Below are 144,179 nucleotides of genomic sequence, written 5' to 3' on the forward strand. Positions count from 1 at the left end.
CCCCTAAGTATCAAAAAGAACCTCCTGCTCCCCAACTGCTCAAAGCTATTTAACATTCAACTACCTGATATTCCCTTTGACTTCATGTTGTTCCCTTTGCGTTTCTCTTCTTTTCAGTAATGACCTCCATTTTCCAATCTGAACTTCCACCATTAACCACTGACACCTCAGTTTATATCCACAGCAGCAATATGACACATGGATGCATCTGGTGAAGAAAGACCCATTCCACTGTCCATCCCACTAAGTACTCAAATGTACCATATTTCCAAACAAAATGATTTTGTTTCCTCCACAGCCAATTCCTCCTCTCAGCTCTGTTGTTTGGCCACACCCCTTGGTACTCAGGTCTAAATCGCAGTCATCATTTGTTCTTTTCACTGCCTCTACCGTGTCACCAGTTTTCAGCAAGCAGTTCTTTTTTTTTTTAATTTATTTATTTTTTTTACAGGGACAGAGAGAGAGTCAGATAGAGGGATAGATAGGGACAGACAGACAGGAACAGAGAGAGATGAGAAGCATCAATTATCAGTTTTTCGTTGTGACACTAGTTGTTCATTGATTGCTTCCTCATATGTGCCATGACCGCGGGCCTTCAGCAGACTGAGTAACCCCTGGCTCGAGCCAGTGACCTTGAGTCCATGCTAGTGAGCTTTTTTGCTCAAGCCAGATGAGCCCACGCTCAAGCTGGCTATCCTGGGGTCTCGAACCTGGGTCCTTCTGCATCCCAGTCTGACGCTCTATCCACTGCGCCACCGCCTGGTCAGGCAGCAAGCAGTTCTTTAGAAAGTTTTTCCCATGTCCTTTTTTTGCTTTTCCTGCTGTTCCCACTATAGCTAAGTTCCTCTTTCTCTCTCTTGGGTTGCTGGTTCAGTCTCCTCGTAAACCATACACCGTCCCCCTCTCCCATTCATTTCTTTCTTTATTCGAATTAAGTTTTACTGGTCCCAGAGGAGAGTGCATTCTGGTTGTTAGTCCTGCTGTGCTTTCTATGCACGACACTCACTAGTCAAAATAAAGTACTCGCCACGCAGTCCTTCCCTCTCTTATTATGTTTTTGCATATGTTATTCTTTACATATGAAATTTATTTTTTGGTATTTTTCTGAAGTTGGAAACAGGGAAGCAGTCAGACAGACTCCCGCATGCGCCCAACCAGGAACCACCCAGCGTGCCCACCAGGGGGTGATGCTCCGCCCATCTTGGGGTATCACTCTGTTGCAACCAGAGCCATTCTAGCGCCTCAGGCAGAGGCCATAGAGCCATCCTCAGTGCCCGGGCCAACTTTGCTCCAATGGAGCCTTGGCTGCGGGAGGGGAAGAGAGAGACAGAGAGGAAGGAGAGGGGGAGGGGTGGAGAAGCAGATGGGCGCCTCTCCTGTGTGCCCTGGCCGGGAATTGAACCCGGGACTCCTGCACACCAGGCCGATGCTCTACCACTGAGCCAACCTGCCAGGGCCTACATATGAAATATTTTTACTTGTCAAAATCTTACTCATCTTTCAAGCCAATCTTAAATTTCAAAGTTTCATAAATTTTGTTTTTTGTAGTTCCAATAGGATGTCAGCATTGCCTCCTTTGAACTCATTTCACTTGTATCCCGAATAACTCACCTCACCTGCTTTATATTATAATTATTTGCATCCTTTTCTTACTCTTCCAACTACTGTATACAGCTTGAGATTCACTTGGTGTCTTGCTCATTCCAGAATCCCGCAGACATTAATTAAGTTTCTATAAAAGATTGAATTGCTCCAACTTCTCTCCCGGTTCCAGCTTTAAAAATGCACTTTGTACATAAGACATTTTGGATATCTGAAATATAGTGTGATTTCAACAAATATATAATTAATACATAGACATTTTTTTTTTAAATGAAACGCCCCAGGATTATCCAACATCAATGTAACGTTTCCGAGTACAGAGGCATTCCCGCTACCAGCACGACCTGAGTGCGCATGTCTGTACACACACGTTGTCGGCCCGGCCAGCTCCTTCTCAGCTCCTCTGCAGAAAGGGCCGCAGAGACGGAGACCCATGTCAGGATGGGCAATCACTTGAGTTCAGAAAATAGATTTTAACTGAGTAATTTTTCAGATGGTTGAAACTGAATTAGTATAGCACCACAGAAAGAATGCCTGTTGGGGGCCTGAATTGTCTCTCCCCGTTTCGAGGGGGCCACAATGTAAGTATGCAATCCATGAAATTTGGGAATTATAAATGTTTGGCTTTTTAGGGTAGTCCAAAACAAAACCCCTCAAGTTGGGCCTTAAAAAGTTTCACTTAATTAACGTGGAATCAACTAAAATATTGGAACTAAAAGATTCATCATACCACAGTATTTGTGGAGTCTTTCCAGAGACAATTTCAAAAATAGCAAAGTTGAAGAAAGCTAGTCATTGTTCATGTTTTCGAAATATTCTCCTAAAGGCTTTGGGTTTGCATTTGGAGGGAGAAATATGAGACTGATGAGAAGAAAATCATACTATATCTCACTTTATTTAGTCACTGTACCCTCCCTTTTAACGCAGTTGGCCATAAAGTTCCTTGGGCCATGCATGAACAATTCAGGGACTGCTACTTCAGACAATGCTGTCAGCCAGCCCACTCAGCATCGCCACTCACGCTGCCCACTCCACATGGCCACTCAGCCTGCACACTCAGCTTGTCCATTCCACATGGCCACTCAGCCTGCCCACTCTACCTGGCCACTCAGCCTGCCCACTGCACATGGCCACTCAGCATGGCCACTCAGCCTGCCCAATCTGCCTGACCCCTCAGTCTGGTCACTCTACCTGGCCACTCAGCCTGCCTACTGCACATGGCCACTCAGCCTGCCCATTCAGCCTGTCCACTCAGTATGGCCATCAGCCTGCCCACTACATATGGACCTGCAGACTGCCCACTCTATATGGCCCCTCAGCCTGGCCCTCTGCATGGCCCCCTCAGCTTGGCCATTCAGCCTGGCCTCTTTGTCTGGACCCTCAGCCAGGCAACTCAGACTGCCCAGTCAGCTTGCCCACTCAGCATGGCCCTTCAGCTTGCCCACTAGCCTAGCCACTCAGGCTGGTGCCTCAGCCTGCCCACTCCACATGGCCATTCAGCCTGCCCACTCAGCCTGGGTATTCATCCTGGCCCCTCAGATTGGCCACTCAACATGGCCCCTCCGCCTGGTCCCCAGCATGGCCCTCCGCATGGCCCCTCAGCCTGGCCCTTCAGCATGGCCCCTCAGCATGGCCCCTCAACATGGCTCCTCAGCCTGGCCCCTCAGCATGGCCCCTCAGCATGGCCCCTCAGCCTGGTCCCCAGCATGGCCCCTCCACATGGCCCCTCAGCCTGACCTTTCAGCATGACTCCTCAGCCTGGCCCCTCAGCATGGCCCCTCAGATTGGCCACTCAACATGGTCCCTCAGCCTGGCCCCCAGTATGGCCCCTCAGCATGGCCCCTCAGATTGGCCACTCAACATGGTCCCTCAGCCTGGCCCCCAGTATGGCCCCTCAGCATGGCTCCTCAGCTTGGCCTTTCAGTCTGGACCCTCAGCCTGTTCACTCCATATGGCCATTCAGCCTGCCCACTCAGCCTGGGTATTCATCCTGGCCCCTCAGATTGGCCACTCAACATGGCCCCTCAGCCTGGCCCCCAGCATGGCCCCTCAGCCTGGCCCCTTAGCATGGCTCCTCAGCCTGGCCTTTCAGTCTGGACCCTCAGCCTGTCCACTCTACATGGCCACTCAGCCTGCTCACTCAGCCTTGCACAACAGCTTGCCCATTCCACATGGACCCTCTGTCTGGCCACTCCACATCGCCCCACAGCCTGGCCTCTCAGCCTGGCCACTGAGCCTGGCCACTCAGCTAGCTCACTTCACCTAGCCACTCAGACTGCCCACTCAGCCTGCCCATCTGGCTGGCCCCTCACCCTGTCCACTCAGCCTGGCCCAACAGACTGCCCACTCCATATGGACCCACAGACTGCCCACTGTGCATGGCCCCTCAAACTGGCCACTCACCTTTGCCCCTTTGTCTGGCCCTACAGCCCGCCCACTCAGCCTGCCCACTCCATCTGGCCACTCAGCTTGCCCACACAGCCTTCCCACTGCTTATGGCCCCTCAGCCGGCCCACTCAGGCTGGGGAAAACTACTTTTAAGTCATTTTAGACTGTTAGATAATTGAGTATTTTGTTTTTTTCAGTTGTTGTTGCTTTCTTACAATATTTTGGAGGTGGGAAATTCTACAATGTTACACGCTGTTTGTACTTTTAGGAGGATTAAAAAAATAACCTGTCACACACAAGTCCTTAACGCTTATTTTCTTTTGTTTTTATAAGGAGATAATTAGAGGCTATTAATATCATGTGCCTTATGTTCTTGAAAACCGTTAATTATAACATCTATCAACCTTACTGTCTTAACCTGTGATAAGGTGCCAAAGAACTGTAAAACTTAGTATTGGCAACGCCATTTTAAAGAGGAAAAGTCAGGCTTCTTGCCCTTTCTTTAGAGAATAGAGGGAGAAGAATGTGAGAGCTTCCTGGCTTACAAGGACAACTGGGTCATCTAGTCACAGTTTATAGTTCTCTGAAAGAACAAAGGTTATCTGAAGAACTTCCTTTCCCTTTCAATAAGAGACAATGTTTACATATCCTACACTGATTTTAACTCTTCCTCCCTTCCTGGAATCCTGAGAGTAACATATACCTCTAGACAAAGGAATGGGAGGTAGACACTAAAAGATTTATAAATGTCTTTGATATGTAAAATGACATTTACCGCTACTGTATTGATATGTAAAATGACACATCGCTATTGTGTTACCTTGTAAGTTTTAACATGTAGGAATGTTTTTTTCCTTTTAATAGAGCCTATAGACGAATGTTGTAAGCTTGTTAATGATCGACTCTGTGTCATGCTCCACCTCCTTTCCCCCACAACCTGTATGTGATCAAGTCTATATAACTAGCCTCAGAGCTATATTCGAGGCTGCACGATTTGGGTTAGCTATACCCCATGTAAGTCATATATAGCCGGTTTATTAATAAATCTCCTCCTAAAGTTTCTTCTGTATCCTGCCTTGGTGTCTCTATGCAAACCACGGAATTAAGATACGCTACTTTATAACTGGGGCAGAAATGCAGAAAGGTTAGCCCCACACCCATTTGTGGGGGATAAAAATCAGAAGAATATCTTGGCAGCAGAGGTCCCATGTGAGGAATAAAGGGTCCCAGCCCCACACCAGGCCTCCCAGCCCAGATTTTCAGTGCCAACAAGAGAAGTCCCCATAACTTCTGGCTGTAAAAACCAGCAGAGATTATGGCAGAGTGAGACAGAGGGCTGCTGGAGTCCCAGGCATTTCCTCATGCCTGAGCTTACTTGGACTCACATGCCCTGAGCTCCAGCACTGGGCAACAGCTTAAAAAGCACCAGGGACAAACTGAACTGTCTAGAATCAAGGCAAGAGCTGGAGGGGCAGCTTCCTCCCAGACAAAAGTGCTGGCAGAGGCCATTGTTCGTTTTCTGAGCCCTCCTGCACAGATCCTGCAGGCAGATGCCTTATCAGAGTTTCTATCAACCTGACCATCACTATTCACCCTGCCCGGATGATTCCTTGAGACTCCTCCAACTCAACTTGCAAGCCTACCCTTTCTAACGGGTTTTCTATACAAATGGCCTGCATTGCCTCATGCTTCAGACTTTCCTAAAATCTATCAAACAAGTGGCATCTGGACACACATGCCTTGTGGCTTGTACCTCCTGCCTCTCATTAAGTGGTGCCTGACCTGGCACTAGCAATGGCCAGCCTTGGTTCTCAGTTTGGCTTCTCCTGGGCACCTCCAAGCCCAGCACAAGTAGTAATCTGCAGATTTGTTTGTATTTCATGCAAGGTGCCCTTGGATAGAACAACAGGCAGCAGCAGATATTGGTCTACACCTCCCAGGAGAACCCAGAGCTAGTGCAGTCGGTGGACCACTTCAGACTACATCAAAGCATCACTACCCAACCACTTCTTTTTTTTTTTTTCATTTTTCCAAAGCTGGAAACGGGGAGGCAGTCAGACAGACTCCCGCATGCGCCCAACCGGGATCCACCCGGCATGCCCACCAGGGGGCGATGCTTTGCCCCTCTGGGGCGTCACTCTGTTGCGTCCAGAGCCATTCTAGCACCTGAGGCAGAGGCCACAGAGCCAACCCCAGCACCCGGGCCATCTTTGCTCCAATGGAGCCTCGCTGCGGGAGGGGAAAAGAGAGAGAGGAAGGAGAGGGGGAGGGGTGGAGAAGCAAATGGGCACCTCTCCTGTGTGCCCTGGCCGGGAATTGAACCCGGGACTCCTGCACGCCGGGCTGATGCTCTACTGCTGAGCCAACCAGCCAGGGCCCAACCACTTCTACAAGCGACATACTCAAGGGGCAGACTCAGTGGGCACCAGAGTCCCACTGAAGTAAGTCCTGCTCTGTGTGTGGGCCCCTGCACAGCTGATCCTCCACACAAATTGCAACCAGTCTTTGCAGCTGATCGACCTGAGGATAAATCCCTCCCATTGATGTCCCAACAGCAATCAAGGCTCAGCACAACAGGAGGGTGTACACAGTCCACACAGGGCAGGGTGGGCACACCTGGAGTGCCCAGCTCAAATGAACAGCAGGGCTGTGCCACTGAACCCAATAGGACACATATCACATTAGGCCACATTACCTGGGATATGTGGCAGCTCTACCTAATACATAGAAGTAAACACAGGGAGGCAGCCAAAATGAGGAGATAAAGAAACATGTCCCAAATGAAAGAAAAGGACAAAACTCCTGAAAAACCACTAAACAAAATGGAGATAAACAATTTATTAGATGCAGAGTTCAAAACACTGGTTATAAGGATATTCAATGAATTTATGGGAAGAGAAGATAAATTTAGAGAGAACTTTGACAGCATATAAAAGGACATGGAAACCATAAAAAAAAAAAAGACCCATCAGAAATGGAGAATACACTAACTGACATAAAGAATAATTTACAGGAGCCTGACCAGGCGGTGGCGCAGTGAATAGAGTGTCAGACTGGGATGTGGAGAACCCAGGTTCGAGACTCCGAGGTCGCCAGCTTGAGCACGGGCTCATCTGGTTTGAGCAAAAGCTCACCAGTTTGAGCCCAAGGTCGCTGGCTCGAGCAAGGGGTTACTCGGTCTGCTGAAGGCCTGCGGTCAAGGCACATATGAGAAAGCAATCAATGAACAACTAAGGTGTCAATGAGCAATGACAAACTAATGATTGATGCTTCTCATCTCTCCGTTCCTGTCTGTCTGTCCCTGTCTATCCCTCTCTCTGACTCTGTCTCTGTAAAAAAAAAAAAAAAAAAAAAAAAAAAAAGAAAGAATGATTTACAGGAAATCAACAGTAGAGTAGATGAAACCAAAAATCAAGAAGAAAAAAACACCTGCTTAGAACAGAAAAAAGAAAAACAAATTCAAAAAATGAGGTTAACGTAAGGAGGCTCTGGGACAACTTCAAGTGTGCCAACATTCATTGGCGTCACGGCAGTGCCACAAGGACAGAGCAAGAATGGAAAAACCTATTTGAAAAAATAATGACAGAAACTTTTCCAATCTGGTGAAGAAAACAGATATGCAAGTTCAGGAAGAACCAACTCCCAAACAAGGCTAACCCAAACAGGCCCATAGATACAGAGAACCAACACACATCATAATCAAAATGTAAAAGGTTAAAGACCAAGAGAGAATCAAAAGCAGTGAGAGAAAATTAGTTACCTACAAGGAAGCTCCCATAGACTGTCAGATGATTTCTCAATAGAAACTTGGCAGGCCTGGAGGGATTGTCAAGAAATACTCAAAGTGATGGAAAGTGAGGACCTACAATCAAAATTATTATACTCAGTAAAGTTATCATTTAGAAACAAAGAATAGATAAAGAACTTCCCAGACAAGAAAAAATTTATCACCACCAAACAAATGTTACATGAAATGTTAAAGGGTCTTCTTTAAGAAGAAAAAAAATATGAATAATAAAATGGCAATACATTCATATGTATAAACAATTGAATCTTTTTTTTTTTTTAGGTGAGAGGAGGGGAGATAGTGAGGCAGACTCCCACATGTGTCCCCACCAGGATCCATCCAGCAACCTTCATATGGGGCCAATGCTCTAGTACTGAGCTATTTTTAGCACCTGAGGCTGATGTGCTCCTACAGAGCTATCCTCAGTGCCTGGGGCTGATGCTCAAACCAATTAAGCCACTCGCTGTAGGAGTGGAAGAAGGAGAAAAGGGGGAGAGGGAGGTAGGGAGAAGCAGATGGTTGCTTCTACTGTGTGCCTTGACCGGGAATCGAACCCAGGATAACCATACGCTGGGTCAACACTCTATCCACTGAGCCACCTGCCGTGGTGAACAATTGAAACTAAAAAAGCAAAATAAACATACAAGCCGAACAGAAGCAGACTCATAGATTAAGAGAACATTTTGTCAGATGCCAGATGGGAGGAGCATTGGGGGGGATGGGTGAAAAAGGTGAAGGAATTAAGAAGTACAAATTACTAGTTATAAAATAGTCATGGGGATGTAAGACACAGCATAAGGAATATAGTCAATAACATTTTAATAACTAGGTATGGTGTCAGATAGGTATGAGATTTATCAGAATGATCACTTAGTAAGTTATATAATGTCTAGTCACTTGGGTGTTCACCTGAGATTAATACTCTATGTCAATTGTAAAAAAAATTTAAACAAAGTAAAATGAGGCATGCAGGCAGAATTGTTCAGTAAATAGTAGGAAATTATGGGGCTTGAGGTGAAAAGATGCTATCTTCAAAGAAATGGTACCTGAAGCAATGAGGTGTACTTTGGTTACCAATGGAGAGATTGCAGACAAAGAAGAGGTCAACTTCTTTTTTTTTATAGTAAAATTAACAGCACAGGCTTTATAATTTATATAATTGGAATATGCACATTCTTGTGATGGGGGAAACCAAGTCTATTCTTCACAGACCACCAGTAAGGCTCTTGAGCTGCCTTTTTTGGAGGACAAAGTTTACATGGGTAAAATCTCTTAGGGGCAATGCAACAGGATTATACTTATGGAGGTCAGGGCCTCCATTCATTAAAATTGTGAGAGACCATAAGTCTCTTGTAATGTGTCCAGGTTTATTACATTTAGGAGAGTCTGTCAAAATAGTCTTAAGTGTAGTAGAAAAACATGCAGAAATCTTAAGAGTATTATTATACATAAAACATATAAATGTATTATTTGTGTTTTCATGGAATGAGAAATTTATATTAGTTTTATGTAAAATAAATGAACTAAATGATTCTTTCAAAAATTTAGTATGATTATTAAATACAGATATATCATCTCCTCCTCAAGTAACAGGCTTAAAAATGGTGGATTTGAAATATAAACCCAATAAGATTTGTTTTGTCCGCCTGGCCTGTGGTGGCGCAGTGGATAAAGCGTCGACCTGGAAATGCTGAGGTCGCTGGTTTGAAACCCTGGGCTTGTCAGGGCACATATGGGAGTTGATGCTTCCAGCTCCTCCCCCCTGTCTCTCTCTCCTCTCTCTCTCTCTCTCTCTCTCTCCTCTCTAAAATGAATAAATAAAATAAAAATTAAAAAAAAAAGGATTTGTTTTGTCCAATAGCCCCAACAATTAGTATTTGAATTGAAATTACAACTAGCATAGCAACAAATATAGTAGTATGGTTACAATGCATATTTTGTTGATTACAAATTAATTCAGCCCTTTAAGATAGCGCCTTCAACTGGCTCCAAGTTTGGTGGGTTGACAGTTCGAGTAGAGTGAGCCAGCCATTGACCATGATAGGGAGGTTGTCTAGCTTCCTGTAGTGATAGTCATTGCATCACTTGAGTAACAGGATTATATGGAGAGTTTCTTTTTTTTTTTATGGAGAGATTCTTGATGGCCTTTGCTGGAGAGTCACCGATGATGAGGGTGGCACAGGAGTCTCCTCCAGGCTGGACAAATAAGGAGGAGAACTGAGATGAGGAGGAGGCAGCGGAGGCCTCTGGTGAGACATGGTGAATCAGCCAATCTGGAACACTGAGGTCGTCAGTTGAAAACAATGGGTTTGCCTGGTCAAGGTACATATGAGAATTGATGCTTCCTCTTCCCCTCTTCTTTCTCTCGCTCTCTCTCTCTTCTCTCTGGCTGAGTTTCAGTCACTTCCCAGTGTTGAGAATCTCAGGTTGGAATTTGCCACCACAATCCTTCCACTTTTTTCCCAAGCTCTTGTGGCACTCAAGCCATTTCACAGAAACCCTCCTTCTCACTTCTGCTGTCTCACTGCTGCCGTGTTGAAAGCAGAGAGGTCAAATTCTTAAGGATTCATATACTTGTTAAAGATCTAGAGTTGTGCTGTCCAATATGGTAGCCATTAGCCACATGAAGCTATTTAAATCAATTAAAATTAAAATGAAAAATTTAGTCATATTAGTTATCAATAGCTACATGTGAGTAGTGGTTATCATATTAGGCATCATAGGGAAAAAAACAAAACAAAACATTTCCAGCATCACAAAAAGTTCTTTGGGGCAATATTTATCTAAAGATTTGTCACAATAGAACCAGGAAAATTTAGTCTCCTGAAAGCCAGGGTAAAGAGCATTTTAAGGAGTAAATGACCAATGCTATCAAGTGCTTTAATAAAAGCATATGAAGGCAAGAAAAAAAACCCACAAAGAAACAAAAAAGCATATGAAGGCCCAAAATAAACAATAAATTTAGTAACTTTAAAGAAGTTTTGGTCTAGTAATAAAATTAGAAACTAGATTAAAGAGATTTTGGACGATTGGTAATAAATAGAGATAACAGGTATAGACAATTCTTTCCAGTAAATTTTCAGTGAAGAAAAAGAGAATAGACACGTAAGGAAGAGTTAAAAGAGAATAGAGTTGTGTATGTATGTACTTAATATAAGCACGTTTTGGAGTCACTGGAAGACTTAGACACCAATTAACCAACTATCCACCAACTTTACCAATCAGAAAGCCTCTCAATGACAGTTGAGAGAATAGAATCGTACAATTTTAAAGCTATGAGGATACTTAGACATCATCTAATCCAATGCTCACATTATATAGAAAGCAGAGGTGCCCATTATCATACAGCTCAGTAGTATTATAATCTATCAATAGAATAAGAACTCAGGTCTGCATGTGCCAGTTAAGACATTCTACCTCATTCAACTGCCTCTTATGATACAGACCAGAGAAGAGGAACTTTGTTGAGTTCCATTAATCTAGCAAAATGAAGGGAAATGTCTATGTTCACATATCTAAAACTTTGATTTTTTTTTAGAGACATAGTTTTCTTCTTTAAAATTTAGAAAAACAGAGCCCTGGCTGGTTGGCTCAGTGGTAGAGTGTCAGCCTGGCGTGCGGAAGTTCCGGGTTCGATTCCCGGCCAGGGCACACAGGAGAGGCACCCATCTGCTTCTCTACCCCTCCCCCTCTCCTTCCTCTCTGTCTCTCTCTTCCCCTCCCACAGCCAAGGCTCCATTGGAGCAAAAGATGGCCCGGGTGCTGAGGATGGCTCCATGGCCTCTGTCCCAGGTGCTAGAGTGGCTCTGGTCGCAGCAGAGAGACACCTCGGATGGGCAGAGCATCGCCCCCTGGTGGGCATGCCGGGCGGTTCCCGGTCAGGCGCATGCGGAAGTCTGTCTGAATGCCTCCCCGTTTCCAGCTTCAGAAAAATACCCCCCTCAAAATTTAGAAAAACAGAAAACTAAATATCAAGTACTTACTATTTTACAACAAATAACATTAAAAATACCTTGAGTATTACCTAACTAAATCTTTAACATAACCTGAGAGGTGTTTATTTTGTTGTTGTTTTTTTGTTGCTGTTTTACAGCCTAGAAATTAATGCATCAGGTCAGGAGGGTCACAAAGCTAGTGACATTCTCGTTCAGTTCTGCACTATACTCATTTTGGAAATGATGGAGAAAATGGGAGAAGAGATGAATAAGCTCGGAAATGGAAAAGAGATATTTAACAAAAGTATAACATCAAAAAAAATGAATTCATTTACTGATGCTGATCTTAAAAATACCCCCCCCCCAAAAAAAAACAGCCCTTTAGGGAAATCTAATTAAACAAATGTTTCAAGAATCTCTAACACTGATCGTCTTTAAAGGGGTGAACTGGGTGACAGGGGCTGCAGAGACTTCACAGTAAACCCTTTGTAACTTTTGCGTTGTAACCATGACAATCTATTCTCTGTTCTAATAAATAAAATTTTTTTTGAAAACTTGAAATGGTTTAGTTCCCACTAATATTTTGTAATTAATAACATTCTACAATCCCTTATAAAGCTGCAGAAAAATGGAAATTTCAGCAAAGAAAAATCATAATTCTGTTCTGCAAAGGCAAGGGAGAAATTATATAAACGGGGAGAAGACTCACTTTGTGGCAAGAGAAGCCCTTTGCCTGCAACAATTACTATTTGATCAATTCAATTCTATTGCTACCATCTTTAGCTCAGCTTTTCAGGCCGTCGCTGAGGAACCCTGTTACCTTAAGTAATTTACTAATTGGAACCTATATGAAGCAAGAGAAAAGCAATGATCCTGAAACTTTCAAATTAGGCCATTTAATCAATGATCTTTCGATCTTTATGTAGTGCTAATGTGATGTTGAATATACTCAGTTGTACCCGAAAGTACAAATTGATCATTTGTAAATTTCTAATATAAAGGTCTGCATACCAGTATACCTGAAATGGGGAGCTATAGTTCTGAATTCTGATTCTCTATTAATACTTTTCTTCTTAAAAAATACTACGAATTCCAAACAGTTCCTGGAAAAAAAATTTTTTGTATTTTAAGAGATCTGGTACAGAGCACGGTGAAAGGATTTGACAAAGCCATATATGTGAAAGGTCTGAACTGAAATTTCTACTTGGGAATGAGGTAAAAGGACTCGGACATCCAGTGCAACGCAAGGACACTGGGCGGATCAGAGCGCTGGGGAGGCGGGTATGCCAGAGGGCGGGGGTGGGCTGTGGTGCCAGAGGAAGTGCAGAACCAGATGCGACTCCGTCAAGAAAAGGTGGTGACTGTGCGTCTTCGCGTTTCTTTTCATTCAGCTCGAGAATCGGGTAATAAAACACAGACATCGCTTTCACAACTGATGAAGACGAGGAGCCGCAGAGACCCGCTTCAGGACCTTTCTACTGAGCCAACCTAGATTTGCCGGTTTCCACCCAGTCTGATTTCTGCCATCTGTTTGTTGCCCCAATAATCTCAAATTCGTCCAAACTAAAATCTGGCCATGGTACAGATAAACTCGGTAATACAGCAGGTTATCTTCAGCTTTCAGCTCTTTCCTCTCACACGTTTAAGTCTTTCCAATAACTTTGTTTCCAAGACACGCAGACAGACAACCGAGCAGAAAGCCACTGGACCCTCAAAAGCGCCAACGTGGCGGTAGCTAAAAACCCAGGGATCTAAACTCCACCAATAAACTGAGCAACTCGGCCTACGCCCCGCCCACCACCCCTGCCAGCCAATAACCTTCCCAACTCCTCCGCCACTCTCGCCCATTCTTAGGACCGCTGCAGAGCCTTCCTCTGCTCCCAGCGCCTGCGCACCATAACACTCTCGTACTGTATATACGGCGCTCCTCACTTCGCTAGCCCCGGATACCAGTGGAGGCCCGCGACCCAGAAGACAGTCTAAAAACAGCAGCCATGTGAAAGGAAAGAAAGAGAACCGCCTCGGACGCGCCTTGCACGCTTCCCCTTTACCCGGAAGTGATTCTTCCTCCTCCTCCCCCTTTACGGTTAAGAAGGGAGGAGAAGGGCTACCCGGCCTGGCCCGGCATGCCGTGGGCTTCCGGTGACTTTTGGCCCTTTTCCGCCGTGCGCTCGAGCTTCCCAGCGTGCTCGCCCGTTCTGTGCCTTCCTTCCTTCCCTGCGGTTCTCCTTCGCACGCTAACTGGTGACTGTGGCGCCCGCGACCTGCAGAGAGACGGTGGCGGAGGACACTCGTCATGGCCGCCTCTAAGCCCGTAGAGGCGGCGGTGGTCGCCGCGGCCGCGGCCGGCCCCGGGAGCGGGGTGGGCGGCGGCGCGACTGCGGGCCCGGGCCCGGGGAGCCTGCCGCGATGGCAGCTGGCGCTGGCGGTCGGGGCGCCCCTGCTGCTGGGCGCAGGTGCCATGTACCTGTGGAGCCGGCAGCGGCGGCGCCGAGAGGCCGGGGGGCGAGGCGACGCTGGCGGACTGAAGCGCAACAGTGAACGGAAGACCCCGGAGGGCAGGGCCAGCCCGGCCCCGGGCAGCGGACACGCCGAAGGCTCCGGTGCTCACCTGGAAATGGTGAGAAGCAGCCCTGGGCGGTGGAGGTGGAAGCCAGCGGGCGCAGTTTGCTGGGCGCCTGGTGCCGGTCAGGGGGCTGCCGTCCGAAGGCAGCACGTGGGCTTAGGGAGTCATTTCTGTCTGCCTTGGTAGGGAGCGGAGTAGCCCGAGGGCACAGGTCAGCCACACTCTTTGACACCTTTCTTTTGGTTTCAGAAAAATATTTTTCTCGGTGACACAGCATTTATCCCTAGCGTTGTGGGTACGGGGATCATGTATAGCGGTGATGACTGTATTACCTAGTGAAGGAAAGCAGATTCTATTAACGGTTAGTAGTTGTGATGAGAATTGTTTTGGCGATTTCCAAGGCCTAGAACTTAATCGCTAATAACCCTTTTAATAACGAGCAACTCACCCTCTTTTTTTAAAGTGGTTTAGGGTGGGGGATAGGTAAGTACCCTGTTGATTTACGGAGTGAGATGGTGTTCATTGGCTTTTTATCTGTGAGAGTCAGTTCTTAAAACATTTTGAATAGAAACGTCTTAAATTTGTTTATTTTACCGTGAAATGTGCGTGACCAAGCCTGATGTACCTGAAACAGATTCTCTACTAGTATTAGGTGAGGCGCTGGCATATCTGGTGAACTGCTTTGTATGGTTTTGTTGAACTGTTGAATCCTCTTGGTATGTAACAGCTGTGGGCGGGGTGAGGGGTGGCTTGCTAGGCTGCATTTAACAATACAAGGGTGGGGTGGGGTGGAGGGTTTTATATCTGAGTCTGGGATTGTACAATGATAGTTCCAGAGTAAATCAAAGGTCAGAGAAATCTTTGGCCAAATAACTCTTAGTTGTATACATTTGGAAGTCATTTCCAGGTTGTAGTATTCATGTTGAAGACGGTTTACTAAGTCAAATTAGCTTTAAAGGAAGTTAAGATGTGCGAATGAACTACCATAGTTTAGTGCTTACTCTATGTCAGTCATACTAGGCACAAGAGAGCCAGATAATATTTCCAATAGGAGAGTAGAACATTTATTTTTAAATATTTTATTTTTATTGATTTAAGAGAGGGAGAGAAATCAATTTGTTGTTCCACTTATATGTTCACTGGTTGATGTCTTTTATGTGCTCCTGACTGGGGATCCAGCCCTTAACTTTGGCATATCTGGACGATTCTTCAAAGAACTGAGCTACCTTGGCAGGGCTTTTTTTTTTTTTAAGACGCATCACAGTATGGTGGAAGAACACACGGACTGTGAGAACTAGATGTGTGCATTATATTGTTCTGCAACATAGTTGCCTTGAGAAAGTCATTTTATGTCTGTAGCCTTAGTGTCATCCTGTAGAATAAGTGGATTAAAAATTACATCTCAATTTCTGCCAGCCCTAACTAGAGATTCTGAGTGCTGCTAATGATAGGTAATCAGGGGATTCTTTGAATTAGTCATCATTTGTTATTTTCATTGTCTCAACTACTCTGGTCATTGCCTATTTCATTTTTTAAATTTTAATCACAGAAAAATAGTGGATGAATGAAAAATACATAAAAGTTCTCAGTTTTGTAATAATCACCAAGAATAATGATCGATTCTATATATGAACTAGGTTTTGACATTTTGTTACAATTTTATTTTGACTCAAAATAAAACTGGCACATACTGTTGTATACCTTGTGGAGTTTGTGGGCTTGTGCCAATAATCTTGCTTTGAATTACTAGATGATTCTTTAGTGAAGCAACAGTAAGAATATTTATTTAATTTTTAATAGAAATTTATATTTTAACTATTTGTGAGCAATAAATACTTAAAAGAGTTGTCTTTTTTTATGGTCTAGTCCTTAGAGTTATTATTAGACTATCTAAATATAACCGATCCTAATTGTAACTTGTTTATTGTCTGTGGCTGGAGAAATTGCTCTGTATTTGAATAGCACCTTTACATTGTATCCTCAGTGGGCTTTGTATTTAAGGAATCATTGTTTCAGCTAATGAAAATACTTGCAGAGTCCTGATGCCCGAACTGTTCTTTCTCCACTTGAACAATAGCAGTAATTTTTAAGGGAATGAAGAAATGGACAGATAGCAGTTCAGGGTCCAATATCAGTGAATAATATGGAAAACCAGTGTTTTCTGTCTTTGGACTTATGTTTGCCTTTATGTAAAATGAACTAATAAAATTACTGAGATTATTTTATTGGGTTTCAGATTTTCATGTGCAGTCTAGAGTAGATCCAATTATCTTCTTTTCTGGGATAGCAAGCACTTGTAATGAAAAAGAAGTATATAATATATTTTTTGTTTAATTAATGAAAAATTTAGAATTTCACTAAAGAAAGGCATCTAACCACACTAACAGCATTAAAGATTGAGATACAATAGTCTGCAAAGGATACATTCCAAGACCCCCATTGGATGCCTGAAATGCAGATAGAACTGAACCCTATGTTTACACATAGTCCTCGGCTTAGGGATGGTTTTCCATCTGATATACCTATCCTAAGTTGAAAATATTGTAAGTCAAAAGGCATTTACCAGTGTGCTGTAGAATACCACTTTATCCTCGTGATTGTGTGGCCGACTGGGAACTGTGGCTCACTGCTACTGCCCCGTATTACGAGAGTATCATACACATATCACAAGCCGAGGAAAGATCAAAATTTAAAGTTTGAGGTACAGTTTCTACTGGATGCGTGTTGTTTTCATACCTTCATAAAATTGAAAATACAAGTCGAACCATTGTTGAGTCAGGAACCATCTCTACTGTCTTTTATATTGTATATATACTAACGAAGTTTAATGTATAAATTAGGTACAATAAGAGATTAACAATAGTAACTAATAACAAAATAGAACAGTTATAACTATATATTGTAATAAAGTTTATGTGAATGTGGTGAGAATCTCTTTTTCTCAGTATCTTTACAGTATTCTACTCACCCTTATTATCATGTGAGATGATAAAGTGCCTGCTTGGTAAGGCAAAGTGAGGTGAATGACGTAGGCCTAAGGACCTAAGCTAAGGCCTAATCCTACATCCGAAGGAGCATTATCTGCTTTGGGTGATCCTGGCTCATTGAGCCATGACCATGTCAATGGTTGGATATCAGGAGCAGATGATGTCCTTGACTGAGAAAATTTTCCAAAGCTGGCAACTGAAACCTTGGAGAGGAAAACCACAGATAAGGCAGGACTGCTGTACTTAAAAGTACTAACTCATGTTCCAATTTGGACCATTATAAAACCTACCGTGAAATGCCACTGATTCAATAATTTAAAAAAAACTTGAAGAATTCTCAGAGTCACAAAGTTCTTGAAGATCATCTTATCCATAGGGCTCTTATTCTCTGGACCTGAGTGATCATCCCACTACACCCACATATACACTGGGCCTGGTATCCTGACGGCACAGATGTCTTAGTTCTTTTTCAAACTTGTGATTTTTTTTTTTTTTTTTTTTTTTTTTTTTTCAGAGACAGAGAGTGAGTCAGAGAGAGGAGAGGGATAGACAGGGACAGACAGACAGGAACAGAGAGAGATGAGAAGCATCAATCATTAGTTTTTCATTGCTTGTTGCAACACCTTAGTTGTTCATTGATTGCTCTCTCATATGTGCCTTGACCGTGGGCCTCCAGCAGACCAAGCAACCCCTTGCTGGAGCCAGTGACATTGGGTTCAAGCTGGTGGGCTCTTGCTCAAACCAGATGAGCCAACGCTCAAGCTGGCGACCTCGGGGTCTCAAACCTGGGTCCTCTGCATCCCAGTCCGACGCTCTATCCACTGCGCTACTGCCTGGTCAGGCCAAACTTGTGATTTAAAAAAAATGTGCATTAAAAGCATTGTTTTCTTCATAGTTGCTTTTTATCTGTTGTGTGTGTGTGTGACAGAGAGGGACAGATAGGGACAGACAGGGAGAGAGATGAGAAGAGTCAATTCTTTGTTGAGGCACCTTAGTTGTTCATTGGTTGCTTTCTCATATGTGCCTTGACTGGGGGCTACAGCAGACCGAGTGACCCCTTGCTCAAGCCAGTGACCATGGGCCAGTGAGCCTTGCTCAAACCAGATGAGCCCGCGCTCAAGCTGGCGACTTCAGGGTTTTGAACCTGGGTCCTCCTCATCCCAGTCTGACGCTCTATCCACTCCGCCACTGCCTGGTTAGGTGCTTTTTATTTGTTTTTTGATCCTATAAAAATTTATTCTTGGTAGACTGTTTCTGGAGCACGCCCGGTGCCTTTTCTTCCATGTGAACACTTCTAAACCCCTAGCGGTCCCCGCCGTACTTGCAGCCAGGAGAGTGGCAGGCAGCAGCAGCTTATCCCTGCTAAATCCCTGAACCTGTCTCCAAGGCCCCCTTTCTCTCCTGTTTCTGGAGGGCTAAAGAAAGCCCACCCAGGCTCTCCTTTTGCCTTTTCTGTCCGATGCTCTTCCCTGTTTACTGTCCGCAGCTTTGATAAACATACTCTCAAAAAAAATAGTTATTCTAGTATTCAACTTTTTTTAAAATTTTCCCATTGATTGGTTGTTTAATATTCAACGTTTTTTTATATATTACACGGGTGGGTTATCATCCATGAAATGGTTAGGAACCACTAACCTAGGTCAGCCCTCTAGAATGGGAAGGGAGAAATGTGTGTAAATATTTTAATGGGTCGAAGACTGAGTTATCTGCAATTAATTAAGTTGAGTGAACACCTTTCAGTCTTACGTGATTCTAGGCAATATTTCACATTGTCTTTTCTTTTTTTTCTTTTTTTTTCTTTTTTTAATCTTTTTGAAGCTGGAAACGGGGAGGCAGTCAGACAGACTCCCGCATGCACCCGACCGGGATCCACCTGGCACGCCCACCAGGGGGCGATGCTCTGTTGCAACCAGAGACATTCTAGCGCCTGAGGCAGAGGCCATGGAGCCATCCTCAGCGCCCGGCCATCTTTGCTCCAATGGAGCCCTGGCTGCAGGAGGGGAAGAGAGAGACAGAGAGGAAGGAGAGGGGGAGGGGTGGAGAAGCAGATGGGCACCTCTCCTGTGTGCCCTGGCCGGGAATCGAACCCGGGACTCCTGCACGCCAGGCCGATGCTCTACTACTGAGCCAACCGACCAGGGCTACATTGTCTTTTCTTGATTTCATAACTTTTACTGTAGCTTCTGAGACATTATATTCTTATTTCCTCCCTCCCTCCCTCCTTTCCTTCCTTCCTTCCTTCCTTCCTTCCTCCTCTTCCTCTCCTTCCTCCCTCTCTTTCCTCTCCTTCCTTTCTCTCTTTCCTCTCCTTCCTCCCTCTCTTTCCTCTCTTTCCTCTCCTTCCTTCCTCTCTTTCCTCTCCTTCCTTCCTCTCCTTCCTTCACCCCCCCCCCCCCTTTTTAACTTTCTGCTATCTCCTCTGTAGATTCTACTTAGTCTCCTCCTTTCCAGGTTCTTTTCTCTGCTTCTTCCTTTTGATGACTCGTGGTCTGTCCTAGGCGTTCTTATGCCCCGCCTTCACTGGATGCTTGCTTGCCCTCCATCATGTCTATTCTGATGGCTCCCTAATTTCTTGTCTATAGCCCAGAACTCTCAAGAGGCCCACATTTAGAGGGAGTCTTCACTTCATGATTTCACAGGTATTTTACACCCAGACTCCTGTTTTTCCTAAGGATACCCCTTATCAGTCATGTGCATCATCTGATTTCCCAAGCCAGAATCTTGGACATCATCTCTGACTTTTTACTCTTCGTGTTCTCTCCACATCCAGTCTAGTAAAGCTTCCAGAAAATTTTGGTTCTTAAAAATCTGACTGCAGCTCCGTTCCCACTGCCATTGTTTCTCAGCGGAATAAATGCTACTCTGTTGCCTTTCTCCAATCCATTTTGTCACTATCAGAGTAAATCCTGCAGCCCTGTGCTTAAAACAGTTAAGTGGTGGTCTCTGCGTTGCCCGCAAGATAACCTTAAAACTCACAATTGGGCCCTGGCCGGTTGGCTCAGCGGTAGAGCGTCGGCCTGGCGTGCGGGGAACCCGGGTTCGATTCCCGGCCAGGGCACATAGGAGAAGCGCCCATTTGCTTCTTCACCCCCCCCCCCCCTCCTTCCTCTCTGTCTCTCTCTTCCCCTCACGCAGCCAAGGCTCCATTGGAGCAAAGATGGCCCGGGCGCTGGGGATGGCTTCTTGGCCTCTGCCCCAGGCGCTAGAATGGCTCTGGTCGCGGCAGAGCGACCCCCCCCCCAGGGGCAGAGCATCGCCCCCTGGTGGGCAGAGCATCGCCCCTGGTGGGCGTGCCGGGTGGATCCCGGACGGGCGCATGCGGGAGTCTGTCTGACTGTCTCTCCCCGTTTCCAGCTTCAGAAAAATACAAAAAAAAAAAAAAAAAAACAACAACAAAAAAAAACTCACAATTGAAGACCCTCCATAATCTGGGTCCTGCTTTCCTCTTCACTTTCTCTCGCCACTTGTTTCTGGCCTTGGGCGTTCTGTGAGCTCCGCCTTCGAGTCACAGCAGGCAGGCCCTGCACTTTCTCTGAAGCCCTGTTCTACCGAAGCGCGCACCATGTGATCACACGCCGCCGAGCTCTTCCATAGCACTTCTCACGTGACACTAGGGCTGCTTGTTCGTATCTTTCCTGCTGTACTCTTGAGTCTGAACACTAGAATGGCTTTATCTTTCTCACCATTGTATTCTCAGCCTAATACAATGCCCAGCACATACAGGTATTGAGTCAGTGAACCAATGAACTTTCATTCTTTGACATTTATAAATATGTATACTTCCACAAGGTGAATATTTTTTCAAAATTTCCAGTTTTTATTTTTATTCTACCCATTGATACTGGAAATTGGTATAACAGTCTTAAATCTCATTTAGGCATTCTTTTTTCTTTTTTTTTTTTTTTAAGTTCATTTTAGAGAGAAGAGGGGAGGAGCCGAAGCATCCACTCCCGTATGTGCCTTGACCAGGCACGCCCAGGTTTCACACCAGCAGCCTCAGCATGCCATGTTGACACTCTGTCCACTGCGCCACCACAGGTCAGGCCTAGGCATTCTTTTCATGCCACTTGATTTTGTATGAACCGTAGTCATCATGCTGAAGAGCAGCATGTTTACAAGTAGGTTCCTAGGTGAAGAGTGCGCTGTATTATCATTTAGTATGTAGGGTTTGCTGTAGATTTTTTAAATTTCAGGATACAATATGGGAAATGACATTATCTTAGGTATTTTTTTTACTATCCTGGGTCTGATTCATATAAAAGTAACAACTAGTCAATAAAGTATTGAGAGATTGTTTCTTACGCAGCGTTTCAGAATTGAATACTATTGTAAAGCTGGGCTTTAAATTTAATAAATATACTTTTGGAATTTGGTAAAAATAAGATCATTTAAGAGAAGCATTATTGAACCACCTCATATTTTAACAGGCACTCATTTTTCTCATATATGGGTTAATTAATGCACCTAATTCTAGCTCATTTTCTTTAACACTGACTATATGTGATCATCAATATACTTTATAAGTACTTGCTAGGAGTTTATAGTGATTTCTTATTACCAAATATGTACCAATGAAAGCTTTCTGCAATGTCATATTACTGCAGGGCTTATTTTAAAGTCCCTTTCTGGTCTTCTGAATTTCTTCTCTGTGCTCAATAACCCTTTTAGAGTTGTTTTTCATCTTGAAAAATTTTCCTTTTTTTGGCTGTCTTTGTTAGTAATTTTTATTTTAGAGCAAATTATTATTATTATTATTATTATTATTATCATTATTTGAGAGAGAGAGGGAGGCAGAGGTGAGTGATTACAAGAGGAGAGAAAGAAGCATCAACTCACTCTCTCCAAATGAGGAGGGTGAGAGGCATCAACTCCTAGTGGCCTTCACTTTAGTTGTACATTGGGTTTCTCGCAGGTGCCTTGACTGGGATATGCCTGTACCCCCTTGCTCAGCCAGCAGCCTTGGGCTTTTTATGCCAGCGACCTTTGGACTCAAGCTGGTGAGCTTTAGGATTCTGTAGATTGATCCCGCCTGCTCAAGCCAGCGACCCCGCAGAGAGAGCTCGCACTCAGAGCCAGTGACCTCAGGGTTTTCGAACCAGCAGCCTCAGCATTCTGGGCCCTTTATCCACTTTGCCACTACTGGTTAGGCCCAGAACAGTTTCTTATAAGTAACTTTTCACTGTCAAATCATGATTGCTTTCTTCTGCATCCCAGTCCGACACTCTATCCACTGCGCCACCGCCTGGTTAGGCTCATGATTGCTTTCTTACTTTTAGATTCTACTAAATTTACCAGGATTATACCTTAGTATCTGTAGTTTTGATCTGTAAGTGTTACTTGTTTTACAGAGTCGATTTGCCTCTGGGAGAGCTGGGGACAGGCTCCTAGGTTTGCTTCTTGTTTGACCAATTTCAACACAATGCTCAAGAAACAGAAGACGTACATATTTATTTATACTATATTTCTCGTTAACTTTTAATTTATTAGCTGAGTTATTTGTTTGTTAAGCCTTGTGTTTTACCCAAGTAGTTTTGTGTGTGTTTGCAGTTGCTGCCTACTCTTTGGACTAACAATATTTTGGTTATTAGTTGTACAATTTACTCATCACCTAATGTACATTTTTTTAATGTGACCCGGGCTTTCGGTGTTTTGATTGGTAATAAAAAGTTCTTTTTGAGAGGCCGCCAGTGTCTACTTGTTTGTCCCCTGCACAATCTGGAGTCAGATTGCTGGAGTTTGAAAATCTCTCTGGGCTTCAGTTTCCTTTTATGTAAAATGGAGATAATGGTACTTAACCTTGCGTCGCCTGTGTGGTGCTTTTCTAAAGAATTTTTAAAAATAATTTTGACAATGATTTTTGCTTCATTCATTACTTTAGAATTCCCTGTAAGATTTGACTCCAGATGTTTGTTGAATTTATTAAGTGTGGTAGACTGCAAGTGGCAAAAAGCCTTTGTCAGTTCAAGGCTTAGCAAAAGGCTAAGTTCTCCCCCCACCACCTCCATATTGGCTATGAAGTTGAGTACAGTGGTACCTTGAGATATAACTGAAATAGAGTTCATCTGTTCCAGCCCTGTGAAACATCCCCAAACCATCCTAAATTATGAAAAAAGACATCTGAAATTAAACACACATGTATACTTTACCAATGCATGACAAAATATATGAAATAAAAGAAAAAAGTGTTATTTATATTTAGTACTGTATTCTTACCTTGGAGACAGACGAGTGCAGCTAACTGAGGTGAATGGCGGAGGAGGAGGGAGGGAGGAAGGGATGCAGGCACTGTAGACATGTAAACTAAAACTGCACTTTTTTACTTAAAATGAAACCACAAAAACTTAATTGTAAAAATATGCACTTTCTTAACTTTAAACTTAACCTAAGCTTAACATTACGTATTTTTCATTTAATCATCACCTGTTTTTGCCTTTTTGGCTGCACTTTCGGCACTTTCACTTGCAGGACTTTTGAATAAAAATCTATCCAAAGAGGTTCTTCTGCCTTTTAAAATGTTACGGAGTTCTGGGGTAAGCAGTGGTAGTGGGGAGCTATTGGAGGGTTTTGAGCAGGGAATGACAATTCAGCTTACTGTACTTGTTGAAAAGATCTTTCAGGTCAGATAGAAACGTGTTGTAAAAAATGGAATTCAAAGATACATTTTCACAGAAATTCGGTGTAAAATATTGTGGAATGTTTTAAAAAGAATATTCAAACCAAAAGTGGTTTCCTATGACAAACTGTTTTATAGTTTTTTTAATTAAAAAAAATTTTTTATTATGAAGTGAGAGGTGGGGAAGCAGAGAGACAGACTCCTGCATGTGGCCTGACTGGGATCTACCTGGTAAGCCCCCTACCACAAGATGCTCTGCCTGTCTGGGCTGCTGCTCCATTGCTTGGCAACTGAGCTATTTTTATTTTAGCACCTGAGGTGAGGCCATGGAGCCATCTTCAGCGCCCAGAGCCAACTTTTGCTCAAACCATTTGAGCCATGGCTGTGGCAGTAGAGAGAGAGAGAGAGAAATAAAGAGCGGGGAGGGTGATGGGTAGAGAAGCAGATGGTTACTTCTCCCCTGTGCCCTCATCCAGAGTCGAACCTGGGACTTCCACACAACAGGCCAACGCTCTAAATTTCTGCCTAGTATTGGTCTCAAAGCTTGTGAAAATCGGGTCTAGTTCCTGCCATAGCTGGTGTTGATCAATGATCTGGCATTGTGCTAACAAAGCTTTTTGTCCTAAATTCCATCTGTGGGCCAAAATAATGGACTGTTCTGTACTATCCCTGTTGTAATGTCATTCTTTGCCATTTTATTATGAAGGGAAGCAGCTGTGCATAAAGTAATGGGGGGAGGGTTACGGTGAGCAGAAGGTGATAGGGAATTTAAGCAAGGTCCAGAGCTATGCAGAAAGTGCCTCAGAGGCTTTCTGATGGGCAGTGGAGGGAGGAGCAAAGGAAGAAAATACGCAGTTTGGTGGTTTCCCTATGTAATCTGATCTTTTTACAGTCAAGGTCATTTAGAGCTTTGGTTTTTTCTACAGTACAATAAGGAAAGGAATTTAGCGGGTTCTGATTTTGGCCTTAAGAGTTAAAGAATTAGTAATCATTTTAGAAAGGAAGCTATTTATAAAACTTGACTGAATGGAGGGAAATAGCTAATTGAAAAGATTCAGTTGCTTGGTTTTAGGTTGATTTAGACTTTGCTCAATAAAAATAAGAAGTATCCGTATTTCTAAGCCAAGCCTTGTATGGCCTGCCATTCAGATTTCTCTCTATTCTTTTAATTTGTCAGCCTTTGTTATGACTGCCTCTCTTTGTGTTCAGTATGGAAAGAGTTCATGACTTGTTTGTGCTGATGAAACAGTGTCATTACTGCAGCTCAGGGAATGGTTTATTTAATCTGCAAACCTTTAGTAAAAATACTAAAATTTTTAGTATGTTTGTAGTTAAACATAGATCTGGCACGCATTTAGTATGCCACATTGTTTTCTATATAAGTAGACCCTACTGTTTTTAGGATGTGCATTAGCCATATTCTCCATGATTTAGAAACATTGTAAACTTTTGTTTGCAACAAATAGAAACAATGTTTTTCTTTTCTTCATATTTAATGTAAAAGGTAACTGAGTTTCATTATTTCGAAGTGGTATTAAGCACATTTGGTTTGTGATTGTGTTCCTGGCAATTTTATCAATAAAACTGCTCTTCTGTGCTCCCAGGCTTCTGAGTGATATTTTATTTGATACTGCCTTTTTTGTTACTAGTTGCCTTCTGCAACTACATTCTTTCTTGACTTGACATTTTGTTTTAGGTCGTGCCTCATATGCAGAATTTTATTTTTAATAGTTTGAATTTTTTTTCTTAATGGAGATTTAACCTATTTTCATTTATTGTTATTGACATAGTTAATATTCCTGCCATAAGTAACCTGCTTTTTGTTTCTTTCTTTACTGTTCCCTCCCTGCTTTTTGCTATATTGATCATCTACCCCACTTAGGGATTTGTTTTATGTGGTAAGGAAGTTGTAGACTTCTATTTCTGTTCTTGTATTCAACTATAAATGTTAGTTTGGCTAGATATATGATTTTAAGTTCAAGATAATCTTCAGAACTTGGAAGTTGTTACTTCATTGGTTTTTTAGTACCTGATGTTGGTGATAGTTTGACACCAGTTTGGTTCTAATGTTTCCTTAGCTACTCCTTTCTGTGCCTTTCCTTCTAAACTTTAGTTAAATGTTGGAACTTCTGGATTTATACTTATGTCATTTAACTTTTCCTCCAAACATCTTACCTCCTCTTTATTGCATTTGGGGAGGCTCTTTTGGCTTCTTAGTTATACCCATTCTGATACACACTTTGGTCCTCAGTTATGCCCATTCTAATATATAATTACTAGAAAGCCCGGTGGTCATACGAAATGACCGCTGTTCTAGATATTATAAATTGTAATTAAAATGATTTGTGCAAAGGTGTCTGCTAATTCAAACTGAATTACCCAGGGCAGGCAGCGAGGACGCCCCTTTGCTTACTGCCCCACGGGGTTTCCCCCTTATACTTGCTTAATTGCTTAAAGTAGAGTGCAATGAAGGAAACCACTGGCAGTACTGCTAGCTCAATAAATAAAGGTGATTTAAATAATAAAATGTTAATTCACATGTCAAAGATCTCTTTGTACACAACATTTCTTGTGTAGATCTTTCCATCATTTTTAAGCTCGCCTTGCAGAGGACCATCTGCTGACTGAAGCAAGCCTTGTCTTTCTCTGCTCAGTGGTTTCTTTTTGTCGAGAAAGCCGTTTTTGTGCAGCTTTAGCTCCTTTTCTCTCCTCTTCAGTGCTGTATTTTCTAGGAGGCATTCTTAAAAGAAATTACGTTAAGACGTAGTTTTTATGTAAAACAGATGATTGCCAATGCAAACAAATGTTCACCTTCCCCCTGACCCGCTCAATATGCATTCAGCTGTGGCAACTTCACCCCATTGGCTAGTACAGTTACGCAAGCAACCAATAAGCTATCGGCAACAAACAGACACTTAAGCCGCATATAATAAAGATTCCACTGAGTTAATTGTATTAATTCTTTTTAGCTTTCAAGATGTCTAATTGGTGCTCTTGAAAAGCAGTCCCTTTTAAAAAATGATGGCCTCATATTCCTCTGATGTTAAACTTTCTGTTTGCTTGGTTTATTTTTTCATAAATACTAGTTTTCTATTTGAGTTTGAGACCTCTCTTTTCTGGTATGAATTTTCCTTTATGTTAGCAGTTCTTGAAGTGTTGTCTCTTGAAAGACAAGCAAGGTATGCTTGTCATTTGCCTCTGGATAGAGGAGATCCTCACTCCTGACTGACACAGCCCTACTCCAATCTGACTTCTACTTTTCTCATGGACTGGAAGGACCGTTGAGGTTGCTTCAAACAGTTTTCCAGCCTCAGTCACCTTAATAGTTGGCCCCTGCTCCTCAGATTCCATAGCTACATTAGAGATTCCTCGTTGTCTTCTGTCGTGGGTGTTTTGTGCCGAGGAGTTTTACTGTCAAAGTTTATGGAATATGATTAAAGCTATTGATTTATCTATTAATTTATTTGTGCTTTATTTAGTTCCTTTATCCTCCACATCCTAGTTTTCAAATATGTGTGTTCCGCCCAGGTCGGGTAGCTCAATTGGTTACAGAGTTGTCCTGATTGCCAAAGGTGCAGGTTTGATACCTGGTCAGGACACATTCAGGAATCAACCAATGAATAATAACCGCATATTTGTTAAAGTTGGATAATGTTGACAAACAATAAAGCCACAGAGCTCTTGGACCCAGTAGCAGGACTCTGGACAACTACATTTGTCTTACAGAGATGTTTCCCATGTGTTTATTGACATGTTCACAACTGTCCTCAGTGGTCATTGACTACAAGCTTTTTCATATTATACACATGAAGTGTGTAAGTTGGGTCTTCCAGGAATCAGACTCTGAGACAAAGAGTGCAAAAAATTTATTAGTGAGCCAACAATAGATTTGGGGTAATTGTAATGAAGATGGCGGAGTGTTTCTAGTTGTCTGTTCTACACTGCTGGCAACAGTCTAAGAAGAATAGCAACATGCATGAGGAAGAAAACCCGTGGCCAATGAACATGAAAAATTTTCAAATTCATTAATAGGGAGGAAAATGCAAATTGAAATAATATTGGAATATTAGTTTATACCCAAGTTTTTCAGCTTTGGCACTGTTGACATTTTAAATCTGATAATTTTTCATTGTTGGGGCACTCCTGTGCATTGTGGACTCTTAGATGCCTCCCTGGTATCTACACACTAGATAACCAGTAGCTCCTTCCCCCACCCACATTGTGACTGACAGAATGTCTTCAGACATTGTCATTGTGCCCTAGAAGGTAAAATAACCCTTGATGAGAACCACTGTTTAATACCGATAAGACTAGAACAATAAAAGAGAGCAATCATACCTGTTGCTGGCAGAAATGACAGAAAAGTGGTACATTAAAGTACTATTCCCTTTTGGGGGGAAAGTGTTGAGTGTTTTGAAATTGAAAATGTATAAATTTTCTGATTTAGCAATCTTATTACAGAGTATCCCATGAAGATATTTGTATCAAGTGACTTAACTATAAAGAGTCATTATACCCTCCTGTTTTTCTTGTCAGTTTTTCATTTAATCACTGATCTGAATCTGTTCCTGAATATTGATAACTATTTAATAATTGTTTACTCTCATTTCAGAACTCTCTTGATAGAGCCCAGGCAGCCAAAAACAAAGGCAACAAATATTTTAAAGCGGGGAAATATGAACAAGCTATTCAGTGCTATACAGAGGCTATCAGTTTGTGCCCTACAGAGAAGAATGTTGACCTTTCCACGTTTTATCAAAACAGAGCTGCCGCCTTTGAACAGTTGGTAAGTACCCCAAGTTGTTTTATCTGGAGTTTGTTTGTTTGTTTCTCCTTATTTATATGTTTCCAATAATGCCACTCAGGTCTTGAAATAACAGGAATTTTGTGTTTTTATATTATTTAATTATATATATTTTCTAAGAAAAAATATTTGTTTTGCTTGTCATAGGTGTAATCCAAAGTTATGTACCTCAGATTTTATAAAATTAGATAATACAGAAAGCTAAAGTGTGGTAATCCTATTCTCCTCAACAGTTTGAGGCTATTTCTTAAACGAAAGTCTCCAAATGTGTAATTGTAGCGAGAGAGTAGGAGGGGAAAGACCACAGATGAATTCCTATTGCACATGATGTGTGCACCATATTTTCTCACCTGCCACTGTAACTGTACAGCGTTCATAGCACATGCAGATGTTTCATTCTGCTGAAAGGCTGTGTAGTAGTTGTTGATGGTTGTATAGTGGGAAACTTCTCCCTGTTGTTGAACATGTGGATCGCTTCCTCTTGCCCCTTTGCTTCAGTGTTACAGTAAATATTTTTGTAAGTATATTTTTTGCGTACTTTTGGGAGTATAAAATTCTAGAAATTGAAATATAAAAAGAGAACATCAATACCTATTTTAAACAATAACATCAGCAATGAGCATGCTTGATTTCCAGTATTCTTGCTGACTGTGATTATCAGTCTTAACAATATTTACTATTCTGGTAGGAGAAAAATACTGTCTGTTTTAATCTTCAGTTTTTAAGATGTTGCTGGAGTTGACCATCCTTTTCTGTATCTATTGGACATTTGCATTTTCTACATTTGTTCAAGCAAATTTTGTTGACTGTGTTATATATGGAAGTTGACTGCTGTAGAAGCTGAGTCTATAAAAACAAACAGTTATACATAGAACTTGATGATAGCTAAACAACTACTAAAGGACATTTCGATAGATGCTTTGTAAGACACGTGATTCTGTACTAGAGGAACTGCTGGAGGTGGGGTTGGTGTGTGCTCACCAGTGGGGAAGAGAGTGTTCCAGATAGAGGAAACTGTTGGATAGCTGTGAGGCAGGAAAGAGGTTTGTGTGATTGATGGAGTATAGAGACGAAACTGGGAGAAATAGCAGAGGCCAGATAAGCAAAACCTTGCCATGGTCAAGTGTTTGGCTTTGATTCTGAGTGTAATGGGGAATATTTAAGAGTTTTAATTAGGGCAGGGACATCCTCTATCGCTTTTGTTTTGTTAAGACTAGATTGGAGGGAGACCAGAGCAGAGGCAGGGAGGCTAAGTAGGATGTTGTGGTAGCCTAGGTGAGACATGGAGGAGAGCGGGAGACCAACAGCACTGACTGTAAGGGGAGGAGAGGCAGGAGTTTCAGTAACAGTGGGTGGGGAAGAAATGAGACAGCTAAGTAGTGGACTTGAGGAATGTCTCTATTTTAGGAGAGTGATGTGGGCTAAAGCGATACATTTGGGAATGATCTAATTTTAGATGTTATATATTGTACTGCCAGGACAGTAGATACGGTCGCCAAGGGAGAGAGGTGAGGCCTGGAGGGTCCCAGCCTATAGAGATCGAGAGAGGGAGGATTCAGTGAAGGAAATCGGCAGCCAGTGAGGGAGGCTGGAATCAAATGGAGTGGCACCTCTGGGGGTTTGGCGGTGAGGAGGAGCTGCGGGGATTTGTGGACTCAGTGGAGGGGTTTCAAAAGAAGTAGTTACTAGAGCCAGTGTTTTATGCTTGTGGGAATGATTCAGCAGAGAAGCCGATTGATGGAGGTAGAATGGCTAACAGTGAAGTCCCTGAGTGGGGAGAGTCAGGATCCATACGGGGAGGGTAGGCTTTGATGAAGGAGGGGTGCTCCTCTGTCTGACAGGAGGGAAGGAGGTGGTATGAGCACGGAGATGCAGGTAGGTTTGTACATTGGTTGCTAAAGAATGGCCTAATCATGGCCTTTGCCTGTTTTTAAAAATCGGTTGCTTATCTTTACTACAGATATTTATATGGTCAGTGTACTGTGGAGATTCTGTGTATGCATGTGGGACTCAACACTCGGCCTGTTAAATTTGGAAAACTAATTTCTGTGAAACAGTGTGCTTCCTTTAACGTGACTTTTTTTAATACTTTTAATTGCAGCAAAAATGGAAAGAGGTGGCGCAAGATTGTACAAAAGCCGTTGAACTTAATCCCAAATATGTGAAAGCTCTCTTTAGGCGTGCAAAAGCCCACGAGAAGCTAGACAATAAGAAGGAATGTTTAGAAGGTGAGGGTATTTTTGTGTTTCCATATGAAAATTACTAACGACTTTGTAGTCATTGGTCAATTTATATGAAACTGCTTGTGATTAGAGAAATCAGTTTCAAAAGTGCAGCTCTTCCCCAATTGAGACTTTGTTTTCTGGTTTAAATTGAGATTGCTGGTATTTGAGTATTTTCTCTGTTCCCAACTATGACATTAAATAAGTATTGTTTGGAGTTTATTCTCTGTTCCCAACTATGACATTAAATAAGTATTGTTTGGAGTTTATATTTGTACATTTTAAACTTGGCAACTAATAGGCATCAGTGTAATTTCATGAAGAAGAAATCAGAAAAGAGGTTTATTAAGTGATAGTGTTTCTAAGATTCTACATGAGTTCAGTTAATATCCTATATAAATATGAAAAGATTATGAGATAATTATCAAAGAAAACATTTGTGGTTTTCTTGCACTTGGTATTTTTCAAACATGATTTTATACCCAATTAGAAATTTTGTAATTGGTACAGAGCATGGAGTGAATTTGCCATTCTTAGTAAATACTGTGAATACTCTGCCACCAAAACTTCGGAGGGTAGACCTGGGTTTTTGAAAGTATATTCCTCTGGGTGACATGGAGCTAAACCAAAATGTAATTTCTACAATCTAATAAAAGTGCTTTCTACTACACATATACCTCTTGTGTAATTAAAACCTTAAATCAGAAGATTTGGCCATATTATTATTATTTTTTTTTTTTCATTTTTTTCTGAAGCTGGAAACAGGGAGAGACAGTCAGACAGACTCCCGCATGCGCCCGACCGGGATCCACCCGGCACGCCCACCAGGGGGCGACGCTCTGCCCACCAGGGGGCGATGCTCTGCCCATCCTGGGCATCGCCATATTGCGACCAGAGCCACTCTATCTAGCGCCTGAGGCAGAGGCCACAGAGCCATCCCCAGCGCCCGGGCCATCTTTGCTCCAATGGAGCCTTGGCTGCGGAAGGGGAAGAGAGAGACAGAGAGGAAAGTGCGGCGGAGGGGTGGAGAAGCAAATGGGCGCTTCTCCTGTGTGCCCTGGCCGGGAATCGAACCCGGGTCCTCCGCACGCTAGGCCGACGCTCTACCACTGAGCCAACCGGCCAGGGCCTTGGCCATATTATTTTTAATAACATTTAAAAGAAAAATTCTGTTTCTATAAAAGTCAGGATTACCAAGTGAGAGTGGTTAAGAGAACAGTTTAGAAAAAAACTTGAGGTTTGATGGTGTCACAAACTTTGGTGGTGAATGTAAGGAGTGTTGCTTTGGAAAAGAGAATTCTTGAGTTGTGAGTGGGATCTTGAAGTTATTAACAGATAATCTGTAGAGAGGAGGTTACGTGGACTATGACAGGAGAAATGGGATGGGAAAATGACATCGACACTGGCACTGGCCAGGCCAGCAGGAGAACATGACAGCTGGAAGACTTGCTTGGAGGAGCAAAGATTTGGAACCCGTTAAGAAATAGAGTTCAGAAAAAGTGAGCAGCCACTGTTTTTGTACTTTGAAAGGTTGAGAGATTAAGGAGCCACTGATCTTTTAAATTTCAAACCACCACTATATCTTGAATGGTAGCATGACCAGATGAGAATAATATTCTGAGGTAGATTTGGAGGCCTTGCCAGAAGGCTCTGGAAAGCAGGAATAATTCTGAGGCCTGTACAAAAGCCAGATGTGAGAGAGCCTCATTATGTTGATGTGGCCTGTATAGTTACTGCGCCAAAGAGATGGTTCCTGGATTCCTCGTTTCATTTGCTCTGTCAAGTGTCAGTGCCGGGGGAAGCATCCCAGATCGCGTCCCTTTCACTTCACAGGTGAGGAAAGTGGGTCCCATAGAAGTGGGGTGACTTTGAGCTTTGAGTTTGTTTGGTTAGAGTTTATTGTAAATGAAATTGATAGCCACATAAGGTTATGAATTTAGTTTGGCTTTCTGTGGTAACACTAATGCCCATTTGATGCTGCTAATCATTTTTGCAATAAGTTCATACTTTTGTTTCTCCATCATTTGTAGATGTCACTGCTGTGTGTATATTGGAAGGGTTCCAAAATCAACAAAGTATGCTGTTAGCTGATAAAGTTCTTAAACTTCTTGGAAAAGAGAAAGCCAAAGAAAAATACAAGGTAAATAACTCCTGAGTTGGTTAATAGAGGGGGAGTATACATTGTGAGTGGTCCTTTCTAATTATTTTTTTTAAGCAAGAGAGAGACGGAGGGGCAGATAAGGAGAGACACACAGGAACAGAGACAGATGAGAAGCATCAATTCTTCGTTGCAGCACCTTAGTTGTTCACTGATTGCTTTCTCATATGTGCCTTGACTGGGGGGCTCCAGCTGAGCCAGTGACACATTGCTCCAGCCGGCGACCTTGGGGTTTTGAGCCTGAGTCCTCTGCATCCCAGGCCAATGTTCTATCCACTGTGCCACCACCTGGTCAGGCAGTACTTTCTAATTTATATTGCTTAAACTTGGCCATGGTGGTGATAACAACTGCAGTTACATCTGGATTGTATTTAGTTTTCCTTTAAACTTGGGATTTTGTGGCTTATCTTTTTAAATAAGAATATAGACTGTGTCCATTACTGCACCTCGAGAATATTGAAATAATTCATTTATATTCAGTTTCCAAACAATGTCCTACAAGACAAAGCCAGTCTGCCACCTGTTTTTGTAAATGATATTTTATTGGAAGTCAGCCACTCACACATTATTTTTGGCTGCTTTTAAGCTACAGTGTCAGAGTCATGTGGTTGTGACAGAGGCTCTCACAAGTATTTACTAAATATTTACTATCTGGCATTTTATTAAAATTTTTTTTTTTTAATTTTTAACTTTAAAAATTAAAGTTTTTAAAGTTGCATTGTCTAAATGGGTATTAGTTTTAAGCCATCAGTAACTGGTGATTTAATTGAAGGAACATTTTTTGAACAGAGCTCCATGGTGGACATTTTAGAAGATTGGGTCCAAAAGACATGAGCCTGGCCCTTACAGAATTACCGCGTAGCGAGGGAGGCCACAGCACGGACGAGGCGCGGGGTGGGGAAGCGTCACGGGAGGGCGCGAGTGGTGCTGTGGCAGCACCACGGGCATTGTTACCACTGGGGATTTTCTGCTAAATTTCAGGAATTCGGCAGTTGTTCCTTTTTTCTTTCAAATTAATTTTAACAAGCTATGTGTATTCCTAACTTAATGTTTTCAAATATTAGCAGACTTAGAATTGGTTTCTTCACTGTAGGACTTCCTGTGCTAGGATGTGTTGTGAATCTCCAAGAGGAATGTAGCTGTTGTGGGTCTCAGTCTCTTAAAGCTACAGATCCTTTTTTCCTCCTTGAGCATTTCATAGAACTGTTGTTCCTCAAAACACTTTGTAAAATATCGTGTTAGAATCTCACAAAATTGAACCTTGAAGGAACCTACTTTCCTTGTGTTTACTCATATAATATTATTGTTGGGTAACTGTAAAGCCAGTAGCCAGCACCACCATCACAGCCACCTGGCCCATGCAGGTTCACATTTGATTCGGACAGACAGTTATGAAACAACGGAGCCAAGAACTGGTGGGTCATTAGCTTTAATCCTAGCTTGCCACCCGGTGGGCAAGAAATACACACACTGGGCTCCAAAACCCACTCATTCAGTGCTCACAAAGCTACTGACTTATCCAAGTTTCCTAGAATCAAAGGTTTCTAGCTCACCAGCCTTATTCACCTCTGTTCCCCATCTCCTTCTCTCTGCACAAACTGGCTTCTCTTTCAGCATTTCGCCATCTTGGCTGCCTCTCCTTGCCTCCACGTGGCCTTTCTCTGCTCTCCTCTCTAATGCTACTCTCAGGAACTGAGGGAGAGCGAGCTCCCGGTCTGCCCCACTTTATAGTGTAAAAACCAAAACCTTTAATCCAATATATTATACAAACAAGGAAGTCTCTGATACAAAGTCACTTGTCTGAGGCATAATGGGATTCCTCATGAGAGTGCACCACCCCACAGAAAGGGTGGGGAAGGCTTAGTCCCAAAACCAAGACCCAGGCTACAAGGATCCCGCCTGCCCCCAACACACATTTATATTATCACGCCCATCCCAAGCAAGAAGGGCAACCAGTACCATTACCTGGGCAACAGGCTTCCACGTGGGCAGCGCCATCTTTAACAAAGTGAGCATAATATATTTTATCTGCCCAACAGTAACTGTACTGGGTAAATCACAGGTTGGTAATGTAGCAGGAAAGCAACCCAATGGAGGATTGACACGCAGATAACTATAAGAGGAAAAGAGAATTTATTAATAAAATCCAGTGGAGCACTTTGGGCCAGTAGCTCCAAAGACATGTGCTCCCTGAAATTAGATTTCTTACATCTTATTATACTCTACAGAACACAAGTTTACTACATGGATCTTGTGATTCCTTTGTCTAGAGGTACATACGTCAATCACACGATTTCAGGATGGGCAGGGGCTAGATGATGTCAGAGGATACGCGTTTGTAAATCAAGCCCATTAAGGAGAAAGAAAGGGGAGAGGAAGGGGCTACTCAAATCTCCCTTCCCTCTCCCGCATTCCTGGCTGTTTACCTTCTTCCTCACAGGTGTGGGAAGGGAAGGGGTCCCAGTCTCCTTCTTCCATTCAAAACCTTCTAGTAGGATAAACCTCTCCATTTACAATATAATAGCCCTTCCTAAGCAGGAATGCAATTGCCATCTTGAGCTGGTGTAAATCACACACAAGTATAAAAATCATATTTACAAAATCTCTGAATGCTTGGCCTAAATCATAAAATGCCTTTTAAGCCTCTTAGAAAAAGGAGATTTATCTCAGTAAGAAAATAGAAGTTAACTTACAAAATTACACAGGTTCCAAATTAATTTCCACGTGTATTTTCTAATCTGTTTGTATGCCACTTTGTAGATCACAAACTACTTCTCATATTGTTTTGATTTTTACAACAACCTTGTAATATAAATAAGGCAAGTATTTTTATTATCTTTTAGAGATGAGAAAACTGACAATGACATGTGCAAGGTCACATAGCTAAACGTGGCAGAGCTAGAATTTATATCTTGTTTCTTTAGTACTTAAGTCCATTACTTATAACATTGTTTTTATTTTATATTTATAACTTTGGGAAAGGCAAGGAGGTGAGAATACTGTCATTTCTAAGATGAAATAGGAAACTAAAAGACATTATTTACTCAGCCTCCAGTAAGTGCTATTTAAATTTTTTAGTTAAAAAAATTTTTTTTTCTATTTAAGCATTTCCCCTGAAGTGGTGGTAAATGATTACCACTATATATTCCTACTAGAAATCTTTAGTGAAACACTGCTGTAAAGCCAGTAGGTTCCTTGAAGGAACCTACTTTCCTTGTGTTTACTCATATAATATTATTGTTGAGTAACTGTAAAGCCAGTAGCCATGGCCACCATCACAGCCGCCTGGCCCATGCAGGTTCACATTTGATTCGGACAGACGGTAATGAAGCAACGGAGCCAAGAACTGGTGGGCCATTAGCTTTAATCCTAGCTTGTACCCGGTGGGCAAGTAAAAACACACACTGGGCTCCAAAACCCACTCATTCAGTGCTCACAAAGCTACTGACTTATCCGAGTTTGCTAGAATCTAAGGTTTCTAGCTCACCAGCCTTACTCACCTCTGTTCCCCATCTTCTTCTCTCTGCACAAACTACACAAACTGGCTTCTCCTTCAGCACTCTGCCATCTTGGCTACTTCTCCTCTCCTCCACATTATCTTTCTCTGCTGTCCTCTCTAATGCTAATCTCAGAAACCAAGAGAAAGCAAGCTCCCGGTCTGCTCCTCTTTATAGTATAGAAACCAAAACCTTTAATCCAATATACAAATAAGGAAATCTCTGATACAAAGTCACTTATCTGAGGCATAACGGGATTCCTCATGAGTGCACCACCCTACATCATGCAATCGGTCAAGGATATGGGGAAAAGCTTAGTCTTAAAACTAAGCCATAGGTACAATGACCCAGCCACCCATTTACAGCCTGTCCCCCCACACCCATTACAAACCATAAGTGAGCAAACGTATATATCATATTTACAAACTTATTTGACTAACGACTGCAATTGGGCAAATTTATCACTTGATAGGTCACCATTTGACTTAAAATACTTATTTGTATCATCCTAAAGTAAAACATACTGAATCTCTTCCCCCAAGAGAGCACATGGTATGGTTGGTCTCCTATTCAGTTTTCTTTCCTCTTTCTATCCTAGATTAGAGCATTTACTTACATAGCCAGATTCTTTTTTTTTTTTTTTTTTTTGCCTTCAAATACAGACATTAAATCTACCAAAATATAAGAAATGATATTTGATAATACTTTAAAATACCATTTTTGGTCAAATAAGTTTGTAAATATTGTTGTAAGGTATCAAAGGTTACATAATTAATATTTTAGGAAGCTTAAAGAACATTTTATTAATTTGGGCTAGGCGTGCAGAGAGATTTTGAAAATGATATTTGTACTTGTGTGATTAGCATCAAAACTAGGATGGCTGATAGCATTGTATTGTAAATGCAGAAGGGAAGGAGATTTGGATTCTCTGATCTCCCCCCCCCCCCCCCACCTGTGAGGAAGCCAGATACAGGAAGAGAAAAGATTAAATTAAACCTTTTCTTATATTAATGGGCCGTTTACAGGCATTTGTCCCCATGGAAACTACCCCTCCCCTCCTGAAAGTGTGTAGTTAATGTATGTATATCTGAACAAAGGAGTGCCGGTGAACACTAGAAAATATAGGAATATCTTTTAATATGTAGAATGAGATTTTTACTATTATGTTACCTTGTAAGTTTTAATGTGTAGAAACGTTTTTTATGAATCCTATAGACAAATGTTATACACTTGCTAATGAATTGTGTCCCACCCACCCCCCTCCCTTCATCCTTTTCCCAAACCTGTATAGCTGAAAACAAAGGTTATAAGCTTATGCCGTGATGTCAGGCTTTTTCCCCGCCCATGTATAATTAAGGGTATATAACCAGCCCCTAGAATATTAATTGGATACACGATTTGAGACTGCTGCCATTTAATAAATTACCTCCTTTAGTAAAACTTTTCAAATTTTATCTGGATTTGATGTCTCTACAAAAACCCGCAGAATTGAGCATTGGGTACTTTACAACAAATATGATGTATATGTTTGCTCGCTTTGGGTGTGGGGGACAGGCTGTAAGCTGGCAAAGTCATTATAGCCTAACACTTAGTTTTAAGACTAAGCCTTTCCTTCCCATCTAATACTAAAATCTTCTCAAAACTAAGCTTTTCCCCACTCCCTTGACTGTTGCATGATGTGGGGTGGTGGACTCTTATGAGGAACCCCTTTTATGCCTGAGAAGTGACTTTGTATCAGAGACTTCCTTATTTGTATATTGGCTCAAAGGCTTTAATTTTCTACACTATAAAATGAGGCAGACCAGGGTTCTTGCTCTCTCTCGGTTCCTGCTATCAGCATTGCAGAGGCCTCCTTGATCCCTTGCTCTCTTGTGGCTTGCCTGTCTTGGTGAGGTACCAGTAAACAGAATGGCCTACTGTCCTCCGACTCCGCTATTTCTTTACCATCTGCCCGAATTCAATGAGAACCTGCATGTGAATGGCCACGGCGGCGGCCTCTGGCCTTACAACCATATTTTCACTTTAAAATTTCCGGGTTCAATTTTGTAAATAAAAGAGTCTATATATATTATGAGAGCACTTTGGCTATTATTCCCTCTTCTCCCTTTAAAACGTGATCATTTTAATTGTACTATAAGGAAAAAGAAAATACTCCTATAACTATAAATAAGGTTATCATGCCAAAAAGTAATAATTCAAAAAGGAAATGTGGTTTCATTCTGAATTTCAGTGGCACTTACTGGAATGGAGATCTTCAGACGTAATACAGCTCTAGGACCGACGAAAGCCTGGGGGGGGGGTGCGCACTCAGCATGTCAGGGCCTGTGTGCGACGGGGTCCTGCGTGGTGAATGGAGGTGGTAGTCTTCCAGGACAGGGACCAGGGGGTGTGCACTCAGCATGTCAGGGCCTGTGTACGACGGGGTCCTGCGTGGTGAATGGAGGTGGTAGTCTTCCAGGACAGGGACCAGGGGGTGGACTCAGCATGTCAGGGCCTGTGTACGACAGGGTCCTGCGTGGTGAATGGAGGTGGTAGTCTTCCAGGACAGGGACCAGGGGGTGGACTCAGCATGTCAGGGCCTGTGTACGACAGGGGTCCTGTGTGGTGAATGGAGGTGGTAGTCTTCCAGGACAGGGACCAGGGGGTGGACTCAGCATGTCAGGGCCTGTGTACGACAAGGTCCTGCATGGTGAATGGAGGTGGTAGTCTTCCAGGACAGGGACCAGGGGGTGGACTCAGCATGTCAGGGCCTGTGTACGACAGGGGTCCTGTGTGGTGAATGGAGGTGGTAGTCTTCCAGGACAGGGACCAGGGGGTGGACTCAGCATGTCAGGGCCTGTGTACGACGGGGTCCTGTGTGGTGAATGGAGGTGGTAGTCTTCCAGGACAGGGACCAGGAGAAGGAGATCGTGTAACTCAGTGGTTTTATGCCCCCTGTGTTCCAGATTTCATCTTCTTTTACTTTTACTTTGTTTTTGCTTTTACTTTTAGTTAGTGGGGTTCTTAAGAGTTTTGATATTTTACAGCTTTGGAGAGGGGAAAGGTTCTCATGTAAAACTGGGTTTGAGGAGCTTGGACCGACAGCCTTACCATTTCTGCTGTCCTGTGTATGGAGCCTAACACTCCTCGGTTATTTAAAAAAGAAATTCCAACTTTCACAAACTGTTCTAAAGCATTCTACAAATGTATTTACTCTTTTGGTTTGTGTTTGCTCATATTGATGGATTTAAATGTGATTACATTTCAGAACCGTGAACCTCTGATGCCATCTCCACAGTTTATCAAATCTTACTTCAGTTCTTTCACAGATGATATCATTTCTCAACCCATGCTTAAAGGAGAGAAGTCTGATGAAGATAAAGACAAGGAAGGGGAGGCTTTAGAAGTGAAGGAAAAGTAAGTGTGTCAAGTATAGTATCTGCTTATTGCTTTGGGATTTTTGTGGGCTTTGTTTTGTTTTGTTTTTGCAAGAGAGACAGATAAGAAGCATCACCTCATAGTTGCAGCACTTTAGTTGTTCAAAATGAATTTGGAAGAGAAGGGAATAATATGTCCATAGCAAAGTATAGTTTTGCATCTATTCTATAGCATATTGGAAGCTTTAGACCAGTGGTAGTCAACCTGGTCCCTACCGCCCACTAGTTGGCGTTCCAGCTTTCATGGTGGGCGGTAGCGGAGCAACCAAAGTATAAATAAAAAGATAGATTTAGGCCCTGGCCGGTTGGCTCAGTGGTAGAGCGTTGGCCTGGCATACAGAAGTCCCGGGTTCGATTCCCGGCCAGGGAACACAGGAGAGGTATCCATTTGCTTCTCCGCCCCTCCTCCTCTCCTTCCTCTCTGTCTCTCTCTTCCCCTCCCACAGCGAGGCTCCATTGGAGCAAAGATGGCCCGGGCGCTGGGGATGGCTCCTTGGCCTCTGCCTCAGGCGACAGAGCGATGCCCCGGAGGGGCAGAGCATCGCCCCCTGGTGGGCCTGCGGGTGGATCCCGGTTGGGTGCATGCGGGAGTCTCTCTATCTCTCCCTGTTTCCAGCTTCAGGAAAAAAAAAAAAAAGATAGATTTAACTAGAGTAAGTTGTTTTATAAAGATTTATTCTGCCAAACTTAGCAAAAATCTGACATAAAGTACTTGGTAAGTAATTATTATTATATGCTTTAACTTGCTGTAACTCAGCTTTATTAATTTTATAAAGTAAAGTTACTTCCCTACTTTATAAATCACCATTACTGTGGAACCGATGGGCGGTTAGAAAATTTTACTACTAACAGAGATACAAAAGTGGGCGGTAGGTATAAAAAGGTTGACTACCCCTGGTTTAGGGGAAAAGATTACTTTTTTAAAGTGTCTCTTAACCAGCTTTTTATTATTAATATTTTATGTTAAATTTATTGGTGTGACATTGGTTAATAAAATTATATGTTTAAGGTGTACAATTCTATAACACATCATCTGTATATTATACTGTGTGTTCAGCACCCAAGTCCAGTCTCCTTCTGTCACCACTTACCCCCTGTACCTTCTCCTCCCCCGCCCTTTCAGTGTCCATACTGCTGTCTGTGTCTGACACCCAAGTCCAGTCTCCTATCACCACTTACCCCCTGTACCTTCTCCTCCCTCCCCGCCCCGTCAGTGTCCATACTGCTATCTGTGTCTGGGGTGGGGGTTTTTGTTTTGTTTTGATTTTGTTTTTGGCTGATGAATCCCTTCAGGTTTTCCACCCAGCCTCCCTCCTCCCGCAGCTGTCAGCCTGCTCTCTACCATGAGTCTGTCTCTGTTTTGCTTGTTAATTCATTTTATTTATTTTATTTCACTCAGCCTAGTGCTCTTTTTCAAAGTCCAGGAAACACACTGCTTCCAATTTGTATCTCAGTTTTTCCAACATTGTTGGCCTCGTTTTAAGGGCTGGATACTATGTATAGTTGTACCAAGATGTTCAAAGTTTAGTTAGTGGATACTCAGTCTTTTCGAGAAATTGTAGTTGGGAAGTAAAATGTTAAAGATGATGCCAATAATTTCTTCTTCTGATTAGGAAAAAAGTCCTTGTCCCAGAAAAACAACAATGAAGATGCCATTATTCTAAAAGGGGTATTGGGAGGTAGTGGCACAGTTACCTCAACAGAACGTAACTGGAAGTAGACCCAAGTATTTGAATTCCATTTCACTCCGAGCTTTAGTTTCCTCGTTTTAAACTGGGGCTGATAATACTTACCTTTGAGGGTTATGTTTGTAAGCATCTAGCACTTAGATTCTCGACAAATAGGAACCATTATTATTTACATTATGATTTAATACTTACGTTCTTAGCCTGGTAAACTCAGAAACAAAACTAGAGTATAGGGAGTATTAAAATGTAATTGTAGGAAAGGTTAGCACAGTTTGTAAGATTTTGACCAACAACTTTTAAGTCATTTGCCAGTTTTCTCTAATCAGAATATATACAAATGGAATGAGAAAAGTACTGTAATTGATAGCACCCTTATATCTGTACGGCCCCTTAAAGCTCTTCTAGTGTAAATTCCTTTTCAGTTCAAAGCATTCCCTTTTGCAAGTGTCCCCAATTACAGAAATCATCTTAAAAGAATAAAAATGGTATTGTGGTTACTGCATTTTGAAAGAAGGGAAGGATGTTTTTTAAAGTCCTTTTTTTATGGAAGAATCTACCTTTAAATTTGCTGTGATATTTCCACCGGTTCCTTCTAGTCTGTTCTTACCAGGAAAACAACAGGCCTCTGGATGAGAGCTCTTCAGATAGCTCTCTGCTTCCAGTCTTGCTCCCTCTGCTCTTCCCAGAGCACAGGCTGGACCGTACCTCTTCCCTGCCGCCTGTGGGTCTGAACAGACTCGGATATTTCCTACTTCTCTGTTCTTTCTGTTTGTTAAAGTAGCTGTTGAGTGCCATCCATGTGCCACAGACACGAAGGTGATGAAGAACGCTGTTGCAGATCAGTCTGTTATTAATTTATCTCCAATTATTCAAATATTGAAGCCTGGGTTTCTGCCACCGACTCTGCTGTTTCCTTTATAAAAAAAACTCTCCAAGGCGTCAGGGAAATCCCAGTGTGCATCAGAAGTGTCACCACCCTGCCCCGCTGTAGTCCCACACTGGCTGGCTGACAAGGGGAAATGGACGCTTGCGTAACTTAGGTATACTAAATGTGGCAAGTTTTAGCATTTGATCTTCTCTTAGTAAATAATTTCCTCTGTCCATTTTTATTTTCAGTTCTGGGTATTTAAAGGCCAAACAGTATATGGAAGAAGAAAACTATGATAAGATCATAAGTGAATGCTCAAAAGAAATAGATGCTCAAGGCAAATACGTGGCAGAAGCGCTGTTACTGCGAGCTACCTTCTACCTGCTCATCGGCAACGCCAATGCGGCTAAGCCAGACTTAGATAAGGTCATCAGTTTGAAAGAGGCTAATGTGAAGGTACGCTGCAAAATGTGTTTGTGTGCGTGTGAAAAAACCAATACATTAAAATGAGGCTTCGAAATAAGTTTTGCCCAATTTTTGCATTTCAGTTGCCATTCTCCAAAAGGTTATATTTTTTTTGTTGTTTGGTTTTTTTTGGAGGCACCACTGGGATATATTTGTTGTGGAAGCAACTCTACCTAGTGATGACTGAGTAGGTGTGGTGAAACCGCAGTCTAAGTATCAGTGATGTTTACTTCTAGCTAGGAATGGAGTTATTTTCATAATTAAGATTGGGAAGTTTGTTGAGCTGTGTGTGCTTGCTACTTAGTGTAACGGGACAGAACTTAGCCACCAGTTACCTCTATTTTTAACAGTTTGTTAACTTTGTGTCTGTTTCCTCTGGCTTTTCTCACCCAAGTGAATCATTCATGTATTTCGAGGGATATAAAAGTTTTTATCAAGGTCTAGTTGTTAACAAATATCTAAATTCCTTGTAAACAAAAGTAATTACAATTAAGTATTTGTTAAAAGTTACTTTTAAAATGAGATTTTAAAATTGGAGAAGAAATCAATACCTTGTTTTGAGATCATGACTTTGTTTTAATTGTAAGTAGTAATGATATACCTTGTACAAAAATGAACTCAAGTGGATCAAAGACCTAAATACGAGAGCTAAAACTAGAAGACTGAGAAGAAAACATAGGGGTAATCTTTATTACCTTGGGTTAAAAGTGTTGATGAGGGTGTCGAGAAATTGGAACTTTCGTACATTGCTGGAAGAAATGGAAAACGGTAAAAATCCTTCGGAAATTAGTTTGGGAGTTCATCTAAAAATTAAACAGCTACCGTATGGCTCAGTAATTCGTCTCCTAGATGTATGTACCTAAGAGAATTGAATATATATGTCAACATAAAAACTTGTACATGAATTTCCATAGCAGCATTCATAATAGCCAACAAGTGGAAGCAACTCCAATGTCCATCAGCTGATGAGTGGATCAAGAAATATGGTATACAGTAGAATAATAATACTCAGCTCTAAGAGAATGAAGTACAAGCTAGCTACGCCACAGCTGCACCTTGGAAGCAGTATACTAAGTGACAAGCCAGACAGAAGACTGACATTTTTATGAAATGTCCAGAATATTACAAATTTACAGACATAGAAAGTAGATTGATGGATTATGGATTAGAGGGGAAATGAGGAGTGATTGCTAATATGTATAAGGTTTCTTTTGGGGGTGACAGAGATGTCCTGGAGTTAGAGAGTGTTGACAGTTGCACAACTCTGTGAATATACTAAAAACAGCTGATTTGAATGGGGGAGCTTTATGGTATATGAATTATATCTCAATATAGCTTTTTTTAAAAAAACTAAGTTGCAATAAAAAGTAATAATGAGGAACCTTTTATCATTTTGGCCACGTAGCTTCGAGCAAATGCACTCATCAAAAGAGGCAGCATGTACATGCAGCAGCAGCAGCCTCTGCTGTCTACTCAGGACTTCAACATGGCTGCCGCCATGGACCCGCAGAATGCCGACGTGTACCACCACCGAGGACAGGTAAGTCCTTCTCCCCCGGAGTTCTCACTGTGGGCTTGCAGAGTCGGATGCCGTGTGGAGAACGTCTCAAAGCTTTCTGTCACTTCTGATAGCTCTGACCGAGGTATCACCATGGTTTAGTTTGTTTTGGCATTTATTTTTGTTCCCTCTTGTACATTTGTCCTTATAATTTTAGTATTTACCGTATTTTTTGCTCCATAAGATGCACCTGACCATAAGACACACCTAGGGTTTTAAGGAGGAAAATAAGAACCAAATGGTGTGTTAAAAATATTTAATAAAGCCTGACCGGGTGGTGACGCAGTGGATAGAGCGTTGGACTGGGATGCAGAGGACCCAGGTTCGAGACCCCGAGGTCCCCAGCTTGAGTGCAGGCTCATCTGGCTTGAGCAAGGGTATACTCGGTCTGCTGTAGCCCCACGGTTAAGGCACATACGAGAGAGCAATCTGAACAACTAAGGTGTCACAACAAAAAACTGATGATTGATGCTTCTCATATCTCTCCGTTCCTGTCTGTCTGTCCCTGTCTATTCCTCTCTCTGACTCTCTGTCTCTGGGGGAAAAAAAAATTAATAAAATGCTTTATTTTTCACTCCCTAACTTGCATGGGTATTTTTCCCTCCACTTTATTGGGGGTGGGGGGAGTGCATCTTACGGAGCAAAAAATACGGTACTTACTGAAAAGGAGAAAAGGCTACAAATACTGGCTTGTCAACTCAAGTTCGTTTTTTAGATGTTTCCAGTCATGGGTCTGGAATGCGTAGAACATGAAACACATTTAGTGAGCACTCTGAGTGAATGCTGGAATCAATACGATGATTTTTGCCGGCTTCCTGCTGTAAAAAGAAGCATTTAACCTGGACTGTCCAGACAGTACCAAAAAAACTCTTTTGAATGGAGTTTTACAATCCATATTTCTTTTATATATAGAAAAGAAAACGGTCCTCAATTTTAGCCTCATCTGGGAAACCCCTCGGCTTGTTGGACATAGCTGATGGGATGCTTTAAGGTGCAAAGTGTGGGCTATCCAAATAACACAGAAAACGAAGGTTCTTCCTAAATGACACTTTCCCTAATGTTTCTGTTTGAAGGGTTTGAAGAACTGTTGAAATTCTTAAAATCCTTGATATTTTGATCCTTACTGATAGTATTTTAAGATTAATTTGCTTTGAAAATTGAAAATATAAACATGTCTAGTTTTCTAGAAGAAAGGTTTTCTTGCTTAAGGGTGGTCAAAATTACACTACAAAAATGGTGAGTTTATAATGCTTTTTAAAAAATGAACACCAATTTTAAGTTTTTGACACTTTCCTTTAAAATTATAAGATTTTCTAGTTCACTGTCCTAGAAAGCAATTGTATATTTAATTACTACAGTACATGCTTAGCATTATGCTGAGCTGTGATAAGAGATAGTAAAAGGTAGTTGGTGGTGCGCCTAGTTTGAGTTGTTTGTTTATGTATTTTTTTTCTTAGTTAAAAATACTGCTTGACCAAGTTGAGGAAGCAGTGGCAGATTTTGATGAATGTATTCGACTGAGGCCTGAGTCTGCTCTTGCACAAGCACAGAAGTGTTTTGCATTGGTAGGTTCTACTTTCTTCTGTATATTCCTAACCGTCATTTTCATTTCCCCATTAGTAATAAAAGTGAGTATCTCATTGTCTACAAAATGATCTCTTTCTTTTCCCCCCAAAGGCTGTGTGTGGGGTAACACGTGAGCTGAGAGAAATGGAAGTGTGAATGTGTGTGAATTGAGGTTTGCTCCTGTATTCTCTGGATGTAATGTTTGAGTTCATCTTGAGAGATGTTTGTCCCTGAATAGCACTGTTTCTCCCGCTCCTCGACCATACACCAGTACAGTAGAGAGCAGAGCATTGTTAGGAAGCTACAGCCGTCATGACACGACTGCTCTCTCATCTCACTTTTGTCAAGCTATTAATATTTGGAAGCACACTGCTGAAAATCAAGTAAAATAAGTCTATTCATTGAGGTACTTCTAGTTAGCTCTATAGCTTGAGTCCTAAAAGAAAATTCCTTTTAAGGAAAGAAATTGGGCCACATATACTGCTTAACAATGAGGATTTGTTCTGAGAAATGTGTCAAAAGATGTTCTTATTGCGTGTGGTTTTGTCATTGTGTGAACTTACAGAGCAGGGGTCGGGAACCTATGGCTCGCGAGTCAGATGTGGCTCTTTTGATGGCTGCATCTGGCTCGCAGATAAATCTTTAATAAAAAAATAATAATGTTAAAAATATAAAACATAAAACATTCTCATGTGTTATAATCCATTCGTTTTCTACTGCTCATGTTCATGGTTGCGGCTGGAGCCAATCACAGCTGTCCTTCGGGACAGCACCAAATTTTTGTTGGATAATGCATAACGTTCACGGGTCGTTGTATGGCTCTCACGGAATTACATTTTAAAATATGTGGCGTTCGTGGCTCTCAGCCAAAAAGTTTCCCGAGCCCTGTTATAGAGTTCACTTAAACAAACCTACTGGTAGGTTTAGATGGTACAGCCTACTACACAGCTAGACTGTACGTTCCCCCATTCCTCTGAGGCTGCTAACCTGTATTCTGGTTACTGTATAAACAACATAATACTGAATCAAGCATGAGAAAACGATGCAGTTAAGAGATGCCCTTGAGGTCTCTATTTTGAAATGTTAACTTGAATGAATCCATACATTTTTCTGCTAGTTCTAAACCAAATTATCTTCTCAGCTTTTTTCAAAACGGAAATCAGAATATAGCGGAAAAAATCATAAAACTGAAGATAAGTTGTGTGCAGTTAAATCTTATAATTTAGTACATCTTGTATTTTAAATTGTGAACTCTTAGTGGTAAGCATAGTACCTTGTTTTTATTTTTAAAAACAGTAAAATACATATTGTATAAAAAGGAAGAGACGTAACCATGAGGTGTATGAGGCTATGCCCGTGAAACGCAGCACACTGTTTCACAGCGAGCATCTCTGTGAGTAGAGAGGTCCTCGGAGATCACAGTGTTTGGTACAGTCTAGTAAATACGTAATCAGTAATGTCGTCGTTATCGGCATCAGTTATTGCGTGCTGTACATAATTACATAATTACATGTGCTCTTCTCTTCCCTGACTGGCAGCATAGTAGGTTTGTTCACACTGCCATCACCAGATATGTGAGGAATGCATTGTGTCACGATGTTAGCACACTGAGTCACTAGGCAACAGGTATTATTTAGCTCCATTGAAATCTTATGGGACCACCATCATAAATGCTGTCCATCCTGTATAGTATAGATGAAAAGTGATATTAGATAAAGGAACATTGTAACACTTTTAATAAAAAGTGGTAATACGATTTAAAACTCCATTTATATGCAGAGTTAAGCTCCCACAAGTTAGGATGCTCTGCTCTAGACTATTGAACATCTTGGAATGTGCAGAGTGGCAGCTCAGTCTTAGCTATACATAGCCTGTGGGTCCCCTGCTGCTGAGACCCCTTTAGCAGCAGTCATATTAGCAAGTCACCTGCCTTTCTGGAAATACTTCTGTAATTTTGTGTGACTATTATAATATGTTAACATTCTGTGAGTTTGAGTTCTTGATTCGACAGACCTGTTTTGATTTTTTTTTTTTTAAACAGTATCGCCAGGCATATACAGGAAACAATTCTTCACAAATCCAAGCAGCTATGAAAGGTTTTGAAGAGGTCATAAAGAAATTTCCCAAGTGTGCTGAAGGCTATGCACTGTATGCGCAGGTAAATGTGATTTTTCATGCTTTTTCAGTGGCCCATCCTTTTTATGAGAACTGTACTTCCGTGCTGACTTCCAGTGGGAAACTGAGAAAGAGGTGCTTTCCTGGCGGCAGCTTCTGCGGAGTCAGATGACTTCCTTCTCTGGTTCTTCGGGCCCCCAGGATGGTCCTGAGTCACCTCGGGACAGGCGCCTGGGTCCCACAGTGTGAAAGCCATGCTCCTAACGCATGGTATGGGAAGCTGAAGCAGAGCATTTCCCTCACCTCGTGTTTCCCTCTGGATTGGGTGTGTCCACTTCCTTACCGCAGGGCATGGGCTGTCTGCGGTCGGTGAGGGAAATGCCTGCGGAGGGGGTTTCTGTTGATCACTGTCCTTTTAAAGAAGGAGTTTGATAGGCGGAAACAGTTCGTTTTGATTTCTCTTCCGTTTGTCTAAAATGCTTGGTTTAGAATCGAAGGTTTGACATGTATGATTTAAATTTGAATTTAAATTTCACTTTTTAATTGTAGTCAGAAGTCTGAAAATTTACTAATTTTAAATCAGCAATTTAAATGAAAATAATTAGCTTCCTACAGCCACAGTGAGCCTTTTTCTTACGAATAATGATTTATGAATGACTTTTCTCTTAGTCTTCAAGTTAAAAGTTGCTTTTCATATCTATAAACCATCCATCTCAATACTCTATTATTTCTTTTTTATCTTTTTTTTTATTCCAAAGAAATGTTGTCACACCCACCTACACATCCCAGAAATAGGAAACACTATAAAATGACCATCGGTGGTAGATATCTACCTCCAAACCATTCTTAAGGTTGCTTGTTTTTCTTTTAAAGGTTTTTCATGCTATCCTCAGCTAATTTAAAAGAAAAACGTTCTACAGGGTAAAACTTTTTTTGAGGGGTTATTATGTGGGACTGTGAGGAGATTGATTTGTGTTGGATCTGTTCTTAAATAGTTCTGTATATCACTGTATTATCAGAGATTGAAATTCTGTAATAATTCTCTGGGGTGAAAAGTAAACCCAGAAATTCTTTAATCTCAGGAGTAATCTTATCAATTCAGTCTTTGATCTTAAAATTCCTAGGCAGGATGGTCATTTAAAAAAAAACAGCCAACCAACATTGGTTGCAGACTACCTGCTCTGGTTAATTATGAAAGCATGTACTACATAAAATCTTATAGAATGTATAGAAGTTAAAATAGGACAGAAGCACATTATAATTGGGTGACCTCTGAATAGGTACACTTGGGCTTATTAGGAACAAACCATAATGTGACAACACCATCCACATCACTGAAACGAAATTCAAAAAGGCTTTTTTGGTGCAGATTTCTATAAGCAACTAAAAGATCAAAGGCCACTGGATAGCTTTTAAAGAACCCACTGTTAGGAACAGCTCTCTAGAGCTTTTTTTTTTTTTTTTTTTTTAATTTTTCCGAAGCTGGAAACGGGGAGGCAGTCAGACAGACTCCCGCATGCGCCCGACCGGGATCCACCCGGCATGCCCACCAGGGGGCGATGCCCTGCCCCTCTGGGGGGTCGCTCTGTTGCATCCAGAGCCATTCTAGCGCCTGAGGCAGAGGCCACAGAGCCATCCCCAGCACCTGGGGCATCTTTGCTCCAATGGAGCCTTGGCTGCGGGAGGGGAAGAGAGACACAGAGAGGAAGGAGGGGGGGAGAAGCAAATGGGCGCTTCTCCTATGTGCCCTGGCTGGGAATCGAACCCGGGACTGCTGCACGCCAGGCCGACGCTCTACCACTGAGCCAACCGGCCAGGGCCTCTAGAGCTTTCTTGACTGCACATCTCCCTGCCACTGCGTTATCTTCAAAACGGGGTTTGGCACACTTGAGCAATCTTTATTGGCAGTGTTATTAGTCTGTTTGCATTGACATTTCTGTCCTTGGGTTTCTCTTCTTATTTTTGCTTCAATATACACACACGCACACACGCACACACACATATGTTACATAGTTAAACTTTTTAAAAAAAACTCCAACAGTGCCTGACCAAGCAGTGACGCAGTGGATAGAGCGTCAGACTGGGACACGGAGGACCCAGGTTTAAAATCCCGAGGTCGCCGGCTTGGGCTTGAGTGCTGGCTCACCAGCTTGAGTGCGGGGTCGCTGGCTTGAGCGTGGGATCATAGACATGACCTCATGGTTGCTGGCTTGAGCAAAGGGTCACTCTCTCTGCTATAACCCCCCCCCCCATTGAGGCACATAGGAGAAAGCAATCAATGAACAACTAAAGTGCTGCAACAAAGAATTGATGCTTCTTATCTCTCTTCCTTCCTGTCTGTGTCTGTCTGTCCCTCTCTTTAACTCACTCTCTCTCAAAAAAAAAACCAAAAAAACCTCAAAAGTTTTAGTTTAGATGCTAGTCAACTCTCAAAGTTAACAGTTTGAATGTGATCTGGTATACATATATAACTAGCCTTTCTTTTCTGCCATGGGATTTGCCTTAAAATAGTTTATTGTAGCTGCTTTCTTTCTCTCTCTTTCTCCCTCTCTCTTTCCTTTCCTTTCTTTTCTTTCTTAGAGGAGTGGAGATAGTGAGGAAGACTTCCACATGTGCCCCAGTTGGTATCCACCCGGCAACCCCATCTAGGGCCAGTGCTCAAGTACGGAGCTATTTTTAGCACCTGAAGCTGATGTGCTCCAATGGAGCTATCCTCAGCACCCAGGGCGATGAGGGCCATGATCAAACCAATTGAGCCACTGACTGTGGGAGGGAAAGAGTGAAAGAAGGGGGAGGAGAAGAGGATGGTTGCTTCTCCTATGTACCCTGACTGGAACTCAAACTCGGGATGTCCACACACTGGGCCAACACTATTCACTGAGCTATCAGCCAGGGCCTTTTCTTTCCCTTTTTAAGGAACTACTGATAACAGTAATACATACCTGAATTTATCATGACAAATGAGGATTGTCTTTAAATTCCTTTATAATATACTTTGATAAATTTTGAATAAGAGACATGAATGTACCTATGAAAATCTGGTATTAGAACTGGAACCAAGAGTGAGATTTTTTTTGGGTTTGACAGTTTACCACATTGTTTGCTGTAGTATTTCACCACATGTCAAAAATAGAGGACAGTTAAGATTTTATATTTATAATCCATGTAAAAGTCCCAGTAATTTAATATTCCCCCAAACATCATAATTAGTTAAGAAGTGGATAAATGAAATAAACTGTAATAATTAATAAGTGATAAACTTGTAACTGTTTAGGTTGACAGTACCTTAATATAACTGAAGTATCTCCTCATCTAGGCATTAACAGATCAACAGCAGTTTGGTAAAGCTGATGAAATGTACGATAAATGTATTGATTTGGAACCAGATAATGCCACAACATATGTTCATAAAGGGTATGTATTTCTGTGGTTCTTTTTGTCCCAGTAAAAAACTAAATTTCTTGCATAGTACTAAGGTGGATATTTTTGGTCTTGAAGAAGGGGACTACTGTAGAGTATCAGTGAGCTGATTAACAAATATATTAATGGTGGGGGTTCTTTGCTTCACTGGGTTTTTTTGTTTTTGAGAGACAGATGGAGAGAAATGATGAGAAGCATCAACTCCTAGTTGCGTCACTTTAGCTGTTTATTGATTGCTTCTCATATGTGCCTTCCCTGGGCTGGCGGGGGAGTTCCAGCCAAGCCAGTGACCTTGGGATCGGGTCAGTGATCCCACACTCAAACCGCAGTCCTCACAAGCTGGACAAGCCTGGGCTCAAGCCGGCGTCTTCGGGGTTTTGAACCTGGGACCTGAGTATCCCAGGTCGTTGCTCTATCCACTGAACCACAACTGGTCAAGCTTAAGTTTAAATTTTACTTGTTTCATTCTTGTATAGCAATTAATAAACGTACTATTTTAGCTCTAGCTTAAGGATTTCATTTCTGAACATCCTGTGAAATGTTACTTGTGTCAGAATGGGAAACACGTAAAATGTTATTCCTGTTTTTGTGTATTTGAATTATAAAAAAAAATCTTATTTAAATTTATACAAAGTAAAAAATTAAGCTTACAAATAAGTTAGTAATAGACCCCAGATTTTTGGACATTTTTTTCTCTTTTGTGTGTATGTGTGGGTGGAGGGGAGGAAGATGAGAAGAATCAACTTATAGTTGTGACACTTTATTCACTGATTGCTTCTCATACACCTTGATTGGGGGGGTGGGGGGGCTCCAGCTGAGCCACGACCCCTTGCTCAAGCCAAGCAAACATGGGGTCATGTTGATGACCCACGCTCAAGCCGGTGACCTTGGGGTTTCAAACCTGGGACCTCAGCTTCTGAGAAGGATGCTCTATCCACTGAGTCACTCTTTTATTTTTAATTTATTGATTGATTTTAGAGAGGCAGGAACCTAGGTCTGTTTCTTTATGTATCCTGCAATGGATTGAACTGGCGGCAACATCTGCACTTTGGGATGATGCTCTAACCCAGTGGTCCCCAACCCCCGGGCCGCGGACTGGTACTGGTCTGCAGAGAAAGAATAAATAACTTACATTATTTCCATTTTATTTATATTTAAGTCTGAACGATGTTTTATTTTTAAAAAATGACCAGATTCCCTGTTACATCTGTCTAAGACTCACTCTTGACGCTTGTCTCAGCCACGTGATACATTTATCCGTCCCACCCTAAAGGCCGGTCCATGAAAATATTTTCTGACATTAAACCGGTCTGTGGCCCAAAAAAGGTTGGGGACCACTGCTCTAACCAACCAAACTATGCAGCCAGGGCTCTTTTTTTAATTTAATTTTTTTATTCAGATATAATTGGCATATTACTTTCAGGTTTACAGCATAATAATTTAATATTTATATTTATTATGAAATGATCACAATAAGTCTAACCTGTCATTATACATAGTTCCAGAATTTTTTTCTTATAAAGAGAAAATTTCAGATCTATTGTCTGAGCAACTTTCACATGTGCAATACCGTTTTGTTAACTCTAGTCACCATGGTGTACATTACATTGCCATAATTCAACTTGTTTTTTAACTGGATGTTTGTATCTTTGACTTCTTTCCATCACTTCACCCATCCCTCACTTCCTGCCTCAGTCAACCGTCAGTCTATTTTCTGTGTCTCTGAGTTTAGCAGAATGCCCTCAAGGTACATTTATGTTGTTGCAAATAGCCGTGTTTCCTTTTTTATGGCTTAATAAAATATTATTCTTTGTGTGTATGGGTGTGGGTGTGATGCCATATTAATTTGATGCTGATTATATCTGTCTTAGATGTCTTGTTTTTGTAAATTAAATTATTCAGTGAGGGCAGAAGTGAACCGTGCACTTGTGTTGGTACCGGCCCATGGTCATATCTGATGCCCTTTTTCATTTACAGTTTACTCCAGCTTCAGTGGAAGCAGGATCTGGATAAAGGTTTGGAGCTTATCAGCAAAGCCATCGAAATAGACAGTAAATGTGATTTTGCCTATGAAACGATGGGAACTATTGAAGTGCAAAGGTAACTTTTTGAATCTATTATGGGGAAATTTACTACAGTTCTGTGTATATTTTATGTATTTATTCTCGTTACAGATATGTTGTCAATCCATTTTTTTAAAATTTATTGTGTTAACATGGTTTCATGTGTCCCACTCAATATGACACCCTCCACACACCTCATCGTGCCCCACGCACAGTCTCTCTCCACCCCCATTCCCCGTGCCCCTCCCCTACCTCCCCCACTCCCCCTCTCCCTCTGGCTGCTGCTGCCCTGTGGTCTGTATCTATATAAGTGGATTTATTACCATTTAATTTTTACTCGTCATCCTAGCACAGGGGCAGGAGGGAAATACTCCTTCCAGAAACGGAAGGGCCATGGTGCATCTCCAGTCTGTCTGCAGGCCGACAGAGCTGGGGGCTCTTTTCTCTGTGTGTTATGTATGTGTGGTTTTGGCTAATCCCTTCACCTTCTTTGGTCCGATTCCCTTCTCCCCTTCCCTCTGACAGCTGTCCATCTGCTCCCTGTGACCCGCCTCTGTTTCTCTTTTGTTCCTCAGTTCACTGTGTTCATTAGAGTCCACATATAAGTGAGATCGTACAATATTTGTCTTTCTCTGCCTGGCTTATTTCACTTAGCTAATAATCTCTAGGTCCATCCATGCTGTTGCAAAAGGTAAGATTTCCTTCTTTTCTGTGGCTGCTCAGTATTCCTTTGTGTACATGTACCACAGCTTTTTTATCTATTCTTCTACTAATGGACACTTAGGCTGTTTCCAGATCTTGGCTATTGTAAAAAATGCTGCAATGAACATGGGGGTGCATATCTTCTTTAGAATTAATGTTTTGGGCTTCTTAGGATATGTTCCTAGAAGTGGGATAGCTGGGTCATAAGATAGTTTTATTTTTAATTTTTTGAGGACTCTCCATACTGTTTTCCACAGTGGCTGCACCAGTCCGCATTCCCACCAGCAGTGCAGGAGGGTCCCCTTTTCTCCACACCTTCATTAGTACTTGTTGTTTGTTGATTTACCGATAGCCATTATGACAGGTGCAAGGTGATATTTCATTGTGGTTTTTATTTGCATTCTCTGATGATTAGTGACATTGAATGTTTTTTCATATGCCTATTGGGCATCTCTATGTCCTCTTTGGAGAAGTGTCTATTTAGGTCCTTTGCCCATTTTTTAATTGGATTCTTTGTCTTTCTCATGTTAAGTTTTATAATTTCTTTTTAAATATTGATTGTTAACCCCTTATCAGATATATCAGTAAATATGTTCTCCCATAGAGTAGGTTGTCCTTTTATTTTGTTAATGATGTATTTTGCTGTGCAAAAGCTTTTTAGTTTGATACAGTCCCATTTGTTTATTTTGTCCTTTACTTCACTTGCCCGAGGAGATATATTGGCAAAAATGTTGCTTCCAGAGATGTCTGAGAGTCTACTGCCTGTGTTTTTTACTAGGACTTTTATGGTTTCATAGATTTAAGTCTTTTATCCACTTTGAGTTTGTTTTTGTGAATAGTGATCTCGGTTCTTTGGGGGGGGGGGGCCTGTCCCATCTCCCCAACACCATTTATTATAAAGAGATTGTCTTTACTTGGGCAGGGAGGACTCTTGGTCAGGAACTCGGTACTGGGAAAGGGGCCTCTACTCCAGACACTAATCCCTGAGCCACTGCTGGACATTCTGATTCTGTGTCTCCCCAGAGCGGGAGCGGCAGGCTCAGGTTGGGTTCTTTCCACGGAGGAGTCCATGGCGTTAGGGCGGAAGATTGAGAGTCTTCTGCTTGGGCTGATCGGGCCCTTCCCCCAGGAGGCTAAGCTGCTGAACCGGGCCCAACAGTAGGCTCCAAGGGGCTCACACTTTTAGTGTTTGAGCTCTAAGCCTGTCGCCCTTCCCCCTGTGGAGCTTAGCCCAGCAGGGCAGGGTATCAGGGACTTGGGCCAGCTGACTGGGAGGCTGTACCTCGTCCGGTCTATGCAAGCTGCTGTGCAGGTGCTGACCACAGAGAGGATTGCCTCAGCCGGGTTTGGTGCCTGCTGACCTCCCTTTGGCTATGCTGCTGTTCATGCTAGTTGGATCCTGCTCTTGATGTCCATAGCTGGCCACGGGGTGTGTTGGGCCCCTTAGGAGGGAACCTGGTGCAGACCAGTTAAAACACTGCCTGGAACACCCTCACCAACTTTTTTGGAGCTATAAGCAAACCAGAGTTTGTGGCTTCCTGTCCACGGACCAAGCTGCACACCTAAGCTGTCTTTTACTAGCACTGGGCCTGGAGGCAGGTCAGCAAAAGTCACAAGGTTCCCCGAGAACTGCCTCCTGCCTTTTTCTGCTGGCTGCTCGTTGGGCTGGGCTTCTAAAAAACCCTCTGGAGTGTAGAGGCTGGGGCCAACCCGGCATCAGAAAGGGGGCGGGTGTGATTCCTACCCAGGGCCCCAGAGAGCCGTCTGTCCTGACTTTTTTCTCAAGCCGCAGTATCAGTAGGGCGTGGCCACTAGGAGCCGAATGGCTGTGACCTCTGAAATCCAGAGATTTGGTCTGCCAACACCCGGACCATTTCTACTGAATTTCCTGGGAGGCAGAAGCTCCAGCCGCAGTGCCAGACAAATGAGTGACTGTCACCCCGAGTCTTCTCAACCCCGAGCTTCCTGGCCTAGGCTGCTTGCTTCTCCGCAGGGCCCAGGACCCAGAGTAGGGCAAGGAGATTTCCTAGAGTGGGTCCGTTGCTTTCTCCCAGGCTGGTGCCGCAGGAGGCAATGGTTCACCCAAGAAAGATGGCAGCAGTGCCACCAGAGGAGCCGCACAGGGCTCCGCTGGTTCCCTGGTGCCGCCAGCCTCACACTGCTCTCACGAGTCTGCGCAGCCCTCGGGCAAGTGGCTGTGAACTGATTCTCTGCTTCGGGGCTCTGAAAGCAGGGTGCCTGCGTCTGAGAAGTCCTGTCTGTTTCTGACAGAAACCTCACCTCTTTTCACTGCCAGATGCGCTGTGGGCACCTCTAGGCTCTGGTGCTCCTGGCCTGGGGCTTAGGACCCACTCCTCAGGGGACCTCACCGCTGAGAGGTCCCCACGGAACCTCACCTGCCACTCTTGGAAGCGGGGAAGCCTTTTCCCTGTTTCTGCCCTTCCTCCGTCTCAGTGTGGCTTTCTGAGACTCCTCGGGTAGGACTCCTCTTCAGTTAGTCCTGAGTTGGCTCTTCAGGGTGATTGTTCTTAAGTCGAGTTGTAACTCCAGTCTAGTCCTGGGGGGAGGCCGTTTACTCTGTTGTCATCTTGGATACCCAATGTCAGTGAAGTTTTTCAGTCTGAGTATGTCATGCCTTTGAGGCATACTTCCCTCAAAACTGTACAACTTTTATCTGCCTTGTTTCATTATTTTTCCAATTTAAAGGTCAGTTATAAAAGCTGTGTGGCGATCTTTCTCAGATACCTGTTGTAGATTCTCTCCTTTTCTCGCCTGTATTATTCCCGTTGGAGAAAAGCCTGCCGTGTACTTAGGTAATACGACAGAGTGTAAGGACTGGCCCCAGGTTGCTGAAGATCTAATCCTACCAGCCGAGAAGCGGCCCGCCGAGTTCTGGGCATGTTGCAACATCATCTTTGAGCCAGAACTTTCTTTAAAATCAGGGAGTTTAAGATTTATTTTGCAACTCAGATATCCCATAACTTCTTGTTTTGTGTAAATGTTTATCCAGAGTTGACTTGAGACTGTTCATGCCGTAGAGTTCAGTGTAGTATACCATCTTAATACTGGAATTTCCATCCCCTCGAGTGCCTACTCTGTGGCCAGATACTGAATTTTAAGTGTTTTCCAAATATTATTTCCATTGATCTTGACACCAGTCTTTAGAAGGATCCTCAGTGTAATTGAAGAGTATAGAAACTGATACCCAGAAGTTGACAAGGTTACACAGTGAGCCAGGTAGACAGGACATGAGCCCGTATTGCACTAACACGAAGTAAGTGATCTTACCGCTACTGCTTGTCAGAACCAGTACGAGTTGTCTCAGTTCTGTCCTTCGGCCCCTCCTGCGGTCTCCGGCTCCAGAGCTGGCAGCATATGTAAATAGGCTGATGAAAAATTTCGTGATTCTTGCCTGACCAGGTGGTGGCACAGTGGATAGAGCGTCCCAGGTTCAAGACTCCGAGGGGGCCAGCTTGAGTGCGGGCTCATCTGGTTTGAGCAAAGCTCACCAGCTTGAACCCAAGGTCGCTGGCTTGAGCAAGGGGTTACTCAGTCTGCTGAAGGCCCACGGTCAAGGCACATATGAGAAAGCAATCAATGAGCAACTACAATGTTGCAATGAAAAACTGATGATTGATGCTTCTCATCTCTCCGTTCCTGTCTGTCTGTCCCTATCTATCCCTCTCTCTCTGACTCTCTGTCCCTGAAAGGAAAAAAAAAAATTCGTGATTCTTTTGAACCATCTGTATACGTGAATGGTAAATTATTTCCTAATTGCCAATTTGTTAATGTGAATAAAATATTCTCCTATTAGAATAGGATGGGGTAGTGCTTCTTAACTTTTTTGAGCAAACCTATAGATTTCTCTTAGAATAATGCATATATAAAAACACTTCGCATTTAAATTGTTCATAGAGCCTGGGTTAAGGTTCCCTGACTTAATGAGGTTTGGTGGATTTTAATCATGTATTTTTATTCATGTATTAATTGTACTTTAAGAAATTCATTCTAAATCCTGCCTTACAGCCCTGGCCGGTTGGCTCAGCGGTAGAGCGTCGGCCTAGCGTGCGGAGGACCCGGGTTCGATTCCCGGCCAGGGCACATAGGAGAAGCGCCCATTTGCTTCTCCACCCCTCCGCCGCGCTTTCCTCACTGTCTCTCTCTTCCCCTCCCGCAGCCAAGGCTCCATTGGAGCAAAGATGGCCCAGGCGCTGGGCATGGCTCTGTGGCCTCTGCCTCAGGCGCTAGAGTGGCTCTGGTCGCAATATGGCGACGCCCAGGATGGGCAGAGCATCGCCCCCTGGGGGGCAGAGCACCGCCCCTGGTGGGCGTGCCGGGTGGATCCCGGTGGGGCGCATGCGGGAGTCTGTCTGACTGTCTCTCCCTGTGTCCAGCTTCAGAAAAATGAAAAAATAAAAAAAAACAAAAAATAAATAAATAAATAAATAAATAAATCCTGCCTTACAAATAAATATGAATGGATGAATGAAATTGCTGATTATCTTACAATTTAGCAAATCTATTGTCTACCTAGTATCAGAACTCTTGGAGTTATTTTAAGTCTACCACTAATCTATTGTAGTAGATTAGTCACCCCAGTGGAACACTGTCCTCCTTAGAGTCTAACTGGCATAAATATGTATTAGAGACTTAATAATAAATATTGTAAGAGTATATGCATGGCCTGACCAGGCAGTGGCGCAGTGGTAGAGCGTCGGACTGGGACGCAGAGGACCCAGGTTCGAAATCCCAAGGTCTCTGCTTGAGCCCAAGGTTGCTAGATTGAGCAAGGGGTCACTTGTTCTGCTGTAGCCACACAATCAAGGCATGTATGAGAGCAATCAATGAACAAGCAATCAATGAACAATTAAGGTGCTGCAAAGAAGAATTGATGCATTGATATGTCTCATCTCTCTCCCTTCCTTTCTGTCCCTGTCTGTCCCTCTCTCTGACTCCATTAAAAAAAAAAAAAAGGTTACATGCATGTATGCATACACATAGCTAATACTAGTTACTCAAAACAGCTCTTGGTTCTTGGGAAATACATAAAGCCAAACCATACTTAGACTATAAAAGGTAAAGTATTATTTTTGATCAAGGATATTCTATTTACTCAAAAATCAGGTACTAATTACCAGGCATTAAAAGATTGTAGAAATTGAGAGTTGTCCTTTAAGGATCTAGTAAGATTGTGGTATAAACAAAATGTACATTTATCTATGATTGGAATGACCACAGAACTATAGAACAGAGAAGGGAAATAGTTTTCATGAAGATACTAGATATGAACTGTGCCTCAGAAAGGTGAGTCCTTGACCAGAATCAAGCAGAAAGGCACTAGATAACCTGATCGTTATGTGCAGGTATGGGTGTGTATATATATATGGGCGTATATACTGTGTGACGAGGGTGCAGGTGCACAGGGTGTGGACCTGGGAGGGGAAGGTCCCCGGGGACTGTTAATGTTCCTGAGGCTGTCACTTCTCCACAGGAGCCTTGTGATGCAGAAGCAGTTAGGACTTAGGAACCAGACTGGGGCATTGTAAATAGTCATTTCTCCACTCTCACCGCTCTCGTCTCTCAAACAAGACTACAATCGCTACAGTAATAAGCATATAGCATTTGTCATTGTAGCGAAGATTCATGAGCGCTTTTTTGTGTGCATTGTTTTGTTATTAAGAAGCATTTTATTAGAATCATAGTGAAATTTACTGGTCAGACTCCATGTAATGTCACTTCATCGCATTTTGTGGCATGCTTGTTGAATGAGACATTTCAAATTTTTGTTTTTTTAGAGGAAATATGGAGAAAGCCATTGACATGTTCAACAAAGCTATTAACCTGGCCAAATCGGAAATGGAGATGGCTCATCTGTACTCACTCTGTGATGCCGCCCATGCCCAGACAGAAGTCGCAAAGAAATACGGATTAAAACCACCAACATTATAAAACAGGGGGCAGGAACATGACCCTCTTTTTAAAAGTTTACCCCCTCTTCAACTGAATCCAAAAGACACTGTCATGAACTGTATTGAATGGTGGAACTTAGTATTTCCTGTCTGTGCTCGTCATGCGTTACTACATCCGTTTCCTGTCTAGGTGTGGGAGTGACTGCGAAGGAGTGCGCGGGGTTGCAGCTTTTATTCTCTGCAGCAGAAGCTTAGACCGTTAAAGGGTTAGAAAATAAAAGTTGCAAAGAGAGCAAATGATAATTGGCCATGCAAATAAAAACTTTGATTTGTTGATGTGTTTATGTTTTGTTTTGTTTTTTGTTTTTTTCTATTTTGAGGAAGTTGGGGGATGATTATGTTCTGGATTATTGCGTCTTTATGTATATATATGTGTGTAATATAAGTATTTTACAGCATGTATTTTTTTTTAACATAGTGCTGTCAAATAGGTTTCTTTTAGATTCAGTTAATCCCTTTTGGTTGATTTTAAGGAAACAAGTGGGGTTTTGTTCTTAAGGAAGCAAAATTGCGAGACCTTTAAAAACTATTGTCAGCATGCACAGTGTCTCCGATTGTGTAAAGCATACTCAGTGGCGAGTATTAAGCATTCTGACCCCCTTCGACTCTGATGGGTAGAGTACGTCATTCTGCAAGTCCACAGCAGCTGGAAGACAACTATTCATGGAAGAGTGGGCGGGGAAGAGGTCAAGTGAAAGGGACATGTGTTTTTAGTTGCTTGTAGCTATTTTCTGTAATAAGTACTTTTAAATAGTGTATTTTAAAGAAAATGCAGGTTGGGTGGTTGTATAAAGATGGAGTGTAAGATGTGGGAGTATTTAATAAGCTTAAAATTTCTAATGAAATGGGGCTAGAGGTTCTAAAAGGCCATAATTCTTGAAGCCAGAAGCCTAGTATTCTCCCAAAAATTAGGGAATACTTCAAAATGAATATGAAGCGATAAAATATCCTCTAATTTTTGTGAGCAGTATATTTCCTGAAGTTTAGTGCTTCAGCTATGGCTAAATGTGCTTAAGGAATTTTGAGCCAGTATTTTCAAAGATGCTGAGGACATGTGGAGTGCTTTTTAGTTCTGAGCTAGCCTTGGTCTCGAATTCTACGTGTGGGTGACTGCCCCCATCCAGGGCTTCCCTAGGGATACCGACAGCGGACTTCTGTTCATTTTACCTCTTTACCCTCTTACTTAGAAATCGGGGGTTTTTCCAGTTATCACTTTTATAGACCATCCTTTTGCTTATGCTGCATTTTCTGGTGTTCTTTCTGGTCTCTTGTTTTGAGATATTCAGGGTGGGGAGAGGTTTAAGCCTGAGAATAAGAAAACACCAAGCCTTTAGTTATACTGTTCTGAAAATTAAATCTAATTAGAGTTTACATTGTTGGGAGTAAAGGAGCAGTTTACCCCTCTCTTAAAGGGTGCTTTAGCCTATTAAAACCAAAACGATTTTGTCTATTAAATGCTGTCTTTTTAGAAACTATTAGAAACGACTCCCTTCCAAATTCAGAATCTGAAAAATACTGAGGGGGCCTTTAACTAATTAGTGGGAGGCAGTTAAATATAACAAATGATCTAGATAATGGAAAATGTGAAATCTGCATTTCTGTTCTCAAATTATGTTCCTACGATAACCTCTGAATACAGAAATGATCTACATCTCTGAATAACCTCTGGCTTTAAAAAAAAGTTTTTATTTGCATGGCTGCATCGACATTAACACTGATATTTCCTTCTACTCTTCTGCCTTTCTACCCCTCGGGGTTACATAGAAAGCACACAAGGAGACAAGCATGTGCCATCCAGTCCTGTCATTCCATCCTCGTGACTACTGCCTGTTCTCAGAAATATTTGAACCTGCACTGAAGCTGCATCTGTCTGTATCTTTACTTTTGTAAATGACCTCACATGTAAATTCACCAAATAAATATTACATTCAAGTTTTTCTATCTATTCTTGAAATCTGTTTGCAAGCCATTGATAGAATGTATAGTCCCCCAAAAGATAGCCACATCTTGATTCCCAGAACCAGTGATTGTTAATTTCTGTGACAGAAATAAACTTTGCAGATGTGATTCAATTAAAGATTAAGGGAAATACCAGATAATGAGACCAAGGTCACACTGACATTAGGTTTAGAGGGGCAAAAGGTCTTCAAATACATCTTTAGTAATCTTTGCCAGGGAAGTGTCCCTGGAATGGTGAGGGCAGAACAGGGCTGCAGGGTCTGAGAAGTAACTCAAGAGAATTCACTGGTGAGCAGTAATAACTTTTTTACCTCCTTTTTTATTATAGCATGAGAGGGACAGACGGGAAGGGAGAGAGAAGAGTCATTTTTTCATTGCAGCACCTTATTTATTAGATTGCTTTCTCGCATGTGCCTTGACCAGGGGGTCTCCAGCTGAGCCAGTGACCCCTTGCTCAAGCCAGCGACCTTGGGCTTCAGGCCAGCAACCTTTGGGTTCAAGCCAGCGACCCCTAAGCTCAAGCTGGTGAGCCTGCTGGCAACCTCAAGGTTTCAAACCTGGGTCCTCTGCATCCCAGGCCGATGCTCTACCCTCTGTGCTATCACCTGGTCAGGCCAGAAATTACTTGAATAGAAACTGGGTGGGAAAAAGTTACAGGATGGCATGGTTTTAGTTTTAGTTTGAGGGAGAAAAATTGAGAATGAATTGATAGACACAATAGTAATAAGCATAGTCGAACATAAAGGAACACATTTGTAGAATTACACATTTCAGGATGAGGTGGAATCACCACACTTGGCCCACCATGCTTCCTCTTCCAGATCCTTGTTCATTCAGTAAATTATGAAACAAAGTAATTATAAGGGTACTTGGAAAAGCACCACTGTATAAATGTTTTAGTTATTTGACACTAGCACTGGAGCTTAACCTTTTTTTATCTTTTTGATTGATTTTACAGAGAGAAGAGGGGTGGGGAGTGAGAAGTATCAACTCACAGTTCCTTCCCTTTAGTTCATTGCTTGCTTGTTGCTTGTCATATGAGCCTTGACCGGGCAAGCCAGGGTTTCAAACCAGCGACCTCGGCGTTCCAGGTCGACATTTCTACCCACTGTGCCACCACAGGCCATGCTGGGGCTTAACTTCTTTAGTTCCTGATTTTGACAAGACCATTTTATCCTAAAGTGCATTCTCTTCCAACAACTAGCTTTATCCTCCAACGTGCACCCAGGAAGGAACAGATGATAATTTGACAGGAAACGTGAAACTGCAACACGAAGGAGGCAGGTCCACGGGAAGCCTGCAGCACTGGCCATATAGTATCCGGTCAGCACCGACGTCGCGGAGGGGACGTCTCCCCGATGTCCGGTCAGTGTGCAGACGTCGCGGAGGGGACGTCTCCCCGATGTCCGGTCGGGGACGTCTCCCCGTCCCCTAGCTTCACCAGACCACTTACCACCAAAACCCAGCCAGCACTGCTCAGGAGGCAGCATGAAAGACAACACTAGAGCCAGCAGAGAACTACGTTTAACCTAAAGACTAAGCCCTTTTGCACTTGGTATTCATCACACAGACCTAACTTTTGGTGGCAGGAAGGAGTCCCTTCCCTAAAAATCCACTTGATTTCACAGTCTGATTAGTCCTTAGTCATTTTAAAACCCGTAATGTTAGGAACTTCATTTGCAACCAATACAACACCCATTATCTGTCAGCTCTTAGCTTCAAGTAGCTAGGTCAAAGTTGAACAGCACACCCTGAAATATTAAAACATACATCATCTTCCCTGTAAGGGAGTCACTTCAATTATCTAAATGTGTTGCCTTATTTAAACTGCAGGTGACAAATTCCAACTTGTAGCAGACTTCAGAGTATTCAAGAAAAGCACTAACTCATTAGAAACTCAGGGAGTACAGGGCATTGAGTTACAGTGTTTTCATGGCCTTAGACTGCAGTGTTCTCTCCCAGTTCAAGTGGACTAAAATCAGGATTCTTTTTCATCGATCAGCTATTACATTCTTAAAGGTAAAACCAGGGGCCACATTATACAGACATTACACAGGAACAGAGGATAAAAATGACTCAGGAAATGCAAGCCAGAGCATAGCAGAGCAGCAAATTTAAACGCTTCAAGGAAAAAAAAAAGAATCTAGAAGTCTATAATCAGTAAAAATATCTTCTAAAAGGTAAAATTAAAACCTTTTCAGACACACAAAAGTTGAAAATTACCCAGCAGACTTACAAGAAATGTCAAAGTACTTTAAGCAGAAGGAAAATGGCTCTGTACAAAATAATGAGTCCTAGAAATGGTAATTATGTTAGTAAACAGGAAACTTTTACATACATCTAAATTTTTTTTTTAAATGAATTCTTTTCACATACTGGTAAGATTATGAATTACTAAGGCCTTTTTATTTATTTATTTATTTATTTTACGGAGACAGAGAGAGTAAGAAAGATGGATAGACAGGGACAGACAGGAATGGAGAGAGATGAGAAGCATCAATCATTAGTTTTTCATTGTGCATTGCAATATTTAATTGTTCATTGATTGTTTTCTCATACGTGCCTTGACCGTGGGCCTTCAGCAGACCGAGTAACCCCTTGCTGGAGCCAGCGACCTTGGGCTCAAGCTGGTGAGCTTTTGCTCAAACCAGATGAGCCCTCGCTTAAGCTGGCGACCTCAGGGTCTCGAACCTGGGTCTTCCGCATCCCAGTCTGACACTCTATCCACTGTGCCACCGCCTGGTCAGGCTCTAAAATTTCTTTAAAAGATTAGCGGCTTTTAAAACAAAAGCAGCATTTATTATGGGGTTCATCCATACATCAAAGTATGACAATACAAAGGGGGTGTGAAATGAAGTATATTACTGTAAGCAGAAATAAAGTAATGGATAAAGCAGAAATCTAGGCTTTCCCAGACAAAAAAAAAAAAAGGCATTTACTACCAAGAAACCTGCATTACAAACACTGATAAAAGGTACTCTTCTGCTGAAAACAAAGACAAAAGTATACAAAGATGACTTAAAAACAGGAAAAAAAAAGAAGCAAAAAACTATAAATCTTCTTTAGAATAGGATGTTAAACCACTGTAAAGATTTACGGAGGAAAAGGGGGGGCACTAAAAATAATTATAACGCCTGACCAGGTGGTGGCCCAGTGGATAGAACATCGGACTGGGATGCGGAAGGACCCAGGTTCGAGACCCCGAGGTCGCCAGCTTGAGCACGGGCTCATCTGGTTTGAGCAAAAGCTCACCAGCTTGGACTCAAGGTCGCTGGCTCATGCAAGGGGTTACTCGGTCTGCTGAAGGCCCGCGGTCAAGGCACATATGAGAAAGCAATCAACAAACAACTAAGGTGTCGCAACGAAAAACTGATGATTGATGCTTCTCATCTCTCTGTTCCTGTCGGTCTGTCCCTATCTATCCCTCTCTCTGTCTCTGTCAAAAATAATAATTATTATTATTACAACTACTTGTAATTTGGTAATGAATGCACAAATAAAAAGGGATGATTTAGGACAACAAAATAAAAAGGGAGCAGGAAAAGGACTGAACGGCTCCATGTGACAGATCAGAGGTAATCAGAAGAAAAAGGACTATTGTCATGTATGAGACGTTTTATATAGACCTTAATGGTAATTACAAAACAAAAAGAAAAAATTGAGACCCGTAACATAAGAAAAGAGGAAACAGAAAAAAACTATACAAAACTGCCAAGCTAAAATAGCATACAAAATCACAAGAGAAAAAGAGCAGAGATACAGAGCAACCGGAAATCAAAAGATAAAATTGCTATAGTTAAGTCCTCATATCTCAATAATCACCCAAAATGTAAATCAACTGAACTTACCAATCAAAAGGCAAAGATAGCAGGATGGATTAAAAACCAAGACCCATCTATATGTTGCCTACATGAGACTCACCTCAGCTCCAAACAAAGGCTCACAGTTAAGGAGTGGAAGTTAATAAGTCAAGCAAATATCATACAGAGAAAAGCAGGTGTGGTATTGCTTATATCAGACAAAATAGATTTCAAGATTTAAAATGAGTTAATATTCAAAATTTATAAAGAACTTATACAACTCAACACCAAAAGCCCCAAACAATCCAATTTTAAGAATGGGCAGAGGACCTGAATAGATACTTCCCCAGAGAGAACACACACACATACAGCCAACACACATGTGAAAAGATGCTCACCATCATTAATCATCAGAGAAATAGAAATTCAAACCACAATGAGATAGAACCTCACACTTGTCAGAATGGCTATCTAATCAATAAATCAACAAACAAAACACGTTGGCGAGGATGTGGAAAAAGAATACTCATGCACTGTTGGTAGGAATGCAGATTGGTGCTGCCACTGTTGAAAACAGTATGGAGTTTCCTTTAAAAAACTTAAAAATGGAGCTGCCTTATGGCCTAGCAGTTCCATTTCTGGGTATATATCCAAAGAACCCCCAAACATTAATTTGAAAGAATACATGCACCCCTATGTTCACTGCAGCATTATTTACAATAGCCAAGGTATAGAAGCAACACAAGTCCCCGTTGACAGACAAGTGGATAAGAAAGTTCTAGTACATATATTCAATTGAATATTACTTAGCTATAAAAAAAGAATGAAGTCTTACCCTTTGCAATAGCCATGGCTGGACCTAGAGGGAATTGTGCTATTCAGTGGTCAGCAAACTCGTTAGTCAATAGAGCCAAATATCAACAGTACAACAATTGGAATTTGAGAGCCAATTTTTTTTTTTTTTTTTAATTTTTGAGAGAGACAGAGAGTGAGTCAGAGAGAGGGATAGACGGGGACAGACAGACAGGAACGGAGAGAGATGAGAAGCATCAATCATTAGTTTTTCATTGCACGTTGCAACACCTTAGTTGTTCATTGATTGCTTTCCCATATGTGCCTTGACCATGGGTGGGCCTTCAGCAGACCGAGTAGCCTCTTGCTGGAGCCAGCGACCTTGGGTTCAAGCTGGTGGGCTTTTTGCTCAAACCAGATGAGCCTGTGCTCAAGCTGGCGACCTCGGGGTCTCGAACCTGGGTCCTCTGCATCCCAGTCCGACGCTTTATCCACTACGCCACTGCCTGGTCAGGCAAGAGCCAAATTTTTAAACTTAAACTATATAGGTAGGTACATTCCTTATCGAGGTAGCGCCTACATGTGGTATTTTGTGGAAGAGCTGCACTCAAGGGGCCAAAAAGCCGCATGTGGCTTATGAGCCGCAGTTTGACGACCAGGGTGCTAAGTGAAATACGTCAGACAGAGAAAGACAAATAGCATATGATTTCACTTCCACGTGGAATCTAAAGAGCAAAACAAGCAAACAAACTAGGAACAGACAGCACTGGCCAGGCAGCTTAGTTGGTTGATGCCTTGTCCCAATGTGCCAATGTGCCAAGGTTGTGGGTTAGACCCCTGTTCAGGATACATGTAAGAAACAAACAATGGCCTGACCAGGTGGTCATGTAATGGGTAGAGCATTGGCCTGGGACGCTGAGGACCCAGGTTCAAAACCCTGAGGTCATTGGCCTGAATACAGGCTCATCCGGCTTGAGTGTGGGCTCACCAGCTTGAGCACGGAGTCACTGGATTCAGCATGGGATAATAGACATGACTCCGTGATTGCTGACTTGAGCCCAAAGGTCACTGGCCTGAAAACCAAGGTTGCTGGCTTGAGTCCAAGGTCACTGGCTTGAGCAAGGGGTCACTCACTCTGCTGGAGCCCCCTAATCAAGGCACATATGAGAAAGCAATCAATGAACTAAGATGCCATAATGAAGAATTGATGCTTCTTATCTTTCTCCCTTCCTGTTTACCCCTCTCTAAAATAAAATAAATAGAAAATAGAAGAGTAGGGAATACTTTCTAATTTTATGAGGCCAAAATTTCCGTTTCCAAAAGATTACAGGCCAATAGACACAAAAATCCTAAAGAAAATACTAGCAAACTGAATGCAACAACACATTAAAAGAACCATACGTCACTATCAAGTATCATTCCACTGATGCAAGGGTGGTTCAACATCTGCAAACCAATATGACATACAACAGCAACAAAATATAAAAAGCATGATTATGTCAACAGATGCACATAAAGCACCTGACAAGAAACAACAAACACTTATAATAAAAATTATCAAATGGGTATAGAAGTACTATAACAGAATAAAGGCCACATATGACAAACCCTGAGTTAACATCCTACTCAGTGAAAAACTGAAAGCTTTTCCCTAAGATTAGGAACAAGAATGCCCACTCTTGCTACTGTTATTCAACACAGTAGTGGAAGTCCTAGTCAGAGCAATTAGACAAGATAAATAAATAAAAGGCTTCAAAAGTGGGAATGAAGAAGTAAAACTGTCACTATTTGCAGAGGACATGATTCCATATATAGAAAATGCTAAAGACTCCACCCAAAACTGTTAGAAATAATAACAAATACAATAAAGTTACAGGATAAAAATGGAAATACAAAACTGTTGCGTTCCTATATACTAAAAATAAAATATCAGAAAAAGAAATAAAGGAAAATATCCCATTAACAATTGCAGTAAAAGGCCTGACCAGATGGTGGCTCAGTGAATAAAGCATCAGCTTGGATGCTGACGACCCAGGTTCAAACCCTGAGGTCACCAGCTTGAGCACGGGATCATAGACATGACCTCATGGTCACTGGCTTCAGCCCGAAGGTCACTGGCTTGAGCAAGGTGTCTCTTGCGCTGCTGGAGCCCCTTTGTCAAGGCACATGGGAGCAATCTATGAACTAAGATGCTGCAATAAAGAACTGATGCTTCTCATCTTTCTCCCTTCCTGTCTATCTGTCCCATTCTCTCTCTTGCTATAAAAAAAAGTTTGGCAGTGAAACACATGTATACTCTTACCATTTCATTCTACTTCTAGATATATAACTCAAGAGAAATAAACAACTTGTACAAGAAACTTTATTTGTCGTAAGACAAAAACTGGAAGGTCCAATGCTCACCAGCAGGGAGAGAAATGATGGTATATGCATACAATGGACTGCTACTTAGCAATAAAAGGGAACGGATTACTGATGCACACACATGGATAACTGACTCCAGATGATGATGAGTGAGAGACAAATAAAAAGTACGTATATGGTATAAGTCCTTTTTTACATAATTCTAGAAAAGTCAAACTAATCTCAGTTTCAACGCAAATCAGTGATCGCCTGGGAACAGGAGGGCTGGCTAGAGGCATTACGGAATAGAGCACAGGAACCTCTGGGGGGATGGGTATGTTCCCTGCCCTGATTAAAGGGGTTTTGTGGATGTACACGTGTCACACGGTGCACATCTATTCCCAACCGTGTGCGGACAGGTGTCACACTGACAGATGGAACTTAACCACGGTGCAAGAAATCAGCAAACATCACTACAGAATCAGGGCTGGTTCTTGGACAGCTGGGTGTTAAACATTTACCTGCCCACTGCTAGCTATGGCGTACTTAAACAACAGCTCACTGAAATCCTTCATTTTGAATTGTAAATTCTGAGAACTACTAGGCTAAAAACTTGCCTTTGTCAATTAAGAAAGTATTACTAGGGAGAGAAACAGAAAGAGCCTTTCAGACACTACTCCCGACAAGAAAAACTCTCCTGCAGACGTACTCGAGCTGCCACTGCCACTCTCCCACAGGGCTCGCTGCTGACACCGTCTTTCCGAGACCAGAGGGTCTGGGCTGCTGACACCGTCTTTCCCGAGACCAGAGGGTCTGGGCTGGCTCTCCGGCTCCCGCCAAAGGCTCCTCTAGCAAACACCAAGCGTCCTCGCCCGGCTTCCCACAGCGGCTCCGGGCCAGGAGCGCCACCTGAAGGGACTGCTGGAAAAACCACACACCAGTTTTCTACATAACAGATTCCCACTCCAGCAAGGAGAGAAAAGGTTTATGACACAGAAATATCTCTATCAGGTGAATCAACCGCCAGAATACCCAAATACACTCCTTTTCCCAACTTCTCTGAGGTAGGGAAGTAAGTGTGGAGTCAGGCTCAGGGCAGTCCCCCTCGGCCCCAGTGCCAGCCGGGGTCCCTTCCGTTTCACATGCTGTGCAGAGGACCGTGTGCTGAAGTTCCTCCATCTTAACACAGTTCCCAGGGAGGGAAAACACTGAAATTAAAAAAAAAAAAATGCTATAAAAGATTCAGCAGGAAATTGACGATGCTGCAGAAACGGGTCTTCCTGCTTTGTGACACGCTGGACACATCCACCTTAAGGCTTCTTGGCCTCCACAGCATAGAGGTCCCGTCGCTTCTGGCTATTAATGGGAATTTGCTGGCGTATTTCAGCCATCTTCTTCAGGTCTGCAAAAACAGGAAAGTTTGCTATTAATAAGATGTAACTCTACACTAAGCAAAGGGACTTTTCCCCAAACAGTATAAAAACCACCAGAGTCTCAGCAAATAACTCCGTAATATAGGGCTTAGCTAGAGGCACTGAGGACCTGGAACGGCCCCTGGAGTCACTTCAAACCAGACAGACAGAAAAACTCAAGCTGAACTACAGCCCCCAAGAACCAAGGATACATGGAGTATATTTATGTTTCTGTTCGTGGGTGGTGGTGGGGACAAACCAGGTGTCCCCAAACTGCGGCCCCCTGAGGCCATTTATCCGGCCCCTGCTGCACTTCCGGAAGGGGCACCTCTTTCATTGGTGGTCAGTGAGAGGAGCACTGTATGTGGCGGCCCTCCAACGGTCTGAGGGACAGTGAACTGGCCCCCTGTGTAAAAAGTTTGGGGACCTCTGGGACAAAGGCACCCCTCCAGGTGAGACCCAGGTGAGAGAACTGCTCTAGCTACAGCATCCGGGGGGCTCTAGCTCGGAGCACTGGGGACACCACCCACCTGCGCTGCGCAGACCTTACCTATGTCCGAATACACGACCGTCTCCTCAGTGCCGGCTTTGGCAAGGACCTCGCCCCTGAAAGAGATTCAGGGACACTGAGTGGATTCGCAGACGCCTGCTGACATTCAAGACCACACTCTGGTTTTCCTCCCCGTCCAACAGGCCAAAGGGGAAGGAATCTGAGACCTAAAGCCAGAAAGTACGGGTGTAAACTCCTGTCCTACCACTGAAGGGGCTGTGTGGCCTTGGGCCCAGTCATCTGTAATCTCCATTATAAAGTGGACATTAGAGCTCTGTTAGGACTTAGAAAATTATGGAGTATGTTTTTGTGTTTTGGTTTTGTTTTTTGTGTGTGACAGAGACAGACAGAGAGAGGGACAGACAGGAAGGGAGAGAAATGAGAAGTATCAATTCTTCATTGCGGCGCCTTAGTTGTTCATTGACTGCTTTCTCATATGTGCCTTGACCATGGGGCTTCAGCAGACACAGTGACCCCTTTCTCGAGCCAGCGACCTTGGGCTCAAGCTGGTGAGCCTTGCTCAAGCCAGATGAGCCCGCGCTCAAGCTGGCAACCTCAGGGTTTCAAACCTGGGTCCTCTGCATCCCAGTCCCACGCTCTATCCACTGTGTCACCACCTGGTCAGGCTGGAGTATGTTTTCTAAACTGCAAACTCCTCATTTATTATTCTATGATACAAACACCTGGGGACAGAGCCACCTGTGCCCAGCAGGTGCCACCCTACTCCCCTGAATGCACGCCGACACCGACCCTGGACGGGCCTCCCGTGCTGCCGCCCACACCCCCCGAGGATCGCCGACACCGACCCTGGACGGGCCTCCCGCGCTGCCGCCCACACCCCCCGAGGATCGCCGACACCGACCCTGGACGGGCCTCCCGCGCTGCCGCTCACACCCCCCGAGGATCGCCGACACCGACCCTGGACGGGCCTCCCACGCTGCCGCCCACACCCCCCGAGGATCGCCGACACCGACCCTGGACGGGCCTCCCACGCTGCCGCCCACACCCCCCGAGGATCGCCGACACCGACCCTGGACGGGCCTCCTGCGCTGCCGCCCACCCCCCCACCCCCCAGCTGCTCCCCAAGCGGGAACGGCGAGGCCCAGCCCAGACCTGCGTGCCTCTCTGATCCTGTTCCGTCACAGGAGTTCTACGGTCATTAATGGCCTCCGGAGTTAGAAGGGAAGGTTTCAACCTGTGGGGTCTGGGGAGAAGGGTGAGGACACCACGCCCTGGCACCCCGCCTGAAAACAGCACACCTACTTCAGAAACCCGGGGAAAGGCTCATCTGGAAAACCATTTGCAGGGCCGAGTCTCCTGGCCCCAGACAGGGCTTCAAGCTTGTACCTAGTGAAATGCCATCTCTCCACAGCACGAACAAAGCAATCTGACACAACCATCAATCTGACATAACTGGTTTCATTTACCAGAGGGACACAAACAGATTTTTGGCACAAATGAACTACAAACGCAATTATTAATGCCATTTTACTGAATCCTTTTCAATTTCTTCTCCATTTGCCCTGGCATTCACAGATCTCTGTTAACCCCAGGAACACAAGCCAATCAATATAAGTCAGAAGGTCCCCAAATCCTACAGGTGGAATTCTGAAAAGGAATTTCGGCGGCTACTAAGTGTCCGAAGCCGCCGGCCTGATCGGCACCAGAGCTCACCAGAACTAGAGTTCGGGGAAGCAGGGGCACCCGGACGCAGTTGCCAGGAACAGCTGGGCAGAGGAACTTGAATCACGTCTGAGAGAATCCTCAAGCGGACTTCATTCTCCCAGTGGTCCAGTGCCCCCGAACCCTAACAGCAGGAGGCACGCTGGTCAGATCCTCAACACCTTCCCTATCACACACTTTAACCTGTGGGTCCCAAGAGGTCAGGAGAGAGAACCTTTGGGACAGAGATTAACAACCCTTCTCAGCCTTGTTACTGGTGTATTTATCCGGAAATCACAGAAATACGTCTCTCTGTGTATATGTAACCGTACAGAGAAATGAGAAGAAGCCTGGTATCAAAATCCTGGTCCAAACACCAGTTGCAGCCAATTGAGCTTGGGAACTTCAATTCTACCCTCTATAAACTGGGCTTAACAGAGGATGAGTCCCTGGAGTTGGGACTGAGTCCGTGTGTGTGGAAGTGCTCGGCAGAGTGTGTGTATGAGCGTGTGCATGAGTGTGTGCATGAGCGTGTGCATGAGTGTGTGCATGAGTGTGTGTATGAGCGTGTGCATGAGTGTGTGCATGAGTGTGTGTATGAGCGTGTGCATGAGTGTGTGCATGAGTGTGTGTATGAGCATGTGCATGAGTGTGTGCATGAGTGTGTGTATGAGCATGTGCATGAGCGTGTGCATGAGCGTGTGCATGAGCGTGTGTATGAGCGTGTGCATGAGCGTGTGCATGAGCGTGTGCATGAGCGTGTGCATGAGCGTGTGTATGAGCGTGTGCATGAGCGTGTGTATGAGCGTGTGCATGAGTGTGTGCATGAGTGTGTGTATGAGCGTGTGTATGAGCGTGTGTATGAGTGTGTGAGTATGCGTGCAGGGGCAGGCTTTCATGCTGGCCTCGCTGAGGAATACAATGCTTTTCCCTCTCACAGAGGACCAATTCCCAGTTCCCCTTAACTGAACCCACCCCCCGCCCTTCTCTGAGGATTCAGGGAGCGAAATCCTCACCCAGTCTAAACTTTCACCAAAGGCCAAGAATCTGGGAGCCTGTTTCACCGAAACCACCACCCTCCATTGCTGCCTTGCTTCCCCAGGGGACCCAAGTCTGCCAGACAACAGAAACGCAGAGGAGGGCGAAGGCCAGACACTCCGTCGGGAGAGCGGGGCCATTTCTCTCCCAGATGGTTTTCAAGTGGAAGCTTCACTCAGAGAGCGAGGCCGAGTCCCGGCAGGCATGCGGGGGCGTGGTGGTGGGCGGGCAGCCAGGCGTGGCTCAGACAACCCGCCTGCTCAAGTGTGCCATCTCCTGAGCTCCTAGTGAACCTGTCCCTGCTGAGGCAACTCACCAAGGATTCACGACAGTGCTGTGTCCCCAGGCAACATAGGAGGCCTTGTCATCTCGGGCAGGAGATGCCGTGGCGACATACACCTGGTTATCAACAGCCCTGTAGTCAATGGACAGAAAACAGTAAATCACACACTACAGATCTGAGACATTTTCCTCAGTGTACCAATCCTTCTCTTAACAACTAGGACAGACCACGCTAGCTGATGTGGGAGGAAACTCCCAAAGCCATGGAACCCTCTCTTTGAAAATTATCTTATTACTCAAGCCAGTTCTGATTGGGGCAATTTTGGCCAGACATCTGCCAGTGTCTGGAGAACGGTCTGATTGTCACAACTAGAGGGACGCCACTGCCATCTAGTGGGTGGAGGCCAGGGATGCTGCGAAACAGCCACCACGCACAGGACAGCCCCCACCGCAAGGGATTATCTAGTCCAAAACGCTGATGCCACTACAGCTGGCATCGACACTGGGAGACCCTGGCCTGAGCCAACCAGTAAGAGCTTCTCTGGTTAACGCAAGCCACGGTGGCCGGAGACGAGGGGCTGGCCTTGGTGGGGCAATATACCTTGTGCGGCTGATGGCACTTCCGTGCCAACGGTGGTAGTCCCATCATCTCAGGTTAGATCAGAACTTCAGGTGGCAACCTGGGGACATGAAGCGGCTTCACCTGGGAGCTATCTGGGCTCAGTCAACAGAGTCATGCCAGGCCATGCCAGTCTCACCCAGACTATCCCTGCTTTCTATAAGACTTCATTTGTAATACTCATGGTGTCCTCCATCGTCTACCATGCCACCAGCCAAACACTCTACAGCCCCCTCCAGCAAAAGTTCTCATCACCCAGCGGCCTCTTGTGGACAGAGGAGGGTACTGGCTGGGAAGGAGTGAAAGGGAGCATTCCAGGGATTGGCAATGCTCTAGATGCTGATCTTGGTTGTGGGTGGTACGTATGTAAACACTCACTGACCTGTGGACTTAAAATCACTGCACTTATCTGTAAATATATTGTACCTCATTAAAACAAAAACAAAAACATGCAATCAAGAAAAGCATCCTCTCTGACCAGGACTCCATGGCGTGCCGAGCACCTCACGCACACGCAGCCGTACTCCTTTTCCCTCCACGCTACCTCCACCTCTGCTATCTGCCCCGCACTCCTCAGCCCAAAGGGACTAAGGAAACAGCAACTGCGACACACCACAGATAACCACGCGATGCTCGCGATTTGCTGGTTAGACAATTAGGTTACGGGGCTTATCACCAGGTTCTTGGCCGAGCAGCCCCGGGACCGGCAGGCTGCAGTGGAAGGAGGAGTGGGATAAGACCCCAGTCTGAACAGCACGGAGTCGGCTGTGTCAAGCCCACAAGTCTGTCCCCGGGGCTCTCCGGCTACAATAACCCCTGCTTCTCCCTGGCTTCTGGGCTCTGATCACATACACTCTGCGGGTCTCCCGTCTCTGTACAAGTGGCTGGCAACTGTCCCAAAGACACCAGCCCATATCTAATCACAGTAGGTGCAACCACTGCCTACTTGATGCACCAGATGCCCTTGGAAATGCAGACAGCACAGTCCCAAAAATCTGAGACTGGTGCTGTGGCCTCTGAAGAGAAGGGTCCCAGCAGAAGTCTTCCCTTCGAGCTGAAAGATGAAAAGATTCATCTTTTCAAAATGCGTCTGGATGCTGTGGTATTCTGACTCACAGGCGCCGCCCATATGAGGAAGGCTGGTACTTCCACCAAATGGAAACCTCTCCACAAGCCCCACAGTGGATCGGATATGCTCTTACCGGGCTCGCTGAAGCAACTCCCAGTGAGCCGGTCCAGTCGTCAGATTGAAAGCTCCAGGGTACACCAGCAGCTGGCAGCCTGGGAGAGAGAGGCTGAGGAGTCGGTGCAAAGGGGCAGCCACCCTCCAGCCCTCTGCTTGTCCCTTACCCAGTGGGGACCAAACCCCACCCGTCCCAGGCATAAAAACACGTCAGTCAAGTCAGACAGCATTAGCAGCATTCAGTTACAGCTCTGAATTCCTTCAGAGACACTCACATGACAGACACACAGACGCATGAGAAATGGGATAACCAAAACCACGTGACTTCATTAAAAAAAAAAAAGTGGTGAGCACAGAGGTTGCCCGTTTGATCCCTGGTCAGGGTACATACAGGAACAGATCGGTGTTTCTGTTTTCTCTCTCTCCCTCCCTGTCTGTCCCTGTCTTCTCTCTCTCAAATCAATAAATGAAAAAATAAAACGTGGTGAACTGTGTCACCCATCTCTCTCTCAGCACCACCTGGGCAGCTCGGCATGGCCAGGGACCACATTATGTAATGCTTTTCAACTGAACTGAGGGGCGGAGAGGGTGCTTCGATGCTCACAGACCAGCCTCTACGGAGACTGCCAACCCGGAGTCCCTGCACCTCCGTCTGGCGCTGAGCAGGCAGGCAAGCCGCCCGCATCCACTTCAACTCTGCTAAGTGACAGCTGATTCAGAATCAGAGTCGTTCCAGCAGTCTAGGAGGGATGCTAATACTATTTGTTGAGTACCATACAAGATGCTTTAATACATTTTCTCTCCTTAATCCTCACCCCATCCCTATGAAAAACTGAGATCGACACTGCGCTAGAAATTAAATTTCTAGTTTACCCAAAGTATCATGCCAATTACACAGAAGAGTTGTCCCCAGAACCCAGATCTTCTGACTTGGTTTGGTGCTCTTCTTGGATGATAGGATACCTCTCCTCTGGACCAAAATGTCCTTGACTACCTTTCTATTGTATCCAACATCTCGGACTGCTGAGCACTGAAACCCACGAGGGCACAGACCATGTCTTTATTTCTACCGGGCTCCGAGTGACTCTTTCCAAATACAGTGGCAGGGAGGGCGTGAAGGGTAGAGCACATGTTTCCGAGTCTGGTCCCTGCCTTAGCTGCCTGGTGCGTTAAGTCACAACCTCTGAAAAACCAGTGTCCACACGCAGCAAGAGTGAGAAGCCGGGCGGGGGCAGAGAGATGAGGGGCTCTCCTCCAGTTTTCCCGGCTAAGGGCTCCCCGCACCCACAAAGGCCGCCCCGACGCAACCTCCGAGCACCCACGCAGCACCGCCCCCGCGTGCCTCACCTCTCTGTGCGTAGATCTGGGCAAGCTCTGCAAAGCGGATGTCGTAGCAGATGCCCAGGCCCACTTTGCAGTAAGCTGTTCACAAACAGAAAATGCACAAATGAAAAGTTACCCTGCAGCCTGGTGTGGCAGGGCGAGGCCTCCTGATCTAAGGATCACGAAACACCGATGGGGCTCCAGTAACACGGGGCCCACCGATGGAAATAATTTAGCTTATTCCTGCATGGACTTCAGCTCATAAAGACGTCACTGACATCAGCAGAGATGAGAAAGTCATCCTAACTGAATGCTTTTGATCGAAGTGAGAGGTGTTCAATCACAGCCTAACGGGCACACTCTGGAAGCTGTCGTACCAATAGGAGGCCGTGACCAAAGGGAAGAGCAAACTCATCTGAAACTATTCGTGGGGTTCAGCCGCTTCACACCAGTTTGGCAGAATCGATACCTAATTTCTTGCCAAGTTCAGCAAACCGGTTATTAAAATGTCACTTGTCATCAGGGTTCTAAGGTGGGCGCCTGGGCAGCCGCCCAGTGTGGAAATCACTAATGTACATTCCTTATTCTTTTTTAACGTTCATCTGAGCAACAGCGAATTCTAAGCACCTGGAGTGATGCTTGTTCCGTCCATATATGAAAAAAATTGCAAGTGAGGATGCCAATCAAGAAGCACTTGGAAACATCTTAAATGACAGTTTTATTGTTTTTTGGGTCAGGTATTATTTACTGTTTTTTTATTAATATTTTAAAACTCTTTCTTATAACAATCTAGTTTTGTGTACCTCTTCTATTGTTCTTATTTAAGCATTAAGTGCATGAAATAATAAAATACCTTTACATATATTGTTTTTTATACTTAAAATGGTCATTTGGGCAGAGAACCAGTTGTTAAATGCTTTGCACCCCTCCACTGTCTCAAACCCTTCGTTCCCCACGCAGCCCGCGCTGCCCAGATCTCCGCCATGGCCGGCCCTCCTCCCATCTGGTCTTCAGTCAGGTTACAGAAAGAAGTTAGGGAAGGATATAAGAAAGAAAAGTAACAGTGATCCCCTTCTACTGCTAAAAGAGATGCACTTAGCTGGTACGTACGAGTCTCAAACATGGAGAAACTATCACCAGGACTCAATGTTTTAGATTCTTGAAATGTAATTTTCCCAGGAACGTCAATGTCAAACAGATGGAGCTGCATCACAAATAAGGCTTCGGTTACCTCTCTTCCAGTGGGGTTCACGGCAATAAAAACAAGCATCTCTCCATGGCCAGTAGAGGGGGTGACTAAGGTCAACTGTAAAAACAGCACCCCCAATATGCCCACAACCTCCCCCACAATCGGACACTTTGTCAGAATGAATTCTAACACAGAAAATGGGAAAATGATATTGTAGGCTTTATGGCTTCTTTCCTAGGGGATGTACAAATCAGTGTCTAGGTTTCTAAGGGAAGTAATGTGTTGCTTTTTTACCTAATATAGATGAATACTCCTCAGAATCAGAATCAAACTGACACATTGGCAGATAAGTGATAAAATAGGTAAAATTTTGCAAACCAAATGCAGCACTTTATAAGAAGAGTAACTTTCAAATTGGATTCTGATTTATCACACTAATAAAATTAAAAAGTCATATGAGCATCTTAAGAGGTGCATAATGAGCCTGACCAGGCGGTGGCACAGTGGATAGAGCGTCGGACTGGGACACGGAGGAACCAGGTTCGAGACCCCGAGGTCACCAGCTTGAGCGCAGGCTCATCTGGTTTGAGCAAAGCTCACCAGCTTGGACCCAAGGTCTCTGGCTCAAGCAAGGGGTTACTCGGTCTGCTGAAGGCCTGCGGTCAAGGCACATATGAGAAAGCAATCAATGAGCAACTAAGGTGTTGCAATGAAAAACTGATGATTGATGCTTCTCATCTCTCTCCGTTCCTGTCTGTCTGTCCCTATCTATCCCCCTCCACCCTCTCTCTGTCTCTGGAAAAAAAAAAAAAGGAAAAAAAGAAAAGAGGTGCATAATAAGCATTTGGTAACCTTTTACATCTATTCTTATTTTTAAAAGAAAAAAAAAACTCTTCTAGGAAGAGAATTTCCTATCTACAAAAATACTAAAGAAGGCCCTGGCCGGTTGGCTCAGCGGTAGAGCGTCGGCCTGGCGTGCGGGGGACCCGGGTTCGGTCCCTGGCCAGGGCACACAGGAGAAGCGCCCATTTGCTTCTCCACCCCCCCTTTCCTCTCTGTCTCTCTCTTCCCCTCCCGCAGCCAAGGCTCCACTGGAGCAAAGATGGCCCAGGCGCTGGGGATGGCTCCTTGGCCTCTGCCCCAGGCGCTAGAGTGGCTCTGGTCTCGGCAGAGTGACGCCCCGGAGGGGCAGAGCATCACCCCCTGGTGGGCAGAGCATCGCCCCCTGGTGGGCGTGCTGGGTGGATCCCGGTCGTGCGCATGCGGGAGTCTGTCTGACTGTCTCTCCCCGTTTCCAGCTTCAGAAAAAAAAAAAAAAAATACTAAAGAAGCATTGTATGTAATGCTGTCATATTAAAAGCCTTCTCTTATTAAGATCAGGAACAAAACAAGAACACTTGCTATCCAACCCTCGACCAGAGGTCCCGAACAAAGCATCAAGGCAAAAGAATAAAAAGTGAAAGGATTAAAAAGAAAAAAATTAAAATGTCATAATTTTCAGATGATATCATCGTGTAGCTAGAAACTACAAAGGAAACCTACAGATCAATTACTAGAATTAATGAGCCTGACCTGTGGTGGCACAGTGGATAGAGCACCAACCTGGAATGCTAAGGTCGCCAGTTCGAAACCCTGGGCCTGCTTCGCCAAGGCACACATTATAAGCAGCTACTTTTCTCTTACCCCCTCCCCCAACCACCTCTCTCTGTAAAATCAATAAATAGAATCTTTTTTTTTAAAGATTTTATTTATTCATTATAGAGAGGAGAGAGAGAGAGAGAGAGAAGGGGGAGGAGCAGGAAGCATAACTCTCATATGTGCCGTGACCAGGCAAGCCCAGGGTTTTGAACCGGCAACCTCAGTGTTTCCAGGTTGACACTTTATCCACTGCGCCACCACAGGTCAGGCTAGAATCTTAAAAAAAAAAAAAAGAAAGAAAAAAGAAAATTAATGAGTGACTTTAGCAAGGTTCCTATGTATGTACAAAGTCAGTATTTTTATAATTAGTTGTACTTCTATAAATACTATAAGAAACAAAAGGGCATCAAAAAACCACTCATGAAGAAGAAATCTAGCAAGTAATATTTAAGACTATACCCAAAAAAGTATAAAAATAAAATAATTTGAAATTTTAAAAGCCTAAATAAATGGAGAGACATATGCCATATTGTGCGTGTGTGTGCATGTGTGTGTGTGTGTGTGTACACTCTTCAAAGAATGGAGCTCACAGCTAGCCCCTCTTCCCGTAATGGCAGAGTGGCTCCCATCAGACCTATTAGCTTCCTCACAAGTAACTATGCGTTCTGGACAAAATAAAATCACAAGTACTAAAAGCACTGGAGAATTATCAAAATCAGAATACTGAAGGAAGGTCAACAGCTGGAGGAAGGGACTAGCACTGGGGGCACTTCCCATGTTTACTGCCTTTGGTTGGAAGCAAGCTCGGGGTTGGAAAGAGTAGTGGGAAAACTAGCCACAATCATTCTGGCCTGAGGAGAACCAGAAGGCAAAGTTTCACAGCAGCTGGAGAATGAGAAGGGAACTTTTGAAAAGGATACAGCCAAAGAGGAAGAGCTTCTAGATTCTGCATGTAAATCTGCCCAGATCTCTGGCTAACCACTGAATTCACAATGTGTGGAGCAGACTCCAAGCAGCCCAGCTACCCAACTTCAGAAAGAACAGAGCAGCTGATGTTGCCGCCCGCCTCACAAAGCGAAAGGAAGTCGGTGTTTGAGTAGAGCCAACTACTTACAAAACCAAAACCAAAGGAAGTTCAACATTTTTCAGAGAAATATAATAGAAGCTAGTACAGTATCTCAAGAATATGAGATCTAACAGACAATCCAAAATTACTAGACACACAAAGGAACAAGAAAATACGGTTTTTTAACCTATAAACCAAAGGCAATCAGAGAAGCAGACGCCACCATGACCCAGACGTGGTAATGACCCAAGACTTGAAAGTAGTATTGAAACTAAGCTCAAGGGGACAAGGAAAAATAGGCACTTAATGAATTAAATAAAAATATCAGTAGAGAAATACAAGCTATAAAAGAGAACCAAATGAAAACTTTAGATCTGAAAAGTACCTGAAATTAAACATTTTTTTACTAGATTGGCTTCTAAGAGATTGGAGATTCCCAAAAGACTCAGCGGACTTGAAGGTGAATCAGTGGAAATTGTCCAATTCGAAGACAGAGAAAGAAGATTGGAAAAATACAGATCCAGAGCCTTGGTAACCCAGTTTGGAGGAATAGTATCCAAAACTGGGATCCTATAAAAAGAGAATGGGACAGAAAAACATTTAACAAAATAATACTCCCAAAATTTCCACATATGGTGATAAGACTTAGATGTACAGCTTCCAGAAGCACAGAGCAAGACAAATACAAAGAAAACCATCTAGGCACATACAACAGAGACAAAATATTAACAACTAAAGATTACAAAAAAAATCTTGAAGGCAGGTAGATGAAAACCAATTACAGGGAGGCGTGACTAGACGGTGGCACAGTGGACAGAGAGCGTCAGCCTGGGCTGCTGAGGACCCAGGTTTGAGACCCCAAGGTTGCCGGCTATGGAGTCGCTGGCTTGAGTGTGAGATCACAGACATGACCCCATGGTCACTGGCTTGAGTGTGAGATCACAGACATGACCCCATGGTCACTGGCTTGAGTGTGAGATCACAGACATGACCCCATGGTCACTGGCTTGGGCAAGGGGTCACTCACTCTGCTGGAGCCCCCCAGTCAAGGCACATATGAGAAAGCCATCAATGAACAACTAAGGTGCCACAATGAAGAACAGATGCCTCTCATCTCTCTCCCTTCCTGTCTGTCCCTTCTATCTGTCTGTCTCTCTCTCTTTAAAAAAAAAAAAATTACAGGGAACAAGAAATTACCATTGACTTCTTATATAAAAAAAAAAAAGAGGTTGGAAGATAACTGAATAACATCTCTCAAACTGCAGGGGGGAAACAGAATGCTAATCCACCAAAAATCTGTCAGGAATGGAGACAAACTAAAGATTTTGCCAGAGCACACCTACTCTGCAAGGGATGACTCAGTCAGTGAGATCCCTAAGGTGAAGAAAGCACAGGGAACTGGAGGAAGGTGGCATGTGCTTCAATGCCTTATTGCTGCTTCAGCCCTGCCGCTGCTGTTCCCATTCCAGCAGCGCAGGCACAGGTGGATACAATAGTGGCACAGTACCAGCGTTACATCAACTGTTACATTAGTGTGGTGATGTTAACTTGCTGAGCTAGCTAGCTAGCCTACAGCCAAACAGTCTTCTGACTGCTGACCTAGAAATGCCTGGGAACCAAAGCGAAGTCAGGGAGCCCGAGTATGTGTGGGAGCTGGAGCTAGGGCAGGCAGCCCAGAAAGCCGTGGGATTCAGGACTTGCTTCTGCAGTTTCTCATGTTAACCAGAGCTCACCTCCTGGTCTTCACTATTAGGGTCCCCACAGATACGTACATGAACAAAAACTAAGAACATTCAGAGCTAGCAAATCCTCACTACAGAAAAGATAAAGGAGGTCTTTCTGTTTGAAGGTAAAAATATCAGATAGAACTAGGATCTTCAGGAAAGAAAAGAAAAATACTAGAAATGGTAAAGATTTGAGTAAATATAAAAAACTTTTCACTTAAAAAAAATTTTTTTTAATTTTTATTTATTGATTATAGTGAGAGAGATAGGGGGAGAAAATGGAAAAGAGGGGGGAGAGAATGAGGGAGGGAGGGAGAGAGGGAGGTGTGGAGGGAGGGAGGGAGGGGGAGAGAGAGAGAGAGAGAGAGAGGAACATCAATCTGTTCCTGTATGTGCCCTGACCAGGACTGAACTGGCACCTTTGTGCTTGGGCCAACACTATCAACTTGAGCTATCCAGCCAGGGCTTTTCTTCATTTCTTTAAAATACATGCTACTTTAAAAATGTTTTGTGGGCCCTGGCCGGTTAGCTCAGTGGTAGAGCGTCAGCCTGGCATGCAGGAGTCCCGGGTTTGATTCCCGGCCAGGGCAGACAGGAGAAGCGCCCATCTGCTTCTCCACCCCTCCCCCTCTCCTTCCTCTCTCTCTCTCTTCCTCTCCCGCAGTCAAGGCTCCATTGGAGCAAAGTTGGCCCAGGCACTGAGGATGGCTCTGTGGCCTCTGCCTCAGGCGCTAGAATGGCTCTGGTTGCAACAGAGCAATGCCCTGGATGGGCAGAGCATCGCTCCCTGGTGGGCATGCCGGGTGGATCCCAGTTGGGCGCATGAAGGAGTCTGTCTGACTGCTTCCCTGTTTCCAACTTCAGAAAAATACAAAAAAAAAAAGTTTTGTGGAATTTACAATGTATGTAGATACACTATGTGTGTCAACTATAGTATAAATATGGGAGAGAACTAGGAATTTCATAAATTCAACCATATCAGAAATTATATTAACTATAAATGAAGAAACCATTCCAGTTAAAAGGTAGAGATTGTCAGAATGAATAAAAAAGCAAAATCCAACAATAAGCTCTCTACAAATTTTAAATATAAAAATACACATAGGGCCCTAGCCGGTTGGCTCAGTGGTAGAGTGTTGGCCTGGCGTGCAGAAGTCCTGGGTTAGATTCCTGGCCAGGGCACACAGGAGAGGCGCCCATCTGCTTCTCCACCCCTCCCCCTTCCTCTCTGTCTCTCTCTTCCTCTCCCGCAGCCAAGGCTCCATTGGAGCAAAGATGGCCCGGGCGCTGGGCATGGCTCCTTGGCCTCTGCCCCAGGCGCTAGAGTGGCTCTGGTCGCGACAGAGCAACGCCCTGGAGGGGCAGAGCATCGCCCCCTGGTGGGCAGAGCGTCAGCCCCTGGTGGGCGTGCTGGGTGGATCCCGGTCGGGCGCATGCGGGAGTCTGTCTGTCTCTCCCTGTTTCCCGCTTCAGAAAAATACAAAAAAAAGAAAAATACACATAGGTTGAAAATAAAAGATTTAAGAAAAGATGCACCATACAAACATTAAATATAAGAAGAGTGGCTATAGTATTATTTAGTATTATCAGAGATAAAATAAACTTCAAGACAAAGAGTATTACAAGGAAAAAAACCAGACATTTCATAACAATAAAAAGATCAACTTACCATATACTAAATGTATATGCATTTACTACAGCAAAGACGTCAACTCTCTCCAAAGCAAATTCTATATATTCAATGCAATCCTAATGAACATTCCTGCAGGTTTTTCCTTTGCTAAAACTGACGGGCCAAATCTAAAATTTATATAAAGTGACAAAAGCCAAGAATAGCCACTTGTGCCAACCAGTCAAAATGCCTACTGTGTGTACAATACAATGTGGGGATTTCACAATAAATTCTCAAGAGTCAGTCAGTCTTGCCCCATTCCCTACTCACCTTTCTGTGCTTTACCAGTAAAGCTCCGTCAGGCCCAAACACAGCACATGTGTTATATAATTTCCCAGAATCCTCTTCAGGAATGGAACCTTACATTGAGAGAAGAAACACTCAGGCACAGAAAACATTCTAAATAAAGCATTCTTTTGGAACTGGACAAAGGTTTGATAAACTGTCACTTGGGTCCAAGAATAAAGTTTACTTTCCTCTAAGGGTCATTAAATCAGTTGTTTTCCTTCTTGAATATAATTTTTCAAAGATACATTCAAAGATAAACTGCAGAGTGTAGATGAACTATAATTAGGTCAGATGATAAAGACAGGTTTCAAAAATATCCAAAAGGATTTCTGAATTCAGCTTTGATCTTGAGCAACATTTGATCTGAAACATTGAAGCAACATAGGGAATTCACTGTTGCTCAACTTAAATTCACCAAGCCCTCCTGCAATAAAACTGCATCCAAATAGGCTTCAAGAACAGATATAAGGCCCTGGCCAGTTGGCTCAGCGGTAGAGCGTCGGCTTGACACGTGAAAGTCCCAGGTTCAAATCCTGGTCAGGGCACATAGGAAAAGTGACCATGTGCTTATCTACCCCTCCCCTCTCCTCCTTCTCTCTCTCTCTCTCTCTCAATCTCTCTTTTCTCTTCCTGTAGCCATGGCTCGAATGGTTTGAGCAAGTTGGCCCCTGGCACTGAGGATGGCTACGTGGCCTTGTCTCAGGCGCTAAAAATAGCTCAGTCGCCAAGCAACAGAGCAGTGGTCCCAGATGGACAGAGCATCCCCACCTCCGTAAGGGCTTGCCAGATGAATCTGGGTGAGGGCACACATGGGAGTCTCTCGGCCTTCCTGTCTCTCAATAAAAAAAAATTTTTTAAATGAAGGGACTGTAAGCCACTAGTCTTTACATCGCTGAACATAGTTCCCAGTTCTGTCTCTTCTTGATTTGCCTTTTCTCCACCTCTTATTCATTTCTAATTCTTAATACAGTATAATACAGAAATAATTGTTTGCTGTGTTAAAGTTTTACTGTACTGATTTTTAAAAATGTTTTTAATTTAAAAATGCTTAAGAGAAGAAAGGAGAGAGAGACAGGAACATCAATCTGCTTCTGTATGTGCTCTGAGTGGGGACTGAACCAACAACCCCTGTGCTTCAGGATGAAGCTCTAATCAACCGAGCCACCCGGCCAAGGCTGATTTTTTTTTTTAATTTAAGCAAATAGAACACTTTAATATGTATTTCAAAACCATATTAAGCTACCTTGATGTATTTTTTTAAGAAAAAAAATTTCTTAACCCTGTGTTAGTATATATAATGAAGACATTTAGATATGGCTTTGCTTTCTGCATCTCCACCTGCCTCTTTACTCCCACTCCTTCTCCAGGGAAAATCATCGTTATTAGTTTGGTGTGTGTCCTACAATACTATGTCTTACATACGTAACTGCATACAAAAATCAATGACCTTTTCACCTGACTGGTGGCACAGTGGATAGAGCATCGACCTGGGATGCTGAAGACCCAGGTTTGAGACCCCAACGTTGCCAGCTTGAGCATGAAATCATCAACATGATCCTATGGTCACTGGCTTGAGCCCCAAGGTCACTGGCTTGAGCAAGGGGTCACTGGCTCGGCTGGAGCCCCCTGCTCAAGGCACATATGAGAAAGCAATCAATGAACAACTAAAGTGATGCAGCTACAAGTTGATGCTTCTCAACTCTCTCCCTGCCTGCTTGCCTGTCTGTGTGCGTGTCTCTCTCTCTCTTTCTCTCTCTTAGGAAAAAAAAAGTCAATGACCTTTTGTGTGGGGGATTAATCTGAGTGGGTGTACCTGTTCATATCATACCGAAATTGCTCTTTTCCACTTAACAGTGTCTGGAAGATCTCTCCACTTTACTACATACAGACCTACTTCATCCTTTTCAAGGACAAATTCGTATGACATGGTTTCTATGTAATGATAAAATTATTCATATGTTTTTGTGTTTAGGCCCTTACATGCTGAGGGCAGGAAATTACCTCCAATGAGATAGATGCTGCACTCCTTTGCTACTTCAGACAGCTTCCGTGTGGATTCCCCAGGAATTTCCTCTGCATATTCAGGGAAATAGTTTGTTCCATATGGAGAATTAAAGCATTCCTAGAATAATGTTGGCAGAAAAAAAAGACATTAAAACACCCAACTCATTTTAAAGTTCTGCTGCTTCTAGCTTTGTAAAACACAGCTGATAGAAAAAGAAAGGAAACAGTGATTTCCAGAGACTACAGAGCCTGAAAGCACAGGCAGGACTCAGCAGCTGGCTCAGGTGGGGCTCAGGGGAGACAAGTCACGTGTGTGCAACCAGCTCCTGGTCACTCGGCAGAAGGCCGGCACGGCCCCCCCTGGGAGTTTGCAGGCGACCTGCCTGTTCCCAGGGCTCCCAGACCCCACGAAAGCTGGGCTTGCTCACAGGACTGTGGGTGTCAGGATGACTCCACAGGCTCAAAATTATATTAACTATGTAAGCAATAAAGCCTGCACTTGAAAAACTTGAGAAACTTTGAAAGCCACAAAAGTTAAGACATTTCCCTCATCTGTAAAATGAACTGTTTCTAAGCTCCCTTCCAGCACGACCATTCAGATCCTGAAGAACTTCTCTCTGTGATAAAAGCAAGCACAGCGGGTTAGAACACCATCTCGACATGCCAAGGTTGTATGGTGTGATCCCAGTCAGGGCACTTGCAAGAATCAACCAATGAATGCATAAATAAGTGGAACAAATCAATGTTTCTCTCTCTCTCTAAAATAAAGAATTCTTTTTAATTAAAAAAAAAGAAAGGAAAACGATGGGACTAGTTAATTCATTCATTTTGCATTCACTGAGACTGCCTGTGTACCACACGGTGCTAGGAGACTCAAACCCAAGGATCTCCAGCTTATAAAGACACACGTTAGTCAGAGGGGCACATGCAGAATTCAAGTGCTTTCACTCTGGTCTTTGGACGCTGATCTCCAGCAACATAAACCAACAAGAAACCATGCTTAGGGCACAAGGACAGGTGAGTCCCATGACTGGTGCAGACTGCAGAGCTAATGAAGACTGGATTAACTGGTCAGTGGTCCCCCACTGACCCAGCAGGCCTCTGCCAGCGGAAGAGCCAGGAGATGCAGTCCTGCCGCGTGCACGATCCTTCTCTGGAGCTAACCTCCTCCTACTTGCTAACAGAGAAACATGGTGCAAACTTCAGCCGGTTCCGTTTTAGAAGAAATCACCCAGGAAAAAGCTGCCGAGTCCTACTGGCTTACTACAGGCCACTACATCTACGAAGATACCGCGGGCTTCCTAACTCTAACAGTTTTCCATTTTTAACAATTTTTTAAAAAAATGCTGGAGGCTTAGCTCTAAAAATCAATACATCCTAGTCCTGCAAAGAATTATACAAGGAAACAAGACAAGTATCCAAGTGTTGGGAGAGCAGCTGTGTTAGGCTTACTCGCTTGTATTTTCCCTGATTAGTGTGAGCAGGCGGCCGAGCCGCGTGTGTGTCGTCTATCTAAGGCGACGTGTGATCGTCCTCAGCACGGCTGCAGATCGCCTGCCCGCCACTGTGAGGAGCCACTTCGCTGTTCGCTCCCCTGCTGCCGAGAGAAGCAGTTTACCCGTCGGCTGGTCAGCCATGGTGAAACTATGAAACAGTAATGGCCCAACACTTCCCAGCTCCGCCGTTCCTCTACCATCTGCCCAAATCCACTGTGAAACTGCCTAGTCTTGGCTGTTTGCTGAAGTACAGAGTACGTGAGCTTTAAGTACGTCCTTCAGCCTGCTAGGATTCTGAGCAGAGCAGGGGATCCACCAGTTAAAGACCTATAACCACTCTGGCACATGTTATCACAAAGGTCCCTACTGGGGTCATCTTCCAGACAAGCAGAGAACAATCCTGGACCCCCGAGAATTCTGCCATACCTGGGACACTAGAGTAGAACTCCAGAGCTAACAGACACAATGCTGCTAGGCCCGGTTTCCAGAGAGGGGTGGGCGGATGCCTCCATACTCACCGGCAGAGAAACGATTTTTGCTCCTTGCGTGGCTGCCTTCCGGACAAGGCTACAAGCTCGCGCGAGGTTATCTGACTTGATGGATGAAACCTGCAGTTGAATGAGGGCCAAGCGGAAAGCTGAGGATGAAGAGAAAACAGTTGTCAGAAGAGGTGACCGCGGAATCACACCAGCAGTCCTCAACCCAGGCCAATTTTGCCTCCCAGAACATCTGGCAACGTCTGGACACATTTCTGATTGTCACAACTGGTGGAGTGCCACTGGCATTAATGGAAAGAGGTCACATATGCTGCTAAACACATCACAGTGTATAGGACTGTAGGGAAAACAGCTGTGTTAGCTTGCTCGCTGGTTTCCCAGCTGCATGCGCTTTGCACACTTAGTGCGTGAGCACCTAGCAGAAAGCCATGTGTGTCTGTGAAAAGCTCCGGGTGCCCTCCGTCAGTGGCAATTCTCCCAGGTCACCCTCCCACCACCGCGAGGGGCAGTTCCCTGATTCCCTCAGCTGCCGCTGTGAGGAGCAGTGCTCCTGATCCCTTGCCCTCCACTGCAAAAAGCTGTTTTCCTTTACTTATTCGCTTGCTGATCTCTGCAAGCCTCTCAGAAACAGGTAACGGCCGACGCTTTCCAGCTCCGCAGTTCCTCTACCGTCTGCCCGAATCCACTGTGAACCTGCCTGGCCTCGGTCACCGGCCTTACAGGCAATGTGGCAGCCAGCGAGCTGCAGACGGTCCAGTCCCAGGGCAGGGCGCGTGGGCACCGGTGAGGGTCTGCCCTTACGGCATGAGTATCCCTAGGCCCGAAGGACAACATTAAGTAGAAAATAAAAAACATCATGAGATGTTGTTAAGACACTGGAAGGAAAAGCTGGGACTGTGTTTTCTGCTATCTAAACAAGCGGCTCAACGTTTTTATTGGGGACTGCATCCCACAAATTATGTAGCCCGCTCTGCCAATGAGATCTGTTGTCAGCCTTAGGGCAAGGAGGTTGGATTTCCTCCTTCCCTGAGGTAGTAGCTACCCTACATTTGCTTTTTCTAATTCCTTAGTTCTCTTTCAGCTTTTACAGTAATCACCTTTTAGTAGTTAATAATTCTTAACTTTTTATTTTATTTATTTTTTTGTATTTTTCTGAAGCTGGAAACAGGGAGAGACAGTCAGATAGACTCTCGCATGCGCCCGACCGGGATCCACCCGGCACGCCCACCAGGGGCAATACTCTGCCCACCAGGAGGCGATGCTCTGCCCCTCTGGGGCGTCGCTCTGTTGTGACCAGAGCCACTCTAGCGCCTGGGGCAGAGGCCAAGGAGCCATCCCCAGCGCCCGGGCCATCTTTGCTCCAATGGAGCCTCAGCTGCGGGAGGGGAAGAGAGAGACAGACAGGAAGGAGAGGGGGAGGGGTGGAGAAGCAAATGGGCGCTTCTCCTGTGTGCCCTGGCCGGGAATTGAACCCGGGACTCCTGCACGCCAGGCCGACGCTCTACCACTGAGCCAACCGGCCAGGGCCTGGTTAATAATTCTTTATATAAAATTTTCCCTGGGCCCTGGCCGGTTGGCTCAGTGGACAGAGCATTGGCTCGGCATGCAGATGTCCCAGGTTGATCCCTAGTCAGGGCACACATGAGAAGTGACCATCTGCTCCTCTCCCGCCTTTCTCCCTCTTTCCGCTTGGTAGCCAGTGGCTCAATTGGTTCTAGTGTTGACCCCGGGCGCTGAAGATAGCTCAGTTGGTCTGAGCATCGGCCACAGACAGAGGTTGCTCGGTGGACCCCAGTCAGGATGCATGTGGGAGTCTCTATCTCCCTTCCTCTCGCTTAAAAAAAAAATTTCCCTGTTCAAGTGACTGGTGTGGTTTCTGTGTCCCACATGGACCCTGACTGACACACAGTTTTTGATCATGGTCTTTGGGAGGCTGCATTAAAGGATCCAAAGCACCTCACAACTTACAAAGCTCTGCAGAACTTTAAGAATTAGCAGTAATGCCTGGCCTGTGGTGGTGCAGTGGATTGAGAGCCAACCTGGAATGCTGAGGTCACCGGTTCAAAACTCTGGGCTTGCCAGGTATAATGCCAGTGGCTATGGCCAGGCAGGTTCACAGCAGATTTGGACAGACTGTAAAAAAACTGCAGAGCTGAAAGGTGTAAGGACCAAGAGAAGATCAGAAAATAAGCAGGGCACTAATGGAACAGGGAACTTAAGGGTTACAGGCAGGTCCTGCTCCTGTTCTGTTAGGAATAACATGCCCAAGGTCGTTCAAGAAGCAGAGACAGATAGGGACTCTGGGAGGCTGAGAGAGAAAAAAAAAAAAAAAAAGAAAAGAAAAAGAGACAAACGTTTGCATTCTATTGGTTAAAAGACCCTTATCAGAAGTTTAGGTTTGGAATTTGCCAATGAGCTAGATCCCAGCCCCTGTTGCTATGCTATGTGCAGCCCCTTAGCAAATAGGTTACCGCCACATCTGCTTCTGTATTAGGCTTGCTTGCTTAGCTTATAAAAAGATTTAGCTGTGAGCGCTAGGTGCGATTCCCATCTGCAGCTCCTTGTGAGCACAGTGTCTCTGGACACCTCGGGAATTTGCCCCTGCGCAGGTAAAACTGGCCAATAAAGTTACATCTATACTCCTGAAAGTCTCCGACGTTTGTTCTTGTACCCGGTGGATGTTACAAAAGGCATTGGGCCATTACGTTTAATAAAGTCTCACAATGGCCAACAAGCACACAGGCAGGGGAAACTGCCTCCCAGGAAAACAAACAGCAAAATGGCCCCTCACAGTGGCGGGTAGGCATTCCTCACATACACAGTCCCTCACTTCTCTCCCTCCCCCTCTCCTCCCTCCTTCTCTTTTCCCTCCCCCTCTCCCCCTTCCCCTCCTCCTCCCTCTCCCCCTCTCCCTCCCTCTTCCCCTCCCCTTTCTCCTGTGCAAGCACCCAGAGCCTTATATAGGTCATACACACGTGCTCACGCTCTAATCAAACAAAGTGCTTGCAGGGAGCAAGCCTAACACAGCTGCCCCACACAGGGGAAGCTACTGACTGAGCCAAGACTGTAATAATCCACACCTCCACACTGTGAGTCCACAGCACTCAGCTGCCTCAAGTGAAAGAATCTGGCACAGACCTGAGGGCAAACTCACCCCTGGGGCTGATCCAGGATGGGGATGTGTAACTAACATGTAATACCCAACCTGAAAGTTCAACGTCCAGATGCAGAAACCACTTGCCCAGTTTTCTGCTAGGGAGAGGAGGGCATTCTTCAGGGGTGTGGGGGGGGGGGCGAGGTGGGGGGGGGCAAGGTGGAGCAAACGATCCAGTCCCCTTGCCACACAGCCCAAATCAAAGAAAACACGTGCTTCAGTTTCTAGTGAAAGGGCCCCAGGCACAAAACATTCAGGCCAATGCTTTTTCAAAAAGTCAAGTTCAAAAATTAACTTCTAGGTTCCAAGAGTGCAAGCAACCTCGCTTGACAGTCCCGCTTCTCGTGCAAAACCTAACAGTCCCCAAGGATTCCACAGGGCAGAGCTCGCACTTACAGCAGTCTCATATATGCTAATCACAGAAGGCTTTACGGACAATGTAGCCGGAAGGGGTGGAAATCATATTTGACACGGACACCCGCCCTCCCGCGCACTGAATTTAGGTGGCTCCCGAACTCATCTACCACCGCCTCCCCGCCGCGCTCGCCCAGGCCTCGGGCTCCGCGGACACTGGGTCGGGGACACCCCCGCCGGCGGCGCACCGGGAGCCTACGGTCCAGCCGGAGCTCGACCCGCCGCGCTACTTACTGGCCATCGTCTTCCTGGGAGTACCCTGCGCGCGCCGGCTGAGCGGAGGCCTCTGGACGCAGCGGGGCGGGGCTGAGGGGGCGGGGCGAGGCGCCCGAGGCTCCGCCCCACTCCCGCCTCTGGGCTCTGATCACCAATCAGACGCTCCCTGGTGGTTGCGAGGAGAGTCCAACGTCGAATGGCTGATTACAGCACTTCCGAGAGGAATGCTGAAAGGCGAAGGGACAAAGGGGGCGACCTCAATTAGGGTGCTGTCTGGTAAATAGTTAACCACGGCCTTTCCGACTCTCGGCGAAAGGACTGAACCTGCTGCTGCTGGGAAGTTGTGTGTGTGACTCGGGGTAATAGCCTGTTTGGACTGCCTGGGACTATTGACAGGTTGCTTGGACTGGGGTGGAGTTTTCCAGGTTGGTGTAGGTACTCTAGACGTCAGAGGGATCTACGGAAAGCGGGGGTTGGGGGAGAGAAACCGAGGGTTCAAACTCAGTCTCTTCAGCAGTTCAAAATCTATTTGGTACTATTGTTTTAGAAATTTTCCGTTTACACCTACTAGTCAGGACTGCTTCTTGACTTTTGTGTTTTGTTTGTGCTTTGGTCAAGTTTGGAGATCAAAAATTATAAAACAAAAATGATTTTCTCAGTGCTCTGAAATAGATTATATTGAATTGAATTATATTGGTTTTTAAAAGAAGACTAAAAACATTTTAGGACAAGAGGGACATTTAAATGTGAACTGGATAGTTGATGCTTTAATGAATTTGTGATAAAGGTATTGTAAATATGCTGGACAACGTGTCTACTCTGAGGCGATACAGTTAATATCTAGGAGTGAAGTATATCAATGTCTGACTTGAGAATGGTCAGCAAAAAGAAAATAAGTGCTTCTGTAGAGATACAGCAAATATGGCAAAATATTAATTACTAAATCTAGGATATATATCTGTTCATGGTACTATTTTAAGATTTATACTTTAAAATTTTATACATACATAGAAGTTACGGAGGGTTTGCAGCTTTAACAGACTACCAGCACCAGGCTCTGCAGCGGGAAGATCTTGAGTCATTCTTTAGGGCCATCAAGCCCAAGAGCCAGTGGGTGCCCTGTGTATCACATGCCGAGTGGCTGCTGACCGGCAGAAGGGTCACTTCTAAAGAAAGCAAAGGTAATACAAAGGAAAACCATATTTTTTACCTTTTCTTAAGAACTTTGCAGGCAGAATAAAAAAAACCCAAAAAACTAGTTACCAGGTTCCAGTTATGCCTCGGCAACTAATTTGTTAATGCCTATAGCAGATCACCTCATTCTCGGGACCTTTTCATCACTGGAACGTAGAGGGAGTGAGGGGCAAGAAAAGGAGAGGCTGGAGAACTGAGTTTGTACAGTCTTCCACGCCACCCCACTGCCTGCCCTTCCGTCGCGGCAGCTCTGCCTTTCTGTTTCCACGGCCCCTTTCATCTGACATTTGAAAAGTGGACAAAGAACAGAACTGCCAAACTAAATGGATCTCTAAAGCCCAGTCAATGATACTGCCAGCCATGTCTTACAGCTTTAATCACCATTTGCAGGCTGGTACTGGTCAGATTTCTATGTTTACTCCAGAAGAGCTAGCTATTCCAGCATCTCCAGTTGCCTGCAAGACATCTTTCTCTATGTCTTGACATCATTTCAAACTCACAACACCGAAAACATTTATCATCTCTGAAACAGCTTCTCCTCCCAGCTTTCCTTCTACTCATAGGCACCGTCATTTATGCTGTTTTCCAATTCCCCCTGCTCCCCATCCTATACCCCCAAATCTAAGTCAGTCACTTCTATGTCTTTCAAGTCGTTTAGCCCCTCGTTTGGTTAGGAAGAAGGGACCTTTTCCTCTTCTGAAGTAGCCCTTGCTTGCTGCTTCGTGTCCATTGCCACAGTTACCATCCATGGCTAGCCCTTCCTCCTTTGAGGCAACTCATAACTGGTCTCCTTCACATTAGCATTTTATCCTGCAGTCTCTCCTCAGTATTAGGGAAGTTAGTCTGGGGGAACAGGAGTTCAATTTGGTTTTGGGGTGAGAGGTAGATATGCAAATAACACTCAAAGATGAAGGGCTGAGAATCCGAATTGGAATCATGGGCACTAGAATAGGAGCAGGAACAGAGTGGAGGTGACCCTAGGGGAGTGTATGATACTGCAGAACACAAAGACTGAAACTTGGAAATCATCGTGTGTGTATATGTATGTGTATCATGCACACTCGGGTATAATTATTTCTAAATCTTTAATGCTACTGTCTACAAATCGGAAGATCTGAGTTCAAAACTTGGCTCCATCAGTGAAAGGTCATGTGATTTTGGATCAGTTATCTAATGTAGGAATAGCAAATTAATATTCCTACATGGTCTAGAACATACGGTATCTGTGAAGTGAGGTTGGTGACTTGAAGAGACAAAAATGAGAAGTGAGGCCCTGGCTGGCTGGCTCAGTGGTAGAGCATCAGCCTGGCATGTGGAAGTCCTGGGTTTGATTCCCAACCAGGGCACACAGGAGAAATGCCCATTTGCTTCTCTACCCTTCCCCTCTCTCTCTCTCTCTTCCCCTCCCACAGCCAAGGCTCCATTGGAGCAAAGTTGGCCCTGGGTGCTGAGGATGGCTCCATGGCCTCTGCCTCAGGTGCTGGAATGGCTCCGGTTGCAATGGAGCAAGGGCCCAGATGGGCAGAGCATCACGCCCTACCCCTAGTGGGCATGCCAGGTGGATCCCGGTCAGGCGCATGTGGGAGTCTCCCTGCCTCCCTGCTTCTCACTTCAGAAAAAACTACAAAAAAAAAAAAAAAAGGGAAGTGAACTGAAAAAGACCACTAGCCCTAGCCTACTGTCTCCAGGCCAGCGTGCAACAAAGAGGTCAGGCATAGTGTAGCAGTTTTGAGCATGAACTCTGGAATAAGATTGTCTGGTTTTAAATAGTATCTCTACCACTTATTTGCTCTGTGATCTTAGAAGTCACTTATCCTTGTGCCTTTATTTCTCCAGAATATAGAGATAATAGCACGCAAAGCATAAGATTGTTGTGAGGACATCACAATTATTGGGTCTTGGAGGCTACTTGGCACAGAATAACAACTCCTTAAGTGTTATCCACTAGAAGCCAAACTTATCCAAATATACAAAAATCTCCAGATTTTTAAATGCTGCCACTTTAAATGTCAGAAATTGTGTGGGCCACATAAAATGTTATATCCAGCCTTAAGCAGCTAGTTTGCAATCCCAGCTATTGTTTTCATTAAAGGATGACTGCCACTACATGTCAGGCATTGATTTGAGCACTGGGGAGAGTGGCAATACCTCAGTCATGGAAATTAGTTTAATCTCAATGTCTTTACTTTGCCTCTCCACACATTAGTTGAAAGGAAATGTGAAAGTTCTGAGAACACAATCATTAATGTTGCATTTTGAAAACAATTTATTGAATTAACTTAGGAACTAATATTTTCATTTCCTGACCTCTTTGATGTAGTTCTACGAGTTTTAACACAGTATGGGTTTGTGTAACCACCACAGTCAGGATACAGAACAGTTTCAGCACCCTACAAATTCCCTGGTTCTGCTCCTTGGTATTCAAACCCTCCCCTCCCCTCTGGCATCTACTGATCAGTTCTGTCATTTTTCCTTTTCCACAATGTAACACAAATGTAACCATGAAGTATGGATGCCACTTCTTTCATGTGGCATTCTGCCTTTGAGATTCATCCACAGCGTTTTATCTATCAATAGTCATCCCTTTCAAAAAATAAAATTAAATAAAGGAGAAAAACCATGCAACAATCTTAATAGATGCAAGGAAAAAAAGAGGTGGTTTTCTTTGTTGTTGTTTTTTTTGTTTTTGATGAAAGGACAAAGAAGGGGACAGACAGGAAGGGAGAGAGATGAGAAGCATCAATTCTTTTTTGTGGCATCTTCGTTATTCATTCATTGTTTTCTCATATGTGCCTTGATGGTGGAGGGGCTACAGCACAGCCAGTGACCTGTTGCTCAAGCCAGCGACCTTTGGGCACAAGCTGGTGAGCCCGCACTCAGGCCAGCAACCTCGGGGTTTTGAACCTGGGTCCTCTGTGTCCCAGGCCAATGCTCTATCCACTGTGCCACCACCTGGTCAGGCAAGAAAAAAAAAAGTTTGACAAAATCCAAGACCCTTCATGATAAAGACATTATTATGGACAATGTTTGTCCCTATAAATTTCATATGTTGAAGCCATAACCACCAGTGTGGAGGTAATCTCCTTATGGGGCTTTTAGAAGGCACGTGAAGTCACAAGGATCCGTTCCTCACAATGGGATTAGTGCTGGAGAGCAAGAGGGTGGCGGGGAGGGGGGGGGAAGGTTAGGATAGCCATTCTTGCCACATCTACTCAACACTGTACTTTAGAAAGAAAGCTTTAGCCAGGGCCATTATGTAAGTAAAATAAATAAAAGGCATCTAGATTAGAAAGTAATAAAACTATCTCTGTTCCTAGATTAAGATCCTGAATGTAAAAAATCCTAATGAAGCCAAAAAAACTTTAAAAATTCAGCAAAAATCAATTATATTGCTCTACACTAATGAACAATCTGAAAATGAAATTAAGAAGACAATTTATAGAAAGCATTAAAAAGAATAAAACACTTAGGAATGTATTTAATAAAAGTACAAGATTTGTACACTGCAAAACATCATCAAAAACATTCAAGACCTAAACCAATTAAAAGACGCCCTATGTTCATAAACTGGAAGACAGTATTGAGATGACAATACAGCCCAATCTGATTTACAGATTCAATACAATCCCTATCCAAATTCTAGCTTCCTTTATTGTAGAAACTGATAAGCTAACCTAAAAACTCATGTGGAAATTCAAAGGACTAAGAATAACAAGAAATTCAGAAAAACTTGAAAAAGATAAAAATTGGAGGACTAACACTTAACAATTTCAAGTTCATACAGAACTACAGTAATCGAGACAGTGTGGTCCTGGCAGAAGAATGGATGGATAGACCACTGGACTAGAAATCAGAGTACAGAAATAGCACTTTACAGTTATGGTCAATGATTTCCAACAAGAGTGCCAGACTTCAGTGTGGATACAGGTAATGCTGGGAGGACTTGATATCGCATCCTAAAGAATGAAGTTGGACCTCTACCTCACATCATATACAAACACTACGTCAAAACAAATCAGTGATCTAACTGAAAGAAAGCTATAAAACTCTTAGAACACACAGGAGTAAATCTTCATTTACCTTTAATTAGGCAATTGATTACTTAGATATGACACCAAAAGCACCAAGTGATAAAAAAAATAAGCTGAACATCACCAAAACTAAGAGAGAAAAGGGGGGAGGAGAGGAGCAGGAAGCATCAACTCCCATATGTGCCTTGACCAGGCAAGTGCAGGGTTTCAAACCAGCGACCTCAGTGTTCCAGGTAGACGCTTTATCCACTGCGCCACCACAGGTCAGGCTAAAACTAAAAACTTTTATGGTTCAGAGGATCCCATGAAGAAGTGGAAAAGACAAACCACAGAATGGGAGAGAATGTAAGCAAATCGCATGATCTGATGACAGTTGTATCCAGAATATGTCAAGAACACTTACAACTCAACAGTGAAAAGACGGCACAATTTAAATACGGGCAAGGAATCTGAATCAACAGTTCTCCAAAGATATTAATTAGGGCAATGCAAACAAAAACCACAGGTACCACTTCACATCCTAGGATAACTATAATTAAAAAGATGGACAGAAACAGTGTTGGTGAGGAAGTAAAGAAATTAGAACACTCACCCATAGTGAAAGGGGAAAGCTCCAGAAAACAGTTTGGAAATTAATCATAAATTTAAGTGTAGAATTAACATACAACAGAGTAATTACGCTCCAAGGAGGCTACCCAAAAGAAGACTGAAAACATGTCAGCATAAAAACTTTTACATGAATATTCAAAGTGACAGTATTCGTAATAACCAAAAGTGGGGTCAGCCCAAATATCCATCAGCTGATGCATGCATAAATAAAATGTGAAGGTCTATATGATGGAATACTATTCAGCCATAAAAATGAAATTGTGGTACATGCTACAACACAAATGAAGCTTAAATGTATACATTATGCTAAAAGAAACCAGACACAAAAGAACTTCTATAATAAGGCCCTTTTATCATAAAATGTCCAGAATGTGCAAGTGCAAACAAACAGAAAGTAAATTAGTGGTTGCCAAGGGATGAAGGGACACAGGAACGGGGGGTGACTGCTGGCGAGCACAGGACTTCTCTGTAGGATTATAAAGTATTCTGGAATTTTTATACAGGGGTGATGGTTGTACACACTGAATCGCAGACTTCTAAAAAGTTGCATGTTATGGTATGTGCATTGTATTTCAATAAAGATGTTATTGTTTAACTTTTGTATTGAATTTATTGAGGCAACACTGGTTAACAAAACCATCCAGGTTTCAAGTGTACAATTCAACAAAACATCATCTGCACACCGCAGGTGCGCCCGCTGCCCAGAGCAGTCCCTTCGGCTCCCATGTTCCCCTTTGCCCACCTCCACTACTCCCTCCCGTTTTACGTGGCTCTCCACCTGCTGCCTGTGTCTGTGTCATATATACATACATACATACATACATACATATATAGATGTATAGATATAAATTTTGCTTTATTTTTATTTTTTTTTATTTTATTTATTCATTTTAGAGATGAGAGAGAGAGACAGAGAGAGAGAAGGGGGGGAGGAGCTGGAAGCATCAACTCCCCTATGTGCCTTGACCAGGCAAGCCCAGGGTTTCGAACCGGCAACCTCAGCATTTCCAGGTCAACGCTTTATCCACTGCGCCACCACAGGTCAAGCAAATTTTGCTTTTTAAGGAAAGCTCAATGATTGTCTAACCACTATGCTATACATCTGAAATTAATACCAAATACTGAATATAAACTATAGTTGAAAAATAAACAAAAACCACACCCTCACAAAAAAGAGATGTTAATGGTGAAGATGAGATGCTACTTTCATCACACACCCAACCTACGGTGTTAGGTTTCCCCCAAGTCAAACAGTCAACTAACAAACAACACTGGCCAATCTCTAGCTGGTTAGTATGTTAGAATATCATGCTAAGGAGTTCAAGATCCTGTGTGAAACATCCATGGGAAAATGGTTAAGTATATCAATATAATTTATCATCCCTACTAAAAAACGTGTTTTATTAATGATGCACAAGTGGCATCAAATCTATATATAGGATTGATTTTATACTTTATTTTTTGACAGAGGGAGAGTCAGAGAAAGGGACAGCAAGGGACAGATAGGAAGGGAAAGAGATGAGAAGAATCAATTCTTTGTTGTGGCACCTTAGTTGTTCATTGACTGCTTTCTCATATGTGCCTTGACTGGGGGGCTACAGCAGACCGAGTGACCCCTTGCTCAAGCTAGTGACCTTGGGCTTCAAGCCAGCGACCGTGGGGTCATGTCAATGATCCCACACTCAAGCCAGCAAACGCGCGCTCAAGCTGGTGAGCCCGCGCTCAAGCTGGCAACCTCAGGGTTTCGAACCTGGGTCCTTCATGTCCCAGTCCGACACTCTATCCACTGTGCTACCGCCCAGTCAGGCTCATTTTGTACTTTAATAAGCAACAGTAATTCCTAGGAAGTGGGTTAAGAAGAGGGGATACTATCCCTTTTCATTCACTCAATTTCTGTGAACCTTGGTTTTCTCAATTTGAAAATACAGAAAATAATGCCTACCTGATAATACTGCAGCCTGTTCAATCCTAACAGTCCATGAGAGGTGGAGGTGGACATCCCAGAGTGAATTCTAGTTCTGTGGTTAGTGAGCCAGTGAAGGGAGAGAGCTACATAAGTGCCTAACACAGTAAGTGAAATGTAACTGTAGAGTTACTACAGATAACAACCTAAAGTCAGAGAAATCAAGATCAATTTATTACACGTGGAATTTAATGTCATTCGTATTAAATTACCTCTTCCTCAGCCCTCTCTAGATGACCATAAATAGGAATCTAATATTTTCAAATCCGAAATCTGACCATTTAAATACCACTAAAAGGACAGGCATCAATTTTCTAATTTTTCGGCTTCCAGAGAGTTACAAATAGGGGCAGGAAAGAAAAAGAGAGACGATTGTCATTAAGAACAAAGTTTTGAGCAAACTGTAGTGGTTTATTTACAACTGTAATTTATAAACAGTAACACAAACCTCTTTACATTAATATTATGTAAAAATTCCCACTGCTGTAATGAGCAAAAAATTAGACTTCAGGACATTTCTAAAGGGGAGCCAAGAAAAAGAAAAATGCAATATAACAGTTGTGGGGAGAATTATAAATATCAATATTGCACCAGGTGCAATTTCATGCAAATGTCTTCAACCACTCAAGTAAACTTTTTATTTAAATATTAGAATAAAATATCTCCACCTATGCTGCCTTTTATCCACTTGATTTCCATTAAGTAAAGTAAAATAGCTGTCTGCAAACAGAATACAATCTAAGTATTTCTCCTATCAACCCCTTAAGAGAGAATCCATTATATTTGAAGACGTGGCAGACTGTAAGGGTTTGCTACTTCCCAAGTGGACTTTACAAGTTACTCCATGTCCTCAAATATATTCTTGGATTTCTCTTACCTAATGAGCCTAACACGGACCTCAATAAATTAAACTGAGGAAGCCGTAAAGTAAAGCAGATCACTTTACAGCTTTGTAATATTAAGAGAATAAAAATAGTTTCAAACCACTGGAATTTTAGTAAGACAAGACAAAATCCAAAGAAGAGAGATTTCAGAAAGTGACGATAAAAATTATGGTTTATACAGCTTTCTGATTATTTGGCTTTCATTTAAGTGAGTATTTGTGGTCACAGAGCATAATCTCATTGAGATTATGTGTGTGCTCAATACCTGCCTTGAAATATCCTAAATCAAAATTTCCATTTGTAATCAAGACCAATGACATTTGTACAGATACCATACTGTACTCAAAATGTTAGCAGTAATCTTAACATGCCTACCTACTTACTATATATTGCTTTTAACTGCTCCATAAAAACCATTCGGATACAGTTTAGAATCTGAAGCACTGTGTGTAACATTATTAGCTAATGGTACAAAGATGTTTGGAAACTGATATTTCAACATTTCACTGGCTGGACTCAATTTCTGAGTTGGCTGGAATCTTTCTATTTTTTAGTTTCTGATATTGCTCAACGGGTAAAACAAAATGTAGCAATTAAAGTGGTCTCTTCAACTAGTTCTAGCTCGAATTTTCCATGAAGACGTTGCAAATATATGTGTATCGTTTTTAAACCCGAAAGTAATGCATATTCCCTTAAAACAGCTCTTCAAAACAGAACTGCATACTGCTCCCTTAGTTCATAAGGGCACAAGTTCAGTTACTTCAAAGTCATTTAATAACTGACTTTTATAATTAATCATTTTACAAAACCAAAAATGCAAAAAAACATTTTAAAGAAATTTTAACTGTCCAGAGGTTGATTATAATAATTTACACTTTTCAGACCTGCTATTCAAGCACTCCCAGGAGCAAAGAAAAGGTCTCCAGTTAGTATTCAGACATGTCCATGTTTTTTCTTTTGGTTGCCTTAATTTTTTTGAAATAATTTTCTTTTATATTAACTTTCCAAAGCATCTAAAACTTTCATGATCTGTTGTTTTATGGCTCTGGTAGCATCTCCTGCATTTGGAATCAAATACCTACGGGGAGAAAAAATAAATAGATTAATACAGTGCTTTCCCTTCAGGATCCAGCTTGTATGTCACTTCCAGTGGGAAGTTTTCCATGACCTACAAAGCCAGCAGAAAGGCCCTCCTGTGTACTCCCCCAACATATGCTCAAAGCACATTTAGAAAGAAAGAAAACTGAAATGTAAAAGCAAGGTGATTGTTTATATAGCATAGAGCAAGACGGAATGAACTTCAGATTAGGAGTCAGAAGGGCTATATTTCATTCTATCACAAGGTAGGTGTGAAGATCTAGAAGTCATTCAACTCCTCTTCACATTATTTGTAAGATTAAATATGGTTCAGTTTTGAGATCAGTGTGGTAGATGGCCCTTGGGCCAGTCCATGAACTGTTTGTCACTGCTCCACAACGAGACAAAGAGGAGCTAATACCAGATAATAAATTAACTACACCATTCAGCACACTGCTTAGTTCACTTTTCCAAAAAAGAATTTCATAAAAGAAATTAAAAACATTGCCTTACATTCTGAGACAAGCTTCTTATTTGATTGCAAACTAGGATTTAGTACAGCACTGGTGTAGAGTCTTCTTACAGACCCATCTGTCAAAAAGTTTATTTAATCAGTATGGCATTTATGTGCTATGGCTAAACCAGAGATGACTAAGGATTTAGAAGAAAGAGATAGCAAAAACTATTAATAAAAGTTGTTCAAGTATCCTAGTCCACCACTTATTCCCCAAAACAGAAACAAAACATATTTAGTAATGAACTAATTCAATAATTCAGATAATATCATCCCAAGAAAATCTTACCTTTCAATTGCCAAGATTTCTATTCCTGAAGCACTGCTATTTCCATACTTGAAGGTAATTAGCTCAGGATGTTTCTTTTTGGATGTAATCTTAACCACGGAATTCAGTGCTTGTCGAGACTGTATATAAGCCAGTCCTTTCCGTGAAATAATCTCCCTTAAACAGTACATATGTGTTGCAGTAACCAACAGATGACTTGAGAGGGAAAAGAAGGCATTAAAAAACAAAAAGAACATTTTTAAAATGTCATTTAAAATTGCTGTTACTCCAACAGCCCCAATTATAAAAAATGTTCAACTCCAAATGAAATTTGAGTTAAAAATACAAAAGGTTCATTATAAACAAGTAAGCTACCTAATAAAAGCTTTTAATTTTCCCTTAGTTGTATGCAAAATTAATGTTTTAACAGATAATCCTGTAACTGTTTAAGAGCAAAGGTATAACATTTTACAAAAAGTACAACACAATTAAAATAATTGATTTAAAATAACAGATTTTTAGAATCTATTCTATATGATATATGAAATATACTACCTTTCAGACTTTAACAGTATTGTCTATGTTTATAAAGTATTCTCATTCAGCAAAGCATAGCATGTATCTAATAACAAAGACCACTGAGCAAGAGTTGGTTGCTTACATATTTAATAATATTCTATAACTGGATCCTGAAGACAAAATGGGCACAGAATTATTAACCCCCGCCCCCTGCCACACACACACACACCTTGTGTCTCAGCTAACTTATATTATAGGGGTAAACACACTTTTAGGTAATACAATAAGACAAATATCAAACATGTCCAGAATGTGGGATATTTGGCAGAACAGACCCAGACTCAAAGGATTCATTCATTAGGAAACAAAGAGGGAAGCAGGGGTGTGGGGTGCAGTCCTCTGTACTCTGGGTGAGACGCAATAGCCGTAACCGGCCAACATACTGTGTGAACCCTGACTGGATCCTGGATCAAGAAACACAAACACTGTAAAAGATACTTTGGGGGCACTCTAAAAAATTTGAGTATAGTCTAAACGTTGAATCATATTCATTTATAAGATCTTTACAGATGTGATAATGCTGCTGGAATTGTGAGATTTTTCTGGGGAGAGTTTTGCTGAATTTTTAGGGATAAAGTGTCATATCTATAAGGTGCTTCTGAATGGCTTGACAAAAGGGAAGTTCATACTTATCTGTGTATGTATATATACACATAAATAAAGAGATAGTGTGAAAGAAGTTAAAAGTTGGTGAATCTAAGAGAGGCTTATAAAGCTGTTCAATGTACTGTTTTTCAAAATTTTTTTGCTTAAAAAAATTGGTTTTTTTTTTAAGAAGAGGGGAGCTAGAGAGACAGACTCCTGCATGCGCCCGACCAGGATCCACCTGGCAACCACCACCACCACCCCCTGGGGCTGATGCTCGAATCAACCTAACTATCCTCAGAGCCTGAGGCTGCAGCTTGGACCAACCAAGCCCCTGGCTGTGAGAGAGGAAGAGAAAGAGAAGGGGGAGATGGAGGGAGAAAGAAGCAGATAGCCACTTCTCTTATGTGCCCTGACCGGGGATTGAACCTGAGACATCTGCACACCAAGCCCATGCTCTATCCACTGAGCCAACCAGCCAGGGCCTTGTTTATTTTTTTTATTTTATTTTGTATTTTTCTGAAGCTGGAAACGGGGAGAGACAGTCAGACAGACTCCCGCATGTGCCTGACCGGGATCCACCCAGCACACCCACCAGGAGGCGATGCTCTGCCCCTCCGGGGCGTCGCTCTGTTGCGACCAGAGCCACTCGAGCGCCTGGGGCAGAGGTCAAGGAGCCATCCCCAGCGCCCGGGCCATCTTTGCTCCAATGGAGCCTCGCTGTGAGAGGGGAAGAGAGAGACAGAGAGGAAGGAGAGGGGGAGGGGTGGAGAAGCAGATGGGCGCTTCTCCTATGTGCCCTGGCCGGGAATCGAACTCGGGACTTCTGCACGCCAGGCCGACGCTCTACCACTGAGCCAACCGGCCAGGGCCTGTTTAAATTTTTTGAAATAAAAAATTACATAAATATTTCTAAAAATCAAGGCATATAATAAAATATTGACAGAGGGAAATTATATCTTATTGTACTTGGATAGATACAATTTCTTCTGTAGTTCAGTTTCATATTAACTTCCCTACATTCAATTTTACTTTGAAGACATTTAAAAAAGTACCTGGGAAACATGTGTCCACTTTCTTTCACTTCTTTACAAGGAAAATGATGCTTGATGTCTGGCTTGTTTATCCAAGTCTGAATGTTTACAACCTCTTTTCTATCATCATCGGACATGGAAGAACTGTCTATTTCATCTATAAAGAATTTAAAGTGTTAAAAGTGTGCATTACCAACTTTAAAAATGACACATTTCTTAACCACCTAAAAAACAATTTCAGTAGTACTTACATATGGGCTGAAAAAAATCCAATCAATTCTAATTCTACTGCTGTATTTTCTATGCCACAAACACTAATAAAGAAATATCAAAAAAATCACTATATATTGTAAGAAAGAGTTAGGTGAAAATACTGAGAATACACTTTTAAAAGATTAAACTATCTGAAAACTTTAAACTTTTTGATTTAGATAATATAACTATTAACCAAGACTAGTCTGTACAGAGATGGCTGAATTATCCAACAATAAGCACCTATCTCTAGGGCAAATGTGGCAGAGGTCTTTTTCTAGTTTCTGGTTTTCTTTCCCTTTTTTTTTTTTTTTTTTACAGAGACAGATAGAGAGTCAGAGAGAGGGATAGACAGGGACAGACAGATGAAAAGCATCAATCATTAGTTTTTTGTTGTGTGTTGCAACACCTTAGTTGTTCATTGATTGCTTTCTCGTATGTGCCTTGACCGCGGGCCTTTAGCAGACCAAGTAACCCCCTGCTCCAGCCAGCGACCTTGCGCTCAAGCCGGTGAGCTTTTGCTCAAACCAGATGAGCCTGCGCTCAAGCTGGCAACCTCGGGGTCTCAAACCTGGGTCCTTCCGCATCCCAGTCCGACGCTCCATCCACTGCGCCAGCGCCTGGTCAGGCTAGTTTCTGGTTTTAAGGGGAAAAAAAACCCCCGAAATCCATCCTAGGATATATAAGTAAAAACCTACCTTTTTTCATAGAGAAATAGAAAACATTTTAATTATTTTGTTCTCATTTAAGAAAGGGAAATTAGTTCCTAGGATTAATAGTCGTAAATGCTCTTCTCTTAAATCTCATCTATCTATCTATGCACTGCTGGCTTGAGTAACAGAGTGAAGCCCTCCTGTCTCTCTCCCCAGTCCCACTTCTCTCCCTTCCCAACTAAGAAATAGTGACTCTCTGAATTTGGTGTTATCAGTTCTATACTTTAACTATATTCATCTATACTTAAAAGTCTTTACATTCACTAGATATGAATATCCCTAAATAATAGTGTTTTGTATTTAAGTAAAATTTATATACCGTATTTTTTGCTCCATAAGACACACATTTCCCTCCCCTCCAAAAGTGTAGGGGAAAATGCCCATGCGTCTTATGGAACGAACAATATGGTATTTTATTAAATATTTTAAAACACCATTTGGTTCCGAATATTGTTTTTTACTTTCCTCCTTAAAACCCTAGGTGCGTTTATGGTCAGGTGCGTCTTATGGAGCGAAAAATAAGGTAAATAGTAGCCTATTCAATTGTATTCTTCTGTAACAGCTACCACTACCAACATTATAAAATTTATCCATGCTGATACTTAGCTCTAGTTTTCTCATTTTTTTTTCTTTTTTCCCCCTTTTCCGAGAAAGAGGAGGGTCAATAGAGAGATAGACTTCCACATGTGCCAGGACCGGGATCTACCCAGCAACCCTACCTGAGGCCATGCTCGCAACTGAGCTGTTTTTAGCACCTGAGGGGAGGCTCCACGGAGCCATCCTCAGCCCCACAGAGGCAGATGCGTCCCAACCAATTGAGCGATGGCTGCAGGAGTGGGAGGGGAGGAGTGGGGGAGCAGGAGGTCGCTCCTCCTGTGTGCAAAGGGCGAAGACCAGTTTCTCACTTTCATTCCCGAGCTTTTTCCACAGTATAAATTTATGTGTATGATTTATGTAAACATACCATAATTTATTCATCCACCTGCCTCTCCCCTTTGTTAATGAAAGTTGAGCTATTCAGGGAGAGATACATAACAGGAAGATGTCAACCGAGAGAGTGAGAAAAAAGGAGCAAAAGAAACAATTAGAAATAGCAGATAGAAGATTACATATACCTCAATGCAAGTTTTCTCGAAGGTGATTATGTAATATGGATTAAAATGTCAAATGTAATTCCCTATAACCTAGCAATCTTACTGCTAAGGATTTACCCTTTTGATGTACTTGCAAAAGTTCATTTACATATATGTCTGAAAATATCTGTTGCCATCTGAAACCGAAAACAACTGAAAAACTACCAATGCCAATGGGGAAAGACTGATTAAATTATGGTATGCTTATATGATAGAAAAATAATTGAGGAAGCAGATGGAGTGCGATGGAAAATATGCAGCATGTATATAGTACCAGGTGGAAAAAGCAAGGTGAGCAATTTGAGTATATTTTTCATATTTTGTACATTTATATACGTTTTATATTTTCTAACTCAATAAACATATTAATTTTAATTATGATTATTTAACCAGGATAGTCTGGACAATGGGATTATGAATCAAAATAATAAATTATTTTTAAAAATATAAAGAAAACCAACCACACTGAGGATGACAAATTTCCCGGACTCAGTATCTCCACCTTGTGGCCCTTTAAGATATTGCCTCTAGTTTCAAAAGGCTTGAGATGTCAGTCTCAGCTTTGGCACTCCCTGAACTTGAGTCCCAGAACTCTCCCCCTCCTAGTGGTGGGTCAAAGCGAATTCAATCCCAGCCCATGGATTTAAATTCTGTATGTACACTGACGATTCCCAGATCATCACTAGCTTAGACTTGTCTCCTCTGCTAAAAGCTCTTATAATCAACTGGCTACTCAAGCTTTTGGCTTGAATTTCTAATAGGCAAATTTAAGATGTTTAAAACCAAATTCTTTTTTTTTTTTCCCAGAGAAAGAGAGTCAGCGAGAGGGATAGACAGGGACAGACAGACAGGAACGGAGAGATGAGACGCATCAATCATTAGTTTTTCGTTGCGATACCTTAGTTGTTCATTGATTGCTTTCTCATACGTGCCTTGACCGCGGGCCTTCAGCAGACCGAGTAACCCCTTGCTCGAGCCAGCGACCTTGGGTCCAAGCTGGTGAGCTTTTGCTCAAACCAGATGAGCTCGCGCTCAAGCTGGCGACCTCGGGGTCTAGAACCTGGGTCCTCGGCATCCCAGTGTGACACTCTATCCACTGTGCCACCGCCTGGTCAGGCTAAAACCAAATTCTTCATAGAAAACAGTCTTCAATCTCCTACATAGAATCTCACTGTCCTTTTTTGAAAGCAGCTGTGTGCCAGGCCCAGAACACTCTCTGTACGCACTCCTGGGCCTGAGGGAGGGTCTGGGAACAGCGCGTTACTCCACCTGTGTCGTACTCTTCTTCGTCCCCAATGCTGAACACAGGCTTCACACCACGGTAAGGCTTGCCCACTCTGTCGCTGCTGCTCACGTGCCTAGAGTCAAAGAATTTGAGGGGGAAATCATCACTTAGGAAATGATCAGATTTATACCAAGTACTTTTGTATGCAAACAAATGTCCTCCCACGTACAACCCAGTTTTACGATAGCTATGTTAAGAAAATTGAAACAATATAAGGAAATATGTTAGCAAAATGGTGTAAGAACTGGTGGCTGAATGCTTTCGAATCTGTAAAAATTAAATTTGAAACAATTTTAATATTCACATTAAAACCAATGCTTAGCTCTGTGTAGAGTTAGAAAAGTTACTAAATGTCCCTGTGCTTCTGTTTTATCATCAATAAAATGATAATATCTACCCTTTGTGGTTATTAAGAATTAAATCAGTTAATACTCTGTAAAGCTTTTAGGACAATGCCTAGCACAGAGCAAGTGCTACATACAAGTCTGTCAGAAAACACAGATTATGGAGCCAAACATTCACATTTTAGGAGTACTTAAGGTTTTCATATGCTTCAAGTATCTTCAAGTTTTTCCTCCCATTTCTTATTATTGTTACTTTTGTTTTAATAGAAACTAAGATTCTAATTATACAAATGTAAGTAACTTCTGAAAATGAATCTGCCTTTCTTCTTGATCAAGTGAAAGAAGCATAAACAACAAAAGTTGACCGTTCTACAGAAGTATGACCTCTCTTTCCAATCTAAAAATTTTATCTCATTACTTTGCAGGTAATCACAAATGAACCAAGAAGTAAAATTAAAGTATTTCAACAAAATACTACGTGTTTCTGGGGAATAAGCATTGTATTATTTGTAGAATAAGGTATGAAGAAAAACCATGGGGTTTTTTTTCCTTGGCATGCATCAAGAGAGTCTAAAGTGGGGGGAAAATCAAGTTACATGTCTTTATACTTCATCTTGGAATTCAATTTTCCCCAAAGGTGGAGATCAAATATGTATTTTAAATAATTTCCTAATACATTTCAATAAAATTCTTATCACAACCTAATTTTGTTGAAAGAAGCTTTAATCTTTACTTCTTCCAAAACAATATTCCTTAACAGAAAATCAATGAGTTGAGTGTATAACCAGACACTCTTTGGGAAAAAGTTATTCAATACATTGCTTACATTTTAAGTTAAAATCATAAAATTTGATTTTATATTGAAATATATCTAATATAAAATTATCCTGTAAATTATCAAACTATGCTCAGAAAAAATTAAAAACCTATGAAACTCAGATTCAGTTTTCTTATAAAAGGCAAAGACAATAATAAATATAGCTTTATTTAAAAATATTTTAGTGCCATCTAGATGATAAATTAAGTGATTTAAATTATTGCTTCTCTCCTGATATTAAAGCATAAACTGCTTGCTATATCACAGAAATAAAGATAATGTTTGTAGTAAATGCTTGAACCAGAAACCAAGTATAAAGAAATTGGAAAAAAAAATTCATTATCGATCTAGATTTATATAATACAATGTTTTTATAAACAAGATTGCTAAAGATTACTAAAATGGTTCTTAAAGGACTAAAAAGTAATGAAATTCAATGAATGGACTTTTTAAAAATTAAGAACTTGGGAGAAAATTTGGGAATTAAAATTAAACTAATTCAATGGTTGTATAAGAGAAAATAGAAAGATGATTCACAAACATTATAATTTTACAAAATGCAATTTCTGCCCTGGCTGGATAGTTTGGTTGGTTGAAGCACCATCCCGGTATGTAAAGGTTGTGGGTTCAATCCCTGGTCGGGGCACATACAGGAACAGATCGATGTTTCTATCTCTTTCTCTCCCTTCTTCTCTCTCTAAAATCAGTAAATATTTTAAAAAACGATGCAATTTCTTTTAAAACAGCCTTAGATAAAATTAAAAAGAAGCCCTGTAATTGATTTGTATAAGAATAGTCACAACAAAAAACCTTATCAGTAAATTGAGAGAAACCATTGTTTTTAGAAATGCTACTTCTAGTCACTAGAAATACTGAAATGACTTGAGAAAAAGTCAAGCCCATTAGTTCAAAGGTTAACTTATATTCAAAGATTTTCTTTTAAATGTTCAAAGGTATTGCTATAATTAATACTCTAATTTAAACTGCAGAAAAATGGTTAGAGTGTAAAAACTGTAGAGCTGGCCCTGGCTGGTTGACTCGGTGGTAGCATGTAGGCCGGCGTGTGGAAGTGCTGGGTTCCATTCCTAGTCAGGGCACACAGAAGCGCCCGTCTGCTTCTCCACCCCTCCCCATCTTGCTTCTCTAACACTCTCTCTCTCCTTCTCTTTCTCTGGCTCTATTAGAGTGAACTGGTCCTGGGCACTGAGGATGGCTCCATGGCCTCTGCCTCAGCCACTAAAAAATGGCTCCAGTTACAACAGAGCAAGGGCCCCAGATGGGCAGAGCATCGCCCCCTAGTGGGCGTGCCGGGTGGATCCTGGTGGGAGCGCATGTGGGAGTCTGTCTCTGCCTCCCCTCCTTTCACTAGAACAAACAAACAAACCAACCAACCACTGTAGTGCTATCTAGAATGCATATGTAGAAACATGTAATAATTTAAAATATAATACAGAAGTATTAAATAAGTCAGGCTCTTTTGTTCATCCTAACTGAAGATACTTTCAAACTTATGGGAACTAATGACAAGCATCCCATCTCACTGTGGCCGAGAAGAGGTGGATTACACACTAACATGTCCATTAAGACTTAATTTCTTTCAATGAAAACCAAAGGTAAAACTCGAGAACTGTGGTTCTTCGGAACCAATTTATGTATTTACTCGCCAACCTAAATAAACATATACATACATCTTATTAAGAAAAATCTAAAAATATTATAAAATGATATAATGTACATAAATTAACCAAAATTTTGAACCATGAATTGTGTTTTTTCAGGTACTATAACTTTCTCTACTGTTAGGGCAGTACACAGAAGTAAATGATCTCCATAGCTAATACCCTGCCAACTCTGAGACTATGTATGTATTTTCTTTGTTTCACCTTCCTCTGTCTCAAAATAAAAGCTTCAGGTTTATGAGTTCTTGAGTTTGAATGTACTCGACTTTAACCTGAGAACAGGAGAAACAAAGAAGCATGCAAGAAAATAATTTTTTTAATGATCAAAGCAACAACAACAACAACAAAAAAAAAACATTAAGAGATCAGCATCACATGCACTCCTAAAAGCAGAATGGAAAAAGTTTAGCATTTGAAACAGCTACATAAAATTTTAGCCAAGACAGCGTGAGGCGCAGAGCGTGAGGCACGGAGAGTGAGGCGCAGAGACGGCACGAAGCATGCGAAAGGAAAAGGGTGGTCCACAAAGCTGCTCTACTCATTGGCTTACCGCTCGGTACATGTTCTGTCTGGCCAAGGAAGATTGAAAGACATTCTATAGCAAATCGAGGCAGAGGACAGAACAAAATGATTATAAAACACGCAACAGCTTTAAAACAAAAATATTGTATAATCAGTTTTTCTAACTCAGAGTGAACATTATAAAGAAAATGTTTCGATCATCCAAAGAACAAAGAAAATGGAAAAAAATGCGTTTCATGTGACTCTTTAACAAAGACATGTCTTTTAAATTTAGTTATCATTAAAGAGATTAATGAAATTATATATACATAACAGCATTATAGAGAACAGGACAGCAAATCCTGGAGGGAAGGGGGGAGGGCATGGGGGGAGGGAGCATGGGGGGGCCGAGGGGGAGTAAGCAGGTGGGGGGAGATATATTCGGTGAGACACTTGAATCTATGTAAACACAAATTAAAATCAGAAACAAAAAAATTTAGTTATCATTAGTTCATTTAAAAATAAAATTAATGCATTTTAAAATAAAAATTTTAATGTTCATGTTACAAAGTGTAGCAAAAATAGTACTCCAATTCAGAATGCACTAATTAAAAGTAGGAAGGTTAGAGGCTTTTGAGAATAGATATATACTTTAACAAGCAAAAAAAAGTTTATGATAAAACACTTTAATATTATTTATCAGTTGACCATTTTAGACAAGATGTAATTTTTTTGGATTAGTGAAAACAACCTACTCTCTTCTTTACTATTCACTAAGTAGGAAAAATATACTTTTGAATGTTCATGAACTATACTTTAAAAGTGATAAATAGTAAATTCCTAACATTCAGTTCTTGAAGTCAAATATTTCAACTTTCCTAGGATATTAAAAGTAAGACATGAGCGTGAAATTAAATACTATAACACATTTCCAAGATCACGCTTGCTTAGAAACAAATACTGCACTGAATTAGATTAGCTTTGACCTCTAGCAATAAGCAAGATCAGTTAGAGCAGCGGTTCTCAACCTGTGGGTCGCGACCGCGACAGGGGTCGAATGACCAAAACACAGGGGTCGCCTAAAGCCGTCGGAAAATACATATTTATTATACAATACATTTTCCAACAGCTTTAGGCGACCCTGTGTTTTGGTCGTTCGATCCCCGCTGCGGTCACGACTCACAGGTTGAGAACTGCTGAGTTAGAGTAATGTGTGAAAGAAAAATAAATACATCACTGCACTCACAGTTCCAGCAAGGGACAAATATAACAGATACTCTTAACCTTGCTTATTATTTGTTGGCTGTCCTTCATTTGGAAATCATGGGGAAATAAGAGCCCCTTATGTTCTGTGAACAAAATTCTATAAGGATCTGGACTCTCTTTTTTCTTTTTTTTCTTTTAACAGAGACAGAGAGAGGAATAGATAGGAACAGACAGGAACGGAGAGAGATGAGAAGCATCAATCATTAGTTTTTCGTTGTGACACCTTAGTTGTTCATTGATTGCTTTCTCGTATGTGCCTTGACCGCAGGTCTTCAGCAGACCGAGTAACCCCTTGCTCGAGCCAGTGACCTTGGGCTCAAGCTGGTGAGCTTTGCTCAAACCAGATGAGCCCGCACTCAAGCTGGCAACCTCAGGGTCTCAAACCTGGGTCCTCCACACCCCAGTCTGACGCTCTATCCACTGCGCCACCACCTGGTCAGGCAAGGATCTGAACTCTTAAACTTAAGAAAATAGATTTCTGCTTTATTTAGCATGACCAAATTTTCTAGGCTTTAAATTCCTGATGCAGAGGGAGAGGTTCCTACTATGACATTACTGCACTTAGCAGATGATTCCCATCTATTTGACAAGTGGGAAGCAGCACCACATGAAGTGTAAAACACAAAATAGTATTTGAGTATTTTTTTAATGAATGGCACCTATTTTGATCAGTGGGAGAAAAGAAAGCAGCCTGTAGACAAATTTTACATCGCACAAGTATACTAATAAAAACTGAAACCATTAAAAATGTACTTTATGGCCATATTCTAGAACACATTCAAGTCAACTAATATTTACTCTAAGATACTTTTCTCTAGTTTTAGTTATTCATCATAAACTCATACCATACAAGCCACTCACCGGTCCACAGGAGTTGATGTATTCTCAATAAAACTGATAACTTTTTCCCTGACATTAACAGATTTTGTCTTCAAAGCAATAGTCATTTTATTTACTAGTGATTTCATTCCTCTATCATTTGAGCCATTAGAAGATTCACCCTGCGAAGGAAAAAAAGAAATTACTAAAGAATTACTCTCCAGTCAATTGGCAGACATACCACAGCTAAAGGTTTTCTGGATGAAATGGACTGACGTGTCCTCTCTGTCCCCTAGATCCCTACGTTCAAGTCCTAACTCCTGTGTATCTCAGAAAGTGACTATATGTGGAGGTAGGGCCTTTAAGAAGGTAATTAAGTTTAAATGAGATCATAAGTGGGCCCCAATCCAATATGACTGGTGTCCTTACAGAAGAGGGGAGGACACCAGGGATGCACCTGCAGAGAAAAAAGGCCACGTGCTGGCAGAGCAAGAAGGTGGCATCTGCAAGCCAGAGAGAGGCCTAAGGAGAAATCACACCTGCCAACACTTTCATCCTGAACCTCTAGCCTCCAGAATGTTGAGAAATATTTCTGCTGTTTAAGCCACACAATCAATTGTACTTTGACATGGCAGTCTAGCAAACTGACACACTAGGTGAAACCATTATAGAAATCGAAGATGTAAATAAAAAATGAGGATATTGAATATATAAGTGGTGGGGAGTGTGAAATTACCTTCCAATAAGCAATGAAGACACTGGCCTTTTCTTAACTCAGAATAGTCTATAAAAACGAGCAGAAGCATGCAGGCCTACCTCAGGTTCGACCCAGACCATCACAATAAAGTACACAACTGCACTAAAGCGAGTCACAACCTTTCTGTTTCCCAGACATATAAAAGTTACATTTACACTATGCTGTTGCCTATAAGAGTGCGACAGCATTATGTCTAAATAAAAATAAAAAAGTGTATGTTCCTTAATTAAAAAACATTTCATTAATAAAACATGCTAACCATAATCTGAGCCTTCAGCGAGTTGTAATCTTTTTGCTGGGAGGATCTTGCCTCGATGTTGATGGCTGCTGACTGATCAGGGTAGTACTTGCTGAAGGTTTGGGGGACAGCAGTAAAGTGTGCCTCGTCAACTGACTCTTCCTTTCACAAACAATTTCTCTGGACTATGAAATTCTATTTGAAACCATATTACTTACAGTAGAACTTCTTTCAAAATTGGGGTCAATCCTCTCAAACCCTGCTGCTGGTTTATCAACTATTAGTATATATACACTATAAACAAATAGCATATAGAAGTTTAGCCTGACCAGGCGGTGATGTAGTGGATAGAGTGTTGGCCTGGGACACAGAGGACCCAGGTTCAAAACCCCGAGGTTGCTGGCCTGAGCGCTGGCTCCCCAGTTTGAGCGCAAGGTCACTGGCTTGAACGTGGGACCATAGACATGACCCCATGGTCACTGGCTTGAGCCCAAGATTGATGGCTTGAGCAAGGGGTCACTGGCTCTGCTGGAGTACCTCTCCCTCATCAAGGCACATATGAGAAAGCAATCTATGAACTAAAGTGCTACAACGAAGAACTGATGCTTCTCATCTCTCCCTTCCTGTCTGTCCCTATCTGTCTTCTCTCTCGCTCGCTTAAAAATAGTATATGTATGTTTATATAATATTCTAAGTCTTCTGTTATCATCCCAGTCTTCACAGTGTCTTCACCAGAAGTAGATTCCATCTCAAGGAACCACTTTGTTTGCTCATTCAGAAGAAGCAACTCCACATTCATTAAATGGCAGCAATAAAGTGGCATCTCCAAGAGTCACTTTTAATTCTATTCCTCTTGCTCTTTCCACCACATCTGCAGTTACTTTCTCTACTGAAGTCTTGAACCCTTTAAAATCATCCTTTGGAGTTGGAATCAACTTCTTCCAAACTCTTATTAATGTTGATATTTTGACCTCTTCCCATAAATCACAAGTGGCCTTAATGGCATCTATTGTAGAATGGTGAAGCCTTTCCAGAGGTTTTCAATTTACACAGATCCATCAAAGGAATCACTAGCTATGGCAGCTATAGCCTTACAAAATTTCTTTCTAATAAATTACTCCTTGCTCCATGGGCTGCAGAATGGATGTGGTATTAGCAGGCACGAAAACATTAATCCTCACCTTTCGACATGCCTTCCTTACTAAGCTTAATCATTTTTAGCTTTTGATTTAAAGTGAGAGATGGGAAACTCTTCATTTCACTTAGAACACTTGGAGGCCACTGTAGGATAGCAACTGGCTTAATTTCAATATTGTTGTTCTCAGAGAATAGAGGCCCAAGGGGGCAGGGAGAAATGAACCGACCAGTGGAGCCATTAAAACACACATATTTTTAAGTTTACTGTCTTCCTCAGATGCAGTTCATGCCACCCCAAAACAATGAACAATAATAGCTTCAAAGATCATTGATCACAGATAATCATAACAAAAAATAATGAAAAATTTTGCAATATTACATAAGTACTACCAAAATGTAATAGATACATGAAATGAGCAAATGCTGTTGAGAAATGACGCCAAGAAACTCGCTTGATGCAAGGTGACCACAAATTCAATTTTTAAATAATGTGATATCTGTGAAGTGCAATTAAATAAAGCACAAAATGCGGGGGATGCCTGTAATCAGCAAATCATTCACATAGCTAAATTTTTATCTTTCTTTTTCATTAAATGAGAGATGGGAAGTGGGGAAGCAGAGATACAGGCTCCTACATATGCCCTAACTGAAATCCACCCAGCAAGCCCCTTACAGGGCGATGCTCTGCCCATCTGGGGCAGCTGCTCCACTGCTAGCAACCAAGCTATTTCAGCGCCTGAGGTGAGGCCATCAAGCCATCCTCAGTGCCTGGGGTCAACTTGAACCATTTGAGCCATGGCTATGGGAGAGAAAGAGAGGGGGGAGGGGGGAGGGAGGGAGAGAGAGAGAGAGCGAGAGAAGGGAATGGGGAGGGGTGGAAATGCAGATGGTCACTTCTCCTGTGTGCCCTGACCAGGAATCAATCTGGAACTTCCACAAACCAGGCCAATGCTCCGCCGCTAAGCCAACTGGCCAAGGCTCACATAGCTAAAGTTTTAAACATTTATTTCTTGTAAATATTCTGCTTTTTAAAATATTTTCACTTAGGCTTCTAATTTCTCAAAAAGCATTATCTTGGAGTACCTAATATAATAGGGGTGAGTATAATTCTTAAATTGTTTCCCAGGATTGCTCCCATGTACCCTAGAGGGCAAACTGGTGACAGGTGTAAGAAGTTTCAAAGTGTACCAATCCTCTTCAGAATTTATTGGAAGGAAATAATCAGAAAGTGCCCTAGGATTTAGGTGTTACTTAATGGAAAATTATACAAACATAAAAAAACCATGCTTAAAAAAAAAGCATTTAAAAATACTGAAAAATGCTATGTTTCAGTGAAAAGGCAGAAAATAAAATCATGTGTATAATCTGATCATTACTTTTTAAAATAAAATGCTAAAATATACATGCATTTAAAAAGATCTGATATATTTCAAAATATAAAGAGCAGTTATCACTAACAGGGCTGCAGGTAGTTTTGTTTTTATACTTTTCATATTTATACATGATGCTACTATAACCATATGTTTTTTATTTTTATGAGAAATAAGTCATTAACTCATCAACACAAAAACCTTGTTTCTATTTTCATATCCAAATTCAAAACCAAATTATACTACCTGTGGACATTTTTTGGTACTTTTTGAATCCAACACATCTTTTAAGACTGTTTCTTTATAAGCCTCAATCAGTATTTTTCCAATCTGAAGATAAAAACTTCAACAGAATACCCAATGCTGTGGGTAGAAATATAAATTAGAATGTTTTTCTGAAGGGAAATTTGATAATAATGTAGAATTCTAGGGATAGTGATGAGCAATCTTTTGATCAAGTTATTCCACTTCTAAAACTAAAATAATCATGACATATGGAAATACGTTACTACATAAATCGTAGTAGTGTTTATAAGAAAAACAAAACTGAAAGCAATGTAAATATTCAATAATAGGGGACTAACTGAATAAAGTATAATATGTCCATATAATTAACATAAAAATTTAAACAGTATTTAATTATTAAAAATTAAAATAGCAAGTTTATTAAGTAAATGGTGATCTCTCGTGAAGAATTCTTAGCTACCTGGAGGATCAAGTTGAAAACTAAATTCTCAGAGAAGCCTTATTTGCCGATAACTTGATAATAATTTGCTTTGACTTATAGAGCTAAAGATAAACCTCAATACATCTAATGAGTTATAACTTTATAACTTTTATTAAATAGTTCAGAGCTAGGCACTAAACCTGACATTCACTTGCACATTTAATCTCTATGTCCCCTCTATGAGGAAGGCTCTGTGATCAGGATTTGTATTGCACAGATGAAGAAACAGAGCTGAAAAGATCTTACTGCAGGTCATGAAGTTGCAGAGACAAAAACCTGAGCACCCGCTATGTCACACCTGTAAGCAGAGCTAGTACCCATGACTCTGTACTGCAGTTCTCCTCCTCTTTCTGCTTTAAAGAATAATCACTACATAGATGAGTACTACTTAGAAGATGATTTAATGACATCTAATTTGACATGAAATACTAAAAAAGTACAAAAGATTTCCAAAGTAGAAAAGAAAAATGGATTTCTCCAAGACAGCAAAACCCTGCAGCAATATGCATCACAATAACTAAAAGTTAACTATGACGGATTGGCAGTAGGCTCCTGTCTTCCTCTGCAGGGCCCATTCTCAAGTGGCGACTGAATTCTCATCTAAGTTTATGATGGGGGGGGGGGCAGACAGGGTATGAAGGAGATGCGACCACAAGCCTCAGTATTATCCTGGTCCAAAATAACAACGAGATTCCTAAAACTGGCTGACTTGAGAGTCCAGCTCATCACAGAACTCAGACCTCTCCCCACTGATGTCTCAGACAGAGCAGAAAGCTTGTCACTAGCTGACAGCAGCTGCGGGGAGAGGGAGAAACCCGAGTGCAGCAGGAAGGGCCCCTGCACTCCAGGCTGGGGCAGCTGGGCGGGCTGCTCCACCACTTCAGTGACCTCACTGGAACATGACTCCTCACTACGCGAGTCTGAAATACTTGTACTCCACTCTGCTATGATGGGGGTTTAGTAGTCAATCGCCTTTTCAGGGCATTTATCTGAATGTGGTGACACAGTTGACACACATACTTACATCAACAGAAGAGCTGATACTGCTCCTTGAGCCTGAGGTACTAGCAATCCAATGGCCATATCCATTTTCTGGTCCATCCACGTTAATGTCTGCCAAGTGCTGCTGTAGTGCTTAAGATAAATAATAAGAAAAACGACACCTGACACACCAACCCTTTTTGGGAAGATTCCTTATGAGAGAGGTATAATAAACCCGTCATAGCTGAATGAAAAAGAATCCAAAGACATAATCACAGTATTTCTTTCTCCATCTTTGAAAAGGAGTGAAGGACTCTAAGCTCCGGAAAGACTTGCCCTCCTCTCTTCCTTCTAATGCCCTCTGGACACGTTATTTCTCTTCCCTGATCCTAAAGGTGACAATAACTGTATGTATAGACTTGATATCTTCCTTTTTGGAAGGTAATCTTTCAAGTATTAAAAATGATCTCGGCAACATTATTTTATGACAAAAAAGATGAACAGAAAACCTACAGTTACATCTGAAATGAACACAAAGTAATACTGAATGGAAACTGAAACTGGAAAAAAAAGCCTATGGTGGCTTTTGTTTTATCATAAAGAGACATCAATTATCTTTGCCATAATAAAAAAAAGCAATCTTAGACATTAATTGCTATGGAAAGAAAGGTTTTTCTTAGAAAATAAAAAACTGATAGTTGCCTAAGACCTATTCCTTTTGTAGATCACTCTATGTAGGAGCCTCAAAGATAATTAGTTATTAGGCCATGATATATGGGAGATAAACATAAGCCTTGCTAGTATCAACAAAGACCAAGAGGAAATAGGTCCAAATCTGCCCAAAATTCTAAGCTATGACGTAAGACAATTATAAATAGTTACCATTTCATTTTTGTGGTGGGATAATTGAGATCTAGTCTTTTTGTAAGTCTGATGATTATAATACAGTATCACTGTCAATATTCTCTCTACTGTACAGTAGTACTCCAGGACTCATTTACTAGTTGCAAGTTTGTCCCTTTAAAAACACCTTTTGTAAGAGATAAAAATTTTTTACAATCTTATTACTCAGATCTAATTATTCATAAAGTCTCAAATATTTGCCTGCAGAGGTTTTGTCAAATTATTTTACCATCCTAGATAACCAGATGTTAGTCTGCAGATTTAAAAATATCAGCCGTTTGTTTCATTCCATTGAGCCAACATTGTTTTTCAGCAGCTAATACCTTCAAATAGTGCAACAATGAAATGAAAACAAAATAAAAAGCCACAGTAGAGGTTCTGCAGTGAACAGCGTCCCCCCTCTGGTCTCCCAGCCCCTCTCACCAATCCTGTGGACATTTTTCGTGCAGCTTTACATTTTTTTTTCTTTTTTGCAAATACAAGCTAATTAAACACATCTATTTACAGAGTCTTCCACTAAATATTTATTTATTTCAATTGCCTATTTTATTGTCTGTAGTCTAAATGACTGCAGAGAGTATAATCAGCTCTGATGATAACATAATTCCCCCTGAAAAGTGGAAGCAAAGGGGTACATAAATCAAAATCTTACCCATAAATCCTCCACTGGCAATGCTCACATATTCTTTGTTTTTCTGTAATGAAAAATAAAATTTAAAATATTTAAAAATGCGATTTAATGAAAACTTCTGATAATTCTATAAAGTGACAAATCTAATATAAAATTATATGTTAATTTTCTGGACTTTTCTTTGACATTATGGACTTTGGCACAAAGAGGTACACAGAAAAACATTTCAGATGGTTCAAGACTTAAACACAAAAAATAAACCTGATGAGCATGTAAGAAAAATGTTGGAGAAAAGGCCTTTCTTGTCAAGATAATATAGATAAGCTGTAAAGAAAAAAAATACAGATAAATTTGCCAATGTAGATAAGAGCACAAAACTGAGGACCGATTCAAGGTGACAGGAACGAGCCCCGGCATACCTGTAGAAAGTGCGCCAGGACCATGTTCATGTACATGTCCTCCTCCTCTCGGCCGCTGCCCATGAAACACAGGTGCTCCCCGCCGGCCACGGAGCCAGACTCCATGGACTGCTTCTGGGCCTCCAGCAGGGACTTCACCGACTGGGCGAACTCACACGGATTCTGCAGCATCTGGACAATTTTTAAAACATTAAAAATGTGCCAAGCCTATGTTTCACAAATATCTAAAAATCCTGAAACTTTTCCAGGAAAAGAAATGTAAATAGCCACCATGAAAACAAAACAAAAAAAACCTGAAAAGGCTCTTGTAACTAAAATCCCTGAGATAAGAAAAAAATATGTATAAGTGTATCTGTATTAAACCAAAAAGTGAAAATTCAGAGAAAAATTAAATTGGCAATATATACTGGTCCATGGTACACATATACCAATATGCAAAAAAAAATAATAAATCTACTAGAAACAATGTGTGGTTATTGTTTATTTCTTAAGCTAAAGTGATGCTCAGGTGTCAGGACAAGAAAAGGCTAACAATGAGAGGAATGGCCCCTAACTAAAAAGAAGACATCCAAAACAAGCTATGTTTTCTACTCCCACTTACAGGCCAAGCCCTGTATTTCTTAGAGGACAGTCAGATTTATCAGCACTACTCTAGATACTAGAGAGAAAGCAATGAAAAATTAATTTCTTACCCTCAATAAAACAAGTATGCCAATAACTACAAAAACATTTACAACTACTATACTGGAAGCTACATTAAAAAAAAGCACAGTGAAAATCCAACAGAAAAATGGATATACTATAAAAGCAATTTGTAAAAAAAAAAGCACACTCACAAAAAGATGCTAATATCACTAGCAATTACTGCTTTTTACTCATCATTCTTGTAAAATAAAAAATAATTGATAGTGTCCTACAATGCTGACAGTAGACAACAATCATTCTCGTGTGCAGTTGTAAAGTGTAAACTGGTTCGGCCTTTTTTAAAGGGCAATATGGCAGTCTCTAGTAACATTTTATACACCCATGCCCCTCAACCCAACAATTCTACTTTTAGGAGTCTATTTTACAGAAATATTTGTACGAGTTAACAATATCTGTACCAGGATGTTGACTGCACTGATTATTATAAGAAAACTGAAAACAGCCCTGGCCAGATAGCTCAGGTGGTTAGAGCATCGTACCGAGGCACAAAGGTTGCTGGTTCGATATCCAGCCAGGTCACAGACAGGAACAGATCGATATTCCTGTCTCTCTCTCTCTCCCTCTCTCTCTCCCTGTCGCTCTAAAAATCAATAAAATATTTTTTAAAAATTGAAAACAACTCAAACGTACATCAATTAAACAATAAATTAAGGTATCTGTGCACTATACAGCCATTAAAAAAATGTACTTAAGTGGAAAGATCTCTAAGAAACTGTTAAGTGACTCAATGAATGAAGAGCCAAGTAAAAAAAAGTGAATTAAGAGAAATGTAAATATATATTAAAAGTCTAGAAGATTAAGCAAGTTGTTAGTTAACTCTAGAGATTCTCTTTGAATATTTTTTAAATTCAAGTAATCATGAATCACTTGAGTAAATTTTAAAACCATTTGTCTTCCTGGATGAATCAAGAAAGAGAAGGCATCTAGTTCACTTTCAGCATGCACACAAACTAGGATTTTCTTCACCTACAGTGTCCCAAACTCTCTGGGTTGTTTTATCTCCATTTTCCATGAGATTTCTCTCAAAACCTTCCAGGCCCTTCTACAACCCTTTCAGCCTTAGCATCAACTCTGTCAGACAGGCTGGGACGAGGGGAGACTGCTCCGCCAGCAAAAGGAGCTACTCCTCTTTCCATCTTCCCTACCCCTGAGGCTCCAATACACTCAGAGCACCTTACATGACGTCAGTCCCAGGTCTACCAACTCTCTAAGCAGCTCTGACAACATTTAGTTGTCTATTTAATTGACTTCTTCAATAAGGTGACCTGAGGATAGCAATTTAACAACCTGGTACCTATATGCCAGATACTACCCTTATTAAATATTAGTTTAGTACATGCTTAAGTACTCATGATGGGAAAAAAAGGCTTTTAATAAAAACCTTTAGAATACTTACCCAACTATAATAAGAGCTAATATTTATAGAGTACTAACTAGGTGCAAGGCACCGTGCTAAGCACTATATCGGGTAGCTTATAGTAAAAAATTTAGAAGTTACTGACATAACAAGGGTAAGCCACATCAAACAATGTTTTCATCTATCCGGTATGATGCCCACAGGGTGTCCTGGGTGAAAAGACAACCTGTGAGCAACACTGTTCTCATCAGGGCAGAGACTCCCTCCTTTACGAGAAAGGGAAACATCCCCAATTAGATACATGTGTATTTATGGGCTAAAGAGAAAAAGATTTCTTATCTTACGCTGCTGGTTCGAAACCCTGGGCTTGCCGGGTCAAGGCGCATACGAGAAGCAACCAATGAACTACTAACAGGAAGAACTATTAGCTGATACTTCTCGCTCCCCTCTCCTCTCTCTGTAAAATCAATAAAATCTTAAAAAAAATAAAAATAAAAAATGTGACCGGCACTTTTACTAACCAGATCTGAGTCTAAGTGGAAAGCAGTGGATAAATGCCCCGCATTGTACTGTTCCGCAGGACGGCAATCCACCACGAAGAATCGGACTCCCTCCTGGGAAAGAAACAGTTTTCAGAGGTGCTGGAATTTGCCATGAGTTACACTTTATACAATATAATATCAACAATTAACCAAAGGAATGGGAATAGGTTCATTAAAGAATTGATCTCACAAAGAATCAGGAGGACCCAATCAGTACAGATACAAGAAAAAGTACTTTAAGATCCTAAAAATTTTTATTCATTTTAAATAATTAAAATATTTTGTATATACTGTTCTTGACCAGAAAGTGTTAAAATATGAAGCAGAAGAACGTCAGTTTGAGCTATTAAACTAATTACATATAGTATATTGGAATTTAATTTTTTAAACGTGTAGTATGTTAAAAAAATTTTTAAAACCATAGTTACAAAATATCTAAATACAATTCCTGTTTCTGCAAATAAATCTATAAACATCAACAATTCAATTCACACAAGAACTAAAGGCTGTTGGTGGGTGAGCTTCAGTTCTACAATGCCAGTTTGGACTGAAGAAGTTCACATGGGTCTCATTAAACTAGATTATATATTTTCATTTACTTTTTAGATATAGTTCGAGTAAGAAAAAGTGAATTACTTGGTTCTAAAAGATCTACTGCCAAAGGCATTTTCCCTGTCTATTCCTCTTCCCTCCTTGTAAATACACCCCACATTCCAGATCCACACACGCATGGACAGACTCTGCAATACTAGTAATAAGGACCACACACTGGCCTATCTGCGGAGGCACAGTGAATAGAGCATCAGTCTGGAACGTGGGGTGCCAGGTTCAAAGCTCCGAGGCTGTTGGTGTGAGTGGAGGCTCATCTAGCCTGAGTACAGGGTCACCAGCGTGAGTGTGGGATCAACACCACCCCAGAGTCGCTGGCGTAAGCCTTAGGTCACTGGCCAAGCAAGGGGTCACTGGCTTGGCTGGAGCCCTCAGTCAAGGCACGTATAAAAAGCAATCAATGAACAACTAAAGTGTCGCAACTATGTGTTGACTCTTCTCATCTCTTTCCCTTCCTGTCTCTCTCTCTCTCTCAAAAAAAAAAAAAAGTCAGGGGTGGAAAGACATATACTGGAAGAACCGGCTTATTAAATCTTCATGAAAAAAGTAACAGAAAATTATGGTGTATTTCCTCAACTCTCCTTTGCCATCTGCTTTATGGCTTTTAACCATGTAATTCAATTAGCTGTGTAACAACCCAGAATTTAACTGTTAAATGCTAAAGTCACTCTTTTAAGTACTTTATACACCAATCAGTTGCTTTGCAAAAATGAAAAATGTTTAACAATTTACAAAAATTGGTGTTAAAAGTAATTAGTTATTAGTTGTTGACAACTAAAATAACACCAACACTGTTCAAAATGACCATCCAGAGCAGTGGTAGTCAACCTGGTCCCCACCGCCCACTAGTGGGCGTTCCAGCTTTCACGGTGGGCCGTAGCGGAGCAACCAAAGTATAAATAAAAAGACATTTAATTATAGTAAGTTGTTTTATAAAGATTTATTCTGCCAAACTTAGTGAAAATCCAACATAAAGTACTTGGTAAGTAATTATCATTATATGCTTTAACTTGCTGTAACTCTGCTTTATAAATTTTACAAAGTAAAGTTACTTCCCTACTTTATAAATCACCATTACTGTGGAACCGGTGGGCGGTTAGAAAATTTTACTACTAACAGAGATACAAAAGTGGGTGGTAGGTATAAAAAGGTTGACTACCCCTGATCTAGACAGAAGACTTAGCACAATAATCATTAAAAAAAGCAAAAGAGCCCCATTTCTGTAGTACATTAATTTGTGGAAAGACACACCGGGAGGCAATGTCAGTTCCTTGCACTTACAGGGGGCAGTCCTGACACAACCTGGGCTCCCTGACTTACCTCCTGCAGCTGATTTGCTTGAAGGATCTCTGACACGGAGATGGCCAGACAGAGAGCCTGGCTCAGATCTGCATCGTCATCCTTAATTCCTAACAAAGTACTTCCAAATAGATGGTGATTGTCCTGTTTGAAGAGAAAATTTAAAAATACTATAAAAACAAAATCAAATTTTCTCCCTAAAAATGTTAATAAACCATGATAAAAGGTAACATAATTATAAAACATCCTTGAGTCATGTGACTTTTAAAACAATATATCCTTTCAAATCTTATAAGCTAAAAGGTACAAGACTACATACAAAGTCCCTCTCAGAGTTCACACAAAATGAAAGGAAATGAAATAACACATTCTCTGGTTTTTTTCTATACAATCACCTGTAGTTAAATATTAAATTTTAAAAATGGCTACTTACAACCTTTCATAAAAAACATATGCATTCAGTGGTAGAGCGTCGGCCTGGCGTGCAGGAGTCCCGGGTTCAATTCCCGGCCAGCGCACACAGGAGAAGCGCCCATCTGCTTCTCCACCCCTCCCCCTCTCCTTCCTCTCTGTCTCTCTCTTCCCCTCCCGCAGCCAAGGCTCCACTGGAGCAAAGTTGGCCCGGGCACTAAGGATGGCTCCATGGCCTCTGCCTCGAGCGCTAGAATGGCCCTGGTTGCAACAGAGCAATGCCCCAGATGGGCAGAGCATCGCCCCCTGGTGGGTATGCCGGATGGATCCCGGCCGGGCACATGTGGGAGTCTGACTGCCTCCCATTTCCAACTTCAGGAAAAAAAAAAATACAAGGAAAAACAAAACAAAACAAAAAACAAACAAACAACATATGCATAAATGAATTGAGTAAATTAAGTGAGACATGTATGTATAGTCAGCTCTGATTAGCCAGTGCAAGTGCAGATACTTACTATATCTGAAGAACAAAAGCTGTTCCTCTTAGAAGACTGAAAAGGATAAGGATTCATTTTCATCCAGCACCCTAAACTATCTCATGTGACTTAGCACTGTTGGGAACTGAGGTGATCTACATAAGGCAATTATTAAAATAGCTGAAATTAGTCCCTACAAAGAAAATAAATCTCCTTTTTAATTAGTTTCAAGCAAATGCTCTTAAAGGCGTTCCTTTACCTACCTTCTGAAACATGCTATGCTAAACATAACTTCATCTTAATGCTTCAGTAACATAATAGCCACCAACCAGCTATATTATTATGGTAGAATGCCTTAAACAAGACAGTTAATGCTCTCCTTGGCAATTGAAGTCACAGATAAACCTGTGAGCCGTACTAGCTGTTCAGGTACTTCTGTGCCTCCTCTGCTGTGACGACTTCCTGCAGTTTTACTATCTAGGGGCTCACACCACTCATGCTTCTAATCTGACGTCCTCTCTCTTGAATACACTTGTCTAGTCTGAGAAAGAGTCCAGGTCTCTATGGGACAAAGGGGCCTCTTCCTTTCTGTAGCGCGCACATGTGCATGCGCACGTGAGATTGGGAGGAGAGGTAGACAGACAGGAAGGGAGAGAGAGAAGTATCAACTCATAGTTGCAGCACCTTAGTTGTTCATTGACTGCTTTCTCATATGTGCCTTCCCCAGGGAGCCCCAGCTAAGTCAGTGACCCCTTAATCAAGCCAGCAACCTTGGGTTCAAGACACAGAATTTCAGGTCATGTCTATGATCCCATATTCAAGCTGGCAACCCCACAGACCACACTCAAGCTGGTGAACTTGGGGTTTAGAACCTGGGTCCTCAGTGTCCCTGGTTAATGTTCTATCCGCTGTGCCACTGCCTAGTCAGGCTTAAGTAGCCCTTCTCTGCTTACAAGACAGGTCTACATCAGTCAAGTTGTGCAAAGCTGAACTCAATAAAGACATAATTAGCCTGACCAGGCGGGATACGAAGGACCCAAGTTTTAAACCCCGAGGTCATCAGCTTGAGCGCAGGGTCGCTGAAGCCCAAGGTCGCTGGCTTGAGCAAGGGTCACTTGCTCTGCTGCAGCCCCCTGGTGAAGGCACATATGAGAAAACAATCAATGAACAATTAAGGAGCTGCAACGAAGAACTGATGCTTCTCATCTCTCTCCCTTCCTGTCTGTCTGTCCCTCTCTCTGTCTCTGTCACAGACACACACACACACACACACACACACACACACACAAGGCATAGTTATACATGCTGCATCAGATCTTTGTAATACAATTTTTAAAGTCAAGAGAACACTAATGTAGGAAATAACTCATAGCCCGTTTTCTAATGATCAGAAGTAACTAAGAATCAGCACAGAGGTGTGATAATTTGTAGCATATATGTATACTATCCTTTTTATATCTGTTTCTTCAAGGGAGATTATTTACAATGGAAAATCACACAATACTACAACACATGAAAAGACAGAAAAGAACACCAGCCTAGAGTACTTTAATTGAAATGGATATAATATAAACCACAAATCAATGGGCAAAATATTTATATATTAATATAAAATATTAAATAGTTGAGTTACTTTTTGTCATCTACCTTCCTAAATGAAGCTGGCGTTTTACTGCAATAATACTGAGCCAGAGAGAAAAGGTCTTCTATATCTTCTACATTCAAACTGGATGGAGTTTTTTCCAAGAATTCTGAAACAGAATTACAGATAAAACAACATTCAAAAAATTGTTTAGAAGAATATAATAATGAACATTATTTGGGTATCAAAGCTAGAATGTCCTCAACATTATAAAAAACTGTATTAATGAAATCTCAACAGTAATGTCTTTAAAACTGGGGTAAAGTAGATTTCCCAAAGGAGCTGAAACTGTTCATGCAATTCTGCTAGTGATTGACAGTGCCAGGCAATCAAATTAAACTCATCTGCCTTAATCAGAATACTGTGATTTATTTAACAAACACCTATTAGATGCCAGGGTCCCTGACAATAAGTGTCTGAGAAGTAGTTCCTGACTACTAGGGAACTCTTGTGCGAGAAATGTTAAAAGAAATCATTAAAACGTAGCAAAATAAACACTGAAATACAGACAGCACAAAGTGCCAGGCCACGTAGAGAGAAAACGGCTCAATCTGTGCGGGGGCTAGAGTGGGAAGAGCCCAACAGGAGAGCAAAGGGTTCCCAATGGAGAAAGACTACGAAAGCAGAACAGTGAACCGTAAACTGTGGGGAGGGAGGGGGACAGGAGAGAAGGGAAGACGGAGGGAGAGAAAGAGATAGGGAGCGAGAGACAGGGAAGGAGGAAAAAGGATGGAGAAAAAGAAAAAGATGAATGGTTGGGGAGGGGATAGCAAGGCTTTCTATTTGAACAATGAAACCAAATAAACAGATGGAAAGGAGTGAAAAAACATTAACGAATGAATGAATGAATGAACAAGGATAGCAAAATGGGGAAATAGTCTAAGGTTTAGACTTGAAAGAAAAGTGTCAGAGTTGAATGAAACCTCAGAGTTCTTCCAGACTAAATTTATAGATGAGGAATGTTTACTACTCTACATTAAATGCTACTTACGGATAACTTCTTCTTTGCTGTCAGACTCCTGTGCTAAAATAACTTCTCTGTAAAAAAAAAAAAAAAAAAAAAAAAAAAAAAAATAAGATGACTTAAATATTAACAGGGCACCCTGAGAATAGAAAGGAGAAAAATCTAACCAATTTGATACTTACTTTGCATTAACAAGGATTATTAACATTAAGAAATAAATAAAAAATGGATCTGCTTGTTGTAGATATCCATCCCATATTGCCTGAGTGACTTCAATGGAACAGTAACATGCAAAAAGGCTTCCAAGCTGTAATCAGGAAATGAAATGACTAATATAAACCATTTAGGAATGACTTTTTAAAAAGTATTAAAGCAAATGCATAAATAACATTACATTAAATTATCTGCACCTGAAATTTAATGTGTACAGGGGGTCCTCGGGTTATGACACTGTGTTTCGAGTTTACAACACTCACTCCCATAATAACTTAAAAAAAATTGAGACGTATTTCGGTTTCCAGTTAGCATTGTACTTATGGACCCGTTGGGCAAACCAGTTTGGTTGTGAGTGGCGGAAGAATATGCAGTCTTCTTTTCTGTGGCTTAGCTGTGTTTTTATGTTCTAGATTATGATTTTACAACTGTGTTAGAATAGGTAAGTGACTTAGGCTAGGTTGTGTTTAGACTTACACCAAATTCAAGTTATGTCACTATCATAGGAATGGAACTGTCATAACCCGAGGACCCCCTGTATTTTAACTTCAGTATATGAAATCCAAAGGCAGAAGTATAAATTCAAAGGACAATGCAATCAGGTACAAGCTGTTCGACTCAGGGCACTAAACCAACTTTAAAGCTTCCCTTTTTACTTCTGTTAAAAAAAAGAAAAAGGTACGGAATACTAGTGCCCATTTTCCTAGGTTGTTGTGGAGATAAATAACCTAGAAAGCTAAAGTAACTACCACATATCTGCTATAGCATGCTAACATAATGATGCACCAAGACCTCTAGGACAACCAGCATAATTATTACAGTACTTAACTAAAGTAACTACCACGTATCTGCTATAGCACGCTAACATAACGATGCACCAAGACCTCTAGGACAACTAGCATAATTATCATAGTACTTAACTAAAGTAACTACCACGTATCTGCTATAGCATGCTAACATAATGATGCACCAAGATCTCTAGGACAACTAGCATAATTATTACAGTACTTAACTAAAGTAACTACCATGTATCTGCTATAGCATGCTAACATAACGATGCACCAAGATCTCTAGGACAACTAGCATAATTATTACAGTACTTAACTAAAGTAACTACCACGTATCTGCTATAGCATGCTAACATAATGATGCACCAAGATCTCTAGGACAACTAGCATAATTATTACAGTACTTAACTAAAGTAACTACCACGTATCTGCTATAGCATGCTAACATAATGATGCACCAAGACCTCTAGGACAACTAGCATAATTATTACAGTACTTAACTAAAGTAACTACCATGTATCTGCTATAGCATGCTAACATAATGATGCACCAAGACCTCTAGGACAACTAGCATAATTATTACAGTACTTAACTAAAGTAACTACCACGTATCTGCTATAGCATGCTAACATAATGATGCACCAAGACCTCTAGGACAACTAGCATAATTATTACAGTACTTAACTAAAGTAACTACCACGTATCTGCTATAGCATGCTAACATAATGATGCACCAAGATCTCTAGGACAACTAGCATAATTATTACAGTACTTAACTAAAGTAACTACCACGTATCTGCTATAGCATGCTAACATAATGATGCACCAAGACCTCTAGGACAACTAGCATAATTATTACAGTACTTAACTAAAGTAACTACCATGTATCTGCTATAGCATGCTAACATAACGATGCACCAAGACCTCTAGGACAACTAGCATAATTATTACAGTACTTAACTAAAGTAACTACCATGTATCTGCTATAGCATGCTAACATAATGATGCACCAAGACCTCTAGGACAACTAGCATAATTATTACAGTACTTAACTAAAGTAACTACCATGTATCTGCTATAGCATGCTAACATAATGATGCACCAAGACCTCTAGGACAACTAGCATAATTATTACAGTACTTAACTAAAGTAACTACCACGTATCTGCTATAGCATGCTAACATAATGATGCACCAAGATCTCTAGGACAACTAGCATAATTATTACAGTACTTAACTAAAGTAACTACCATGTATCTGCTATAGCATGCTAACATAATGATGCACCAAGATCTCTAGGACAACTAGCATAATTATTACAGTACTTAACATACGAGGTAACTGTGAGAATCAACCACCAAAGAAAATTTGAATAACAATATAAATGTGACTTGCTCCCAAAGTTTACTTGTCTATCATTTGAAATAGATGAGACAGTATTTATATCCCTCAACAGGTCTCAGGAGCTCTATGGTTTTCTTTTCCAAATAAAAAATTGTTCCTGTGTAAGTTTCTCTAGAGTCCAGTTGTGTTTTAAATTGCATGAACTCAGTGATACTTTCAATTTTCATTAGATACAGAAACTATTCCAAGTAGAGGTTTAAATGTAAAAACACTTTTAATGGCTAAAGGCAGCCATCTATATAAATATGTCATATCTTGTTGTAAAACAACAAAAGGCTAAACTTCACGTAAAATAAGCTGAAGGGAGGAACATAAGTGAGGAACAAAACAAGCTATTTATGAAGTGCCACAATTTTATTCCTTTGGTTTAAGTAGTAATGGTCTATAATTAGTACTTTTATTCCTCTTCCTTGGGGACAAAAAAACCAAACTATAGTTTCACAGAAATCTATTTTTCATTAAGTGTTCCTACTTTCACTTTATTACCCAGTTGAGTGCATAGGAGTCTGGAGTAATTTTCTTTGTATCAAGAAAAGAACAAAGCTCAGGCTCATGGTATTGGATGAGTAATCGGAAAAGATGAAATGGTCTCCCCTTCAGAGAACAATCCCTAGAAGACAAGAGAAAAAAGGTTTCTTGCATTAATAGGTCAGAAATGATCATATCAGTAACCAGTCTTCCTGCAATATCCACCTTGTCTGCCTACCCCCAGAATACCAGCCTACAAATGCATCCAGGCAGAGCTCGCTCACTAACACCCAAGGGACCTGACTTGACAGAAAGTTTGTAGTGGCCTGACTTGTGGTGGCGCAACGGATAAAGCGTCGCCCTGGAAATGCTGAGGTCGCCGGTTCGAAACCCTGGGCTTGCCTGGTCAAGGCACATATGGGAGTTGATGCTTCCAGCTCCTCCCCCCTTCTCTCTCTCTCTGTCTCTCCTCTCTCTCCCTCCCTCTCCCTCTCTCTCTCCTCTCTAAAATGAAAAAAAAAAAAAAAAAAGAAAGTTTGTAGAAACAGCAGGTCTACAGTCAACTCTAGGGAGAGTCTCTCCAGGTGAACCCAGGCAGCATTCTACAAAAGGACCACAGGGACCACTGAAAACAGCAGGACCACTCAGGGTAGTTGGGGAAGTTTTGATTCCAAAAGGAGATCTGGAGAGTTCTAAAGATGTCCAGCCCCCTTTTCTTCCTAGAGGGAGCTCCTAAGAAGGCTTCAGGTTAGCTCCACAGTTAATGTACGCAATTAGGAATGTCCTCCAGCGAAGGTGCAAGTCTGAAACGGCCAGATGGACATTTCAGAAGAGCCTTAGAAGCTGCTGAAGTGGCCTGGGTACCAGGCTCACAGTGAATTCCGGGAGGTGCCAACCACTCATCTTACTGAATAACCATCATACTCTTGCTTTGTTCCCTTGTGTCTAAATAAATTAGTAAAAACATAAATATCTCAAAGTACAGGTCATCATAATAAAAGCCCATTTTTATTAAGGAACTACCATGTCCGTAACACTGTAACAGGCACTTTACAAGGTTATCTCAGTGTATCTTTAAAAGCAACTGTATGAAACAGACACTATTATTTCCCGATTACAGATGAGAAAACTAAGGCTTAGTTGTGGTCGAGTAGCACACAAGGTCACGGAGCTAAGAAGTGATGGAGCTAAGACTTGTACACAGAAACTGGGCATTAAACCACTACGACATACTACTCTTCTATATATATAACTTGATATTTTAACAAGTAGTATTTTGGTAAGGGTCCAGTCTCTAAAAAAGCAAACTATAAAGAAATTAAGATAAAGGGCTTCATGTAAAAAAGTTAATGAAGAGAATGTCACAGTTTTTTTTGTTTTGTTTTGTTTTTGTTTTTGTTTTTTTTTTGTATTTTTCTGAAGCTGGAAACGGGGAGAGACAGTCAGACAGACTCCCGCACGCGCCCCGGGATCCACCTGGCATGCCGACCAGGGGCGACGCTCTGCCCACCAGGGGGCGATGCTCTGCCCCTCCGGGTGTCGCTCTGCCGCGACTAGAGCCACTCTAGCGCCTGGGGCAGAGGCCAAGGAGCCATCCCCAGCGCCCGGGCCATCCTTGCTCCAATGGAGCCTTGGCTGCGGAAGGGGAAGAGAGAGACAGAGAGGAAGGAGGGGGTGGGGGTGGAGAAGCAAATGGGCGCTTCTCCTATGTGCCCTGGCCGGGAATCGAACCCGGGTCCCCCGCACGCCAGGCCGACGCTCTACCGCTGAGCCAACCGGCCAGGGCCAAGAATGTCACAGTTTTAACATAAAAGCATTAATCATGTTTTTGTTTAATATATTAATTTTTCAATTATAATTTACATTCAATATTATTCTGTATACTAAGTATGTTGTAAATGCTATTCAAGTGGGGAGAAAAATAATTTCTACAAATCCAAGACCTCAATGTCAAGATCTGGTGTGACCCTCTACCTACCATTTTTTGCTACTGTAGAAAAGGTTCTAGTTTGTTAAGTCAGGTGCCAGAGACGGAACTGGATTCATACTGGTAAGATGATCTCTGCTTTAATCTAAATACATTATAAATGCAAGGCTTATAGACTGACTAGAGACATAACTGGAGGAACAAATGCCTGGTTTGTGGTCTCATCCTCAGCAAAAGTGGGATGTCTCAGGGAGTCAGCTACTGCAACAACACCTATTCATCTACTAACTGTGTACACTGCAAAGTCCCTCTCTACTGCAAGACACTGTGCTTGACAGAATTCTACCTAGGTTATATCTGAATTTGTAAAAAAAAAAAATATGTATAATGGAGTTTTTCTAGCACCATTCTGTACAGCTGTGTCCTATCCAAGGGCATTAACACTGACTCTGGCTCAAGTATTGGGTTACATGTAGAACTCATAAAAAATGATAACGGGAGGAAACTGACAAAACAGTGTTACACCGTTCAACATAAAACCCCTCCCTCCATTACTAGTGACCACCACCAGCATTCTCTAGAGCAGTGATTTTCAACCTTTTTTTTTCATGGCACAAACACACACTAATTACTAAGGTCAGTGCCCCTGACTAAATACAACCATTTTCATCTCATGGCACAAATAAATTAGTTACTACAGAAGAAGAGGTCAGGGCCCCTTTTCCTTTAGTAATTAGTTTATGAGTGCGTGAGAAACAAAGGTTGAAAATCACTGCTCTAGAGGGCAAGCTGCAACATCATATGCCTTGCTCTATTACTAGCTCTGTCTCGCTGAGAGTGCTAAAACAGAAGCAGTTGAGAGACCTAGTGTAACAGAACACTTCCCGAATATGAATCCAGTCTGGGTCCACTCTGACCGGGGCCTGGCGTCTCTGGGTCTATTCTCCTTACCTGAGCACTGCGGCTTTAAGGCAGTACAGAGGTTCTCCACCCTGGTGCATATTAGAATCACCTGAGTTTTAAAAATACATGCATGCCTAGGCTCTAACTAGTCTAATTATCAATATATTTGAAACTTCAAGCTTGCTTTAAAAGTTCTTCATCTGAACAGAAGATATACAAATTGCCACTAAGTACATGAAAAGATGTTAAACATCTTTACCTACAAGGGAAATGCAAATCAAAACGAGACACCTCTTCACACTCATGATTAGTACAATGTAATAAAAAAAACAAATGTTGATGAGGATGTGAAGAAACTTCATTCACTGCTGATGGGAATGTAAAATGATGAAATTGTTGTGGAAAATCTATCAAGTCCTCAAACACTTAAACATAGTTATCATATGATCCAGCAACTCCACTCCTAGCTGCATACTCAAGAGAAAGAAAATAATCTGTCCACACAAAACTTGTATACAAATGTTCACAGAAGCACTATTCATAACAGTCAAAAAGTGAAATCCAAATTTCCATTAACTGTTGAATGAGTAAATAAAATGTATTATATGCATACAATGAAATAGTCCTCAGCAATAAAAAAAATGGAATATATGCTACAATATGGATAAATCTTTAAAAACATTATGCTAAATGAAAGGAGGCTGTTGCCAAAGAACATATGTTACATGATTCCATTTCTATAAAATGTCCAGAATAGGCAAATCTGGAAGAAGATTTGAGATAGAAAGTGACCAGTGGTTGTCTAGGGCCGAGAGTGTTCGAGGACAATGGCGAGTTGGCTAATGGGTTACAGGGCTTACTTCTGGGATGACAAAATGTTCTAAAAATGATTGTGGTTATAGTTACACAACTCTGTGACTAGACTAAAATCCACTGAATTGTACATACTAAAAGGATGAATTTATGACATGTGAATGATATCATAACCCTCTGAGTAGCACGGACACTCATGTACGTCCTCACTAAAAGGATTAACAAAAAACTCACTACTTAAAGGGTTAATAAAAGTGTTAGCAAAAAAGAGAGAAAGTCTGCAGTTGATTCTAACAAGCAACCAGTGTGGAGAACCATATTAGAAAAGCACAGGTATACATTCAAACTTAGGTTCAAATCCTGACTTGATCACATATCAGAAGTGTAATCCTGGATAAATCATTTAGTCTCTCTTTTCTTTGCCTCAGTTTCTGTAGCTGTAAATCAGAGATACCTACTTTAGAGTGGTCACTGTTTAAATGAGAAAAAATACAGTTTGTATAGTGTGCTATCACACAGAGAGTGGTAAAATAGTAGTTCTTTAATTACCATGCTCCAGAATAATAGTTCTCTACCTGGCTGCACACCATAATCAACTGAGAAGCTCTTAACAGACACTTATGTCTGTGTGCTCTTCTCAGAGGTTTGAATTAATCAAGTATGCAAACAGGCATAGGAATTTTTAAGAGCTCTCTCCCTGTGATTCCAATTTGTATCCAGGGTTCAGTGTGCAGCCAAACCACTGATCTAGAGCAGGGTCCCCATACTGCGGCCCTCTGAGGCCATTTATCCGGCCCCCACCACACTTCCGGAAGGGACACCTCTTTCATTGGTGGTCAGTGAGAGGAACACAGGATGTGGATGCTGTATGTGGAGTACTGTATGTGGCCGCGCCACAAAGCGCGGCATCACTCACGTACAGTACTACTTCCGGTGATGCAGGACGCACGCGTAACGGCTCCAGAAGTACGTCATATCACTTGTTACGGCTAGCAGTGACAAATATGGAACCGGACATTGACCATGTCATTAGCCAAAAGCAGGCCCATAGTTCCCATTGAAATACTGGTCAGTTTGTTGATTTAAATTTACTTGTTCTTTATTTTAAATATTGGATTTGTTCCAGTTTTATTTTTTTTTTACTTTAAAATAAGATATGTGCAGTGTGCATAGGGATTTGTTCATAGTTTTTTTATAGTCTGGCCCTCCAACAGTCTGAGGGACAGTGAACTGGCCCCCTGTGTAAAAAGTTCGGGGACCCCTGCTCTAGATTATGCCTTCAAGTCCCTTTTGACTCTAAAATCCTGACTGCCTGATCCATGGCACTGATTACAAGAACTCTTTCTGGCCTCATGAGTACCGCCCCGCCACTTCCCACCGCAGCGCCCAGCACCTATACACCTGCCTAGCTCCGGGTTAAGTGCCACTTGCCCAGGGAAGCTGCACTTCACCTCCAGGGCAAGTCAGGTCAGCCCCATTACCCTCCCACAGTGCTCTGTTTCGCTCTCTTCACGGTTGGCACACTTCTGATTACTTGTTCATGCCTGTATTTCTGGAACTATGAGCCAAGCTGTAACCCCAGCACCTCACTTACGGTAGCACTCCAAAAATGTTACTTTTCACTTGGATGCTATAATGTTATTTTTATTTTATAGGTGAAGAAATTAAAATAGGGATACCACTGAAAAAGTATGAAGATTTATACTGAATATATATATATACTCTAGAAGTATAAATTAACTAAAGAGTATTTTTAAATGTTTAAAATCACAAAAATAAAGTCAGATAACAATTGTGATTCAAACAATCTTCAAAATTATTTGATCCTGTTACTTTATCACCAAACCACCAAAGTAAAGCTAACAACTTTAGCTCAAGCAAATTAGACCTTTATTCATTTTTAAAGTAAGTAACAGACCCGTGTTTTACCTGGGGATGTACTTATTCACGACAGCATAAAAGCAGTTGTACAGATCGCTGCGCGGCAGGTGAAGACGCACCAGGGGTTTGAGGAGGCACATCCAGCTAAGGGATGTGCTATATTGAATGTTACGTGATTTACAATAAAAAGTTATCACAGACTCAATATCCAAAAGTAATTCTGCTGCCTTCTCTTCTGGGACTGAAAGCTGGTCTAGAAAATAAGTGTCAAAATAAAGTTACCAAGGGCCTGTCAGAGGCTCAGTTATTGGATATAACACTTATTCACAAACATATAATACCATGCTAGGGCATTCAGAGCATGACAACAGTACATGAAAGCACATTTTTTTCCTTATACTCATTCAGTATTTACTAGCTGTTCAATATGTACTAACTTAATACTTGATCTATATATAGATTAAACAAGAACGAACCATCTGAAGTAGAAGGGTAGGAAAGGTGGTCATAACCCATATTCCTGAAAAGCAAAAAAATTGTTTTCCAAACAGATGACCATCTACCTCATGATGGGCGGCCGCCACTATTGCTCCGTCAAGAAGAGGGCAAGTGATTCACTCTCTGCCTCCAAATTCCCTTTCCTGTGCCCACACCACCCACGTTTCCTATACAGTTGGTAAACAAAAGCCTACTTAATCAATAATTTAACTAAAATATAATGGAAAGAGAAAACAAGACACCAATGGACTCTAGATTAAAAAAGAGAAATATAAACAAAATTAACTTAACCTTGAAAAAGACCTCATGGGTGACTAGAAACCTATTCAACCATGATTTAGTTTTTCTATAGCAGATCATGACCTATGACTTATAAAGTTTGGAACACAGTCTCATTTAATTTAACCTATATACAATCATACAGATATTACTAATTATATAAAAAAAATCTTAAACTGCAACAATATGTAAAGATACTTGAATAGAACATATGACACAAAAGAACACTAAAAATTGGCCTCTCTTTCTTAAAATATTAGACATTATTTTATAAGAATTTCAAAAGAAAAGTTTTAAAGCTATTTACTAACCCTTTACAAATTCAACATGTCCCAAACATTACAACAAGGTAATTCTACTAAACAGTGATTCTTCAACCTGTGCTGGTGCAGTGGATAAAGCATTGACCTGGAAATGCTGAGGTTGCTGGTTCGAAACCCTGGGCTTGCCTGGTCAAGGCACAAATGGATGTTGATGCTTCCTGATCCTCCCTCCTTCTCTCTCTCTCTCTCTTTCTCTCTCTCTTCACAAAAATAAATAAAAATTTTCTAAAAAAGTGATTCCTCTACCCCAAAAGGATTATTTTAGAAAATGTTTACTGTTTGAAAACAATATTAAACTTACCAATAAACTCTAGACAATCTTTGTGAATAGTGTTCTGTTCTGGTAGGTCTAAAATACCATCCCATGACGCTAAACTGTCGCCTTTTCCTGCAACATTTAGAGCAATCTGGAAGATAAAAGAAATAACTAACTTTATATTTTATTTCTCATCCTTGGAAAGATGCTGTACCAATGAAAAGGCCTGAATTTAAGAAGAAGAATAATGAATACTTCAAAGATTACACAGTAATGTATTAACACTCTACCAAATGCTGAGCCCTTAGTCATATCACAATGAAACAACTCAATTATTTTGCCTGACCAGTGGTGGCACAGTAGATTGAGTTGACCCAAAATGCTGAGGTCCCCAGCTTGAAACCCCGAGGCCACCTGCTTGAGCAGAAGCACCAGCATTGAGTGTAGAGTCATTGGCTTGAGCAAGGGGTCACTGGCTCGGCTTGAATCCCCCCACACTTCAAGGCACATATAAAAAACAATCAACGAACAACTAAAGTGAAGCAACTACAAGTTGATACTTCTCATCTCTCTCCACTCTCTCTCTAAAAAAACCAAAACATTACTTTAAATCTTCCTAAATTAAATTGCACTCCATCTCAATACAGTAAATAAGAGAAATTAGAAAATATTTACATAATTACATATGAAATTTATTTTAAACAAACATCAATGCTATACTGAATGAACGTTTATGTCACCCCCACACTAAATGCATGTTGAAATCCTCATCCCCAGCGCGATGGTATTTGGAGGTGGGCCTTTGGAAGGTGATTAGGTCACGAGGGTAGAGCCCTCCTATACGGAATTAGTGCTATTAAAAAAAGACTCCAGAGAGCTCCCTTTTCTTTCAGCCATGAGGGACGACATATTAAGAAATTACTATTATTTCAAGTTTAACGGTATTAAAGTTATTTTAAGTTTTTATCTTTTAGACTTTCATACTAACGTATTTTAGTGTGTCACCAAGGATTTGCTTTAAAATAATCCAGTGTGGGGAGAAAAGGACTGGGATACTTACTAATCAAACAAGATTGGACAAATGCTGATAACAGTTACAGCTTGTGGGACTAAGCTGTGAAAACCCGCAGAGCTAGGATAACAATCAGAGACAGCAAAGCGCCCTGGGGCAAACGCCCTGACGGGACGCGAGTCCAGGGGCCTCTCTGACCCTGTACTGAAGACAGTGCATGCTGAACACAGCAAGCAGCAGGATAAGACTTAGCAACAGAAAATGCTTAGGCTCTTAAAACAGAGATTAGGGGTCAGCATGTTCCTTTTCCTGTACTTCACCCCCTAAAACGTCTTTCTGCTTCCTGAGTTATTTGTGCTGGCTAATCAGTATCTGAGTAGGACTGGAAACCAGCGTCAGTCCTTCCGTCTGCTAACCAGGCCTGCTGCCCCCGGCTCAGTTCAGCTGGCCTCCAAACAGTTTCTGTCATCACGACAAAAGCTAAGTGATAGAGACTCATTACACAAGTGTCTCGATTCTGAGTTTGAAATTTCTGTAACAAAACATACAGAATTCTACGTACAATTATAATTTCATTTCCTTCATCTGTGCAAAGGGGGAAAAAGTAAAAAGATGCACACCAAGGCATTATTAATGTGTTTTATCTACAGGTGGTAGATAAATGATTTCTGTCTTATCCTTTGTTTATGTGTGTTTTAACAAAAGTAATTATTTCTACTGTAATCATAAAATCTTAATTTAAAATAAAAAAATGATAATACCCATGCACTGGAGAACAGTCAAAAAGAAAAAAAATAAGGAAAATCTCCTGTAATGCCAATAGCTAGACCTATTATTTCCTTTCCCCTTTTCTTCATAATGCCATTTCTAATGGCTATAAAAGAAAACATGCCTTTCAGAATGAAATGATTAAATGAACTGAATATTACAGACATGGACATTTTAGTAAGATGCTCTTCCTGATCAACTTTCTACATATGCCATCATGCCCATAGGATAACAAAGTCTTCCAAAACTAAGGCAACCGAAAATAAAAACCCTCAGACATTATTCTTAAGCTAGTACATCTTATTTATTTAGATTCCAGTTACCTTCCAGACTTTGGCCCTCAGATCAGCCGGCAGTGGTCTCCCTTGAATGATATTTCTCAAAGTTTCAAGATCACAACCTCCTGCTTCCAGAGCTTCTTCAAGATCTCTTTCCCTAAAAAACAAGTTCTACTTATTAAGAGAAATTTTAATTTGTTCTTATTCCAAACTCATTAAAAGCACGCCAGTTAAAGGCTGTATCCAAGATAAATATGTTCTCAGCAGCCAAAATGCAACGCCCAGGCAGGCACATAGCATTTCGTTTTCTTGGAAGGAAATCTCAGGTTTCATACACTCCATTTACTCTTAGTTTGCATTTAATTCTAACAAGCTCAGTTATCTGTTCTCTAAGATTAAAGACATTTAAAAGGAGAAGAGAGGGCAAGCTGACTGACAGCACTGAGAAGTCATCGTGACAGTACTCATGGTAGTGGCAATGACTAACGCCTTCTACAGCGACAACTGTGTGCCAGGCAGAGCACTGCCGTGTGAGAGGGAGAGTGCGGTACATTATTACACAGATACACGCCTAGGGCAGTGCCTGGGTTACAGCAGATACCCAATAAATATCAGGGGACAGCAAAATAACACCACATCAAGTGAATTATCAAGTAATCAACCAGCACTTATGTTCGGTCTACTATGTTTCGGAGAAAAGTATGAAATACATTTATTTTCATTTGTCATGGCTAAAATAATAACTTTAAAAACTTTCACAAAGGTTTGTATTGTTCTTTAGTCAGGAAATAACCACTTAAAATAACTAATTTCTTCACAATTCTCTAGAGCTGAAGATTCAGTTATCTATAACTTTAGTACACACTACATAAGAAATGTATAGATAAAAGTCCATAGCTTATCTAGACAACTCCTAAGGTTCCTGAGACAGCCTGAAAGGGAAAGTGTCCCCCTAGAATCAGAATTTGGGCCTTTTTTTCCGTTTTGAGGAAAATAAATCACTTCCATTCCACATAAGGTAATATAAATCTCTCCTGACAGGATTCCAAAAATATCAGTTAGATGTATAAATTTCCTAAACTGTTGCTCTCTTAGGGTAAAGGAATTAAATAAAAACATCACTTCGATCATATTCAATAGAAAAGCAGTGATTAAATATGAAAGGTTTCTTAACAAAAGTACCATAAAAAAAATAGTAACCATACAAAAAATATTTTATTATTTTGCTATATGGTCACCAAAAGTGGACAGAAGAGTGAGGGAAAAATATTTCAAGTCTACTGCTGAGAAACACTTCAGGCCTACAGTTGATAAAGAATGGGGTTTATCTATGTATTCTCTTTGGGCCAAAATTTACAAAACGGCCAGTTAGATTTTGAGGATTGTAACCATGAAACAAAGAAAACTGGGCTGACCAGGTGGTGGCGCAGTGGATAGAGTGTCAGAGTAAGACCCGGAGGTTCGAAACCCAGAGGTTGCCAGCTTGAGCCTGGGCTCACTAGCTTGAGCGCAGGGTCGCTGGCTTGAGCAAGGTGTCAGTCACTTGCTCTGCTGTAGCCCCCACCCCGTCAAGGTACATATAAGAAATTAATCAATGAACAAGCAATCAACGAATAACCAAGATGCCACAACAAAGAACTGATTCTTCTCACCTCTCTCCCTTCCTCTCTGTCTGTTCCTATTTGTCCCCCTCTCTGACTCTGTCTCAATCAAAATAAAAACAAAACAAAACAGAAAACAACAGAATCCTTGATGAATACCACATTTTTAAATGTTTAAATGTGCAAATAAACTGAAAACACCATTTCATAAATTGAAATTGAAATTATTTTATCAAATAAATGAAGAACTAAAATTTCTCCATTATTCAGTGTAAAATCTTTCGTTTCTTTTTAAAGTAATTTTGCCAAATCCCTTATTATTCCAGACAACGAACTTAGTATTTGGGGGCAAATGCTTAATCTCCAACATACTTTTAAAGTCATAGTAAGGTACAAGCACATCTCTGCTGAGATAGCCAATGCTGAATTCTTAGATGCTGCCCGCAGGGAACCACACAGTCTCCAGCAGTACAACCAAGCGCAAGAAACAAGAAAATGCTCCACCTCAGGTAGTAAAAGGCACTTCTCGCAAACTAAATAATTAAACGTAACACTATCTTCTGAACAAGAAGTTCAAAGGTTCAGTTACCAGAACTTCAACATTATAAGTATGCTTGTAAAAGTAGTAAGTAAAAAAGCTAGAAATAAGTCAAGTTAAATGTTTCAATAAAAAGATCAAGATCCTATCATAGTGATAGGAACTCTGTACGGCATGGAGCTCTCAAATAGAATTTTCCTTCCCCTAAACCAACTTTCCTTCAACTTTTGAACACACAATCACTAACATGAAGCCTCTGTAAGACCAGGGGCTGCTGCCGTTGTGGCCATGCACATGCAGGTTCACAGTGGGTTCGGGCAGACGGTAAAGAAACAGAGGAGCCAAAAAATAGTGGGCCATTCCGTTTATTAAAGTCTCGCACCAGCCGATGAGCAAACACACAGGGAAGACCGCTTCCCTCTCATTCAGAGCTCTCAAAGAGCTGACACATTCTCTAGTTCCACAATCCAGCTAATCTTCACTGGTTCCTCCTGGAATCAAAGGCCCCACAAGCCTCAGTAGGGCTCCCCAAACCCCTCAGCTCTGGTTCCCCATCTGCACACCTTCTCTTCTGCAAAACTGGCTTCTTCCTCAGCACCCGCATCCTCTGTCCTCCCTGTAAAATGGGCTGGGCCCACAAAGACCCCTCCTCCAGCAAACATTAGGAAAACAACGCCCTCCCAAGCAGGAAGGTATTCCGCAATCTGCAATCAGCTGCCCTGCTCTGAGGGCCCGCACACACGCAGCTAGCTGCTCGGCACCATTTTCTAACAATAAAAGTGAACAAACTCAAAAAAATACAAAT

General features: G+C 42.0%; 3 protein-coding genes across 4 annotated transcripts in view; 1 reads left to right on the forward strand and 2 right to left on the reverse strand.

The window, feature by feature from the left end:
• Window positions 1-13,562: 13,562 nt before the first annotated feature.
• TOMM70 (translocase of outer mitochondrial membrane 70) lies at window positions 13,563-62,321 on the forward strand. The gene is made up of 12 exons (XM_066241068.1): window positions 13,563-14,332; window positions 28,491-28,664; window positions 30,784-30,910; window positions 32,935-33,044; window positions 39,807-39,955; window positions 42,780-42,987; window positions 44,402-44,536; window positions 46,012-46,119; window positions 48,162-48,278; window positions 51,552-51,649; window positions 53,633-53,755; window positions 60,216-62,321. The coding sequence occupies exons 1-12, from the start codon at window positions 14,009-14,011 to the stop codon at window positions 60,367-60,369; spliced, it is 1,827 nt and encodes a 608-aa protein (XP_066097165.1). The 5' UTR covers window positions 13,563-14,008; the 3' UTR covers window positions 60,370-62,321.
• Window positions 62,322-69,284: 6,963 nt separating this feature from the next.
• On the reverse strand, window positions 69,285-92,818 carry NIT2 (nitrilase family member 2). Its single transcript, XM_066241861.1, has 10 exons — window positions 92,729-92,818; window positions 88,948-89,066; window positions 86,931-87,051; window positions 84,912-85,000; window positions 78,463-78,556; window positions 77,377-77,451; window positions 76,049-76,127; window positions 74,262-74,360; window positions 71,246-71,301; window positions 69,285-70,685 (listed from the first exon to the last, which is right to left on the reverse strand). Exons 1-10 carry the CDS (start codon window positions 92,733-92,735, stop codon window positions 70,594-70,596), a joined length of 831 nt encoding a protein of 276 aa, XP_066097958.1. The 5' UTR covers window positions 92,736-92,818; the 3' UTR covers window positions 69,285-70,593.
• An 8,079-nt stretch (window positions 92,819-100,897) lies between these two features.
• The window catches only part of TBC1D23 (TBC1 domain family member 23), a 53,818-nt gene continuing 10,536 nt past the window's right edge, over window positions 100,898-144,179 (reverse strand). The window contains exons 2-19 of one of the 2 annotated variants that reach the window (XM_066241859.1): window positions 141,281-141,392; window positions 139,223-139,328; window positions 137,870-138,074; window positions 132,316-132,439; window positions 129,608-129,732; window positions 129,453-129,499; window positions 128,467-128,570; window positions 125,954-126,076; window positions 124,004-124,096; window positions 121,421-121,591; window positions 121,023-121,065; window positions 119,511-119,620; window positions 114,300-114,439; window positions 112,222-112,266; window positions 108,816-108,904; window positions 105,470-105,605; window positions 103,272-103,466; window positions 100,898-102,469 (exon numbers count right to left, since the gene is read on the reverse strand). In XM_066241859.1, coding sequence (XP_066097956.1) covers window positions 102,388-102,469; window positions 103,272-103,466; window positions 105,470-105,605; window positions 108,816-108,904; window positions 112,222-112,266; window positions 114,300-114,439; window positions 119,511-119,620; window positions 121,023-121,065; window positions 121,421-121,591; window positions 124,004-124,096; window positions 125,954-126,076; window positions 128,467-128,570; window positions 129,453-129,499; window positions 129,608-129,732; window positions 132,316-132,439; window positions 137,870-138,074; window positions 139,223-139,328; window positions 141,281-141,392 — 2,050 coding nt within the window. In that variant the 3' untranslated portion in view covers window positions 100,898-102,387. The remainder of the gene's footprint in view (window positions 102,470-103,271; window positions 103,467-105,469; window positions 105,606-108,815; window positions 108,905-112,221; window positions 112,267-114,299; window positions 114,440-119,510; window positions 119,621-121,022; window positions 121,066-121,420; window positions 121,592-124,003; window positions 124,097-125,953; window positions 126,077-128,466; window positions 128,571-129,452; window positions 129,500-129,607; window positions 129,733-132,315; window positions 132,440-137,869; window positions 138,075-139,222; window positions 139,329-141,280; window positions 141,393-144,179) is intronic. The other variant, XM_066241860.1, reaches the window with a different exon arrangement.

Source organism: Saccopteryx bilineata, chromosome 8, assembly GCF_036850765.1.
Source record: "Saccopteryx bilineata isolate mSacBil1 chromosome 8, mSacBil1_pri_phased_curated, whole genome shotgun sequence".
Classification (NCBI taxonomy): Eukaryota; Metazoa; Chordata; class Mammalia; order Chiroptera; family Emballonuridae; genus Saccopteryx; species Saccopteryx bilineata.

Bases quoted from the DNA above. Each gene is read 5' to 3' on its own strand.
- TOMM70 (XM_066241068.1), top strand. From the start codon at position 14,009: ATGGCCGCCTCTAAGCCCGTAGAGGCGGCGGTGGTCGCCGCGGCCGCG. The intron at 42,988-44,401 runs GTACGCTGCAAA...TTGGCCACGTAG, and splicing joins TGAAAGAGGCTAATGTGAAG to CTTCGAGCAAATGCACTCAT. The intron at 51,650-53,632 runs GTATGTATTTCT...TTTCATTTACAG, and splicing joins ACAACATATGTTCATAAAGG to TTTACTCCAGCTTCAGTGGA.
- NIT2 (XM_066241861.1), bottom strand. The intron at 78,557-84,911 runs GTGAGTAGGGAA...TTTGTGATGCAG, and splicing joins TACTGGTAAAGCACAGAAAG to CTCCATCTGTTTGACATTGA. The intron at 70,686-71,245 runs GTAAGGTCTGCG...CTGTTTTTGCAG, and splicing joins GGTCGTGTATTCGGACATAG to ACCTGAAGAAGATGGCTGAA.